Genomic DNA, 139,733 nt, shown 5'->3' on the forward strand with positions numbered 1-139,733 from the left:
TGGAACTCAGGGCTTTCTGGTTAATAGACCCTTACCCTAGGCGTAACTCAAACCTTAACCCTAGGAAGGAAAATCAGCCTATGGTTCGGGATGGTCTCATGGAAATATCAGTGGTGGCAGCCAAGTTGCGTCACTTTTGCGCTCCCCTTGGGATGCCTGCCTTTCGCAGCTGCAGTGTGCCTGGAGCCCAGGGCTTCCTGGTTTTAAAAGTCCTAGGCCTAAGCCTAACAGTAACCCTAGGAAGGTAAATCAGCCGGGTATTAGGGTTCTTCCTAAGGGAAAAGCCGTGAAAGCAGCCATGTTGTGGCACTTCTGCACTCCCTTTGGGATGCCTTTGGCAGATGAAGTAAGCCTGGAACTCAGGGCTTCCTGGTTAAAGAAATCCAAGCCCTAGGCTGAACCCTAACCCTAACCCTAGGCAGATAAATCAGCCTAGGTATAGGGATGGTGCCAAGGAAAAAGCTGTGAAAGCTGCCATGTTGTTGCACTTTTGTACTCCCCTTGGGATGCCTTGAACAGCTGCAGTGTGCCTGGAGCTAAGGGCTTCCTAGTTTTAAAAATCCTAGCCCTAGGCCTAAGCCTAACAGTAACCCTGGGAAGGCAAATCAGCCTGGTTTTAGGCGTCTTGCCAAGGAAAAAGCCGTGAAAGCAGCCATGTTGTGGCACTTTTGCACTCCCTTTTGGATGCCTTTCACAGCTCCAGTGTGCCTGGAACTCAGGGCTTCCTGATTTTAAAAATCCTAGCCCTAGGCCGAACCCCAACCCTAAGACGAGAAAGGCAAATCAGCCAGGAATTAGGCATGTCCCCAAGGAAAAAGCTGTGGAGGCAGGCATGTTGTGGTACTTTTGCGCTCTTCTTGGGTAGTCCTTCGCAGCTGCTGTGTTCTTGGAACTCAGGGCTTTCTGGTTAATAGACCCTTACCCTAGGCGTAACTCAAACCTTAAGCCTAGGAAGGAAAATCAGCCTATGGTTCGGGATGGTCTCATGGAAATATCAGTGGTGGCAGCCAAGTTGCGTCACTTTTGCGCTCCCCTTGGGATGCCTGCCTTTCGCAGCTGCAGTGTGCCTGGAGCCCAGGGCTTCCTGGTTTTAAAAGTCCTAGGCCTAAGCCTAACAGTAACCCTAGGAAGGTAAATCAGCCGGGTATTAGGGTTCTTCCTAAGGGAAAAGCCGTGAAAGCAGCCATGTTGTGGCACTTCTGCACTCCCTTTGGGATGCCTTTGGCAGATGAAGTAAGCCTGGAACTCAGGGCTTCCTGGTTAAAGAAATCACAGCCCTAGGCTGAACCCTAACCCTAACCCTAGGCAGATAAATCAGCCTAGGTATAGGGATGGTGCCAAGGAAAAAGCTGTGAAAGCTGCCATGTTGTTGCACTTTTGTACTCCCCTTGGGATGCCTTGAACAGCTGCAGTGTGCCTGGAGCTAAGGGCTTCCTAGTTTTAAAAATCCTAGCCCTAGGCCTAAGCCTAACAGTAACCCTGGGAAGGTAAATCAGCCTGGTGTTAGGCGTCTTGCCAAGGAAAAAGCCGTGAAAGCAGCCATGTTGTGTCACTTTTGCACTCCCTTTTGGATGCCTTTCACAGCTGCAGTGTGCCTGGAACTCAGGGCTTCCTGCTTTTAAAAATCCTAGCCCTAGGCCGAACCCCAACCCTAAGACGAGAAAGGCAAATCAGCCAGGAATTAGGCATGTCCCCAAGGAAAAAGCTGTGGAGGCAGGCATGTTGTGCTACTTTTGCGCTCTTCTTGGCTAGTCCTTCGCAGCTGCTGCGTTCTTGGAACTCAGGGCTTTCTGGTTAATAGACCCTTACCCTAGGCGTAACTCAAACCTTAACCCTAGGAAGGAAAATCAGCCTATGGTTCGGGATGGTCTCATGGAAATATCAGTGGTGGCAGCCAAGTTGCGTCACTTTTGCGCTCCCCTTGGGATGCCTGCCTTTCGCAGCTGCAGTGTGCCTGGAGCCCAGGGCTTCCTGGTTTTAAAAGTCCTAGGCCTAAGCCTAACAGTAACCCTAGGAAGGTAAATCAGCCGGGTATTAGGGTTCTTCCTAAGGGAAAAGCCGTGAAAGCAGCCATGTTGTGGCACTTCTGCACTCCCTTTGGGATGCCTTTGGCAGATGAAGTAAGCCTGGAACTCAGGGCTTCCTGGTTAAAGAAATCCAAGCCCTAGGCTGAACCCTAACCCTAACCCTAGGCAGATAAATCAGCCTAGGTATAGGGATGGTGCCAAGGAAAAAGCTGTGAAAGCTGCCATGTTGTTGCACTTTTGTACTCCCCTTGGGATGCCTTGAACAGCTGCAGTGTGCCTGGAGCTAAGGGCTTCCTAGTTTTAAAAATCCTAGCCCTAGGCCTAAGCCTAACAGTAACCCTGGGAAGGTAAATCAGCCTGGTGTTAGGCGTCTTGCCAAGGAAAAAGCCGTGAAAGCAGCCATGTTGTGGCACTTTTGCACTCCCATTTGGATGCCTTTCACAGCTCCAGTGTGCCTGGAACTCAGGGCTTCCTGATTTTAAAAATCCTAGCCCTAGGCCGAACCCCAACCCTAAGACGAGAAAGGCAAATCAGCCAGGAATTAGGCATGTCCCCAAGGAAAAAGCTGTGGAGGCAGGCATGTTGTGGTACTTTTGCGCTCTTCTTGGGTAGTCCTTCGCAGCTGCTGTGTTCTTGGAACTCAGGGCTTTCTGGTTAATAGACCCTTACCCTAGGCGTAACTCAAACCTTAACCCTAGGAAGGAAAATCAGCCTATGGTTCGGGATGCTCTCATGGAAATATCAGTGGTGGCAGCCAAGTTGCGTCACTTTTGCGCTCACCTTGGGATGCCTGCCTTTCGCAGCTGCAGTGTGCCTGGAGCCCAGGGCTTCCTGGTTTTAAAAGTCCTAGGCCTAAGCCTAACAGTAACCCTAGGAAGGTAAATCAGCCGGGTATTAGGGTTCTTCCTAAGGGAAAAGCCGTGAAAGCAGCCATGTTGTGGCACTTCTGCACTCCCTTTGGGATGCCTTTGGCAGATGAAGTAAGCCTGGAACTCAGGGCTTCCTGGTTAAAGAAATCCAAGCCCTAGGCTGAACCCTAACCCTAACCCTAGGCAGATAAATCAGCCTAGGTATAGGGATGGTGCCAAGGAAAAAGCTGTGAAAGCTGCCATGTTGTTGCACTTTTGTACTCCCCTTGGGATGCCTTGAACAGCTGCAGTGTGCCTGGAGCCCAGGGCTTCCTAGTTTCAAAAATCCTAGCCCTAGGCCTAAGCCTAACAGTAACCCAGAGAAGGTAAATCAGCCTGGTGTTAGGCTTCTTGCCAAGGAAAAAGCCGTGAAAGCAGCCATGTTGTGGCACTTTTGCACTCCCTTTTGGATGCCTTTCACAGCTCCAGTGTGCCTGGAACTCAGGGCTTCCTGATTTTAAAAATCCTAGCCCTAGGCCGAACCCCAACCCTAAGACGAGAAAGGCAAATCAGCCAGGAATTAGGCATGTCCCCAAGGAAAAAGCTGTGGAGGCAGGCATGTTGTGCTACTTTTGCGCTCTTCTTGGCTAGTCCTTCGCAGCTGCTGTGTTCTTGGAACTCAGGGCTTTCTGGTTAATAGAGCCCTTACCCTAGGCGTAACTCAAACCTTAACCCTAGGAAGGAAAATCAGCCTATGGTTCGGGATGGTCTCATGGAAATATCAGTGGTGGCAGCCAAGTTGCGTCACTTTTGCGCTCCCCTTGGGATGCCTGCCTTTCGCAGCTGCAGTGTGCCTGGAGCCCAGGGCTTCCTGGTTTTAAAAGTCCTAGGCCTAAGCCTAACAGTAACCCTAGGAAGGTAAATCAGCCGGGTATTAGGGTTCTTCCTAAGGGAAAAGCCGTGAAAGCAGCCATGTTGTGGCACTTCTGCACTCCCTTTGGGATGCCTTTGGCAGATGAAGTAAGCCTGGAACTCAGGGCTTCCTGGTTAAAGAAATCCAAGCCCTAGGCTGAACCCTAACCCTAACCCTAGGCAGATAAATCAGCCTAGGTATAGGGATGGTGCCAAGGAAAAAGCTGTGAAAGCTGCCATGTTGTTGCACTTTTGTACTCCCCTTGGGATGCCTTGAACAGCTGCAGTGTGGCTGGAGCCCAGGGCTTCCTAGTTTCAAAAATCCTAGCCCTAGGCCTAAGCCTAACAGTAACCCTGGGAAGGTAAATCAGCCTGGTGTTAGGCTTCTTGCCAAGGAAAAAGCCGTGAAAGCAGCCATGTTGTGGCACTTTTGCACTCCCTTTTGGATGCCTTTCACAGCTCCAGTGTGCCTGGAACTCAGGGCTTCCTGATTTTAAAAATCCTAGCCCTAGGCCGAACCCCAACCCTAAGACGAGAAAGGCAAATCAGCCAGGAATTAGGCATGTCCCCAAGGAAAAAGCTGTGGAGGCAGGCATGTTGTGCTACTTTTGCGCTCTTCTTGGCTAGTCCTTCGCAGCTGCTGTGTTCTTGGAACTCAGGGCTTTCTGGTTAATAGAGCCCTTACCCTAGGCGTAACTCAAACCTTAACCCTAGGAAGGAAAATCAACCTATGGTTCGGGATGGTCTCATGGAAATATCAGTGGTGGCAGCCAAGTTGCGTCACTTTTGCGCTCCCCTTGGGATGCCTTTCGCAGCTGCAGTGTGCCTGGAGCCCAGGGCTTCCTGGTTTTAAAAGTCCTAGGCCTAAGCCTAACAGTAACCCTAGGAAGGTAAATCAGCCGGGTATTAGGGTTCTTCCTAAGGGAAAAGCCGTGAAAGCAGCCATGTTGTGGCACTTCTGCACTCCCTTTGGGATGCCTTTGGCAGATGAAGTAAGCCTGGAACTCAGGGCTTCCTGGTTAAAGAAATCCAAGCCCTAGGCTGAACCCTAACCCTAACCCTAGGCAGATAAATCAGCCTAGGTATAGGGATGGTGCCAAGGAAAAAGCTGTGAAAGCTGCCATGTTGTTGCACTTTTGTACTCCCCTTGGGATGCCTTGAACAGCTGCAGTGTGCCTGGAGCCCAGGGCTTCCTAGTTTCAAAAATCCTAGCCCTAGGCCTAAGCCTAACAGTAACCCAGAGAAGGTAAATCAGCCTGGTGTTAGGCTTCTTGCCAAGGAAAAAGCCGTGAAAGCAGCCATGTTGTGGCACTTTTGCACTCCCTTTTGGATGCCTTTCACAGCTCCAGTGTGCCTGGAACTCAGGGCTTCCTGATTTTAAAAATCCTAGCCCTAGGCCGAACCCCAACCCTAAGACGAGAAAGGCAAATCAGCCAGGAATTAGGCATGTCCCCAAGGAAAAAGCTGTGGAGGCAGGCATGTTGTGCTACTTTTGCGCTCTTCTTGGCTAGTCCTTCGCAGCTGCTGTGTTCTTGGAACTCAGGGCTTTCTGGTTAATAGAGCCCTTACCCTAGGCGTAACTCAAACCTTAACCCTAGGAAGGAAAATCAGCCTATGGTTCGGGATGGTCTCATGGAAATATCAGTGGTGGCAGCCAAGTTGCGTCACTTTTGCGCTCCCCTTGGGATGCCTTTCGCAGCTGCAGTGTGCCTGGAGCCCAGGGCTTCCTGGTTTTAAAAGTCCTACGCCTAAGCCTAACAGTAACCCTAGGAAGGTAAATCAGCCGGGTATTAGGGTTCTTCCTAAGGGAAAAGCCGTGAAAGCAGCCATGTTGTGGCACTTCTGCACTCCCTTTGGGATGCCTTTGGCAGATGAAGTAAGCCTGGAACTCAGGGCTTCCTGGTTAAAGAAATCCAAGCCCTAGGCTGAACCCTAACCCTAACCCTAGGCAGATAAATCAGCCTAGGTATAGGGATGGTGCCAAGGAAAAAGCTGTGAAAGCTGCCATGTTGTTGCACTTTTGTACTCCCCTTGGGATGCCTTGAACAGCTGCAGTGTGGCTGGAGCCCAGGGCTTCCTAGTTTCAAAAATCCTAGCCCTAGGCCTAAGCCTAACAGTAACCCTGGGAAGGTAAATCAGCCTGGTGTTAGGCTTCTTGCCAAGGAAAAAGCCGTGAAAGCAGCCATGTTGTGGCACTTTTGCACTCCCTTTTGGATGCCTTTCACAGCTCCAGTGTGCCTGGAACTCAGGGCTTCCTGCTTTTAAAAATCCTAGCCCTAGGCCGAACCCCAACCCTAAGACGAGAAAGGCAAATCAGCCAGGAATTAGGCATGTCCCCAAGGAAAAAGCTGTGGAGGCAGGCATGTTGTGCTACTTTTGCGCTCTTCTTGGCTAGTCCTTCGCAGCTGCTGTGTTCTTGGAACTCAGGGCTTTCTGGTTAATAGAGCCCTTACCCTAGGCGTAACTCAAACCTTAACCCTAGGAAGGAAAATCAGCCTATGGTTCGGGATGGTCTCATGGAAATATCAGTGGTGGCAGCCAAGTTGCGTCACTTTTGCGCTCCCCTTGGGATGCCTTTCGCAGCTGCAGTGTGCCTGGAGCCCAGGGCTTCCTGGTTTTAAAAGTCCTAGGCCTAAGCCTAACAGTAACCCTAGGAAGGTAAATCAGCCGGGTATTAGGGTTCTTCCTAAGGGAAAAGCCGTGAAAGCAGCCATGTTGTGGCACTTCTGCACTCCCTTTGGGATGCCTTTGGCAGATGAAGTAAGCCTGGAACTCAGGGCTTCCTGGTTAAAGAAATCCAAGCCCTAGGCTGAACCCTAACCCTAACCCTAGGCAGATAAATCAGCCTAGGTATAGGGATGGTGCCAAGGAAAAAGCTGTGAAAGCTGCCATGTTGTGGCACTTTTGTACTCCCCTTGGGATGCCTTGAACAGCTGCAGTGTGCCTGGAGCCCAGGGCTTCCTAGTTTCAAAAATCCTAGCCCTAGGCCTAAGCCTAACAGTAACCCTGGGAAGGTAAATCAGCCTGGTGTTAGGCTTCTTGCCAAGGAAAAAGCCGTGAAAGCAGCCATGTTGTGGCACTTTTGCACTCCCTTTTGGATGCCTTTCACAGCTCCAGTGTGCCTGGAACTCAGGGCTTCCTGATTTTAAAAATCCTAGCCCTAGGCCGAACCCCAACCCTAAGACGAGAAAGGCAAATCAGCCAGGAATTAGGCATGTCCCCAAGGAAAAAGCTGTGGAGGCAGGCATGTTGTGCTACTTTTGCGCTCTTCTTGGCTAGTCCTTCGCAGCTGCTGTGTTCTTGGAACTCAGGGCTTTCTGGTTAATAGAGCCCTTACCCTAGGCGTAACTCAAACCTTAACCCTAGGAAGGAAAATCAGCCTATGGTTCGGGATGGTCTCATGGAAATATCAGTGGTGGCAGCCAAGTTGCGTCACTTTTGCGCTCCCCTTGGGATGCCTTTCGCAGCTGCAGTGTGCCTGGAGCCCAGGGCTTCCTGGTTTTAAAAGTCCTAGGCCTAAGCCTAACAGTAACCCTAGGAAGGTAAATCAGCCGGGTATTAGGGTTCTTCCTAAGGGAAAAGCCGTCAAAGCAGCCATGTTGTGGCACTTCTGCACTCCCTTTGGGATGCCTTTGGCAGATGAAGTAAGCCTGGAACTCAGGGCTTCCTGGTTAAAGAAATCCAAGCCCTAGGCTGAACCCTAACCCTAACCCTAGGCAGATAAATCAGCCTAGGTATAGGGATGGTGCCAAGGAAAAAGCTGTGAAAGCTGCCATGTTGTTGCACTTTTGTACTCCCCTTGGGATGCCTTGAACAGCTGCAGTGTGCCTGGAGCCCAGGGCTTCCTAGTTTCAAAAATCCTAGCCCTAGGCCTAAGCCTAACAGTAACCCTGGGAAGGTAAATCAGCCTGGTGTTAGGCTTCTTGCCAAGGAAAAAGCCGTGAAAGCAGCCATGTTGTGGCACTTTTGCACTCCCTTTTGGATGCCTTTCACAGCTCCAGTGTGCCTGGAACTCAGGGCTTCCTGATTTTAAAAATCCTAGCCCTAGGCCGAACCCCAACCCTAAGACGAGAAAGGCAAATCAGCCAGGAATTAGGCATGTCCCCAAGGAAAAAGCTGTGGAGGCAGGCATGTTGTGCTACTTTTGCGCTCTTCTTGGCTAGTCCTTCGCAGCTGCTGTGTTCTTGGAACTCAGGGCTTTCTGGTTAATAGAGCCCTTACCCTAGGCGTAACTCAAACCTTAACCCTAGGAAGGAAAATCAGCCTATGGTTCGGGATGGTCTCATGGAAATATCAGTGGTGGCAGCCAAGTTGCGTCACTTTTGCGCTCCCCTTGGGATGCCTTTCGCAGCTGCAGTGTGCCTGGAGCCCAGGGCTTCCTGGTTTTAAAAGTCCTAGGCCTAAGCCTAACAGTAACCCTAGGAAGGTAAATCAGCCGGGTATTAGGGTTCTTCCTAAGGGAAAAGCCGTGAAAGCAGCCATGTTGTGGCACTTCTGCACTCCCTTTGGGATGCCTTTGGCAGATGAAGTAAGCCTGGAACTCAGGGCTTCCTGGTTAAAGAAATCCAAGCCCTAGGCTGAACCCTAACCCTAACCCTAGGCAGATAAATCAGCCTAGGTATAGGGATGGTGCCAAGGAAAAAGCTGTGAAAGCTGCCATGTTGTGGCACTTTTGTACTCCCCTTGGGATGCCTTGAACAGCTGCAGTGTGCCTGGAGCCCAGGGCTTCCTAGTTTCAAAAATCCTAGCCCTAGGCCTAAGCCTAACAGTAACCCTGGGAAGGTAAATCAGCCTGGTGTTAGGCTTCTTGCCAAGGAAAAAGCCGTGAAAGCAGCCATGTTGTGGCACTTTTGCACTCCCTTTTGGATGCCTTTCACAGCTCCAGTGTGCCTGGAACTCAGGGCTTCCTGATTTTAAAAATCCTAGCCCTAGGCCGAACCCCAACCCTAAGACGAGAAAGGCAAATCAGCCAGGAATTAGGCATGTCCCCAAGGAAAAAGCTGTGGAGGCAGGCATGTTGTGCTACTTTTGCGCTCTTCTTGGCTAGTCCTTCGCAGCTGCTGTGTTCTTGGAACTCAGGGCTTTCTGGTTAATAGAGCCCTTACCCTAGGCGTAACTCAAACCTTAACCCTAGGAAGGAAAATCAGCCTATGGTTCGGGATGGTCTCATGGAAATATCAGTGGTGGCAGCCAAGTTGCGTCACTTTTGCGCTCCCCTTGGGATGCCTTTCGCAGCTGCAGTGTGCCTGGAGCCCAGGGCTTCCTGGTTTTAAAAGTCCTAGGCCTAAGCCTAACAGTAACCCTAGGAAGGTAAATCAGCCGGGTATTAGGGTTCTTCCTAAGGGAAAAGCCGTGAAAGCAGCCATGTTGTGGCACTTCTGCACTCCCTTTGGGATGCCTTTGGCAGATGAAGTAAGCCTGGAACTCAGGGCTTCCTGGTTAAAGAAATCCAAGCCCTAGGCTGTACCCTAACCCTAACCCTAGGCAGATAAATCAGCCTAGGTATAGGGATGGTGCCAAGGAAAAAGCTGTGAAAGCTGCCATGTTGTGGCACTTTTGTACTCCCCTTGGGATGCCTTGAACAGCTGCAGTGTGCCTGGAGCCCAGGGCTTCCTAGTTTCAAAAATCCTAGCCCTAGGCCTAAGCCTAACAGTAACCCTGGGAAGGTAAATCAGCCTGGTGTTAGGCTTCTTGCCAAGGAAAAAGCCGTGAAAGCAGCCATGTTGTGGCACTTTTGCACTCCCTTTTGGATGCCTTTCACAGCTCCAGTGTGCCTGGAACTCAGGGCTTCCTGATTTTAAAAATCCTAGCCCTAGGCCGAACCCCAACCCTAAGACGAGAAAGGCAAATCAGCCAGGAATTAGGCATGTCCCCAAGGAAAAAGCTGTGGAGGCAGGCATGTTGTGGTACTTTTGCGCTCTTCTTGGCTAGTCCTTCACAGCTGCTGTGTTCTTGGAACTCAGGGCTTTCTGGTTAATAGAGCCCTTACCCTAGGCGTAACTCAAACCTTAACCCTAGGAAGGAAAATCAACCTATGGTTCGGGATGGTCTCATGGAAATATCAGTGGTGGCAGCCAAGTTGCGTCACTTTTGCGCTCCCCTTGGGATGCCTTTCGCAGCTGCAGTGTGCCTGGAGCCCAGGGCTTCCTGGTTTTAAAAGTCCTAGGCCTAAGCCTAACAGTAACCCTAGGAAGGTAAATCAGCCGGGTATTAGGGTTCTTCCTAAGGGAAAAGCCGTGAAAGCAGCCATGTTGTGGCACTTCTGCACTCCCTTTGGGATGCCTTTGGCAGATGAAGTAAGCCTGGAACTCAGGGCTTCCTGGTTAAAGAAATCCAAGCCCTAGGCTGAACCCTAACCCTAACCCTAGGCAGATAAATCAGCCTAGGTATAGGGATGGTGCCAAGGAAAAAGCTGTGAAAGCTGCCATGTTGTTGCACTTTTGTACTCCCCTTGGGATGCCTTGAACAGCTGCAGTGTTCCTGGAGCCCTGGGCTTCCTAGTTTTAAAAATCCTAGCCCTAGGCCTAAGCCTAACAGTAACCCTGGGAAGGTAAATCAGCCTGGTGTTAGGCATCTTGCCAAGGAAAAAGCCGTGAAAGCAGCCATGTTGTGGCACTTTTGCACTCCCTTTTGGATGCCTTTCACAGCTCCAGTGTGCCTGGAACTCAGGGCTTCCTGATTTTAAAAATCCTAGCCCTAGGCCGAACCCCAACCCTAAGACGAGAAAGGCAAATCAGCCAGGAATTAGGCATGTCCCCAAGGAAAAAGCTGTGGAGGCAGGCATGTTGTGCTACTTTTGCGCTCTTCTTGGCTAGTCCTTCGCAGCTGCTGTGTTCTTGGAACTCAGGGCTTTCTGGTTAATAGAGCCCTTACCCTAGGCGTAACTCAAACCTTAACCCTAGGAAGGAAAATCAGCCTATGGTTCAGGATGGTCTCATGGAAATATCAGTGGTGGCAGCCAAGTTGCGTCACTTTTGCGCTCCCCTTGGGATGCCTTTCGCAGCTGCAGTGTGCCTGGAGCCCAGGGCTTCCTGGTTTTAAAAGTCCTAGGCCTAAGCCTAACAGTAACCCTAGGAAGGTAAATCAGCCGGGTATTAGGGTTCTTCCTAAGGGAAAAGCCGTGAAAGCAGCCATGTTGTGGCACTTCTGCACTCCCTTTGGGATGCCTTTGGCAGATGAAGTAAGCCTGGAACTCAGGGCTTCCTGGTTAAAGAAATCCAAGCCCTAGGCTGAACCCTAACCCTAACCCTAGGCAGATAAATCAGCCTAGGTATAGGGATGGTGCCAAGGAAAAAGCTGTGAAAGCTGCCATGTTGTGGCACTTTTGTACTCCCCTTGGGATGCCTTGAACAGCTGCAGTGTGCCTGGAGCCCAGGGCTTCCTAGTTTCAAAAATCCTAGCCCTAGGCCTAAGCCTAACAGTAACCCTGGGAAGGTAAATCAGCCTGGTGTTAGGCTTCTTGCCAAGGAAAAAGCCGTGAAAGCAGCCATGTTGTGGCACTTTTGCACTCCCTTTTGGATGCCTTTCACAGCTCCAGTGTGCCTGGAACTCAGGGCTTCCTGATTTTAAAAATCCTAGCCCTAGGCCGAACCCCAACCCTAAGACGAGAAAGGCAAATCAGCCAGGAATTAGGCATGTCCCCAAGGAAAAAGCTGTGGAGGCAGGCATGTTGTGGTACTTTTGCGCTCTTCTTGGCTAGTCCTTCACAGCTGCTGTGTTCTTGGAACTCAGGGCTTTCTGGTTAATAGAGCCCTTACCCTAGGCGTAACTCAAACCTTAACCCTAGGAAGGAAAATCAACCTATGGTTCGGGATGGTCTCATGGAAATATCAGTGGTGGCAGCCAAGTTGCGTCACTTTTGCGCTCCCCTTGGGATGCCTTTCGCAGCTGCAGTGTGCCTGGAGCCCAGGGCTTCCTGGTTTTAAAAGTCCTAGGCCTAAGCCTAACAGTAACCCTAGGAAGGTAAATCAGCCGGGTATTAGGGTTCTTCCTAAGGGAAAAGCCGTGAAAGCAGCCATGTTGTGGCACTTCTGCACTCCCTTTGGGATGCCTTTGGCAGATGAAGTAAGCCTGGAACTCAGGGCTTCCTGGTTAAAGAAATCCAAGCCCTAGGCTGAACCCTAACCCTAACCCTAGGCAGATAAATCAGCCTAGGTATAGGGATGGTGCCAAGGAAAAAGCTGTGAAAGCTGCCATGTTGTGGCACTTTTGTACTCCCCTTGGGATGCCTTGAACAGCTGCAGTGTGCCTGGAGCCCAGGGCTTCCTAGTTTCAAAAATCCTAGCCCTAGGCCTAAGCCTAACAGTAACCCTGGGAAGGTAAATCAGCCTGGTGTTAGGCTTCTTGCCAAGGAAAAAGCCGTGAAAGCAGCCATGTTGTGGCACTTTTGCACTCCCTTTTGGATGTCTTTCACAGCTCCAGTGTGCCTGGAACTCAGGGCTTCCTGATTTTAAAAATCCTAGCCCTAGGCCGAACCCCAACCCTAAGACGAGAAAGGCAAATCAGCCAGGAATTAGGCATGTCCCCAAGGAAAAAGCTGTGGAGGCAGGCATGTTGTGCTACTTTTGCGCTCTTCTTGGCTAGTCCTTCACAGCTGCTGTGTTCTTGGAACTCAGGGCTTTCTGGTTAATAGAGCCCTTACCCTAGGCGTAACTCAAACCTTAACCCTAGGAAGGAAAATCAACCTATGGTTCGGGATGGTCTCATGGAAATATCAGTGGTGGCAGCCAAGTTGCGTCACTTTTGCGCTCCCCTTGGGATGCCTTTCGCAGCTGCAGTGTGCCTGGAGCCCAGGGCTTCCTGGTTTTAAAAGTCCTAGGCCTAAGCCTAACAGTAACCCTAGGAAGGTAAATCAGCCGGGTATTAGGGTTCTTCCTAAGGGAAAAGCCGTGAAAGCAGCCATGTTGTGGCACTTCTGCACTCCCTTTGGGATGCCTTTGGCAGATGAAGTAAGCCTGGAACTCAGGGCTTCCTGGTTAAAGAAATCCAAGCCCTAGGCTGAACCCTAACCCTAACCCTAGGCAGATAAATCAGCCTAGGTATAGGGATGGTGCCAAGGAAAAAGCCGTGAAAGCAGCCATGTTGTGGCACTTTTGCACTCCCTTTTGGATGCCTTTCACAGCTCCAGTGTGCCTGGAACTCAGGGCTTCCTGATTTTAAAAATCCTAGCCCTAGGCCGAACCCCAACCCTAAGACGAGAAAGGCAAATCAGCCAGGAATTAGGCATGTCCCCAAGGAAAAAGCTGTGGAGGCAGGCATGTTGTGCTACTTTTGCGCTCTTCTTGGCTAGTCCTTCGCAGCTGCTGTGTTCTTGGAACTCAGGGCTTTCTGGTTAATAGAGCCCTTACCCTAGGCGTAACTCAAACCTTAAGCCTAGGAAGGAAAATCAGCCTATGGTTCGGGATGGTCTCATGGAAATATCAGTGGTGGCAGCCAAGTTGCGTCACTTTTGCGCTCCCCTTGGGATGCCTTTCGCAGCTGCAGTGTGCCTGGAGCCCAGGGCTTCCTGGTTTTAAAAGTCCTAGGCCTAAGCCTAACAGTAACCCTAGGAAGGTAAATCAGCCGGGTATTAGGGTTCTTCCTAAGGGAAAAGCCGTGAAAGCAGCCATGTTGTGGCACTTCTGCACTCCCTTTGGGATGCCTTTGGCAGATGAAGTAAGCCTGGAACTCAGGGCTTCCTGGTTAAAGAAATCCAAGCCCTAGGCTGAACCCTAACCCTAACCCTAGGCAGATAAATCAGCCTAGGTATAGGGATGGTGCCAAGGAAAAAGCTGTGAAAGCTGCCATGTTGTGGCACTTTTGTACTCCCCTTGGGATGCCTTGAACAGCTGCAGTGTGCCTGGAGCCCAGGGCTTCCTAGTTTCAAAAATCCTAGCCCTAGGCCTAAGCCTAACAGTAACCCTGGGAAGGTAAATCAGCCTGGTGTTAGGCTTCTTGCCAAGGAAAAAGCCGTGAAAGCAGCCATGTTGTGGCACTTTTGCACTCCCTTTTGGATGTCTTTCACAGCTCCAGTGTGCCTGGAACTCAGGGCTTCCTGATTTTAAAAATCCTAGCCCTAGGCCGAACCCCAACCCTAAGACGAGAAAGGCAAATCAGCCAGGAATTAGGCATGTCCCCAAGGAAAAAGCTGTGGAGGCAGGCATGTTGTGGTACTTTTGCGCTCTTCTTGGGTAGTCCTTCACAGCTGCTGTGTTCTTGGAACTCAGGGCTTTCTGGTTAATAGAGCCCTTACCCTAGGCGTAACTCAAACCTTAACCCTAGGAAGGAAAATCAACCTATGGTTCGGGATGGTCTCATGGAAATATCAGTGGTGGCAGCCAAGTTGCGTCACTTTTGCGCTCCCCTTGGGATGCCTGCCTTTCGCAGCTGCAGTGTGCCTGGAGCCCAGGGCTTCCTGGTTTTAAAAGTCCTAGGCCTAAGCCTAACAGTAACCCTAGGAAGGTAAATCAGCCGGGTATTAGGGTTCTTCCTAAGGGAAAAGCCGTGAAAGCAGCCATGTTGTGGCACTTCTGCACTCCCTTTGGGATGCCTTTGGCAGATGAAGTAAGCCTGGAACTCAGGGCTTCCTGGTTAAAGAAATCCAAGCCCTAGGCTGAACCCTAACCCTAACCCTAGGCAGATAAATCAGCCTAGGTATAGGGATGGTGCCAAGGAAAAAGCTGTGAAAGCTGCCATGTTGTTGCACTTTTGTACTCCCCTTGGGATGCCTTGAACAGCTGCAGTGTGCCTGGAGCTAAGGGCTTCCTAGTTTCAAAAATCCTAGCCCTAGGCCTAAGCCTAACAGTAACCCTGGGAAGGTAAATCAGCCTGGTGTTAGGCTTCTTGCCAAGGAAAAAGCCGTGAAAGCAGCCATGTTGTGGCACTTTTGCACTCCCTTTTGGATGCCTTTCACAGCTCCAGTGTGCCTGGAACTCAGGGCTTCCTGATTTTAAAAATCCTAGCCCTAGGCCGAACCCCAACCCTAAGACGAGAAAGGCAAATCAGCCAGGAATTAGGCATGTCCCCAAGGAAAAAGCTGTGGAGGCAGGCATGTTGTGCTACTTTTGCGCTCTTCTTGGCTAGTCCTTCGCAGCTGCTGTGTTCTTGGAACTCAGGGCTTTCTGGTTAATAGAGCCCTTACCCTAGGCGTAACTCAAACCTTAACCCTAGGAAGGAAAATCAACCTATGGTTCGGGATGGTCTCATGGAAATATCAGTGGTGGCAGCCAAGTTGCGTCACTTTTGCGCTCCCCTTGGGATGCCTTTCGCAGCTGCAGTGTGCCTGGAGCCCAGGGCTTCCTGGTTTTAAAAGTCCTAGGCCTAAGCCTAACAGTAACCCTAGGAAGGTAAATCAGCCGGGTATTAGGGTTCTTCCTAAGGGAAAAGCCGTGAAAGCAGCCATGTTGTGGCACTTCTGCACTCCCTTTGGGATGCCTTTGGCAGATGAAGTAAGCCTGGAACTCAGGGCTTCCTGGTTAAAGAAATCCAAGCCCTAGGCTGAACCCTAACCCTAACCCTAGGCAGATAAATCAGCCTAGGTATAGGGATGGTGCCAAGGAAAAAGCTGTGAAAGCTGCCATGTTGTTGCACTTTTGTACTCCCCTTGGGATGCCTTGAACAGCTGCAGTGTGCCTGGAGCTAAGGGCTTCCTAGTTTTAAAAATCCTAGCCCTAGGCCTAAGCCTAACAGTAACCCTGGGAAGGTAAATCAGCCTGGTGTTAGGCTTCTTGCCAAGGAAAAAGCCGTGAAAGCAGCCATGTTGTGGCACTTTTGCACTCCCTTTTGGATGCCTTTCACAGCTCCAGTGTGCCTGGAACTCAGGGCTTCCTGATTTTAAAAATCCTAGCCCTAGGCCGAACCCCAACCCTAAGACGAGAAAGGCAAATCAGCCAGGAATTAGGCATGTCCCCAAGGAAAAAGCTGTGGAGGCAGGCATGTTGTGCTACTTTTGCGCTCTTCTTGGCTAGTCCTTCGCAGCTGCTGTGTTCTTGGAACTCAGGGCTTTCTGGTTAATAGAGCCCTTACCCTAGGCGTAACTCAAACCTTAACCCTAGGAAGGAAAATCAGCCTATGGTTCAGGATGGACTCATGGAAATATCAGTGGTGGCAGCCAAGTTGCGTCACTTTTGCGCTCCCCTTGGGATGCCTTTCGCAGCTGCAGTGTGCCTGGAGCCCAGGGCTTCCTGGTTTTAAAAGTCCTAGGCCTAAGCCTAACAGTAACCCTAGGAAGGTAAATCAGCCGGGTATTAGGGTTCTTCCTAAGGGAAAAGCCGTGAAAGCAGCCATGTTGTGGCACTTCTGCACTCCCTTTGGGATGCCTTTGGCAGATGAAGTAAGCCTGGAACTCAGGGCTTCCTGGTTAAAGAAATCCAAGCCCTAGGCTGAACCCTAACCCTAACCCTAGGCAGATAAATCAGCCTAGGTATAGGGATGGTGCCAAGGAAAAAGCTGTGAAAGCTGCCATGTTGTGGCACTTTTGTACTCCCCTTGGGATGCCTTGAACAGCTGCAGTGTGCCTGGAGCCCAGGGCTTCCTAGTTTCAAAAATCCTAGCCCTAGGCCTAAGCCTAACAGTAACCCTGGGAAGGTAAATCAGCCTGGTGTTAGGCTTCTTGCCAAGGAAAAAGCCGTGAAAGCAGCCATGTTGTGGCACTTTTGCACTCCCTTTTGGATGTCTTTCACAGCTCCAGTGTGCCTGGAACTCAGGGCTTCCTGATTTTAAAAATCCTAGCCCTAGGCCGAACCCCAACCCTAAGACGAGAAAGGCAAATCAGCCAGGAATTAGGCATGTCCCCAAGGAAAAAGCTGTGGAGGCAGGCATGTTGTGGTACTTTTGCGCTCTTCTTGGCTAGTCCTTCACAGCTGCTGTGTTCTTGGAACTCAGGGCTTTCTGGTTAATAGAGCCCTTACCCTAGGCGTAACTCAAACCTTAACCCTAGGAAGGAAAATCAACCTTTGGTTCGGGATGGTCTCATGGAAATATCAGTGGTGGCAGCCAAGTTGCGTCACTTTTGCGCTCCCCTTGGGATGCCTTTCGCAGCTGCAGTGTGCCTGGAGCCCAGGGCTTCCTGGTTTTAAAAGTCCTAGGCCTAAGCCTAACAGTAACCCTAGGAAGGTAAATCAGCCGGGTATTAGGGTTCTTCCTAAGGGAAAAGCCGTGAAAGCAGCCATGTTGTGGCACTTCTGCACTCCCTTTGGGATGCCTTTGGCAGATGAAGTAAGCCTGGAACTCAGGGCTTCCTGGTTAAAGAAATCCAAGCCCTAGGCTGAACCCTAACCCTAACCCTAGGCAGATAAATCAGCCTAGGTATAGGGATGGTGCCAAGGAAAAAGCTGTGAAAGCTGCCATGTTGTGGCACTTTTGTACTCCCCTTGGGATGCCTTGAACAGCTGCAGTGTGCCTGGAGCCCAGGGCTTCCTAGTTTCAAAAATCCTAGCCCTAGGCCTAAGCCTAACAGTAACCCTGGGAAGGTAAATCAGCCTGGTGTTAGGCTTCTTGCCAAGGAAAAAGCCGTGAAAGCAGCCATGTTGTGGCACTTTTGCACTCCCTTTTGGATGTCTTTCACAGCTCCAGTGTGCCTGGAACTCAGGGCTTCCTGATTTTAAAAATCCTAGCCCTAGGCCGAACCCCAACCCTAAGACGAGAAAGGCAAATCAGCCAGGAATTAGGCATGTCCCCAAGGAAAAAGCTGTGGAGGCAGGCATGTTGTGGTACTTTTGCGCTCTTCTTGGCTAGTCCTTCACAGCTGCTGTGTTCTTGGAACTCAGGGCTTTCTGGTTAATAGAGCCCTTACCCTAGGCGTAACTCAAACCTTAACCCTAGGAAGGAAAATCAACCTATGGTTCGGGATGGTCTCATGGAAATATCAGTGGTGGCAGCCAAGTTGCGTCACTTTTGTGCTCCCCTTGGGATGCCTTTCGCAGCTGCAGTGTGCCTGGAGCCCAGGGCTTCCTGGTTTTAAAAGTCCTAGGCCTAAGCCTAACAGTAACCCCAGGAAGGTAAATCAGCCGGGTATTAGGGTTCTTCCTAAGGGAAAAGCCGTGAAAGCAGCCATGTTGTGGCACTTCTGCACTCCCTTTGGGATGCCTTTGGCAGATGAAGTAAGCCTGGAACTCAGGGCTTCCTGGTTAAAGAAATCCAAGCCCTAGGCTGAACCCTAACCCTAACCCTAGGCAGATAAATCAGCCTAGATATAGGGATGGTGCCAAGGAAAAAGCCGTGAAAGCAGCCATGTTGTGGCACTTTTGCACTCCCTTTTGGATGCCTTTCACAGCTCCAGTGTGCCTGGAACTCAGGGCTTCCTGATTTTAAAAATCCTAGCCCTAGGCCGAACCCCAACCCTAAGACGAGAAAGGCAAATCAGCCAGGAATTAGGCATGTCCCCAAGGAAAAAGCTGTGGAGGCAGGCATGTTGTGCTACTTTTGCGCTCTTCTTGGCTAGTCCTTCGCAGCTGCTGTGTTCTTGGAACTCAGGGCTTTCTGGTTAATAGAGCCCTTACCCTAGGCGTAACTCAAACCTTAACCCTAGGAAGGAAAATCAGCCTATGGTTCGGGATGGTCTCATGGAAATATCAGTGGTGGCAGCCAAGTTGCGTCACTTTTGCGCTCCCCTTGGGATGCCTTTCGCAGCTGCAGTGTGCCTGGAGCCCAGGGCTTCCTGGTTTTAAAAGTCCTAGGCCTAAGCCTAACAGTAACCCTAGGAAGGTAAATCAGCCGGGTATTAGGGTTCTTCCTAAGGGAAAAGCCGTGAAAGCAGCCATGTTGTGGCACTTCTGCACTCCCTTTGGGATGCCTTTGGCAGATGAAGTAAGCCTGGAACTCAGGGCTTCCTGGTTAAAGAAATCCAAGCCCTAGGCTGAACCCTAACCCTAACCCTAGGCAGATAAATCAGCCTAGGTATAGGGATGGTGCCAAGGAAAAAGCTGTGAAAGCTGCCATGTTGTGGCACTTTTGTACTCCCCTTGGGATGCCTTGAACAGCTGCAGTGTGCCTGGAGCCCAGGGCTTCCTAGTTTCAAAAATCCTAGCCCTAGGCCTAAGCCTAACAGTAACCCTGGGAAGGTAAATCAGCCTGGTGTTAGGCTTCTTGCCAAGGAAAAAGCCGTGAAAGCAGCCATGTTGTGGCACTTTTGCACTCCCTTTTGGATGTCTTTCACAGCTCCAGTGTGCCTGGAACTCAGGGCTTCCTGATTTTAAAAATCCTAGCCCTAGGCCGAACCCCAACCCTAAGACGAGAAAGGCAAATCAGCCAGGAATTAGGCATGTCCCCAAGGAAAAAGCTGTGGAGGCAGGCATGTTGTGGTACTTTTGCGCTCTTCTTGGCTAGTCCTTCACAGCTGCTGTGTTCTTGGAACTCAGGGCTTTCTGGTTAATAGAGCCCTTACCCTAGGCGTAACTCAAACCTTAACCCTAGGAAGGAAAATCAACCTATGGTTCGGGATGGTCTCATGGAAATATCAGTGGTGGCAGCCAAGTTGCGTCACTTTTGCGCTCCCCTTGGGATGCCTTTCGCAGCTGCAGTGTGCCTGGAGCCCAGGGCTTCCTGGTTTTAAAAGTCCTAGGCCTAAGCCTAACAGTAACCCTAGGAAGGTAAATCAGCCGGGTATTAGGGTTCTTCCTAAGGGAAAAGCCGTGAAAGCAGCCATGTTGTGGCACTTCTGCACTCCCTTTGGGATGCCTTTGGCAGATGAAGTAAGCCTGGAACTCAGGGCTTCCTGGTTAAAGAAATCCAAGCCCTAGGCTGAACCCTAACACTAACCCTAGGCAGATAAATCAGCCTAGGTATAGGGATGGTGCCAAGGAAAAAGCTGTGAAAGCTGCCATGTTGTTGCACTTTTGTACTCCCCTTGGGATGCCTTGAACAGCTGCAGTGTGCCTGGAGCTAAGGGCTTCCTAGTTTTAAAAATCCTAGCCCTAGGCCTAAGCCTAACAGTAACCCTGGGAAGGTAAATCAGCCTGGTGTTAGGCTTCTTGCCAAGGAAAAAGCCGTGAAAGCAGCCATGTTGTGGCACTTTTGCACTCCCTTTTGGATGCCTTTCACAGCTGCAGTGTGCCTGGAACTCAGGGCTTCCTGATTTTAAAAATCCTAGCCCTAGGCCGAACCCCAACCCTAAGACGAGAAAGGCAAATCAGCCAGGAATTAGGCATGTCCCCAAGGAAAAAGCTGTGGAGGCAGGCATGTTGTGCTACTTTTGCGCTCTTCTTGGCTAGTCCTTCGCAGCTGCTGTATTCTTGGAACTCAGGGCTTTCTGGTTAATAGAGCCCTTACCCTAGGCGTAACTCAAACCTTAACCCTAGGAAGGAAAATCAGCCTATGGTTCAGGATGGTCTCATGGAAATATCAGTGGTGGCAGCCAAGTTGCGTCACTTTTGCGCTCCCCTTGGGATGCCTTTCGCAGCTGCAGTGTGCCTGGAGCCCAGGGCTTCCTGGTTTTAAAAGTCCTAGGCCTAAGCCTAACAGTAACCCTAGGAAGGTAAATCAGCCGGGTATTAGGGTTCTTCCTAAGGGAAAAGCCGTGAAAGCAGCCATGTTGTGGCACTTCTGCACTCCCTTTGGGATGCCTTTGGCAGATGAAGTAAGCCTGGAACTCAGGGCTTCCTGGTTAAAGAAATCCAAGCCCTAGGCTGAAGCCTAACCCTAACCCTAGGCAGATAAATCAGCCTAGGTATAGGGATGGTGCCAAGGAAAAAGCTGTGAAAGCTGCCATGTTGTTGCACTTTTGTACTCCCCTTGGGATGCCTTGAACAGCTGCAGTGTGCCTGGAGCCCAGGGCTTCCTAGTTTCAAAAATCCTAGCCCTAGGCCTAAGCCTAACAGTAACCCTGGGAAGGTAAATCAGCCTGGTGTTAGGCTTCTTGCCAAGGAAAAAGCCGTGAAAGCAGCCATGTTGTGGCACTTTTGCACTCCCTTTTGGATGCCTTTCACAGCTCCAGTGTGCCTGGAACTCAGGGCTTCCTGATTTTAAAAATCCTAGCCCTAGGCCGAACCCCAACCCTAAGACGAGAAAGGCAAATCAGCCAGGAATTAGGCATGTCCCCAAGGAAAAAGCTGTGGAGGCAGGCATGTTGTGCTACTTTTGCGCTCTTCTTGGCTAGTCCTTCGCAGCTGCTGTGTTCTTGGAACTCAGGGCTTTCTGGTTAATAGAGCCCTTACCCTAGGCGTAACTCAAACCTTAACCCTAGGAAGGAAAATCAGCCTATGGTTCGGGATGGTCTCATGGAAATATCAGTGGTGGCAGCCAAGTTGCGTCACTTTTGCGCTCCCCTTGGGATGCCTTTCGCAGCTGCAGTGTGCCTGGAGCCCAGGGCTTCCTGGTTTTAAAAGTCCTAGGCCTAAGCCTAACAGTAACCCTAGGAAGGTAAATCAGCCGGGTATTAGGGTTCTTCCTAAGGGAAAAGCCGTGAAAGCAGCCATGTTGTGGCACTTCTGCACTCCCTTTGGGATGCCTTTGGCAGATGAAGTAAGCCTGGAACTCAGGGCTTCCTGGTTAAAGAAATCCAAGCCCTAGGCTGAAGCCTAACCCTAACCCTAGGCAGATAAATCAGCCTAGGTATAGGGATGGTGCCAAGGAAAAAGCTGTGAAAGCTGCCATGTTGTTGCACTTTTGTACTCCCCTTGGGATGCCTTGAACAGCTGCAGTGTGCCTGGAGCCCAGGGCTTCCTAGTTTCAAAAATCCTAGCCCTAGGCCTAAGCCTAACAGTAACCCTGGGAAGGTAAATCAGCCTGGTGTTAGGCTTCTTGCCAAGGAAAAAGCCGTGAAAGCAGCCATGTTGTGGCACTTTTGCACTCCCTTTTGGATGCCTTTCACAGCTCCAGTGTGCCTGGAACTCAGGGCTTCCTGATTTTAAAAATCCTAGCCCTAGGCCGAACCCCAACCCTAAGACGAGAAAGGCAAATCAGCCAGGAATTAGGCATGTCCCCAAGGAAAAAGCTGTGGAGGCAGGCATGTTGTGGTACTTTTGCGCTCTTCTTGGCTAGTCCTTCGCAGCTGCTGTGTTTTTGGAACTCAGGGGTTTCTGGTTAATAGAGCCCTTACCCTAGGCGTAACTCAAACCTTAACCCTAGGAAGGAAAATCAACCTATGGTTCGGGATGGTCTCATGGAAATATCAGTGGTGGCAGCCAAGTTGCGTCACTTTTGCGCTCCCCTTGGGATGCCTTTCGCAGCTGCAGTGTGCCTGGAGCCCAGGGCTTCCTGGTTTTAAAAGTCCTAGGCCTAAGCCTAACAGTAACCCTAGGAAGGTAAATCAGCCGGGTATTAGGGTTCTTCCTAAGGGAAAAGCCGTGAAAGCAGCCATGTTGTGGCACTTCTGCACTCCCTTTGGGATGCCTTTGGCAGATGAAGTAAGCCTGGAACTCAGGGCTTCCTGGTTAAAGAAATCCAAGCCCTAGGCTGAAGCCTAACCCTAACCCTAGGCAGATAAATCAGCCTAGGTATAGGGATGGTGCCAAGGAAAAAGCTGTGAAAGCTGCCATGTTGTTGCACTTTTGTACTCCCCTTGGGATGCCTTGAACAGCTGCAGTGTGCCTGGAGCCCAGGGCTTCCTAGTTTCAAAAATCCTAGCCCTAGGCCTAAGCCTAACAGTAACCCTGGGAAGGTAAATCAGCCTGGTGTTAGGCTTCTTGCCAAGGAAAAAGCCGTGAAAGCAGCCATGTTGTGGCACTTTTGCACTCCCTTTTGGATGCCTTTCACAGCTCCAGTGTGCCTGGAACTCAGGGCTTCCTGATTTTAAAAATCCTAGCCCTAGGCCGAACCCCAACCCTAAGACGAGAAAGGCAAATCAGCCAGGAATTAGGCATGTCCCCAAGGAAAAAGCTGTGGAGGCAGGCATGTTGTGCTACTTTTGCGCTCTTCTTGGCTAGTCCTTCGCAGCTGCTGTGTTCTTGGAACTCAGGGCTTTCTGGTTAATAGAGCCCTTACCCTAGGCGTAACTCAAACCTTAACCCTAGGAAGGAAAATCAGCCTATGGTTCGGGATGGTCTCATGGAAATATCAGTGGTGGCAGCCAAGTTGCGTCACTTTTGCGCTCCCCTTGGGATGCCTTTCGCAGCTGCAGTGTGCCTGGAGCCCAGGGCTTCCTGGTTTTAAAAGTCCTAGGCCTAAGCCTAACAGTAACCCTAGGAAGGTAAATCAGCCGGGTATTAGGGTTCTTCCTAAGGGAAAAGCCGTGAAAGCAGCCATGTTGTGGCACTTCTGCACTCCCTTTGGGATGCCTTTGGCAGATGAAGTAAGCCTGGAACTCAGGGCTTCCTGGTTAAAGAAATCCAAGCCCTAGGCTGAAGCCTAACCCTAACCCTAGGCAGATAAATCAGCCTAGGTATAGGGATGGTGCCAAGGAAAAAGCTGTGAAAGCTGCCATGTTGTTGCACTTTTGTACTCCCCTTGGGATGCCTTGAACAGCTGCAGTGTGCCTGGAGCCCAGGGCTTCCTAGTTTCAAAAATCCTAGCCCTAGGCCTAAGCCTAACAGTAACCCTGGGAAGGTAAATCAGCCTGGTGTTAGGCTTCTTGCCAAGGAAAAAGCCGTGAAAGCAGCCATGTTGTGGCACTTTTGCACTCCCTTTTGGATGCCTTTCACAGCTCCAGTGTGCCTGGAACTCAGGGCTTCCTGATTTTAAAAATCCTAGCCCTAGGCCGAACCCCAACCCTAAGACGAGAAAGGCAAATCAGCCAGGAATTAGGCATGTCCCCAAGGAAAAAGCTGTGGAGGCAGGCATGTTGTGGTACTTTTGCGCTCTTCTTGGCTAGTCCTTCGCAGCTGCTGTGTTTTTGGAACTCAGGGGTTTCTGGTTAATAGAGCCCTTACCCTAGGCGTAACTCAAACCTTAACCCTAGGAAGGAAAATCAACCTATGGTTCGGGATGGTCTCATGGAAATATCAGTGGTGGCAGCCAAGTTGCGTCACTTTTGCGCTCCCCTTGGGATGCCTTTCGCAGCTGCAGTGTGCCTGGAGCCCAGGGCTTCCTGGTTTTAAAAGTCCTAGGCCTAAGCCTAACAGTAACCCTAGGAAGGTAAATCAGCCGGGTATTAGGCTTCTTCCTAAGGGAAAAGCCGTGAAAGCAGCCATGTTGTGGCACTTCTGCACTCCCTTTGGGATGCCTTTGGCAGATGAAGTAAGCCTGGAACTCAGGGCTTCCTGGTTAAAGAAATCCAAGCCCTAGGCTGAACCCTAACCCTAACCCTAGGCAGATAAATCAGCCTAGGTATAGGGATGGTGCCAAGGAAAAAGCTGTGAAAGCTGCCATGTTGTTGCACTTTTGTACTCCCCTTGGGATGCCTTGAACAGCTGCAGTGTGCCTGGAGCTAAGGGCTTCCTAGTTTTAAAAATCCTAGCCCTAGGCCTAAGCCTAACAGTAACCCTGGGAAGGTAAATCAGCCTGGTGTTAGGCTTCTTGCCAAGGAAAAAGCCGTGAAAGCAGCCATGTTGTGGCACTTTTGCACTCCCTTTTGGATGCCTTTCACAGCTCCAGTGTGCCTGGAACTCAGGGCTTCCTGATTTTAAAAATCCTAGCCCTAGGCCGAACCCCAACCCTAAGACGAGAAAGGCAAATCAGCCAGGAATTAGGCATGTCCCCAAGGAAAAAGCTGTGGAGGCAGGCATGTTGTGCTACTTTTGCGCTCTTCTTGGCTAGTCCTTCGCAGCTGCTGTGTTCTTGGAACTCAGGGCTTTCTGGTTAATAGAGCCCTTACCCTAGGCGTAACTCAAACCTTAACCCTAGGAAGGAAAATCAGCCTATGGTTCGGGATGCTCTCATGGAAATATAAGTGGTGGCAGCCAAGTTGCGTCACTTTTGCGCTCCCCTTGGGATGCCTTTCGCAGCTGCAGTGTGCCTGGAGCCCAGGGCTTCCTGGTTTTAAAAGTCCTAGGCCTAAGCCTAACAGTAACCCTAGGAAGGTACATCAGCCGGGTATTAGGGTTCTTCCTAAGGGAAAAGCCGTGAAAGCAGCCATGTTGTGGCACTTCTGCACTCCCTTTGGGATGCCTTTGGCAGATGAAGTAAGCCTGGAACTCAGGGCTTCCTGGTTAAAGAAATCCAAGCCCTAGGCTGAAGCCTAACCCTAACCCTAGGCAGATAAATCAGCCTAGGTATAGGGATGGTGCCAAGGAAAAAGCTGTGAAAGCTGCCATGTTGTGGCACTTTTGTACTCCCCTTGGGATGCCTTGAACAGCTGCAGTGTGCCTGGAGCTAAGGGCTTCCTAGTTTCAAAAATCCTAGCCCTAGGCCTAAGCCTAACAGTAACCCTGGGAAGGTAAATCAGCCTGGTGTTAGGCTTCTTGCCAAGGAAAAAGCCGTGAAAGCAGCCATGTTGTGGCACTTTTGCACTCCCTTTTGGATGCCTTTCACAGCTCCAGTGTGCCTGGAACTCAGGGCTTCCTGATTTTAAAAATCCTAGCCCTAGGCCGAACCCCAACCCTAAGACGAGAAAGGCAAATCAGCCAGGAATTAGGCATGTCCCCAAGGAAAAAGCTGTGGAGGCAGGCATGTTGTGCTACTTTTGCGCTCTTCTTGGCTAGTCCTTCGCAGCTGCTGTGTTCTTGGAACTCAGGGCTTTCTGGTTAATAGAGCCCTTACCCTAGGCGTAACTCAAACCTTAACCCTAGGAAGGAAAATCAGCCTATGGTTCGGGATGGTCTCATGGAAATATCAGTGGTGGCAGCCAAGTTGCGTCACTTTTGCGCTCCCCTTGGGATGCCTTTCGCAGCTGCAGTGTGCCTGGAGCCCAGGGCTTCCTGGTTTTAAAAGTCCTAGGCCTAAGCCTAACAGTAACCCTAGGAAGGTAAATCAGCCGGGTATTAGGGTTCTTCCTAAGGGAAAAGCCGTGAAAGCAGCCATGTTGTGGCACTTCTGCACTCCCTTTGGGATGCCTTTGGCAGATGAAGTAAGCCTGGAACTCAGGGCTTCCTGGTTAAAGAAATCCAAGCCCTAGGCTGAACCCTAACCCTAACCCTAGGCAGATAAATCAGCCTAGGTATAGGGATGGTGCCAAGGAAAAAGCTGTGAAAGCTGCCATGTTGTTGCACTTTTGTACTCCCCTTGGGATGCCTTGAACAGCTGCAGTGTGCCTGGAGCTAAGGGCTTCCTAGTTTTAAAAATCCTAGCCCTAGGCCTAAGCCTAACAGTAACCCTGGGAAGGTAAATCAGCCTGGTGTTAGGCTTCTTGCCAAGGAAAAAGCCGTGAAAGCAGCCATGTTGTGGCACTTTTGCACTCCCTTTTGGATGCCTTTCACAGCTCCAGTGTGCCTGGAACTCAGGGCTTCCTGATTTTAAAAATCCTAGCCCTAGGCCGAACCCCAACCCTAAGACGAGAAAGGCAAATCAGCCAGGAATTAGGCATGTCCCCAAGGAAAAAGCTGTGGAGGCAGGCATGTTGTGCTACTTTTGCGCTCTTCTTGGCTAGTCCTTCGCAGCTGCTGTGTTCTTGGAACTCAGGGCTTTCTGGTTAATAGAGCCCTTACCCTAGGCGTAACTCAAACCTTAACCCTAGGAAGGAAAATCAGCCTATGGTTCGGGATGCTCTCATGGAAATATAAGTGGTGGCAGCCAAGTTGCGTCACTTTTGCGCTCCCCTTGGGATGCCTTTCGCAGCTGCAGTGTGCCTGGAGCCCAGGGCTTCCTGGTTTTAAAAGTCCTAGGCCTAAGCCTAACAGTAACCCTAGGAAGGTACATCAGCCGGGTATTAGGGTTCTTCCTAAGGGAAAAGCCGTGAAAGCAGCCATGTTGTGGCACTTCTGCACTCCCTTTGGGATGCCTTTGGCAGATGAAGTAAGCCTGGAACTCAGGGCTTCCTGGTTAAAGAAATCCAAGCCCTAGGCTGAACCCTAACCCTAACCCTAGGCAGATAAATCAGCCTAGGTATAGGGATGGTGCCAAGGAAAAAGCTGTGAAAGCTGCCATGTTGTGGCACTTTTGTACTCCCCTTGGGATGCCTTGAACAGCTGCAGTGTGCCTGGAGCTAAGGGCTTCCTAGTTTCAAAAATCCTAGCCCTAGGCCTAAGCCTAACAGTAACCCTGGGAAGGTAAATCAGCCTGGTGTTAGGCTTCTTGCCAAGGAAAAAGCCGTGAAAGCAGCCATGTTGTGGCACTTTTGCACTCCCTTTTGGATGCCTTTCACAGCTCCAGTGTGCCTGGAACTCAGGGCTTCCTGATTTTAAAAATCCTAGCCCTAGGCCGAACCCCAACCCTAAGACGAGAAAGGCAAATCAGCCAGGAATTAGGCATGTCCCCAAGGAAAAAGCTGTGGAGGCAGGCATGTTGTGCTACTTTTGCGCTCTTCTTGGCTAGTCCTTCGCAGCTGCTGTGTTCTTGGAACTCAGGGCTTTCTGGTTAATAGAGCCCTTACCCTAGGCGTAACTCAAACCTTAACCCTAGGAAGGAAAATCAACCTATGGTTCGGGATGCTCTCATGGAAATATCAGTGGTGGCAGCCAAGTTGCGTCACTTTTGCGCTCCCCTTGGGATGCCTTTCGCAGCTGCAGTGTGCCTGGAGCCCAGGGCTTCCTGGTTTTAAAAGTCCTAGGCCTAAGCCTAACAGTAACCCTAGGAAGGTAAATCAGCCGGGTATTAGGGTTCTTCCTAAGGGAAAAGCCGTGAAAGCAGCCATGTTGTGGCACTTCTGCACTCCCTTTGGGATGCCTTTGGCAGATGAAGTAAGCCTGGAACTCAGGGCTTCCTGGTTAAAGAAATCCAAGCCCTAGGCTGAACCCTAACCCTAACCCTAGGCAGATAAATCAGCCTAGGTATAGGGATGGTGCCAAGGAAAAAGCTGTGAAAGCTGCCATGTTGTTGCACTTTTGTACTCCCCTTGGGATGCCTTGAACAGCTGCAGTGTGCCTGGAGCTAAGGGCTTCCTAGTTTTAAAAATCCTAGCCCTAGGCCTAAGCCTAACAGTAACCCTGGGAAGGTAAATCAGCCTGGTGTTAGGCTTCTTGCCAAGGAAAAAGCCGTGAAAGCAGCCATGTTGTGGCACTTTTGCACTCCCTTTTGGATGCCTTTCACAGCTCCAGTGTGCCTGGAACTCAGGGCTTCCTGATTTTAAAAATCCTAGCCCTAGGCCGAACCCCAACCCTAAGACGAGAAAGGCAAATCAGCCAGGAATTAGGCATGTCCCCAAGGAAAAAGCTGTGGAGGCAGGCATGTTGTGCTACTTTTGCGCTCTTCTTGGCTAGTCCTTCGCAGCTGCTGTGTTCTTGGAACTCAGGGCTTTCTGGTTAATAGAGCCCTTACCCTAGGCGTAACTCAAACCTTAACCCTAGGAAGGAAAATCAGCCTATGGTTCAGGATGGTCTCATGGAAATATCAGTGGTGGCAGCCAAGTTGCGTCACTTTTGCGCTCCCCTTGGGATGCCTTTCGCAGCTGCAGTGTGCCTGGAGCCCAGGGCTTCCTGGTTTTAAAAGTCCTAGGCCTAAGCCTAACAGTAACCCTAGGAAGGTAAATCAGCCGGGTATTAGGGTTCTTCCTAAGGGAAAAGCCGTGAAAGCAGCCATGTTGTGGCACTTCTGCACTCCCTTTGGGATGCCTTTGGCAGATGAAGTAAGCCTGGAACTCAGGGCTTCCTGGTTAAAGAAATCCAAGCCCTAGGCTGAACCCTAACCCTAACCCTAGGCAGATAAATCAGCCTAGGTATAGGGATGGTGCCAAGGAAAAAGCTGTGAAAGCTGCCATGTTGTGGCACTTTTGTACTCCCCTTGGGATGCCTTGAACAGCTGCAGTGTGGCTGGAGCCCAGGGCTTCCTAGTTTCAAAAATCCTAGCCCTAGGCCTAAGCCTAACAGTAACCCTGGGAAGGTAAATCAGCCTGGTGTTAGGCTTCTTGCCAAGGAAAAAGCCGTGAAAGCAGCCATGTTGTGGCACTTTTGCACTCCCTTTTGGATGCCTTTCACAGCTCCAGTGTGCCTGGAACTCAGGGCTTCCTGATTTTAAAAATCCTAGCCCTAGGCCGAACCCCAACCCTAAGACGAGAAAGGCAAATCAGCCAGGAATTAGGCATGTCCCCAAGGAAAAAGCTGTGGAGGCAGGCATGTTGTGCTACTTTTGCGCTCTTCTTGGCTAGTCCTTCGCAGCTGCTGTGTTCTTGGAACTCAGGGCTTTCTGGTTAATAGAGCCCTTACCCTAGGCGTAACTCAAACCTTAACCCTAGGAAGGAAAATCAGCCTATGGTTCAGGATGGTCTCATGGAAATATCAGTGGTGGCAGCCAAGTTGCGTCACTTTTGCGCTCCCCTTGGGATGCCTTTCGCAGCTGCAGTGTGCCTGGAGCCCAGGGCTTCCTGGTTTTAAAAGTCCTAGGCCTAAGCCTAACAGTAACCCTAGGAAGGTAAATCAGCCGGGTATTAGGGTTCTTCCTAAGGGAAAAGCCGTGAAAGCAGCCATGTTGTGGCACTTCTGCACTCCCTTTGGGATGCCTTTGGCAGATGAAGTAAGCCTGGAACTCAGGGCTTCCTGGTTAAAGAAATCCAAGCCCTAGGCTGAACCCTAACCCTAACCCTAGGCAGATAAATCAGCCTAGGTATAGGGATGGTGCCAAGGAAAAAGCTGTGAAAGCTGCCATGTTGTGGCACTTTTGTACTCCCCTTGGGATGCCTTGAACAGCTGCAGTGTGGCTGGAGCCCAGGGCTTCCTAGTTTCAAAAATCCTAGCCCTAGGCCTAAGCCTAACAGTAACCCTGGGAAGGTAAATCAGCCTGGTGTTAGGCTTCTTGCCAAGGAAAAAGCCGTGAAAGCAGCCATGTTGTGGCACTTTTGCACTCCCTTTTGGATGTCTTTCACAGCTCCAGTGTGCCTGGAACTCAGGGCTTCCTGATTTTAAAAATCCTAGCCCTAGGCCGAACCCCAACCCTAAGACGAGAAAGGCAAATCAGCCAGGAATTAGGCATGTCCCCAAGGAAAAAGCTGTGGAGGCAGGCATGTTGTGGTACTTTTGCGCTCTTCTTGGCTAGTCCTTCACAGCTGCTGTGTTCTTGGAACTCAGGGCTTTCTGGTTAATAGAGCCCTTACCCTAGGCGTAACTCAAACCTTAACCCTAGGAAGGAAAATCAACCTATGGTTCAGGATGGTCTCATGGAAATATCAGTGGTGGCAGCCAAGTTGCGTCACTTTTGCGCTCCCCTTGGGATGCCTTTCGCAGCTGCAGTGTGCCTGGAGCCCAGGGCTTCCTGGTTTTAAAAGTCCTAGGCCTAAGCCTAACAGTAACCCTAGGAAGGTAAATCAGCCGGGTATTAGGGTTCTTCCTAAGGGAAAAGCCGTGAAAGCAGCCATGTTGTGGCACTTCTGCACTCCCTTTGGGATGCCTTTGGCAGATGAAGTAAGCCTGGAACTCAGGGCTTCCTGGTTAAAGAAATCCAAGCCCTAGGCTGAACCCTAACCCTAACCCTAGGCAGATAAATCAGCCTAGGTATAGGGATGGTGCCAAGGAAAAAGCTGTGAAAGCTGCCATGTTGTGGCACTTTTGTACTCCCCTTGGGATGCCTTGAACAGCTGCAGTGTGCCTGGAGCCCAGGGCTTCCTAGTTTCAAAAATCCTAGCCCTAGGCCTAAGCCTAACAGTAACCCTGGGAAGGTAAATCAGCCTGGTGTTAGGCTTCTTGCCAAGGAAAAAGCCGTGAAAGCAGCCATGTTGTGGCACTTTTGCACTCCCTTTTGGATGTCTTTCACAGCTCCAGTGTGCCTGGAACTCAGGGCTTCCTGATTTTAAAAATCCTAGCCCTAGGCCGAACCCCAACCCTAAGACGAGAAAGGCAAATCAGCCAGGAATTAGGCATGTCCCCAAGGAAAAAGCTGTGGAGGCAGGCATGTTGTGGTACTTTTGCGCTCTTCTTGGCTAGTCCTTCACAGCTGCTGTGTTCTTGGAACTCAGGGCTTTCTGGTTAATAGAGCCCTTACCCTAGGCGTAACTCAAACCTTAACCCTAGGAAGGAAAATCAACCTATGGTTCGGGATGGTCTCATGGAAATATCAGTGGTGGCAGCCAAGTTGCGTCACTTTTGTGCTCCCCTTGGGATGCCTTTCGCAGCTGCAGTGTGCCTGGAGCCCAGGGCTTCCTGGTTTTAAAAGTCCTAGGCCTAAGCCTAACAGTAACCCTAGGAAGGTAAATCAGCCGCGTATTAGGGTTCTTCCTAAGGGAAAAGCCGTGAAAGCAGCCATGTTGTGGCACTTCTGCACTCCCTTTGGGATGCCTTTGGCAGATGAAGTAAGCCTGGAACTCAGGGCTTCCTGGTTAAAGAAATCCAAGCCCTAGGCTGAACCCTAACCCTAACCCTAGGCAGATAAATCAGCCTAGATATAGGGATGGTGCCAAGGAAAAAGCCGTGAAAGCAGCCATGTTGTGGCACTTTTGCACTCCCTTTTGGATGCCTTTCACAGCTCCAGTGTGCCTGGAACTCAGGGCTTCCTGATTTTAAAAATCCTAGCCCTAGGCCGAACCCCAACCCTAAGACGAGAAAGGCAAATCAGCCAGGAATTAGGCATGTCCCCAAGGAAAAAGCTGTGGAGGCAGGCATGTTGTGGTACTTTTGCGCTCTTCTTGGCTAGTCCTTCGCAGCTGCTGTGTTCTTGGAACTCAGGGGTTTCTGGTTAATAGAGCCCTTACCCTAGGCGTAACTCAAACCTTAACCCTAGGAAGGAAAATCAGCCTATGGTTCGGGATGGTCTCATGGAAATATCAGTGGTGGCAGCCAAGTTGCGTCACTTTTGCGCTCCCCTTGGGATGCCTTTCGCAGCTGCAGTGTGCCTGGAGCCCAGGGCTTCCTGGTTTTAAAAGTCCTAGGCCTAAGCCTAACAGTAACCCTAGGAAGGTAAATCAGCCGGGTATTAGGGTTCTTCCTAAGGGAAAAGCCGTGAAAGCAGCCATGTTGTGGCACTTCTGCACTCCCTTTGGGATGCCTTTGGCAGATGAAGTAAGCCTGGAACTCAGGGCTTCCTGGTTAAAGAAATCCAAGCCCTAGGCTGAACCCTAACCCTAACCCTAGGCAGATAAATCAGCCTAGGTATAGGGATGGTGCCAAGGAAAAAGCTGTGAAAGCTGCCATGTTGTGGCACTTTTGTACTCCCCTTGGGATGCCTTGAACAGCTGCAGTGTGCCTGGAGCCCAGGGCTTCCTAGTTTCAAAAATCCTAGCCCTAGGCCTAAGCCTAACAGTAACCCTGGGAAGGTAAATCAGCCTGGTGTTAGGCTTCTTGCCAAGGAAAAAGCCGTGAAAGCAGCCATGTTGTGGCACTTTTGCACTCCCTTTTGGATGTCTTTCACAGCTCCAGTGTGCCTGGAACTCAGGGCTTCCTGATTTTAAAAATCCTAGCCCTAGGCCGAACCCCAACCCTAAGACGAGAAAGGCAAATCAGCCAGGAATTAGGCATGTCCCCAAGGAAAAAGCTGTGGAGGCAGGCATGTTGTGGTACTTTTGCGCTCTTCTTGGCTAGTCCTTCACAGCTGCTGTGTTCTTGGAACTCAGGGCTTTCTGGTTAATAGAGCCCTTACCCTAGGCGTAACTCAAACCTTAACCCTAGGAAGGAAAATCAACCTATGGTTCGGGATGGTCTCATGGAAATATCAGTGGTGGCAGCCAAGTTGCGTCACTTTTGTGCTCCCCTTGGGATGCCTTTCGCAGCTGCAGTGTGCCTGGAGCCCAGGGCTTCCTGGTTTTAAAAGTCCTAGGCCTAAGCCTAACAGTAACCCCAGGAAGGTAAATCAGCCGGGTATTAGGGTTCTTCCTAAGGGAAAAGCCGTGAAAGCAGCCATGTTGTGGCACTTCTGCACTCCCTTTGGGATGCCTTTGGCAGATGAAGTAAGCCTGGAACTCAGGGCTTCCTGGTTAAAGAAATCCAAGCCCTAGGCTGAACCCTAACCCTAACCCTAGGCAGATAAATCAGCCTAGATATAGGGATGGTGCCAAGGAAAAAGCCGTGAAAGCAGCCATGTTGTGGCACTTTTGCACTCCCTTTTGGATGCCTTTCACAGCTCCAGTGTGCCTGGAACTCAGGGCTTCCTGATTTTAAAAATCCTAGCCCTAGGCCGAACCCCAACCCTAAGACGAGAAAGGCAAATCAGCCAGGAATTAGGCATGTCCCCAAGGAAAAAGCTGTGGAGGCAGGCATGTTGTGCTACTTTTGCGCTCTTCTTGGCTAGTCCTTCGCAGCTGCTGTGTTCTTGGAACTCAGGGCTTTCTGGTTAATAGAGCCCTTACCCTAGGCGTAACTCAAACCTTAACCCTAGGAAGGAAAATCAGCCTATGGTTCGGGATGGTCTCATGGAAATATCAGTGGTGGCAGCCAAGTTGCGTCACTTTTGCGCTCCCCTTGGGATGCCTTTCGCAGCTGCAGTGTGCCTGGAGCCCAGGGCTTCCTGGTTTTAAAAGTCCTAGGCCTAAGCCTAACAGTAACCCTAGGAAGGTAAATCAGCCGGGTATTAGGGTTCTTCCTAAGGGAAAAGCCGTGAAAGCAGCCATGTTGTGGCACTTCTGCACTCCCTTTGGGATGCCTTTGGCAGATGAAGTAAGCCTGGAACTCAGGGCTTCCTGGTTAAAGAAATCCAAGCCCTAGGCTGAACCCTAACCCTAACCCTAGGCAGATAAATCAGCCTAGGTATAGGGATGGTGCCAAGGAAAAAGCTGTGAAAGCTGCCATGTTGTGGCACTTTTGTACTCCCCTTGGGATGCCTTGAACAGCTGCAGTGTGCCTGGAGCCCAGGGCTTCCTAGTTTCAAAAATCCTAGCCCTAGGCCTAAGCCTAACAGTAACCCTGGGAAGGTAAATCAGCCTGGTGTTAGGCTTCTTGCCAAGGAAAAAGCCGTGAAAGCAGCCATGTTGTGGCACTTTTGCACTCCCTTTTGGATGTCTTTCACAGCTCCAGTGTGCCTGGAACTCAGGGCTTCCTGATTTTAAAAATCCTAGCCCTAGGCCGAACCCCAACCCTAAGACGAGAAAGGCAAATCAGCCAGGAATTAGGCATGTCCCCAAGGAAAAAGCTGTGGAGGCAGGCATGTTGTGCTACTTTTGCGCTCTTCTTGGCTAGTCCTTCGCAGCTGCTGTGTTCTTGGAACTCAGGGCTTTCTGGTTAATAGAGCCCTTACCCTAGGCGTAACTCAAACCTTAACCCTAGGAAGGAAAATCAACCTATGGTTCGGGATGGTCTCATGGAAATATCAGTGGTGGCAGCCAAGTTGCGTCACTTTTGCGCTCCCCTTGGGATGCCTTTCGCAGCTGCAGTGTGCCTGGAGCCCAGGGCTTCCTGGTTTTAAAAGTCCTAGGCCTAAGCCTAACAGTAACCCTAGGAAGGTAAATCAGCCGGGTATTAGGGTTCTTCCTAAGGGAAAAGCCGTGAAAGCAGCCATGTTGTGGCACTTCTGCACTCCCTTTGGGATGCCTTTGGCAGATGAAGTAAGCCTGGAACTCAGGGCTTCCTGGTTAAAGAAATCCAAGCCCTAGGCTGAACCCTAACCCTAACCCTAGGCAGATAAATCAGCCTAGGTATAGGGATGGTGCCAAGGAAAAAGCTGTGAAAGCTGCCATGTTGTTGCACTTTTGTACTCCCCTTGGGATGCCTTGAACAGCTGCAGTGTGCCTGGAGCTAAGGGCTTCCTAGTTTTAAAAATCCTAGCCCTAGGCCTAAGCCTAACAGTAACCCTGGGAAGGTAAATCAGCCTGGTGTTAGGCTTCTTGCCAAGGAAAAAGCCGTGAAAGCAGCCATGTTGTGGCACTTTTGCACTCCCTTTTGGATGCCTTTCACAGCTCCAGTGTGCCTGGAACTCAGGGCTTCCTGATTTTAAAAATCCTAGCCCTAGGCCGAACCCCAACCCTAAGACGAGAAAGGCAAATCAGCCAGGAATTAGGCATGTCCCCAAGGAAAAAGCTGTGGAGGCAGGCATGTTGTGCTACTTTTGCGCTCTTCTTGGCTAGTCCTTCGCAGCTGCTGTGTTCTTGGAACTCAGGGCTTTCTGGTTAATAGAGCCCTTACCCTAGGCGTAACTCAAACCTTAACCCTAGGAAGGAAAATCAACCTATGGTTCAGGATGGTCTCATGGAAATATCAGTGGTGGCAGCCAAGTTGCGTCACTTTTGCGCTCCCCTTGGGATGCCTTTCGCAGCTGCAGTGTGCCTGGAGCCCAGGGCTTCCTGGTTTTAAAAGTCCTAGGCCTAAGCCTAACAGTAACCCTAGGAAGGTAAATCAGCCGGGTATTAGGGTTCTTCCTAAGGGAAAAGCCGTGAAAGCAGCCATGTTGTGGCACTTCTGCACTCCCTTTGGGATGCCTTTGGCAGATGAAGTAAGCCTGGAACTCAGGGCTTCCTGGTTAAAGAAATCCAAGCCCTAGGCTGAACCCTAACCCTAACCCTAGGCAGATAAATCAGCCTAGGTATAGGGATGGTGCCAAGGAAAAAGCTGTGAAAGCTGCCATGTTGTTGCACTTTTGTACTCCCCTTGGGATGCCTTGAACAGCTGCAGTGTGCCTGGAGCCCAGGGCTTCCTAGTTTCAAAAATCCTAGCCCTAGGCCTAAGCCTAACAGTAACCCTGGGAAGGTAAATCAGCCTGGTGTTAGGCTTCTTGCCAAGGAAAAAGCCGTGAAAGCAGCCATGTTGTGGCACTTTTGCACTCCCTTTTGGATGCCTTTCACAGCTCCAGTGTGCCTGGAACTCAGGGCTTCCTGATTTTAAAAATCCTAGCCCTAGGCCGAACCCCAACCCTAAGACGAGAAAGGCAAATCAGCCAGGAATTAGGCATGTCCCCAAGGAAAAAGCTGTGGAGGCAGGCATGTTGTGCTACTTTTGCGCTCTTCTTGGCTAGTCCTTCGCAGCTGCTGTGTTCTTGGAACTCAGGGCTTTCTGGTTAATAGAGCCCTTACCCTAGGCGTAACTCAAACCTTAACCCTAGGAAGGAAAATCAGCCTATGGTTCGGGATGGTCTCATGGAAATATCAGTGGTGGCAGCCAAGTTGCGTCACTTTTGCGCTCCCCTTGGGATGCCTTTCGCAGCTGCAGTGTGCCTGGAGCCCAGGGCTTCCTGGTTTTAAAAGTCCTAGGCCTAAGCCTAACAGTAACCCTAGGAAGGTAAATCAGCCGGGTATTAGGGTTCTTCCTAAGGGAAAAGCCGTGAAAGCAGCCATGTTGTGGCACTTCTGCACTCCCTTTGGGATGCCTTTGGCAGATGAAGTAAGCCTGGAACTCAGGGCTTCCTGGTTAAAGAAATCCAAGCCCTAGGCTGAACCCTAACCCTAACCCTAGGCAGATAAATCAGCCTAGGTATAGGGATGGTGCCAAGGAAAAAGCTGTGAAAGCTGCCATGTTGTTGCACTTTTGTACTCCCCTTGGGATGCCTTGAACAGCTGCAGTGTGCCTGGAGCCCAGGGCTTCCTAGTTTCAAAAATCCTAGCCCTAGGCCTAAGCCTAACAGTAACCCTGGGAAGGTAAATCAGCCTGGTGTTAGGCTTCTTGCCAAGGAAAAAGCCGTGAAAGCAGCCATGTTGTGGCACTTTTGCACTCCCTTTTGGATGCCTTTCACAGCTCCAGTGTGCCTGGAACTCAGGGCTTCCTGATTTTAAAAATCCTAGCCCTAGGCCGAACCCCAACCCTAAGACGAGAAAGGCAAATCAGCCAGGAATTAGGCATGTCCCCAAGGAAAAAGCTGTGGAGGCAGGCATGTTGTGCTACTTTTGCGCTCTTCTTGGCTAGTCCTTCGCAGCTGCTGTGTTTTTGGAACTCAGGGGTTTCTGGTTAATAGAGCCCTTACCCTAGGCGTAACTCAAACCTTAACCCTAGGAAGGAAAATCAACCTATGGTTCGGGATGGTCTCATGGAAATATCAGTGGTGGCAGCCAAGTTGCGTCACTTTTGCGCTCCCCTTGGGATGCCTTTCGCAGCTGCAGTGTGCCTGGAGCCCAGGGCTTCCTGGTTTTAAAAGTCCTAGGCCTAAGCCTAACAGTAACCCTAGGAAGGTAAATCAGCCGGGTATTAGGGTTCTTCCTAAGGGAAAAGCCGTGAAAGCAGCCATGTTGTGGCACTTCTGCACTCCCTTTGGGATGCCTTTGGCAGATGAAGTAAGCCTGGAACTCAGGGCTTCCTGGTTAAAGAAATCCAAGCCCTAGGCTGAACCCTAACCCTAACCCTAGGCAGATAAATCAGCCTAGGTATAGGGATGGTGCCAAGGAAAAAGCTGTGAAAGCTGCCATGTTGTTGCACTTTTGTACTCCCCTTGGGATGCCTTGAACAGCTGCAGTGTGCCTGGAGCTAAGGGCTTCCTAGTTTTAAAAATCCTAGCCCTAGGCCTAAGCCTAACAGTAACCCTGGGAAGGTAAATCAGCCTGGTGTTAGGCTTCTTGCCAAGGAAAAAGCCGTGAAAGCAGCCATGTTGTGGCACTTTTGCACTCCCTTTTGGATGCCTTTCACAGCTCCAGTGTGCCTGGAACTCAGGGCTTCCTGATTTTAAAAATCCTAGCCCTAGGCCGAACCCCAACCCTAAGACGAGAAAGGCAAATCAGCCAGGAATTAGGCATGTCCCCAAGGAAAAAGCTGTGGAGGCAGGCATGTTGTGCTACTTTTGCGCTCTTCTTGGCTAGTCCTTCGCAGCTGCTGTGTTCTTGGAACTCAGGGCTTTCTGGTTAATAGAGCCCTTACCCTAGGCGTAACTCAAACCTTAACCCTAGGAAGGAAAATCAGCCTATGGTTCGGGATGCTCTCATGGAAATATAAGTGGTGGCAGCCAAGTTGCGTCACTTTTGCGCTCCCCTTGGGATGCCTTTCGCAGCTGCAGTGTGCCTGGAGCCCAGGGCTTCCTGGTTTTAAAAGTCCTAGGCCTAAGCCTAACAGTAACCCTAGGAAGGTAAATCAGCCGCGTATTAGGGTTCTTCCTAAGGGAAAAGCCGTGAAAGCAGCCATGTTGTGGCACTTCTGCACTCCCTTTGGGATGCCTTTGGCAGATGAAGTAAGCCTGGAACTCAGGGCTTCCTGGTTAAAGAAATCCAAGCCCTAGGCTGAACCCTAACCCTAACCCTAGGCAGATAAATCAGCCTAGGTATAGGGATGGTGCCAAGGAAAAAGCTGTGAAAGCTGCCATGTTGTGGCACTTTTGTACTCCCCTTGGGATGCCTTGAACAGCTGCAGTGTGCCTGGAGCTAAGGGCTTCCTAGTTTCAAAAATCCTAGCCCTAGGCCTAAGCCTAACAGTAACCCTGGGAAGGCAAATCAGCCTGGTGTTAGGCTTCTTGCCAAGGAAAAAGCCGTGAAAGCAGCCATGTTGTGGCACTTTTGCACTCCCTTTTGGATGCCTTTCACAGCTCCAGTGTGCCTGGAACTCAGGGCTTCCTGATTTTAAAAATCCTAGCCCTAGGCCGAACCCCAACCCTAAGACGAGAAAGGCAAATCAGCCAGGAATTAGGCATGTCCCCAAGGAAAAAGCTGTGGAGGCAGGCATGTTGTGCTACTTTTGCGCTCTTCTTGGCTAGTCCTTCGCAGCTGCTGTGTTCTTGGAACTCAGGGCTTTCTGGTTAATAGAGCCCTTACCCTAGGCGTAACTCAAACCTTAACCCTAGGAAGGAAAATCAACCTATGGTTCGGGATGGTCTCATGGAAATATCAGTGGTGGCAGCCAAGTTGCGTCACTTTTGCGCTCCCCTTGGGATGCCTTTCGCAGCTGCAGTGTGCCTGGAGCCCAGGGCTTCCTGGTTTTAAAAGTCCTAGGCCTAAGCCTAACAGTAACCCTAGGAAGGTAAATCAGCCGGTTATTAGGGTTCTTCCTAAGGGAAAAGCCGTGAAAGCAGCCATGTTGTGGCACTTCTGCACTCCCTTTGGGATGCCTTTGGCAGATGAAGTAAGCCTGGAACTCAGGGCTTCCTGGTTAAAGAAATCCAAGCCCTAGGCTGAACCCTAACCCTAACCCTAGGCAGATAAATCAGCCTAGGTATAGGGATGGTGCCAAGGAAAAAGCTGTGAAAGCTGCCATGTTGTTGCACTTTTGTACTCCCCTTGGGATGCCTTGAACAGCTGCAGTGTGCCTGGAGCTAAGGGCTTCCTAGTTTTAAAAATCCTAGCCCTAGGCCTAAGCCTAACAGTAACCCTGGGAAGGTAAATCAGCCTGGTGTTAGGCTTCTTGCCAAGGAAAAAGCCGTGAAAGCAGCCATGTTGTGGCACTTTTGCACTCCCTTTTGGATGCCTTTCACAGCTCCAGTGTGCCTGGAACTCAGGGCTTCCTGATTTTAAAAATCCTAGCCCTAGGCCGAACCCCAACCCTAAGACGAGAAAGGCAAATCAGCCAGGAATTAGGCATGTCCCCAAGGAAAAAGCTGTGGAGGCAGGCATGTTGTGCTACTTTTGCGCTCTTCTTGGCTAGTCCTTCGCAGCTGCTGTGTTCTTGGAACTCAGGGCTTTCTGGTTAATAGAGCCCTTACCCTAGGCGTAACTCAAACCTTAACCCTAGGAAGGAAAATCAGCCTATGGTTCAGGATGGTCTCATGGAAATATCAGTGGTGGCAGCCAAGTTGCGTCACTTTTGCGCTCCCCTTGGGATGCCTTTCGCAGCTGCAGTGTGCCTGGAGCCCAGGGCTTCCTGGTTTTAAAAGTCCTAGGCCTAAGCCTAACAGTAACCCTAGGAAGGTAAATCAGCCGGGTATTAGGGTTCTTCCTAAGGGAAAAGCCGTGAAAGCAGCCATGTTGTGGCACTTCTGCACTCCCTTTGGGATGCCTTTGGCAGATGAAGTAAGCCTGGAACTCAGGGCTTCCTGGTTAAAGAAATCCAAGCCCTAGGCTGAACCCTAACCCTAACCCTAGGCAGATAAATCAGCCTAGGTATAGGGATGGTGCCAAGGAAAAAGCTGTGAAAGCTGCCATGTTGTGGCACTTTTGTACTCCCCTTGGGATGCCTTGAACAGCTGCAGTGTGGCTGGAGCCCAGGGCTTCCTAGTTTCAAAAATCCTAGCCCTAGGCCTAAGCCTAACAGTAACCCTGGGAAGGTAAATCAGCCTGGTGTTAGGCTTCTTGCCAAGGAAAAAGCCGTGAAAGCAGCCATGTTGTGGCACTTTTGCACTCCCTTTTGGATGCCTTTCACAGCTCCAGTGTGCCTGGAACTCAGGGCTTCCTGATTTTAAAAATCCTAGCCCTAGGCCGAACCCCAACCCTAAGACGAGAAAGGCAAATCAGCCAGGAATTAGGCATGTCCCCAAGGAAAAAGCTGTGGAGGCAGGCATGTTGTGCTACTTTTGCGCTCTTCTTGGCTAGTCCTTCGCAGCTGCTGTGTTCTTGGAACTCAGGGCTTTCTGGTTAATAGAGCCCTTACCCTAGGCGTAACTCAAACCTTAACCCTAGGAAGGAAAATCAGCCTATGGTTCAGGATGGTCTCATGGAAATATCAGTGGTGGCAGCCAAGTTGCGTCACTTTTGCGCTCCCCTTGGGATGCCTTTTGCAGCTGCAGTGTGCCTGGAGCCCAGGGCTTCCTGGTTTTAAAAGTCCTAGGCCTAAGCCTAACAGTAACCCTAGGAAGGTAAATCAGCCGGGTATTAGGGTTCTTCCTAAGGGAAAAGCCGTGAAAGCAGCCATGTTGTGGCACTTCTGCACTCCCTTTGGGATGCCTTTGGCAGATGAAGTAAGCCTGGAACTCAGGGCTTCCTGGTTAAAGAAATCCAAGCCCTAGGCTGAACGCTAACCCTAACCCTAGGCAGATAAATCAGCCTAGGTATAGGGATGGTGCCAAGGAAAAAGCTGTGAAAGCTGCCATGTTGTGGCACTTTTGTACTCCCCTTGGGATGCCTTGAACAGCTGCAGTGTGCCTGGAGCCCAGGGCTTCCTAGTTTCAAAAATCCTAGCCCTAGGCCTAAGCCTAACAGTAACCCTGGGAAGGTAAATCAGCCTGGTGTTAGGCTTCTTGCCAAGGAAAAAGCCGTGAAAGCAGCCATGTTGTGGCACTTTTGCACTCCCTTTTGGATGTCTTTCACAGCTCCAGTGTGCCTGGAACTCAGGGCTTCCTGATTTTAAAAATCCTAGCCCTAGGCCGAACCCCAACCCTAAGACGAGAAAGGCAAATCAGCCAGGAATTAGGCATGTCCCCAAGGAAAAAGCTGTGGAGGCAGGCATGTTGTGGTACTTTTGCGCTCTTCTTGGCTAGTCCTTCACAGCTGCTGTGTTCTTGGAACTCAGGGCTTTCTGGTTAATAGAGCCCTTACCCTAGGCGTAACTCAAACCTTAACCCTAGGAAGGAAAATCAACCTATGGTTCGGGATGGTCTCATGGAAATATCAGTGGTGGCAGCCAAGTTGCGTCACTTTTGCGCTCCCCTTGGGATGCCTTTCGCAGCTGCAGTGTGCCTGGAGCCCAGGGCTTCCTGGTTTTAAAAGTCCTAGGCCTAAGCCTAACAGTAACCCTAGGAAGGTAAATCAGCCGGGTATTAGGGTTCTTCCTAAGGGAAAAGCCGTGAAAGCAGCCATGTTGTGGCACTTCTGCACTCCCTTTGGGATGCCTTTGGCAGATGAAGTAAGCCTGGAACTCAGGGCTTCCTGGTTAAAGAAATCCAAGCCCTAGGCTGAACCCTAACCCTAACCCTAGGCAGATAAATCAGCCTAGATATAGGGATGGTGCCAAGGAAAAAGCCGTGAAAGCAGCCATGTTGTGGCACTTTTGCACTCCCTTTTGGATGCCTTTCACAGCTCCAGTGTGCCTGGAACTCAGGGCTTCCTGATTTTAAAAATCCTAGCCCTAGGCCGAACCCCAACCCTAAGACGAGAAAGGCAAATCAGCCAGGAATTAGGCATGTCCCCAAGGAAAAAGCTGTGGAGGCAGGCATGTTGTGCTACTTTTGCACTCTTCTTGGCTAGTCCTTCGCAGCTGCTGTGTTCTTGGAACTCAGGGCTTTCTGGTTAATAGAGCCCTTACCCTAGGCGTAACTCAAACCTTAACCCTAGGAAGGAAAATCAGCCTATGGTTCGGGATGGTCTCATGGAAATATCAGTGGTGGCAGCCAAGTTGCGTCACTTTTGCGCTCCCCTTGGGATGCCTTTCGCAGCTGCAGTGTGCCTGGAGCCCAGGGCTTCCTGGTTTTAAAAGTCCTAGGCCTAAGCCTAACAGTAACCCTAGGAAGGTAAATCAGCCGGGTATTAGGGTTCTTCCTAAGGGAAAAGCCGTGAAAGCAGCCATGTTGTGGCACTTCTGCACTCCCTTTGGGATGCCTTTGGCAGATGAAGTAAGCCTGGAACTCAGGGCTTCCTGGTTAAAGAAATCCAAGCCCTAGGCCGAACGCTAACCCTAACCCTAGGCAGATAAATCAGCCTAGGTATAGGGATGGTGCCAAGGAAAAAGCTGTGAAAGCTGCCATGTTGTGGCACTTTTGTACTCCCCTTGGGATGCCTTGAACAGCTGCAGTGTGCCTGGAGCCCAGGGCTTCCTAGTTTCAAAAATCCTAGCCCTAGGCCTAAGCCTAACAGTAACCCTGGGAAGGTAAATCAGCCTGGTGTTAGGCTTCTTGCCAAGGAAAAAGCCGTGAAAGCAGCCATGTTGTGGCACTTTTGCACTCCCTTTTGGATGTCTTTCACAGCTCCAGTGTGCCTGGAACTCAGGGCTTCCTGATTTTAAAAATCCTAGCCCTAGGCCGAACCCCAACCCTAAGACGAGAAAGGCAAATCAGCCAGGAATTAGGCATGTCCCCAAGGAAAAAGCTGTGGAGGCAGGCATGTTGTGGTACTTTTGCGCTCTTCTTGGCTAGTCCTTCACAGCTGCTGTGTTCTTGGAACTCAGGGCTTTCTGGTTAATAGAGCCCTTACCCTAGGCGTAACTCAAACCTTAACCCTAGGAAGGAAAATCAACCTATGGTTCGGGATGGTCTCATGGAAATATCAGTGGTGGCAGCCAAGTTGCGTCACTTTTGCGCTCCCCTTGGGATGCCTTTCGCAGCTGCAGTGTGCCTGGAGCCCAGGGCTTCCTGGTTTTAAAAGTCCTAGGCCTAAGCCTAACAGTAACCCTAGGAAGGTAAATCAGCCGGGTATTAGGGTTCTTCCTAAGGGAAAAGCCGTGAAAGCAGCCATGTTGTGGCACTTCTGCACTCCCTTTGGGATGCCTTTGGCAGATGAAGTAAGCCTGGAACTCAGGGCTTCCTGGTTAAAGAAATCCAAGCCCTAGGCTGAACCCTAACCCTAACCCTAGGCAGATAAATCAGCCTAGGTATAGGGATGGTGCCAAGGAAAAAGCTGTGAAAGCTGCCATGTTGTTGCACTTTTGTACTCCCCTTGGGATGCCTTGAACAGCTGCAGTGTGCCTGGAGCTAAGGGCTTCCTAGTTTTAAAAATCCTAGCCCTAGGCCTAAGCCTAACAGTAACCCTGGGAAGGTAAATCAGCCTGGTGTTAGGCTTCTTGCCAAGGAAAAAGCCGTGAAAGCAGCCATGTTGTGGCACTTTTGCACTCCCTTTTGGATGCCTTTCACAGCTCCAGTGTGCCTGGAACTCAGGGCTTCCTGATTTTAAAAATCCTAGCCCTAGGCCGAACCCCAACCCTAAGACGAGAAAGGCAAATCAGCCAGGAATTAGGCATGTCCCCAAGGAAAAAGCTGTGGAGGCAGGCATGTTGTGCTACTTTTGCGCTCTTCTTGGCTAGTCCTTCGCAGCTGCTGTGTTCTTGGAACTCAGGGCTTTCTGGTTAATAGAGCCCTTACCCTAGGCGTAACTCAAACCTTAACCCTAGGAAGGAAAATCAGCCTATGGTTCAGGATGGTCTCATGGAAATATCAGTGGTGGCAGCCAAGTTGCGTCACTTTTGCGCTCCCCTTGGGATGCCTTTCGCAGCTGCAGTGTGCCTGGAGCCCAGGGCTTCCTGGTTTTAAAAGTCCTAGGCCTAAGCCTAACAGTAACCCTAGGAAGGTAAATCAGCCGGGTATTAGGGTTCTTCCTAAGGGAAAAGCCGTGAAAGCAGCCATGTTGTGGCACTTCTGCACTCCCTTTGGGATGCCTTTGGCAGATGAAGTAAGCCTGGAACTCAGGGCTTCCTGGTTAAAGAAATCCAAGCCCTAGGCTGAACCCTAACCCTAACCCTAGGCAGATAAATCAGCCTAGGTATAGGGATGGTGCCAAGGAAAAAGCTGTGAAAGCTGCCATGTTGTGGCACTTTTGTACTCCCCTTGGGATGCCTTGAACAGCTGCAGTGTGCCTGGAGCCCAGGGCTTCCTAGTTTCAAAAATCCTAGCCCTAGGCCTAAGCCTAACAGTAACCCTGGGAAGGTAAATCAGCCTGGTGTTAGGCTTCTTGCCAAGGAAAAAGCCGTGAAAGCAGCCATGTTGTGGCACTTTTGCACTCCCTTTTGGATGCCTTTCACAGCTCCAGTGTGCCTGGAACTCAGGGCTTCCTGATTTTAAAAATCCTAGCCCTAGGCCGAACCCCAACCCTAAGACGAGAAAGGCAAATCAGCCAGGAATTAGGCATGTCCCCAAGGAAAAAGCTGTGGAGGCAGGCATGTTGTGCTACTTTTGCGCTCTTCTTGGCTAGTCCTTCGCAGCTGCTGTGTTCTTGGAACTCAGGGCTTTCTGGTTAATAGAGCCCTTACCCTAGGCGTAACTCAAACCTTAACCCTAGGAAGGAAAATCAGCCTATGGTTCGGGATGGTCTCATGGAAATATCAGTGGTGGCAGCCAAGTTGCGTCACTTTTGCGCTCCCCTTGGGATGCCTTTCGCAGCTGCAGTGTGCCTGGAGCCCAGGGCTTCCTGGTTTTAAAAGTCCTAGGCCTAAGCCTAACAGTAACCCTAGGAAGGTAAATCAGCCGGGTATTAGGGTTCTTCCTAAGGGAAAAGCCGTGAAAGCAGCCATGTTGTGGCACTTCTGCACTCCCTTTGGGATGCCTTTGGCAGATGAAGTAAGCCTGGAACTCAGGGCTTCCTGGTTAAAGAAATCCAAGCCCTAGGCTGAAGCCTAACCCTAACCCTAGGCAGATAAATCAGCCTAGGTATAGGGATGGTGCCAAGGAAAAAGCTGTGAAAGCTGCCATGTTGTGGCACTTTTGTACTCCCCTTGGGATGCCTTGAACAGCTGCAGTGTGCCTGGAGCCCAGGGCTTCCTAGTTTCAAAAATCCTAGCCCTAGGCCTAAGCCTAACAGTAACCCTGGGAAGGTAAATCAGCCTGGTGTTAGGCTTCTTGCCAAGGAAAAAGCCGTGAAAGCAGCCATGTTGTGGCACTTTTGCACTCCCTTTTGGATGCCTTTCACAGCTCCAGTGTGCCTGGAACTCAGGGCTTCCTGATTTTAAAAATCCTAGCCCTAGGCCGAACCCCAACCCTAAGACGAGAAAGGCAAATCAGCCAGGAATTAGGCATGTCCCCAAGGAAAAAGCTGTGGAGGCAGGCATGTTGTGCTACTTTTGCGCTCTTCTTGGCTAGTCCTTCGCAGCTGCTGTGTTTTTGGAACTCAGGGGTTTCTGGTTAATAGAGCCCTTACCCTAGGCGTAACTCAAACCTTAACCCTAGGAAGGAAAATCAACCTATGGTTCGGGATGGTCTCATGGAAATATCAGTGGTGGCAGCCAAGTTGCGTCACTTTTGCGCTCCCCTTGGGATGCCTTTCGCAGCTGCAGTGTGCCTGGAGCCCAGGGCTTCCTGGTTTTAAAAGTCCTAGGCCCAAGCCTAACAGTAACCCTAGGAAGGTAAATCAGCCGGGTATTAGGGTTCTTCCTAAGGGAAAAGCCGTGAAAGCAGCCATGTTGTGGCACTTCTGCACTCCCTTTGGGATGCCTTTGGCAGATGAAGTAAGCCTGGAACTCAGGGCTTCCTGGTTAAAGAAATCCAAGCCCTAGGCTGAACCCTAACCCTAACCCTAGGCAGATAAATCAGCCTAGGTATAGGGATGGTGCCAAGGAAAAAGCTGTGAAAGCTGCCATGTTGTGGCACTTTTGTACTCCCCTTGGGATGCCTTGAACAGCTGCAGTGTGCCTGGAGCTAAGGGCTTCCTAGTTTCAAAAATCCTAGCCCTAGGCCTAAGCCTAACAGTAACCCTGGGAAGGTAAATCAGCCTGGTGTTAGGCTTCTTGCCAAGGAAAAAGCCGTGAAAGCAGCCATGTTGTGGCACTTTTGCACTCCCTTTTGGATGCCTTTCACAGCTCCAGTGTGCCTGGAACTCAGGGCTTCCTGATTTTAAAAATCCTAGCCCTAGGCCGAACCCCAACCCTAAGACGAGAAAGGCAAATCAGCCAGGAATTAGGCATGTCCCCAAGGAAAAAGCTGTGGAGGCAGGCATGTTGTGCTACTTTTGCGCTCTTCTTGGCTAGTCCTTCGCAGCTGCTGTGTTCTTGGAACTCAGGGCTTTCTGGTTAATAGAGCCCTTACCCTAGGCGTAACTCAAACCTTAACCCTAGGAAGGAAAATCAACCTATGGTTCGGGATGCTCTCATGGAAATATCAGTGGTGGCAGCCAAGTTGCGTCACTTTTGCGCTCCCCTTGGGATGCCTTTCGCAGCTGCAGTGTGCCTGGAGCCCAGGGCTTCCTGGTTTTAAAAGTCCTAGGCCTAAGCCTAACAGTAACCCTAGGAAGGTAAATCAGCCGGGTATTAGGGTTCTTCCTAAGGGAAAAGCCGTGAAAGCAGCCATGTTGTGGCACTTCTGCACTCCCTTTGGGATGCCTTTGGCAGATGAAGTAAGCCTGGAACTCAGGGCTTCCTGGTTAAAGAAATCCAAGCCCTAGGCTGAAGCCTAACCCTAACCCTAGGCAGATAAATCAGCCTAGGTATAGGGATGGTGCCAAGGAAAAAGCTGTGAAAGCTGCCATGTTGTTGCACTTTTGTACTCCCCTTGGGATGCCTTGAACAGCTGCAGTGTGCCTGGAGCTAAGGGCTTCCTAGTTTTAAAAATCCTAGCCCTAGGCCTAAGCCTAACAGTAACCCTGGGAAGGTAAATCAGCCTGGTGTTAGGCTTCTTGCCAAGGAAAAAGCCGTGAAAGCAGCCATGTTGTGGCACTTTTGCACTCCCTTTTGGATGCCTTTCACAGCTCCAGTGTGCCTGGAACTCAGGGCTTCCTGATTTTAAAAATCCTAGCCCTAGGCCGAACCCCAACCCTAAGACGAGAAAGGCAAATCAGCCAGGATTTAGGCATGTCCCCAACGAAAAAGCTGTGGAGGCAGGCATGTTGTGCTACTTTTGCGCTCTTCTTGGCTAGTCCTTCGCAGCTGCTGTGTTCTTGGAACTCAGGGCTTTCTGGTTAATAGAGCCCTTACCCTAGGCGTAACTCAAACCTTAACCCTAGGAAGGAAAATCAACCTATGGTTCGGGATGCTCTCATGGAAATATCAGTGGTGGCAGCCAAGTTGCGTCACTTTTGCGCTCCCCTTGGGATGCCTTTCGCAGCTGCAGTGTGCCTGGAGCCCAGGGCTTCCTGGTTTTAAAAGTCCTAGGCCTAAGCCTAACAGTAACCCTAGGAAGGTAAATCAGCCGGGTATTAGGGTTCTTCCTAAGGGAAAAGCCGTGAAAGCAGCCATGTTGTGGCACTTCTGCACTCCCTTTGGGATGCCTTTGGCAGATGAAGTAAGCCTGGAACTCAGGGCTTCCTGGTTAAAGAAATCCAAGCCCTAGGCTGAACCCTAACCCTAACCCTAGGCAGATAAATCAGCCTAGGTATAGGGATGGTGCCAAGGAAAAAGCTGTGAAAGCTGCCATGTTGTGGCACTTTTGTACTCCCCTTGGGATGCCTTGAACAGCTGCAGTGTGCCTGGAGCCCAGGGCTTCCTAGTTTCAAAAATCCTAGCCCTAGGCCTAAGCCTAACAGTAACCCTGGGAAGGTAAATCAGCCTGGTGTTAGGCTTCTTGCCAAGGAAAAAGCCGTGAAAGCAGCCATGTTGTGGCACTTTTGCACTCCCTTTTGGATGCCTTTCACAGCTCCAGTGTGCCTGGAACTCAGGGCTTCCTGATTTTAAAAATCCTAGCCCTAGGCCGAACCCCAACCCTAAGACGAGAAAGGCAAATCAGCCAGGAATTAGGCATGTCCCCAAGGAAAAAGCTGTGGAGGCAGGCATGTTGTGCTACTTTTGCGCTCTTCTTGGCTAGTCCTTCGCAGCTGCTGTGTTCTTGGAACTCAGGGCTTTCTGGTTAATAGAGCCCTTACCCTAGGCGTAACTCAAACCTTAACCCTAGGAAGGAAAATCAGCCTATGGTTCGGGATGGTCTCATGGAAATATCAGTGGTGGCAGCCAAGTTGCGTCACTTTTGCGCTCCCCTTGGGATGCCTTTCGCAGCTGCAGTGTGCCTGGAGCCCAGGGCTTCCTGGTTTTAAAAGTCCTAGGCCTAAGCCTAACAGTAACCCTAGGAAGGTAAATCAGCCGGGTATTAGGGTTCTTCCTAAGGGAAAAGCCGTGAAAGCAGCCATGTTGTGGCACTTCTGCACTCCCTTTGGGATGCCTTTGGCAGATGAAGTAAGCCTGGAACTCAGGGCTTCCTGGTTAAAGAAATCCAAGCCCTAGGCTGAACCCTAACCCTAACCCTAGGCAGATAAATCAGCCTAGGTATAGGGATGGTGCCAAGGAAAAAGCTGTGAAAGCTGCCATGTTGTTGCACTTTTGTACTCCCCTTGGGATGCCTTGAACAGCTGCAGTGTGCCTGGAGCTAAGGGCTTCCTAGTTTTAAAAATCCTAGCCCTAGGCCGAACCCCAACCCTAAGACGAGAAAGGCAAATCAGCCAGGAATTAGGCATGTCCCCAAGGAAAAAGCTGTGGAGGCAGGCATGTTGTGCTACTTTTGCGCTCTTCTTGGCTAGTCCTTCGCAGCTGCTGTGTTCTTGGAACTCAGGGCTTTCTGGTTAATAGAGCCCTTACCCTAGGCGTAACTCAAACCTTAACCCTAGGAAGGAAAATCAACCTATGGTTCGGGATGGTCTCATGGAAATATCAGTGGTGGCAGCCAAGTTGCGTCACTTTTGCGCTCCCCTTGGGATGCCTTTCGCAGCTGCAGTGTGCCTGGAGCCCAGGGCTTCCTGGTTTTAAAAGTCCTAGGCCTAAGCCTAACAGTAACCCTAGGAAGGTAAATCAGCCGGGTATTAGGGTTCTTCCTAAGGGAAAAGCCGTGAAAGCAGCCATGTTGTGGCACTTCTGCACTCCCTTTGGGATGCCTTTGGCAGATGAAGTAAGCCTGGAACTCAGGGCTTCCTGGTTAAAGAAATCCAAGCCCTAGGCTGAACCCTAACCCTAACCCTAGGCAGATAAATCAGCCTAGGTATAGGGATGGTGCCAAGGAAAAAGCTGTGAAAGCTGCCATGTTGTTGCACTTTTGTACTCCCCTTGGGATGCCTTGAACAGCTGCAGTGTGCCTGGAGCTAAGGGCTTCCTAGTTTTAAAAATCCTAGCCCTAGGCCTAAGCCTAACAGTAACCCTGGGAAGGTAAATCAGCCTGGTGTTAGGCTTCTTGCCAAGGAAAAAGCCGTGAAAGCAGCCATGTTGTGGCACTTTTGCACTCCCTTTTGGATGCCTTTCACAGCTCCAGTGTGCCTGGAACTCAGGGCTTCCTGATTTTAAAAATCCTAGCCCTAGGCCGAACCCCAACCCTAAGACGAGAAAGGCAAATCAGCCAGGAATTAGGCATGTCCCCAAGGAAAAAGCTGTGGAGGCAGGCATGTTGTGCTACTTTTGCGCTCTTCTTGGCTAGTCCTTCGCAGCTGCTGTGTTCTTGGAACTCAGGGCTTTCTGGTTAATAGAGCCCTTACCCTAGGCGTAACTCAAACCTTAACCCTAGGAAGGAAAATCAACCTATGGTTCGGGATGCTCTCATGGAAATATCAGTGGTGGCAGCCAAGTTGCGTCACTTTTGCGCTCCCCTTGGGATGCCTTTCGCAGCTGCAGTGTGCCTGGAGCCCAGGGCTTCCTGGTTTTAAAAGTCCTAGGCCTAAGCCTAACAGTAACCCTAGGAAGGTAAATCAGCCGGGTATTAGGGTTCTTCCTAAGGGAAAAGCCGTGAAAGCAGCCATGTTGTGGCACTTCTGCACTCCCTTTGGGATGCCTTTGGCAGATGAAGTAAGCCTGGAACTCAGGGCTTCCTGGTTAAAGAAATCCAAGCCCTAGGCTGAACCCTAACCCTAACCCTAGGCAGATAAATCAGCCTAGGTATAGGGATGGTGCCAAGGAAAAAGCTGTGAAAGCTGCCATGTTGTTGCACTTTTGTACTCCCCTTGGGATGCCTTGAACAGCTGCAGTGTGCCTGGAGCTAAGGGCTTCCTAGTTTCAAAAATCCTAGCCCTAGGCCTAAGCCTAACAGTAACCCTGGGAAGGTAAATCAGCCTGGTGTTAGGCTTCTTGCCAAGGAAAAAGCCGTGAAAGCAGCCATGTTGTGGCACTTTTGCACTCCCTTTTGGATGCCTTTCACAGCTCCAGTGTGCCTGGAACTCAGGGCTTCCTGATTTTAAAAATCCTAGCCCTAGGCCGAACCCCAACCCTAAGACGAGAAAGGCAAATCAGCCAGGAATTAGGCATGTCCCCAAGGAAAAAGCTGTGGAGGCAGGCATGTTGTGCTACTTTTGCGCTCTTCTTGGCTAGTCCTTCGCAGCTGCTGTGTTCTTGGAACTCAGGGCTTTCTGGTTAATAGAGCCCTTACCCTAGGCGTAACTCAAACCTTAACCCTAGGAAGGAAAATCAACCTATGGTTCGGGATGGTCTCATGGAAATATCAGTGGTGGCAGCCAAGTTGCGTCACTTTTGCGCTCCCCTTGGGATGCCTTTCGCAGCTGCAGTGTGCCTGGAGCCCAGGGCTTCCTGGTTTTAAAAGTCCTAGGCCTAAGCCTAACAGTAACCCTAGGAAGGTAAATCAGCCGGGTATTAGGGTTCTTCCTAAGGGAAAAGCCGTGAAAGCAGCCATGTTGTGGCACTTCTGCACTCCCTTTGGGATGCCTTTGGCAGATGAAGTAAGCCTGGAACTCAGGGCTTCCTGGTTAAAGAAATCCAAGCCCTAGGCTGAACGCTAACCCTAACCCTAGGCAGATAAATCAGCCTAGGTATAGGGATGGTGCCAAGGAAAAAGCTGTGAAAGCTGCCATGTTGTTGCACTTTTGTACTCCCCTTGGGATGCCTTGAACAGCTGCAGTGTGGCTGGAGCCCAGGGCTTCCTAGTTTCAAAAATCCTAGCCCTAGGCCTAAGCCTAACAGTAACCCTGGGAAGGTAAATCAGCCTGGTGTTAGGCTTCTTGCCAAGGAAAAAGCCGTGAAAGCAGCCATGTTGTGGCACTTTTGCACTCCCTTTTGGATGCCTTTCACAGCTCCAGTGTGCCTGGAACTCAGGGCTTCCTGATTTTAAAAATCCTAGCCCTAGGCCGAACCCCAACCCTAAGACGAGAAAGGCAAATCAGCCAGGAATTAGGCATGTCCCCAAGGAAAAAGCTGTGGAGGCAGGCATGTTGTGGTACTTTTGCGCTCTTCTTGGCTAGTCCTTCGCAGCTGCTGTGTTCTTGGAACTCAGGGCTTTCTGGTTAATAGAGCCCTTACCCTAGGCGTAACTCAAACCTTAACCCTATGAAGGAAAATCAGCCTATGATTCGGGATGGTCTCATGGAAATATCAGTGGTGGCAGCCAAGTTGCGTCACTTTTGCGCTCCCCTTGGGATGCCTTTCGCAGCTGCAGTGTGCCTGGAGCCCAGGGCTTCCTGGTTTTAAAAGTCCTAGGCCTAAGCCTAACAGTAACCCTAGGAAGGTAAATCAGCCGGGTATTAGGGTTCTTCCTAAGGGAAAAGCCGTGAAAGCAGCCATGTTGTGGCACTTCTGCACTCCCTTTGGGATGCCTTTGGCAGATGAAGTAAGCCTGGAACTCAGGGCTTCCTGGTTAAAGAAATCCAAGCCCTAGGCTGAACCCTAACCCTAACCCTAGGCAGATAAATCAGCCTAGGTATAGGGATGGTGCCAAGGAAAAAGCTGTGAAAGCTGCCATGTTGTTGCACTTTTGTACTCCCCTTGGGATGCCTTGAACAGCTGCAGTGTGCCTGGAGCCCAGGGCTTCCTAGTTTTAAAAATCCTAGCCCTAGGCCTAAGCCTAACAGTAACCCTGGGAATGTAAATCAGCCTGGTGTTAGGCTTCTTGCCAAGGAAAAAGCCGTGAAAGCAGCCATGTTCTGGCACTTTTTCACTCCCTTTTGGATGCCTTTCACAGCTCCAGTGTGCCTGGAACTCAGGGCTTCCTGATTTTAAAAATCCTAGCCCTAGGCCGAACCCCAACCCTAAGACGAGAAAGGCAAATCAGCCAGGAATTAGGCATGTCCCCAAGGAAAAAGCTCTGGAGGCAGGCATGTTGTGCTACTTTTGCGCTCTTCTTGGCTAGTCCTTCGCAGCTGCTGTGTTCTTGGAACTCAGGGCTTTCTGGTTAATAGAGCCCTTACCCTAGGCGTAACTCAAACCTTAACCCTAGGAAGGAAAATCAGCCTATGGTTCGGGATGGTCTCATGGAAATATCAGTGGTGGCAGCCAAGTTGCGTCACTTTTGCGCTCCCCTTGGGATGCCTTTCGCAGCTGCAGTGTGCCTGGAGCCCAGGGCTTCCTGGTTTTAAAAGTCCTAGGCCTAAGCCTAACAGTAACCCTAGGAAGGTAAATCAGCCGGGTATTAGGGTTCTTCCTAAGGGAAAAGCCGTGAAAGCAGCCATGTTGTGGCACTTCTGCACTCCCTTTGGGATGCCTTTGGCAGATGAAGTAAGCCTGGAACTCAGGGCTTCCTGGTTAAAGAAATCCAAACCCTAGGCTGAACGCTAACCCTAACCCTAGGCAGATAAATCAGCCTAGGTATAGGGATAATGCCAAGGAAAAAGCTGTGAAAGCTGCCATGTTGTTGCACTTTTGTACTCCCCTTGGGATGCCTTGAACAGCTGCAGTGTGCCTGGAGCCCAGGGCTTCCTAGTTTCAAAAATCCTAGCCCTAGGCCTAAGCCTAACAGTAACCCTGGGAAGGTAAATCAGCCTGGTGTTAGGCTTCTTGCCAAGGAAAAAGCCGTGAAAGCAGCCATGTTGTGGCACTTTTGCACTCCCTTTTGGATGCCTTTCACAGCTCCAGTGTGCCTGGAACTCAGGGCTTCCTGATTTTAAAAATCCTAGCCCTAGGCCGAACCCCAACCCTAAGACGAGAAAGGCAAATCAGCCAGGAATTAGGCATGTCCCCAAGGAAAAAGCTGTGGAGGCAGGCATGTTGTGCTACTTTTGCGCTCTTCTTGGCTAGTCCTTCGCAGCTGCTGTGTTCTTGGAACTCAGGGCTTTCTGGTTAATAGAGCCCTTACCCTAGGCGTAACTCAAACCTTAACCCTAGGAAGGAAAATCAGCCTATGGTTCGGGATGGTCTCATGGAAATATCAGTGGTGGCAGCCAAGTTGCGTCACTTTTGCGCTCCCCTTGGGATGCCTTTCGCAGCTGCAGTGTGCCTGGAGCCCAGGGCTTCCTGGTTTTAAAAGTCCTAGGCCTAAGCCTAACAGTAACCCTAGGAAGGTAAATCAGCCGGGTATTAGGGTTCTTCCTAAGGGAAAAGCCGTGAAAGCAGCCATGTTGTGGCACTTCTGCACTCCCTTTGGGATGCCTTTGGCAGATGAAGTAAGCCTGGAACTCAGGGCTTCCTGGTTAAAGAAATCCAAGCCCTAGGCTGAACCCTAACCCTAACCCTAGGCAGATAAATCAGCCTAGGTATAGGGATGGTGCCAAGGAAAAAGCTGTGAAAGCTGCCATGTTGTTGCACTTTTGTACTCCCCTTGGGATGCCTTGAACAGCTGCAGTGTGCCTGGAGCTAAGGGCTTCCTAGTTTTAAAAATCCTAGCCCTAGGCCTAAGCCTAACAGTAACCCTGGGAAGGTAAATCAGCCTGGTGTTAGGCTTCTTGCCAAGGAAAAAGCCGTGAAAGCAGCCATGTTGTGGCACTTTTGCACTCCCTTTTGGATGCCTTTCACAGCTGCAGTGTGCCTGGAACTCAGGGCTTCCTGATTTTAAAAATCCTAGCCCTAGTCTGAACCCCAACCCTAAGACGAGAAAGGCAAATCAGCCAGGAATTAGGCATGTCCACAAGGAAAAAGCTGTGGAGGCAGGCATGTTGTGCTACTTTTGCGCTCTTCTTGGCTAGTCCTTCGCAGCTGCTGTGTTCTTGGAACTCAGGGCTTTCTGGTTAATAGAGCCCTTACCCTAGGCGTAACTCAAACCTTAACCCTAGGAAGGAAAATCAACCTATGGTTCGGGATGCTCTCATGGAAATATCAGTGGTGGCAGCCAAGTTGCGTCACTTTTGCGCTCCCCTTGGGATGCCTTTCGCAGCTGCAGTGTGCCTGGAGCCCAGGGCTTCCTGGTTTTAAAAGTCCTAGGCCTAAGCCTAACAGTAACCCTAGGAAGGTAAATCAGCCGGGTATTAGGGTTCTTCCTAAGGGAAAAGCCGTGAAAGCAGCCATGTTGTGGCACTTCTGCACTCCCTTTGGGATGCCTTTGGCAGATGAAGTAAGCCTGGAACTCAGGGCTTCCTGGTTAAAGAAATCCAAGCCCTAGGCCGAACGCTAACCCTAACCCTAGGCAGATAAATCAGCCTAGGTATAGGGATGGTGCCAAGGAAAAAGCTGTGAAAGCTGCCATGTTGTTGCACTTTTGTACTCCCCTTGGGATGCCTTGAACAGCTGCAGTGTGCCTGGAGCCCAGGGCTTCCTAGTTTTAAAAATCCTAGCCCTAGGCCTAAGCCTAACAGTAACCCTGGGAAGGTAAATCAGCCTGGTGTTAGGCTTCTTGCCAAGGAAAAAGCCGTGAAAGCAGCCATGTTGTGGCACTTTTTCACTCCCTTTTGGATGCCTTTCACAGCTCCAGTGTGCCTGGAACTCAGGGCTTCCTGATTTTAAAAATCCTAGCCCTAGGCCGAACCCCAACCCTAAGACGAGAAAGGCAAATCAGCCAGGAATTAGGCATGTCCCCAAGGAAAAAGCTGTGGAGGCAGGCATGTTGTGCTACTTTTGCGCTCTTCTTGGCTAGTCCTTCGCAGCTGCTGTGTTCTTGGAACTCAGGGCTTTCTGGTTAATAGAGCCCTTACCCTAGGCGTAACTCAAACCTTAACCCTAGGAAGGAAAATCAGCCTATGGTTCGGGATGGTCTCATGGAAATATCAGTGGTGGCAGCCAAGTTGCGTCACTTTTGCGCTCCCCTTGGGATGCCTTTCGCAGCTGCAGTGTGCCTGGAGCCCAGGGCTTCCTGGTTTTAAAAGTCCTAGGCCTAAGCCTAACAGTAACCCTAGGAAGGTAAATCAGCCGGGTATTAGGGTTCTTCCTAAGGGAAAAGCCGTGAAAGCAGCCATGTTGTGGCACTTCTGCACTCCCTTTGGGATGCCTTTGGCAGATGAAGTAAGCCTGGAACTCAGGGCTTCCTGGTTAAAGAAATCCAAACCCTAGGCTGAACGCTAACCCTAACCCTAGGCAGATAAATCAGCCTAGGTATAGGGATGGTGCCAAGGAAAAAGCTGTGAAAGCTGCCATGTTGTTGCACTTTTGTACTCCCCTTGGGATGCCTTGAACAGCTGCAGTGTGCCTGGAGCCCAGGGCTTCCTAGTTTCAAAAATCCTAGCCCTAGGCCTAAGCCTAACAGTAACCCTGGGAAGGTAAATCAGCCTGGTGTTAGGCTTCTTGCCAAGGAAAAAGCCGTGAAAGCAGCCATGTTGTGGCACTTTTGCACTCCCTTTTGGATGCCTTTCACAGCTCCAGTGTGCCTGGAACTCAGGGCTTCCTGATTTTAAAAATCCTAGCCCTAGGCCGAACCCCAACCCTAAGACGAGAAAGGCAAATCAGCCAGGAATTAGGCATGTCCCCAAGGAAAAAGCTGTGGAGGCAGGCATGTTGTGCTACTTTTGCGCTCTTCTTGGCTAGTCCTTCGCAGCTGCTGTGTTCTTGGAACTCAGGGCTTTCTGGTTAATAGAGCCCTTACCCTAGGCGTAACTCAAACCTTAACCCTAGGAAGGAAAATCAGCCTATGGTTCGGGAGGGTCTCATGGAAATATCAGTGGTGGCAGCCAAGTTGCGTCACTTTTGCGCTCCCCTTGGGATGCCTTTCGCAGCTGCAGTGTGCCTGGAGCCCAGGGCTTCCTGGTTTTAAAAGTCCTAGGCCTAAGCCTAACAGTAACCCTAGGAAGGTAAATCAGCCGGGTATTAGGGTTCTTCCTAAGGGAAAAGCCGTGAAAGCAGCCATGTTGTGGCACTTCTGCACTCCCTTTGGGATGCCTTTGGCAGATGAAGTAAGCCTGGAACTCAGGGCTTCCTGGTTAAAGAAATCCAAGCCCTAGGCCGAACGCTAACCCTAACCCTAGGCAGATAAATCAGCCTAGGTATAGGGATGGTGCCAAGGAAAAAGCTGTGAAAGCTGCCATGTTGTTGCACTTTTGTACTCCCCTTGGGATGCCTTGAACAGCTGCAGTGTGCCTGGAGCCCAGGGCTTCCTAGTTTTAAAAATCCTAGCCCTAGGCCTAAGCCTAACAGTAACCCTGGGAAGGTAAATCAGCCTGGTGTTAGGCTTCTTGCCAAGGAAAAAGCCGTGAAAGCAGCCATGTTGTGGCACTTTTGCACTCCCTTTTGGATGCCTTTCACAGCTCCAGTGTGCCTGGAACTCAGGGCTTCCTGATTTTAAAAATCCTAGCCCTAGGCCGAACCCCAACCCTAAGACGAGAAAGGCAAATCAGCCAGGAATTAGGCATGTCCCCAAGGAAAAAGCTGTGGAGGCAGGCATGTTGTGCTACTTTTGCGCTCTTCTTGGCTAGTCCTTCGCAGCTGCTGTGTTCTTGGAACTCAGGGCTTTCTGGTTAATAGAGCCCTTACCCTAGGCGTAACTCAAACCTTAACCCTAGGAAGGAAAATCAGCCTATGGTTCGGGATGGTCTCATGGAAATATCAGTGGTGGCAGCCAAGTTGCGTCACTTTTGCGCTCCCCTTGGGATGCCTTTCGCAGCTGCAGTGTGCCTGGAGCCCAGGGCTTCCTGGTTTTAAAAGTCCTAGGCCTAAGCCTAACAGTAACCCTAGGAAGGTAAATCAGCCGGGTATTAGGGTTCTTCCTAAGGGAAAAGCCGTGAAAGCAGCCATGTTGTGGCACTTCTGCACTCCCTTTGGGATGCCTTTGGCAGATGAAGTAAGCCTGGAACTCAGGGCTTCCTGGTTAAAGAAATCCAAACCCTAGGCTGAACGCTAACCCTAACCCTAGGCAGATAAATCAGCCTAGGTATAGGGATGGTGCCAAGGAAAAAGCTGTGAAAGCTGCCATGTTGTTGCACTTTTGTACTCCCCTTGGGATGCCTTGAACAGCTGCAGTGTGCCTGGAGCCCAGGGCTTCCTAGTTTCAAAAATCCTAGCCCTAGGCCTAAGCCTAACAGTAACCCTGGGAAGGTAAATCAGCCTGGTGTTAGGCTTCTTGCCAAGGAAAAAGCCGTGAAAGCAGCCATGTTGTGGCACTTTTGCACTCCCTTTTGGATGCCTTTCACAGCTCCAGTGTGCCTGGAACTCAGGGCTTCCTGATTTTAAAAATCCTAGCCCTAGGCCGAACCCCAACCCTAAGACGAGAAAGGCAAATCAGCCAGGAATTAGGCATGTCCCCAAGGAAAAAGCTGTGGAGGCAGGCATGTTGTGCTACTTTTGCGCTCTTCTTGGCTAGTCCTTCGCAGCTGCTGTGTTCTTGGAACTCAGGGCTTTCTGGTTAATAGAGCCCTTACCCTAGGCGTAACTCAAACCTTAACCCTAGGAAGGAAAATCAGCCTATGGTTCGGGAGGGTCTCATGGAAATATCAGTGGTGGCAGCCCAGTTGCGTCACTTTTGCGCTCCCCTTGGGATGCCTTTCGCAGCTGCAGTGTGCCTGGAGCCCAGGGCTTCCTGGTTTTAAAAGTCCTAGGCCTAAGCCTAACAGTAACCCTAGGAAGGTAAATCAGCCGGGTATTAGGGTTCTTCCTAAGGGAAAAGCCGTGAAAGCAGCCATGTTGTGGCACTTCTGCACTCCCTTTGGGATGCCTTTGGCAGATGAAGTAAGCCTGGAACTCAGGGCTTCCTGGTTAAAGAAATCCAAGCCCTAGGCTGAACCCTAACCCTAACCCTAGGCAGATAAATCAGCCTAGGTATAGGGATGGTGCCAAGGAAAAAGCTGTGAAAGCTGCCATGTTGTTGCACTTTTGTACTCCCCTTGGGATGCCTTGAACAGCTGCAGTGTGCCTGGAGCTAAGGGCTTCCTAGTTTTAAAAATCCTAGCCCTAGGCCTAAGCCTAACAGTAACCCTGGGAAGGTAAATCAGCCTGGTGTTAGGCTTCTTGCCAAGGAAAAAGCCGTGAAAGCAGCCATGTTGTGGCACTTTTGCACTCCCTTTTGGATGCCTTTCACAGCTCCAGTGTGCCTGGAACTCAGGGCTTCCTGATTTTAAAAATCCTAGCCCTAGGCCGAACCCCAACCCTAAGACGAGAAAGGCAAATCAGCCAGGAATTAGGCATGTCCCCAAGGAAAAAGCTGTGGAGGCAGGCATGTTGTGGTACTTTTGCGCTCTTCTTGGCTAGTCCTTCGCAGCTGCTGTGTTCTTGGAACTCAGGGCTTTCTGGTTAATAGAACCCTTACCCTAGGCGTAACTCAAACCTTAACCCTAGGAAGGAAAATCAGCCTATGGTTCGGGATGGTCTCATGGAAATATCAGTGGTGGCAGCCAAGTTGCGTCACTTTTGCGCTCCCCTTGGGATGCCTTTCGCAGCTGCAGTGTGCCTGGAGCCAGGGCTTCCTGGTTTTAAAAGTCCTAGGCCTAAGCCTAACAGTAACCCTAGGAAGGTAAATCAGCCGGGTATTAGGGTTCTTCCTAAGGGAAAAGCCGTGAAAGCAGCCATGTTGTGGCACTTCTGCGCTCACTTTGGGATGCCTTTGGCAGATGAAGTAAGCCTGGAACTCAGGGCTTCCTGGTTAAAGAAATCCAAGCCCTAGGCTGAACCCTAACCCTAACCCTAGGCAGATAAATCAGCCTAGGTATAGGGATGGTGCCAAGGAAAAAGATGTGAAAGCTGCCATGTTGTTGCACTTTTGTACTCCCCTTGGGATGCCTTGAACAGCTGCAGTGTGCCTGGAGCCCAGGGCTTCCTAGTTTCAAAAATCCTAGCCCTAGGCCTAAGCCTAACAGTAACCCTGGGAAGGTAAATCAGCCTGGTGTTAGGCTTCTTGCCAAGGAAAAAGCCGTGAAAGCAGCCATGTTGTGGCACTTTTGCACTCCCTTTTGGATGCCTTTCACAGCTCCAGTGTGCCTGGAACTCAGGGCTTCCTGATTTTAAAAATCCTAGCCCTAGGCCGAACCCCAACCCTAAGACGAGAAAGGCAAATCAGCCAGGAATTAGGCATGTCCCCAAGGAAAAAGCTGTGGAGGCAGGCATGTTGTGGTACTTTTGCGCTCTTCTTGGCTAGTCCTTCACAGCTGCTGTGTTCTTGGAACTCAGGGCTTTCTGGTTAATAGAACCCTTACCCTAGGCGTAACTCAAACCTTAACCCTAGGAAGGAAAATCAGCCTATGATTCGGGATGGTCTCATGGAAATATCAGTGGTGGCAGCCAAGTTGCGTCACTTTTGCGCTCCCCTTGGGATGCCTTTCGCAGCTGCAGTGTGCCTGGAGCCCAGGGCTTCCTGGTTTTAAAAGTCCTACGCCTAAGCCTAACAGTAACCCTAGGAAGGTAAATCAGCCGGGTATTAGGGTTCTTCCTAAGGGAAAAGCCGTGAAAGCAGCCATGTTGTGGCACTTCTGCACTCCCTTTGGGATGCCTTTGGCAGATGAAGTAAGCCTGGAACTCAGGGCTTCCTGGTTAAAGAAATCCAAGCCCTAGGCTGAAGCCTAACCCTAACCCTAGGCAGATAAATCAGCCTAGGTATAGGGATGGTGCCAAGGAAAAAGCTGTGAAAGCTGCCATGTTGTTGCACTTTTGTACTCCCCTTGGGATGCCTTGAACAGCTGCAGTGTGCCTGGAGCCCAGGGCTTCCTAGTTTCAAAAATCCAAGCCCTAGGCCTAAGCCTAACAGTAACCCTGGGAAGGTAAATCAGCCTGGTGTTAGGCTTCTTGCCAAGGAAAAAGCCGTGAAAGCAGCCATGTTGTGGCACTTTTGCACTCTCTTTTGGATGCCTTTCACAGCTCCACTGTGCCTGGAACTCAGGGCTTCCTGATTTTAAAAATCCTAGCCCTAGGCCGAACCCCAACCCTAAGACGAGAAAGGCAAATCAGCCAGGAATTAGGCATGTCCCCAAGGAAAAAGCTGTGGAGGCAGGCATGTTGTGCTACTTTTGCGCTCTTCTTGGCTAGTCCTTCGCAGCTGCTGTGTTCTTGGAACTCAGGGCTTTCTGGTTAATAGAACCCTTACCCTAGGCGTAACTCAAACCTTAACCCTAGGAAGGAAAATCAGCCTATGGTTCGGGATGGTCTCATGGAAACATCAGTGGTGGCAGCCAAGTTGCGTCACTTTTGCGCTCCCTTTAGGATGCCTTTCGCAGCTGCAGTGTGCCTGGAGCCCAGGGCTTCCTGGTTTTAAAAGTCCTAGGCCTAAGCCTAACAGTAACCCTAGGAAGGTAAATCAGCCGGGTATTAGGGTTCTTCCTAAGGGAAAAGCCGTGAAAGCAGCCATGTTGTGGCACTTCTGCGCTCACTTTGGGATGCCTTTGGCAGATGAAGTAAGCCTGGAACTCAGGGCTTCCTGGTTAAAGAAATCCAAGCCCTAGGCTGAACCCTAACCCTAACCCTAGGCAGATAAATCAGCCTAGGTATAGGGATGGTGCCAAGGAAAAAGCTGTGAAATCTGCCATGTTGTTGCACTTTTGTACTCCCCTTGGGATGCCTTGAACAGCTGCAGTGTGCCTGGAGCTAAGGGCTTCCTAGTTTTAAAAATCCTAGCCCTAGGCCTAAGCCTAACAGTAACCCTGGGAAGGTAAATCAGCCTGGTGTTAGGCTTCTTGCCAAGGAAAAAGCCGTGAAAGCAGCCATGTTGTGGCACTTCTGCACTGCCTTTGGGATGCCTTTGGCAGATGAAGTAAGCCTGGAACTCAGGGCTTCCTGGTTAAAGAAATCCAAGCCCTAGGCTGAACCCTAACCCTAACCCTAGGCAGATAAATCAGCCTAGTTATAGGGATGGTGCCAAGGAAAAAGCTGTGAAATCTGCCATGTTGTTGGACTTTTGTACTCCCCTTGGGATGCCTTGAACAGCTGCAGTGTTCCTGGAGCCCAGGGCTTCCTAGTTTTAAAAATCCTAGCCCTAGGCCTAAGCCTAACAGTAACCCTGGGAAGGTAAATCAGCCTGGTGTTAGGCTTCTTGCCAAGGAAAAAGCCGTGAAAGCAGCCATGTTGTGGCACTTTTGCACTCTCTTTTGGATGCCTTTCACAGCTCCAGTGTGCCTGGAACTCAGGGCTTCCTGATTTTAAAAATCCTAGCCCTAGGCCGAACCCCAACCCTAAGACGAGAAAGGCAAATCAGCCAGGATTTAGGCATGTCCCCAAGGAAAAAGCTGTGGAGGCAGGCATGTTGTGGTACTTTTGCGCTCTTCTTGGCTAGTCCTTCGCAGCTGCTGTGTTCTTGGAACTCAGGGCTTTCTGGTTAATAGAGCCCTTACCCTAGGCGTAACTCAAACCTTAACCCTAGGAAGGAAAATCAGCCTATGGTTCGGGATGGTCTCATGGAAATATCAGTGGTGGCAGCCAAGTTGCGTCACTTTTGCGCTCCCTTTGGGATGCCTTTCGCAGCTGCAGTGTGCCTGGAGCCCAGGGCTTCCTGGTTTTAAAAGTCCTAGGCCTAAGCCTAACAGTAACCCTAGGAAGGTAAATCAGCCGGGTATTAGGGTTCTTCCTAAGGGAAAAGCCGTGAAAGCAGCCATGTTGTGGCACTTCTGCGCTCACTTTGGGATGCCTTTGGCAGATGAAGTAAGCCTGGAACTCAGGGCTTCCTGGTTAAAGAAATCCAAGCCCTAGGCTGAAGCCTAACCCTAACCCTAGGCAGATAAATCAGCCTAGGTATAGGGATGGTGCCAAGGAAAAAGCTGTGAAAGCTGCCATGTTGTGGCACTTTTGTACTCCCCTTGGGATGCCTTGAACAGCTGCAGTGTGCCTGGAGCCCAGGGCTTCCTAGTTTTAAAAACCCTAGCCCTAGGCCTAAGCCTAACAGTAACCCTGGGAAGGTAAATCAGCCTGGTGTTAGGCTTCTTGCCAAGGAAAAAGCCGTGAAAGCAGCCATGTTGTGGCACTTTTGCACTCCCTTTTGGATGCCTTTCACAGCTCCAGTGTGCCTGGAACTCAGGGCTTCCTGATTTTAAAAATCCTAGCCCTAGGCCGAACCCCAACCCTAAGACGAGAAAGGCAAATCAGCCAGGATTTAGGCATGTCCCCACTGAAAAAGCTGTGGAGGCAGGCATGTTGTGGTACTTTTGCACTCTTCTTGGCTAGTTCTTCGCAGCTGCTGTGTTCTTGGAACTCAGGGCTTTCTGGTTAATAGAGCCCTTACCCTAGGCGTAACTCAAACCTTAACCCTATGAAGGAAAATCAGCTTATGGTTCGGATAGGTCTCATGGAAATATCAGTGGTGGCAGCCAAGTTGCGTCACTTTTGCGCTCACCTTGGGATGCCTTTCGCAGCTGCAGTGTGCCTGGAGCCCAGGGCTTCCTGGTTTTAAAAGTCCTACGCCTAAGCCTAACAGTAACCCTAGGAAGGTAAATCAGCCGGGTATTAGGGTTCTTCCTAAGGGAAAAGCCGTGAAAGCAGCCATGTTGTGGCACTTCTGCACTCCCTTTGGGATGCCTTTGGCAGATGAAGTAAGCCTGGAACTCAGGGCTTCCTGGTTAAAGAAATCCAAGCCCTAGGCTGAACCCTAACCCTAACCCTAGGCAGATAAATCAGCCTAGGTATAGGGATGGTGCCAAGGAAAAAGCTGTGAAAGCTGCCATGTTGTTGCACTTTTGTACTCCCCTTGGGATGCCTTGAACAGCTGCAGTGTGCCTGGAGCCCAGGGCTTCCTAGTTTCAAAAATCCAAGCCCTAGGCCTAAGCCTAACAGTAACCCTGGGAAGGTAAATCAGCCTGGTGTTAGGCTTCTTGCCAAGGAAAAAGCCGTGAAAGCAGCCATGTTGTGGCACTTTTGCACTCTCTTTTGGATGCCTTTCACAGCTCCAGTGTGCCTGGAACTCAGGGCTTCCTGACTTTAAAAATCCTAGCCCTAGGCCGAACCCCAACCCTAAGACGAGAAAGGCAAATCAGCCAGGAATTAGTCATGTCCACAAGGAAAAAGCTGTGGAGGCAGGCATGTTGTGCTACTTTTGCGCTCTTCTTGGCTAGTCCTTCGCAGCTGCTGTGTTCTTGGAACTCAGGGCTTTCTGGTTAATAGAGCCCTTACCCTAGGCGTAACTCAAACCTTAACCCTAGGAAGGAAAATCAGCTTATGGTTCGGATAGGTCTCATGGAAATATCAGTGGTGGCAGCCAAGTTGCGTCACTTTTGCCCTCCCCTTGGGATGCCTTTCGCAGCTGCAGTGTGCCTGGAGCCCAGGGCTTCCTGGTTTTAAAAGTCCTAGGCCTAAGCCTAACAGTAACCCTAGGAAGGTAAATCAGCCGGGTATTAGGGTTCTTCCTAAGGGAAAAGCCGTGAAAGCAGCCATGTTGTGGCACTTCTGCACTCCCTTTGGGATGCCTTTGGCAGATGAAGTAAGCCTGGAACTCAGGGCTTCCTGGTTAAAGAAATCCAAGCCCTAGGCTGAACCCTAACCCTAACCCTAGGCAGATAAATCAGCCTAGGTATAGGGATGGTGCCAAGGAAAAAGCTGTGAAAACTGCCATGTTGTTGCACTTTTGTACTCCCCTTGGGATGCCTTTCGCAGCTGCAGTGTGCCTGGAGCCCAGGGCTTCCTAGTTTTAAAAATCCTAGCTTTAGGCCAAAGCCTAAAAGTAACCCTGGGAAGGTAAATCAGCCTGGTGTTAGGCTTCTTGCCAAGGAAAAAGCCGTGAAAGCAGCCATGTTGTGGCACTTCTCCACTGCCCTTGGGATGCCTTTGGCAGATGAAGTAAGCCTGGAACTCAGGGCTTCCTGGTTAAAGAAATCCAAGCCCTAGGCTGAAGCCTAACCCTAACCCTAGGCAGATAAATCAGCCTAGGTATAGGGATGGTGCCAAGGAAAAAGCTGTGAAAGCTGCCATGTTGTTGCACTTTTGTACTCCCCTTGGGATGCCGTGAACAGCTGCAGTGTGCCTGGAGCTAAGGGCTTCCTAGTTTTAAAAATCCTAGCCCTAGGCCTAAGCCTAACAGTAACCCTGGGAAGGTAAATCAGCCTGGTGTTAGGCTTCTTGCCAAGGAAAAAGCCGTGAAAGCAGCCATGTTGTGGCACTTCTGCACTGCCTTTGGGATGCCTTTGGCAGATGAAGTAAGCCTGGAACTCAGGGCTTCCTGGTTAAAAAAATCCAAGCCCTAGGCTGAATCCTAACCCTAACCCTAGGCAGATAAATCAGCCTAGGTATAGGGATGGTGCCAAGGAAAAAGCTGTGAAATCTGCCATGTTGTTGCACTTTTGTACTCCCCTTGGGATGCCTTGAACAGCTGCAGTGTTCCTGGAGCCCTGGGCTTCCTAGTTTTAAAAATCCTAGCCCTAGGCCTAAGCCTAATACAGTAACCCTGGGAAGGTAAATCAGCCTGGTGTTAGGCTTCTTGCCAAGGAAAAAGCCGTGAAAGCAGCCATGTTGTGGCACTTTTGCACTCCCTTTTGGATGCCTTTCACAGCTCCAGTGTGCCTGCAACTCAGGGCTTCTTGATTTTAAAAATCCTAGCCCTAGGCCGAACCCCAACCCTAAGACGAGAAAGGCAAATCAGCCAGGAATTAGGCATGTCCACAAGGAAAAAGCTGTGGAGGCAGGCATGTTGTGGTACTTTTGCGCTCTTCTTGGCTAGTCCTTCGCAGCTGCTGTGTTCTTGGAACTCAGGGCTTTCTGGTTAATAGGGCCCTGACCCTAGGCGTAACTCAAACCTTAACCCTAGGAAGGAAAATCAGCCTATGGTTCGGGATGGTCTCATGGAAATATCAGTGGTGGTAGCCAAGTTGCGTCACTTTTGCGCTCCCCTTGGGATGCCTTTCGCAGCTGCAGTGTGCCTGGAGCCCAGGGCTTCCTGGTTTTAAAAGTCCTAGGCCTAAGCCTAACAGTAACCCTAGGAAGGTAAATCAGCCGGGTATTAGGGTTCTTCCTAAGGGAAAAGCCGTGAAAGCAGCCATGTTGTGGCACTTCTGCACTCCCTTTGGGATGCCTTTGGCAGATGAAGTAAGCCTGGAACTCAGGGCTTCCTGGTTAAAGAAATCCAAGCCCCAGGCTGAAGCCTAACCCTAACCCTAGGCAGATAAATCAGCCTAGGTATAGGGATGGTGCCAAGGAAAAAGATGTGAAAGCTGCCATGTTGTTGCACTTTTGTACTCCGCTTGGGATGCCTTGAACAGCTGCAGTGTGCCTGGAGCTAAGGGCTTCCTAGTTTTAAAAATCCTAGCCCTAGGCCTAAGCCTAACAGTAACCCTGGGAAGGTAAATCAGCCTGGTGTTAGGCTTCTTGCCAAGGAAAAAGCCGTGAAAGCAGCCATGTTGTGGCACTTCTGCACTGCCTTTGGGATGCCTTTGGCAGATGAAGTAAGCCTGGAACTCAGGGCTTCCTGGTTAAAGAAATCCAAGCCCTAGGCTGAACCCTAACCCTAACCCTAGGCAGATAAATCAGCCTAGGTATAGGGATGGTGCCAAGGAAAAAGCTGTGAAAGCTGCCATGTTGTTGCACTTTTGTACTCCCCTTGGGATGCCTTGAACAGCTGCAGTGTTCCTGGAGCCCAGGGCTTCCTAGTTTTAAAAATCCTAGCCCTAGGCCTAAGCCTAACAGTAACCCTAGGAAGGTAAATCAGCCTGGTGTTAGGCTTCTTGCCAAGGAAAAAGCCGTGAAAGCAGCCATGTTGTGGCACTTTTGCACTCCCTTTTGGATGCCTTTCACAGCTCCAGTGTGCCTGGAACTCAGGGCTTCCTGATTTTAAAAATCCTAGCCCTAGGCCGAACCCCAACCCTAAGACGAGAAAGGCAAATCAGCCAGGAATTAGGCATGTCCACAAGGAAAAAGCTGTGGAGGCAGGCATGTTGTGGTACTTTTGCGCTCTTCTTGGCTAATTGTTCGCAGCTCCTGTGTTCTTGGAAGTCAGGGCTTTCTGGTTAATAGAGCCCTGACCCTAGGCGTAACTCAAACCTTAAGCCTAGGAAGGAAAATCAGCCTATGGTTCGGGATGGTCTCATGGAAATATCAGTGGTGGCAGCCAAGTTGCGTCACTTTTGCGCTCCCCTTGGGATGCCTTTCGCAGCTGCAGTGTGCCTGGAGCCCAGGGCTTCCTGGTTTTAAAAGTCCTAGGCCTAAGCCTAACAGTAACCCTAGGAAGGTAAATCAGCCGGGTATTAGGGTTCTTCCTAAGGGAAAAGCCGTGAAAGCAGCCATGTTGTGGCACTTCTGCACTCCCTTTGGGATGCCTTTGGCAGATGAAGTAAGCCTGGAACTCAGGGCTTCCTGGTTAAAGAAATCCAAGCCCTAGGCTGAAGCCTAACCCTAACCCTAGGCAGATAAATCAGCCTAGGTATAGGGATGGTGCCAAGGAAAAAGCTGTGAAAGCTGCCATGTTGTTGCACTTTTGTACTCCCCTTGGGATGCCTTGAACAGCTGCAGTGTGCCTGGAGCTAAGGGCTTCCTAGTTTTAAAAATCCTAGCCCTAGGCCTAAGCCTAACAGTAACCCTGGGAAGGTAAATCAGCCTGGTGTTAGGCTTCTTGCCAAGGAAAAAGCCGTGAAAGCAGCCATGTTGTGGCACTTCTGCACTCCCTTTGGGATGCCTTTGGCAGATGAAGTAAGCCTGGAACTCAGGGCTTCCTGGTTAAAAAAATCCTAGCCCTAGGCTGAATCCTAACCCTAACCCTAGGCAGATAAATCAGCCTAGGTATAGGGATGGTGCCAAGGAAAAAGCTGTGAAATCTGCCATGTTGTGGCACTTTTGTACTCCCCTTGGGATGCCTTGAACAGCTGCAGTGTTCCTGGAGCCCAGGGCTTCCTAGTTTTAAAAATCCTAGCCCTAGGCCTAAGCCTAACAGTAACCCTGGGAAGGTAAATCAGCCTGGTGTTAGGCTTCTTGCCAAGGAAAAAGCCGTGAAAGCAGCCATGTTGTGGCACTTTTGCACTCCCTTTTGGATGCCTTTCACAGCTCCAGTGTGCCTGGAACTCAGGGCTTCCTGATTTTAAAAATCCTAGCCCTAGGCCGAACCCCAACCCTAAGACGAGAAAGGCAAATCAGCCAGGAATTAGGCATGTCCACAAGGAAAAAGCTGTGGAGGCAGGCATGTTGTGGTACTTTTGCGCTCTTCTTGGCTAGTCCTTCGCAGCTGCTGTGTTCTTGGAACTCAGGGCTTTCTGGTTAATAGAGCCCTGACCCTAGGCGTAACTCAAACCTTAAGCCTAGGAAGGAAAATCAGCCTATGGTTCGGGATGGTCTCATGGAAATATCAGTGGTGGCAGCCAAGTTGCGTCACTTTTGCGCTCCCCTTGGGATGCCTTTCGCAGCTGCAGTGTGCCTGGAGCCCAGGGCTTCCTGGTTTTAAAAGTCCTAGGCCTAAGCCTAACAGTAACCCTAGGAAGGTAAATCAGCCGGGTATTAGGGTTCTTCCTAAGGGAAAAGCCGTGAAAGCAGCCATGTTGTGGCACTTCTGCACTCCCTTTGGGATGCCTTTGGCAGATGAAGTAAGCCTGGAACTCAGGGCTTCCTGGTTAAAGAAATCCAAGCCCTAGGCTGAAGCCTAACCCTAACCCTAGGCAGATAAATCAGCCTAGGTATAGGGATGGTGCCAAGGAAAAAGCTGTGAAAGCTGCCATGTTGTTGCACTTTTGTACTCCGCTTGGGATGCCTTGAACAGCTGCAGTGTGCCTGGAGCCAAGGGCTTCCTAGTTTTAAAAATCCTAGCCCTAGGCCTAAGCCTAACAGTAACCCTGGGAAGGTAAATCAGCCTGGTGTTAGGCTTCTTGCCAAGGAAAAAGCCGTGAAAGCAGCCATGTTGTGGCACTTCTGCACTCCCTTTGGGATGCCTTTGGCAGATGAAGTAAGCCTGGAACTCAGGGCTTCCTGGTTAAAGAAATCCAAGCCCTAGGCTGAACCCTAACCCTAACCCTAGGCAGATAAATCAGCCTAGGTATAGGGATGGTGCCAAGGAAAAAGCTGTGAAAGCTGCCATGTTGTTGCACTTTTGTACTCCCCTTGGGATGCCTTGAACAGCTGCAGTGTTCCTGGAGCCCAGGGCTTCCTAGTTTTAAAAATCCTAGCCCTAGGCCTAAGCCTAACAGTAACCCTAGGAAGGTAAATCAGCCTGGTGTTAGGCTTCTTGCCAAGGAAAAAGCCGTGAAAGCAGCCATGTTGTGGCACTTTTGCACTCCCTTTTGGATGCCTTTCACAGCTCCAGTGTGCCTGGAACTCAGGGCTTCCTGATTTTAAAAATCCTAGCCCTAGGCCGAACCCCAACCCTAAGACGAGAAAGGCAAATCAGCCAGGAATTAGGCATGTCCCCAAGGAAAAAGCTGTGGAGGCAGGCATGTTGTGGTACTTTTGCGCTCTTCTTGGCTAGTCCTTCGCAGCTGCTGTGTTCTTGGAACTCAGGGCTTTCTGGTTAATAGAGCCCTTACCCTAGGCGTAACTCAAACCTTAACCCTAGGAAGGAAAATCAGCCTATGGTTCGGGATGGTCTCATGGAAACATCAGTGGTGGCAGCCAAGTTGCGTCACTTTTGCGCTCCCTTTGGGATGCCTTTCGCAGCTGCAGTGTGCCTGGAGCCCAGGGCTTCCTGGTTTTAGAAGTCCTAGGCCTAAGCCTAACAGTAACCCTAGGAAGGTAAATCAGCCGGGTATTAGGGTTCTTCCTAAGGGAAAAGCCGTGAAAGCAGCCATGTTGTGGCACTTCTGCGCTCACTTTGGGATGCCTTTGGCAGATGAAGTAAGCCTGGAACTCAGGGCTTCCTGGTTAAAAATCCTAGCCCTAGGGTCAACCCTAACCCTAACCCTAGGCAGATAAATCAGCCTAGGTATAGGGATGGTGCCAAGGAAAAAGCTGTGAAAGCTGCCATGTTGTTGCACTTTTGTACTCCCCTTGGGATGCCTTGAACAGCTGCAGTGTGCCTGGAGCCCAGGGCTTCCTAGTTTCAAAAATCCTAGCCCTAGGCCTAAGCCTAACAGTAACCCTGGGAAGGTAAATCAGCCTGGTGTTAGGCTTCTTGCCAAGGAAAAAGCCGTGAAAGCAGCCATGTTGTGGCACTTCTGCACTGCCTTTGGTATGGCTTTCACAGCTCCAGTGTGCCTGGAACTCAGGGCTTCCTGATTTTAAAAATCCTAGCCCTAGGCCGAACCCCAACCCTAAGACGAGAAAGGCAAATCAGCCAGGAATTAGGCAGGTCCACAAGGAAAAAGCTGTGGAGGCAGGCATGTTGTGGTACTTTTGCGCTCTTCTTGGCTAATTGTTCGCAGCTGCTGTGTTCTTGGAACTCAGGGCTTTCTGGTTAATAGAGCCCTTACCCTAGGCGTAACTCAAACCTTAACCCTAGGAAGGAAAATCAGCCTATGGTTCGGGATGGTCTCATGGAAATATCAGTGGTGGCAGCCAAGTTGCGTCACTTTTGCGCTCCCCTTGGGATGCCTTTCGCAGCTGCAGTGTGCCTGGAGCCCAGGGCTTCCTGGTTTTAAAAGTCCTAGGCCTAAGCCTAACAGTAACCCTAGGAAGGTAAATCAGCCGGGTATTAGGGTTCTTACTAAGGGAAAAGCCGTGAAAGCAGCCATGTTGTGGCACTTCTGCACTCCCTTTGGGATGCCTTTGGCAGATGAAGTAAGCCTGGAACTCAGGGCTTCCTGGTTAAAGAAATCCAAGCCCTAGGCTGAACCCTAACCCTAACCCTAGGCAGATAAATCAGCCTAGGTATAGGGATGGTGCCAAGGAAAAAGCTGTGAAAGCTGCCATGTTGTTGCACTTTTGTACTCCCCTTGGGATGCCTTGAACAGCTGCAGTGTGCCTGGAGCTAAGGGCTTCCTAGTTTTAAAAATCCTAGCCCTAGGCCTAAGCCTAACAGTAACCCTAGGAAGGTAAATCAGCCTGGTGCTAGGCTTCTTGCCAAGGAAAAAGCCGTGAAAGCAGCCATGTTGTGGCACTTCTGCACTGCCTTTGGGATGCCTTTGGCAGATGAAGTAAGCCTGGAACTCAGGGCTTCTTGGTTAAAAAAATCCAAGCCCTAGGCTGAACCCTAACCCTAACCCTAGGCAGATAAATCAGCCTAGGTATAGGGATGGTGCCAAGGAAAAAGCTGTGAAATCTGCCATGTTGTTGGACTTTTGTACTCCCCTTGGGATGCCTTGAACAGCTGCAGTGTTCCTGGAGCCCAGGGCTTCCTAGTTTTAAAAATCCTAGCCCTAGGCCTAAGCCTAACAGTAACCCTGGGAAGGTAAATCAGCCTGGTGTTAGGCTTCTTGCCAAGGAAAAAGCCGTGAAAGCAGCCATGTTGTGGCACTTTTGCACTCTCTTTTGGATGCCTTTCACAGCTCCAGTGTGCCTGCAACTCAGGGCTTCTTGATTTTAAAAATCCTAGCCCTAGGCCGAACCCCAACCCTAAGACGAGAAAGGCAAATCAGCCAGGAATTAGGCATGTCCCCAAGGAAAAAGCTGTGGAGGCAGGCATGTTGTGGTACTTTTGCGCTCTTCTTGGCTAATCCTTCGCAGCTGCTGTGTTCTTGGAACTCAGGGCTTTCTGGTTAATAGACCCTTACCCTAGGCGTAACTCAAACCTTAACCCTAGGAAGGAAAATCAACCTATGGTTCGGGATGGTCTCATGGAAATATCAGTGGTGGCAGCCAAGTTGCGTCACTTTTGCGCTCCCCTTGGGATGCCTTTCGCAGCTGCACTGTGCCTGGAGCTAAGGGCTTCCTATTTTTAAAAGTCCTAGGCCTAAGCCTAACAGTAACCCTGGGAAGGTAAATCAGCCTGGTGTTAGGCTTCTTGCCAAGGAAAAAGCCGTGAAAGCAGCCATGTAGTGGCACTTCTTCGCTGCCTTTGGGATGCCTTTGGCAGATGAAGTAAGCCTGGAACTCAGGGCTTCCTGGTTAAAAAAATCCTAGCCCTAGGCTGAATCCTAACCCTAACCCTAGGCAGATAAATCAGCCTAGGTATAGGGATGGTGCCAAGGAAAAAGCTGTGAAAGCTGCCATGTTGTTGCACTTTTGTACTCCCCTTGGGATGCCTTGAACAGCTGCAGTGTGCCTGGAGCCCAGGGCTTCCTAGTTTTAAAAATCCTAGCCCTAGGCCTAAGCCTAACAGTAACCCTGGGAAGGTAAATCAGCCTGGTGTTAGGCTTCTTGCCAAGGAAAAAGCCGTGAAAGCAGCCATGTTGTGGCACTTTTGCACTCCCTTTTGGATGCCTTTCACAGCTCCAGTGTGCCTGGAACTCAGGGCTTCCTGATTTTAAAAATCCTAGCCCTAGGCCGAACCCCAACCCTAAGACGAGAAAGGCAAATCAGCCAGGAATTAGGCATGTCCACAAGGAAAAAGCTGTGGAGGCAGGCATGTTGTGCTACTTTTGCGCTCTTCTTGGCTAGTCCTTCGCAGCTGCTGTGTTCTTGGAACTCAGGGCTTTCTGGTTAATAGAGCCCTGACCCTAGGCGTAACTCAAACCTTAAGCCTAGGAAGGAAAATCAGCCTATGGTTCGGGATGGTCTCATGGAAATATCAGTGGTGGCAGCCAAGTTGCGTCACTTTTGCGCTCCCCTTGGGATGCCTTTCGCAGCTGCAGTGTGCCTGGAGCCCAGGGCTTCCTGGTTTTAAAAGTCCTAGGCCTAAGCCTAACAGTAACCCTAGGAAGGTAAATCAGCCGGGTATTAGGGTTCTTCCTAAGGGAAAAGCCGTGAAAGCAGCCATGTTGTGGCACTTCTGCACTCCCTTTGGGATGCCTTTGGCAGATGAAGTAAGCCTGGAACTCAGGGCTTCCTGGTTAAAGAAATCCAAGCCCTAGGCTGAAGCCTAACCCTAACCCTAGGCAGATAAATCAGCCTAGGTATAGGGATGGTGCCAAGGAAAAAGCTGTGAAAGCTGCCATGTTGTTGCACTTTTGTACTCCGCTTGGGATGCCTTGAACAGCTGCAGTGTGCCTGGAGCCAAGGGCTTCCTAGTTTTAAAAATCCTAGCCCTAGGCCTAAGCCTAACAGTAACCCTGGGAAGGTAAATCAGCCTGGTGTTAGGCTTCTTGCCAAGGAAAAAGCCGTGAAAGCAGCCATGTTGTGGCACTTCTGCACTGCCTTTGGGATGCCTTTGGCAGATGAAGTAAGCCTGGAACTCAGGGCTTCCTGGTTAAAGAAATCCAAGCCCTAGGCTGAACCCTAACCCTAACCCTAGGCAGATAAATCAGCCTAGGTATAGGGATGGTGCCAAGGAAAAAGCTGTGAAAGCTGCCATGTTGTTGCACTTTTGTACTCCCCTTGGGATGCCTTGAACAGCTGCAGTGTTCCTGGAGCCCAGGGCTTCCTAGTTTTAAAAATCCTAGCCCTAGGCCTAAGCCTAACAGTAACCCTAGGAAGGTAAATCAGCCTGGTGTTAGGCTTCTTGCCAAGGAAAAAGCCGTGAAAGCAGCCATGTTGTGGCACTTTTGCACTCCCTTTTGGATGCCTTTCACAGCTCCAGTGTGCCTGGAACTCAGGGCTTCCTGATTTTAAAAATCCTAGCCCTAGGCCGAGCCCCAACCCTAAGACGAGAAAGGCAAATCAGCCAGGAATTAGGCATGTCCCCAAGGAAAAAGCTGTGGAGGCAGGCATGTTGTGGTACTTTTGCGCTCTTCTTGGCTAGTCCTTCGCAGCTGCTGTGTTCTTGGAACTCAGGGCTTTCTGGTTAATAGAGCCCTTACCCTAGGCGTAACTCAAACCTTAACCCTATGAAGGAAAATCAGCCTATGGTTCGGGATGGTCTCATGGAAACATCAGTGGTGGCAGCCAAGTTGCGTCACTTTTGCGCTCCCTTTGGGATGCCTTTCGCAGCTGCAGTGTGCCTGGAGCCCAGGGCTTCCTGGTTTTAGAAGTCCTAGGCCTAAGCCTAACAGTAACCCTAGGAAGGTAAATCAGCCGGGTATTAGGGTTCTTCCTAAGGGAAAAGCCGTGAAAGCAGCCATGTTGTGGCACTTCTGCGCTCACTTTGGGATGCCTTTGGCAGATGAAGTAAGCCTGGAACTCAGGGCTTCCTGGTTAAAGAAATCCAAGCCCTAGGCTGAACCCTAACCATCACCCTAGGCAGATAAATCAGCCTAGGTATAGGGATGGTGCCAAGGAAAAAGCTGTGAAAGCTGCCATGTTGTTGCACTTTTGTACTCCCCTTGGGATGCCTTGAACAGCTGCAGTGTTCCTGGAGCCCAGGGCTTCCTAGTTTTAAAAATCCTAGCCCTAGGCCTAAGCCTAACAGTAACCCTAGGAAGGTAAATCAGCCTGGTGTTAGGCTTCTTGCCAAGGAAAAAGCCGTGAAAGCAGCCATGTTGTGGCACTTCTGCACTGCCTTTGGGATGCCTTTGGCAGATGAAGTAAGCCTGGAACTCAGGGCTTCCTGGTTAAAAATCCTAGCCCTAGGGTCAACCCTAACCCTAACCCTAGGCAGATAAATCAGCCTAGGTATAGGGATGGTGCCAAGGAAAAAGCTGTGAAAGCTGCCATGTTGTTGCACTTTTGTACTCCCCTTGGGATGCCTTGAACAGCTGCAGTGTGCCTGGAGCCCAGGGCTTCCTAGTTTCAAAAATCCTAGCCCTAGGCCTAAGCCTAACAGTAACCCTGGGAAGGTAAATCAGCCTGGTGTTAGGCTTCTTGCCAAGGAAAAAGCCGTGAAAGCAGCCATGTTGTGGCACTTCTGCACTGCCTTTGGTATGGCTTTCACAGCTCCAGTGTGCCTGGAACTCAGGGCTTCCTGATTTTAAAAATCCTAGCCCTAGGCCGAACCCCAACCCTAAGACGAGAAAGGCAAATCAGCCAGGAATTAGGCATGTCCACAAGGAAAAAGCTGTGGAGGCAGGCATGTTGTGGTACTTTTGCGCTCTTCTTGGCTAATTGTTCGCAGCTGCTGTGTTCTTGGAACTCAGGGCTTTCTGGTTAATAGAGCCCTTACCCTAGGCGTAACTCAAACCTTAACCCTAGGAAGGAAAATCAGCCTATGGTTCGGGATGGTCTCATGGAAATATCAGTGGTGGCAGCCAAGTTGCGTCACTTTTGCGCTCCCCTTGGGATGCCTTTCGCAGCTGCAGTGTGCCTGGAGCCCAGGGCTTCCTGGTTTTAAAAGTCCTAGGCCTAAGCCTAACAGTAACCCTAGGAAGGTAAATCAGCCGGGTATTAGGGTTCTTCCTAAGGGAAAAGCCGTGAAAGCAGCCATGTTGTGGCACTTCTGCACTCCCTTTGGGATGCCTTTGGCAGATGAAGTAAGCCTGGAACTCAGGGCTTCCTGGTTAAAGAAATCCAAGCCCTAGGCTGAACCCTAACCCTAACCCTAGGCAGATAAATCAGCCTAGGTATAGGGATGGTGCCAAGGAAAAAGCTGTGAAAGCTGCCATGTTGTTGCACTTTTGTACTCCCCTTGGGATGCCTTGAACAGCTGCAGTGTGCCTGGAGCTAAGGGCTTCCTAGTTTTAAAAATCCTAGCCCTAGGCCTAAGCCTAACAGTAACCCTGGGAAGGTAAATCAGCCTGGTGTTAGGCTTCTTGCCAAGGAAAAAGCCGTGAAAGCAGCCATGTTGTGGCACTTTTGCACTCCCTTTTGGATGCCTTTCACAGCTCCAGTGTGCCTGGAACTCAGGGCTTCCTGATTTTAAAAATCCTAGCCCTAGGCCGAACCCCAACCCTAAGACGAGAAAGGCAAATCAGCCAGGAATTAGGCATGTCCACAAGGAAAAAGCTGTGGAGGCAGGCATGTTGTGCTACTTTTGCGCTCTTCTTGGCTAATCCTTCGCAGCTGCTGTGTTCTTGGAACTCAGGGCTTTCTGGTTAATAGACCCTTACCCTAGGCGTAACTCAAACCTTAACCCTAGGAAGGAAAATCAACTTATGGTTCGGGATGGTCTCATGGAAATATCAGTGGTGGCAGCCAAGTTGCGTCACTTTTGCGCTCCCCTTGGGATGCCTTTCGCAGCTGCACTGTGCCTGGAGCTAAGGGCTTCCTAGTTTTAAAAGTCCTAGGCCTAAGCCTAACAGTAACCCTGGGAAGGTAAATCAGCCTGGTGTTAGGCTTCTTGCCAAGGAAAAAGCCGTGAAAGCAGCCATGTTGTGGCACTTCTGCACTGCCTTTGGGATGCCTTTGGCAGATGAAGTAAGCCTGGAACTCAGGGCTTCCTGGTTAAAGAAATCCAAGCCCTAGGCTGAAGCCTAACCCTAACCCTAGGCAGATAAATCAGCCTAGGTATAGGGATGGTGCCAAGGAAAAAGCTGTGAAATCTGCCATGTTGTTGCACTTTTGTACTCCCCTTGGGATGCCTTGAACAGCTGCAGTGTTCCTGGAGCCCAGGGCTTCCTAGTTTTAAAAATCCTAGCCCTAGGCCTAAGCCTAACAGTAACCCTGGGAAGGTAAATCAGCCTGGTGTTAGGCTTCTTGACAAGGAAAAAGCCGTGAAAGCAGCCATGTTGTGGCACTTCTGCACTGCCTTTGGGATGCCTTTCACAGCTCCAGTGTGCCTGGAACTCAGGGCTTCCTGATTTTAAAAATCCTAGCCCTAGGCCGAACCCCAACCCTAAGACGAGAAAGGCAAATCAGCCAGGAATTAGGCATGTCCACAAGGAAAAAGCTGTGGAGGCAGGCATGTTGTGGTACTTTTGCGCTCTTCTTGGCTAGTCCTTCGCAGCTGCTGTGTTCTTGGAACTCAGGGCTTTCTGGTTAATAGACCCTTACCCTAGGCGTAACTCAAACCTTAACCCTAGGAAGGAAAATCAGCCTATGATTCGGGATGGTCTCATGGAAATATCAGTGGTGGCAGCCAAGTTGCGTCACTTTTGCGCTCTCCTTGGGATGCCTTTCGCAGCTGCAGTGTGCCTGGAGCCCAGGGCTTCCTGGTTTTAAAAGTCCTAGGCCTAAGCCTAACAGTAACCCTAGGAAGGTAAATCAGCCGGGTATTAGGGTTCTTCCTAAGGGAAAAGCCGTGAAAGCAGCCATGTTGTGGCACTTCTGCACTCCCTTTGGGATGCCTTTGGCAGATGAAGTAAGCCTGGAACTCAGGGCTTCCTGGTTAAAGAAATCCAAGCCCTAGGCTGAACCCTAACCCTAACCCTAGGCAGATAAATCAGCCTAGGTATAGGGATGGTGCCAAGGAAAAAGCTGTGAAAGCTGCCATGTTGTTGCACTTTTGTACTCCCCTTGGGATGCCTTGAACAGCTGCAGTGTGCCTGGAGCCCAGGGCTTCCTAGTTTCAAAAATCCAAGCCCTAGGCCTAAGCCTAACAGTAACCCTGGGAAGGTAAATCAGCCTGGTGTTAGGCTTCTTGCCAAGGAAAAAGCCGTGAAAGCAGCCATGTTGTGGCACTTTTGCACTCCCTTTTGGATGCCTTTCACAGCTCCAGTGTGCCTGGAACTCAGGGCTTCCTGATTTTAAAAATCCTAGCCCTAGGCCGAACCCCAACCCTAAGACGAGAAAGGCAAATCAGCCAGGATTTAGGCATGTCCCCAACGAAAAAGCTGTGGAGGCAGGCATGTTGTGGTACTTTTGCGCTCTTCTTGGCTAATCCTTCGCAGCTGCTGTGTTCTTGGAACTCAGGGCTTTCTGGTTAATAGACCCTTACCCTAGGCGTAACTCAAACCTTAACCCTAGGAAGGAAAATCAACCTATGGTTCGGGATGGTCTCATGGAAATATCAGTGGTGGCAGCCAAGTTGCATCACTTTTGCGCTCCCCTTGGGATGCCTTTCGCAGCTGCACTGTGCCTGGAGCTAAGGGCTTCCTAGTTTTAAAAGTCCTAGGCCTAAGCCTAACAGTAACCCTGGGAAGGTAAATCAGCCTGGTGATAGGCTTCTTGCCAAGGAAAAAGCCGTGAAAGCAGCCATGTAGTGGCACTTCTTCGCTGCCTTTGGGATGCCTTTGGCAGATGAAGTAAGCCTGGAACTCAGGGCTTCCTGGTTAAAGAAATCCAAGCCCTAGGCTGAAGCCTAACCCTAACCCTAGGCAGATAAATCAGCCTAGGTATAGGGATGGTGCCAAGGAAAAAGCTGTGAAAGCTGCCATGTTGTTGCACTTTTGTACTCCCCTTGGGATGCCTTGAACAGCTGCAGTGTGCCTGGAGCTAAGGGCTTCCTAGTTTTAAAAATCCTAGCCCTAGGCCTAAGCCTAACAGTAACCCTGGGAAGGTCAATCAGCCTGGTGTTAGGCTTCTTGCCAAGGAAAAAGCCGTGAAAGCAGCCATGTTGTGGCACTTTTGCACTCCCTTTTGGATGCCTTTCACAGCTCCAGTGTGCCTGGAACTCAGGGCTTCCTGATTTTAAAAATCCTAGCCCTAGGCCGAACCCCAACCCTAAGACGAGAAAGGCAAATCAGCCAGGAATTAGGCATGTCCACAAGGAAAAAGCTGTGGAGGCAGGCATGTTGTGCTACTTTTGCGCTCTTCTTGGCTAATCCTTCGCAGCTGCTGTGTTCTTGGAACTCAGGGCTTTCTGGTTAATAGACCCTTACCCTAGGCGTAACTCAAACCTTAACCCTAGGAAGGAAAATCAACTTATGGTTCGGGATGGTCTCATGGAAATATCAGTGGTGGCAGCCAAGTTGCGTCACTTTTGCGCTCCCCTTGGGATGCCTTTCGCAGCTGCACTGTGCCTGGAGCTAAGGGCTTCCTAGTTTTAAAAGTCCTAGGCCTAAGCCTAACAGTAACCCTGGGAAGGTAAATCAGCCTGGTGTTAGGCTTCTTGCCAAGGAAAAAGCCGTGAAAGCAGCCATGTTGTGGCACTTCTGCACTGCCTTTGGGATGCCTTTGGCAGATGAAGTAAGCCTGGAACTCAGGGCTTCCTGGTTAAAGAAATCCAAGCCCTAGGCTGAAGCCTAACCCTAACCCTAGGCAGATAAATCAGCCTAGGTATAGGGATGGTGCCAAGGAAAAAGCTGTGAAAGCTGCCATGTTGTTGCACTTTTGTACTCCCCTTGGGATGCCTTGAACAGCTGCAGTGTTCCTGGAGCCCAGGGCTTCCTAGTTTTAAAAATCCTAGCCCTAGGCCTAAGCCTAACAGTAACCCTGGGAAGGTAAATCAGCCTGGTGTTAGGCTTCTTGACAAGGAAAAAGCCGTGAAAGCAGCCATGTTGTGGCACTTCTGCACTGCCTTTGGGATGCCTTTCACAGCTCCAGTGTGCCTGGAACTCAGGGCTTCCTGATTTTAAAAATCCTAGCCCTAGGCCGAACCCCAACCCTAAGACGAGAAAGGCAAATCAGCCAGGAATTAGGCATGTCCACAAGGAAAAAGCTGTGGAGGCAGGCATGTTGTGGTACTTTTGCGCTCTTCTTGGCTAATTGTTCGCAGCTGCTGTGTTCTTGGAACTCAGGGCTTTCTGGTTAATAGACCCTTACCCTAGGCGTAACTCAAACCTTAACCCTAGGAAGGAAAATCAGCCTATGATTCGGGATGGTCTCATGGAAATATCAGTGGTGGCAGCCAAGTTGCGTCACTTTTGCGCTCTCCTTGGGATGCCTTTCGCAGCTGCAGTGTGCCTGGAGCCCAGGGCTTCCTGGTTTTAAAAGTCCTAGGCCTAAGCCTAACAGTAACCCTAGGAAGGTAAATCAGCCGGGTATTAGGGTTCTTCCTAAGGGAAAAGCCGTGAAAGCAGCCATGTTGTGGCACTTCTGCACTCCCTTTGGGATGCCTTTGGCAGATGAAGTAAGCCTGGAACTCAGGGCTTCCTGGTTAAAGAAATCCAAGCCCTAGGCTGAACCCTAACCCTAACCCTAGGCAGATAAATCAGCCTAGGTATAGGGATGGTGCCAAGGAAAAAGCTGTGAAAGCTGCCATGTTGTTGCACTTTTGTACTCCCCTTGGGATGCCTTGAACAGCTGCAGTGTGCCTGGAGCCCAGGGCTTCCTAGTTTCAAAAATCCTAGCCCTAGGCCTAAGCCTAACAGTAACCCTGGGAAGGTAAATCAGCCTGGTGTTAGGCTTCTTGCCAAGGAAAAAGCCGTGAAAGCAGCCATGTTGTGGCACTTTTGCACTCCCTTTTGGATGCCTTTCACAGCTCCAGTGTGCCTGGAACTCAGGGCTTCCTGATTTTAAAAATCCTAGCCCTAGGCCGAACCCCAACCCTAAGACGAGAAAGGCAAATCAGCCAGGATTTAGGCATGTCCCCAACGAAAAAGCTGTGGAGGCAGGCATGTTGTGGTACTTTTGCACTCTTCTTGGCTAGTTCTTCGCAGCTGCTGTGTTCTTGGAACTCAGGGCTTTCTGGTTAATAGAGCCCTTACCCTAGGCGTAACTCAAACCTTAACCCTATGAAGGAAAATCAGCTTATGGTTCGGATAGGTCTCATGGAAATATCAGTGGTGGCAGCCAAGTTGCGTCACTTTTGCGCTCCCCTTGGGATGCCTTTTGCAGCTGCAGTGTGCCTGGAGCCCAGGGCTTCCTGGTTTTAAAAGTCCTAGGCCTAAGCCTAACAGTAACCCTAGGAAGGTAAATCAGCCGGGTATTAGGGTTCTTCCTAAGGGAAAAGCCGTGAAAGCAGCCATGTTGTGGCACTTCTGCACTGCCTTTGGGATGCCTTTGGCAGATGAAGTAAGCCTGGAACTCAGGGCTTCCTGGTTAAAGAAATCCAAGCCCTAGGCTGAACCCTAACCCTAACCCTAGGCAGATAAATCAGCCTAGGTATAGGGATGGTGCCAAGGAAAAAGCTGTGAAAACTGCTATGTTGTTGCACTTTTGTACTCCCCTTGGGATGCCTTTCGCAGCTGCAGTGTGCCTGGAGCCCAGGGCTTCCTGGTTTTAAAAGTCCTAGGCCTAAGCCTAACAGTAACCCTAGGAAGGTAAATCAGCCGGGTATTAGGGTTCTTCCTAAGGGAAAAGCCGTGAAAGCAGCCATGTTGTGGCACTTCTGCACTCCCTTTGGGATGCCTTTGGCAGATGAAGTAAGCCTGGAACTCAGGGCTTCCTGGTTAAAGAAATCCAAGCCCTAGGCGGAACCCTAACCCTAACCCTAGGCAGATAAATCAGCCTAGGTATAGGGATGGTGCCAAGGAAAAAGCTGTGAAAGCTGCCATGTTGTTGCACTTTTGTACTCCCCTTGGGATGCCTTGAACAGCTGCAGTGTGCCTGGAGCCCAGGGCTTCCTAGTTTCAAAAATCCTAGCCCTAGGCCTAAGCCTAACAGTAACCCTGGGAAGGTAAATCAGCCTGGTGTTAGGCTTCTTGCCAAGGAAAAAGCCGTGAAAGCAGCCATGTTGTGGCACTTTTGCACTCCCTTTTGGATGCCTTTCACAGCTCCAGTGTGCCTGGAACTCAGGGCTTCCTGATTTTAAAAATCCTAGCCCTAGGCCGAAGCCCAACCCTAAGACGAGAAAGGCAAATCAGCCAGGAATTAGGCATGTCCCCAAGGAAAAAGCTGTGGAGGCAGGCATGTTGTGGTACTTTTGCGCTCTTCTTGGCTAGTTGTTCGCAGCTGCTGTGTTCTTGGAACTCAGGGCTTTCTGGTTAATAGAGCCCTTACCCTAGGCGTAACTCAAACCTTAACCCTAGGAAGGAAAATCAGCCTATGGTTCGGGATGGTCTCATGGAAACATCAGTGGTGGCAGCCAAGTTGCGTCACTTTTGCGCTCCCTTTGGGATGCCTTTCGCAGCTGCAGTGTGCCTGGAGCCCAGGGCTTCCTGGTTTTAAAAGTCCTAGGCCTAAGCCTAACAGTAACCCTAGGAAGGTAAATCAGCCGGGTATTAGGGTTCTTCCTAAGGGAAAAGCCGTGAAAGCAGCCATGTTGTGGCACTTCTGCGCTCACTTTGGGATGCCTTTGGCAGATGAAGTAAGCCTGGAACTCAGGGCTTCCTGGTTAAAGAAATCCAAGCCCTAGGCTGAAGCCTAACCATCACCCTAGGCAGATAAATCAGCCTAGGTATAGGGATGGTGCCAAGGAAATAGCTGTGAAAGCTGCCATGTTGTTGCACTTTTGTACTCCCCTTGGGATGCCTTGAACAGCTGCAGTGTGCCTGGAGCTAAGGGCTTCCTAGTTTTAAAAATCCTAGCCCTAGGCCTAAGCCTAACAGTAACCCTGGGAAGGTAAATCAGCCTGGTGTTAGGCTTCTTGCCAAGGTAAAAGCCGTGAAAGCAGCCATGTTGTGGCACTTCTGCACTCCCTTTGGGATGCCTTTGGCAGATGAAGTAAGCCTGGAACTCAGGGCTTCCTGGTTAAAAATCCAAGCCCTAGGGTCAACCCTAACCCTAACCCTAGGCAGATAAATCAGCCTAGGTATAGGGATGGTGCCAAGGAAAAAGCTGTGAAAGCTGCCATGTTGTTGCACTTTTGTACTCCCCTTGGGATGCCTTGAACAGCTGCAGTGTGCCTGGAGCCCAGGGCTTCCTAGTTTTAAAAATCCTAGCCCTAGGCCTTAGCCTAACAGTAACCCTGGGAAGGTAAATCAGCCTGGTGTTAGGCTTCTTGCCAGGGAAAAAGCCGTGAAAGCAGCCATGTTGTGGCACTTTTGCACTCCCTTTTGGATGCCTTTCACAGCTCCAGTGTGCCTGGAACTCAGGGCTTCCTGATTTTAAAAATCCTAGCCCTAGGCCGAACCCCAACCCTAAGACGAGAAAGGCAAATCAGCCAGGAATTAGGCATGTCCCCAAGGAAAAAGCTGTGGAGGCAGGCATGTTGTGGTACTTTTGCGCTCTTCTTGGCTAGTCCTTCACAGCTGCTGTGTTCTTGGAACTCAGGGCTTTCTGGTTAATAGAACCCTTACCCTAGGCGTAACTCAAACCTTAACCCTAGGAAGGAAAATCAGCCTATGATTCGGGATGGTCTCATGGAAATATCAGTGGTGGCAGCCAAGTTGCGTCACTTTTGCGCTCTCCTTGGGATGCCTTTCGCAGCTGCAGTGTGCCTGGAGCCCAGGGCTTCCTGGTTTTAAAAGTCCTACACCTAAGCCTAACAGTAACCCTAGGAAGGTAAATCAGCCGGGTATTAGGGTTCTTCCTAAGGGAAAAGCCGTGAAAGCAGCCATGTTGTGGCACTTCTGCACTGCCTTTGGGATGCCTTTGGCAGATGAAGTAAGCCTGGAACTCAGGGCTTCCTGGTTAAAGAAATCCAAGCCCTAGGCTGAACCCTAACCCTAACCCTAGGCAGATAAATCAGCCTAGGTATAGGGATGGTGCCAAGGAAAAAGCTGTGAAAGCTGCCATGTTGTTGCACTTTTGTACTCCCCTTGGGATGCCTTGAACAGCTGCAGTGTGCCTGGAGCTAAGGGCTTCCTAGTTTTAAAAATCCTAGCCCTAGGCCTAAGCCTAACAGTAACCCTGGGAAGGTAAATCAGCCTGGTGTTAGGCTTCTTGCCAAGGAAAAAGCCGTGAAAGCAGCCATGTTGTGGCACTTTTGCACTCCCTTTTGGATGCCTTTCACAGCTCCAGTGTGCCTGGAACTCAGGGCTTCCTGATTTTAAAAATCCTAGCCCTAGGCCGAACCCCAACCCTAAGACGAGAAAGGCAAATCAGCCAGGAATTAGGCATGTCCCCAAGGAAAAAGCTGTGGAGGCAGGCATGTTGTGCTACTTTTGCGCTCTTCTTGGCTAATCCTTCGCAGCTGCTGTGTTCTTGGAACTCAGGGCTTTCTGGTTAATAGACCCTTACCCTAGGCGTAACTCAAACCTTAACCCTAGGAAGGAAAATCAGCTTATTTTTCGGATTGGTCTCATGGAAATATCAGTGGTGGCAGCCAAGTTGCGTCACTTTTGCGCTCCCCTTGGGATGCCTTTCGCAGCTGCAGTGTGCCTGGAGCCCAGGGCTTCCTGGTTTTAAAAGTCCTAGGCCTAAGCCTAACAGTAACCCTAGGAAGGTAAATCAGCCAGGTATTAGGGTTCTTCCTAAGGGAAAAGCCGTGAAAGCAGCCATGTTGTGGAACTTCTGCACTCCCTTTGGGATGCCTTTGGCAGATGAAGTAAGCCTGGAACTCAGGGCTTCCTGGTTAAAGAAATCCAAGCCCTAGGCTGAAGCCTAACCCTAACCCTAGGCAGATAAATCAGCCTAGGTATAGGGATGGTGCCAAGGAAAAAGCTGTGAAAGCTGCCATGTTGTTGCACTTTTGTACTCCCCTTGGGATGCCTTGAACAGCTGCAGTGTGCCTGGAGCTAAGGGCTTCCTAGTTTTAAAAATCCTAGCCCTAGGCCTAAGCCTAACAGTAACCCTGGGAAGGTAAATCAGCCTGGTGTTAGGCTTCTTGCCAAGGAAAAAGCCGTGAAAGCAGCCATGTTGTGGCACTTCTGCACTGCCTTTGGGATGCCTTTGGCAGATGAAGTAAGCCTGGAACTCAGGGCTTCCTGGTTAAAGAAATCCAAGCCCTAGGCTGAACCCTAACCCTAACCCTAGGCAGATAAATCAGCCTAGGTATAGGGATGGTGCCAAGGAAAAAGCTGTGAAATCTGCCATATTGTTGGACTTTTGTACTCCCCTTGGGATGCCTTGAACAGCTGCAGTGTTCCTGGAGCCCAGGGCTTCCTAGTTTTAAAAATCCTAGCCCTAGGCCTAAGCCTAACAGTAACCCTGGGAAGGTAAATCAGCCTGGTGTTAGGCTTCTTGCCAAGGAAAAAGCCGTGAAAGCAGCCATGTTGTGGCACTTTTGCACTCCCTTTTGGATGCCTTTCACAGCTCCAGTGTGCCTGGAACTCAGGGCTTCCTGATTTTAAAAATCCTAGCCCTAGGCCGAAGCCCAACCCTAAGACGAGAAAGGCAAATCAGCCAGGAATTAGGCATGTCCCCAAGGAAAAAGCTGTGGAGGCAGGCATGTTGTGGTACTTTTGCGCTCTTCTTGGCTAGTTGTTCGCAGCTGCTGTGTTCTTGGAACTCAGGGCTTTCTGGTTAATAGAGCCCTTACCCTAGGCGTAACTCAAACCTTAACCCTAGGAAGGAAAATCAGCCTATGGTTCGGGATGGTCTCATGGAAACATCAGTGGTGGTAGCCAAGTTGCGTCACTTTTGCGCTCCCTTTGGGATGCCTTTCGCAGCTGCAGTGTGCCTGGAGCCCAGGGCTTCCTGGTTTTAAAAGTCCTAGGCCTAAGCCTAACAGTAACCCTAGGAAGGTAAATCAGCCGGGTATTAGGGTTCTTCCTAAGGGAAAAGCCGTGAAAGCAGCCATGTTGTGGCACTTCTGCGCTCACTTTGGGATGCCTTTGGCAGATGAAGTAAGCCTGGAACTCAGGGCTTCCTGGTTAAAGAAATCCAAGCCCTAGGCTGAAGCCTAACAGTAACCCTGGGAAGGTAAATCAGCCTAGGTATAGGGATGGTGCCAAGGAAATAGCTGTGAAAGCTGCCATGTTGTTGCACTTTTGTACTCCCCTTGGGATGCCTTGAACAGCTGCAGTGTGCCTGGAGCTAAGGGCTTCCTAGTTTTAAAAATCCTAGCCCTAGGCCTAAGCCTAACAGTAACCCTGGGAAGGTAAATCAGCCTGGTGTTAGGCTTCTTGCCAAGGTAAAAGCCGTGAAAGCAGCCATGTTGTGGCACTTCTGCACTCCCTTTGGGATGCCTTTGGCAGATGAAGTAAGCCTGGAACTCAGGGCTTCCTGGTTAAAGAAATCCAAGCCCTAGGCTGAACCCTAACCCTAACCCTAGGCAGATAAATCAGCCTAGGTATAGGGATGGTGCCAAGGAAAAAGCTGTGAAAGCTGCCATGTTGTTGCACTTTTGTACTCCCCTTGGGATGCCTTGAACAGCTGCAGTGTGCCTGGAGCCCAGGGCTTCCTAGTTTTAAAAATCCTAGCCCTAGGCCTTAGCCTAACAGTAACCCTGGGAAGGTAAATCAGCCTGGTGTTAGGCTTCTTGCCAAGGAAAAAGCCGTGAAAGCAGCCATGTTGTGGCACTTTTGCACTCCCTTTTGGATGCCTTTCACAGCTCCAGTGTGCCTGGAACTCAGGGCTTCCTGCTTTTAAAAATCCTAGCCCTAGGCCGAACCCCAACCCTAAGACGAGAAAGGCAAATCAGCCAGGAATTAGGCATGTCCCCAAGGAAAAAGCTGTGGAGGCAGGCATGTTGTGGTACTTTTAGCTCTTCTTGGCTAGTCCTTCACAGCTGCTGTGTTCTTGGAACTCAGGGCTTTCTGGTTAATAGAACCCTTACCCTAGGCGTAACTCAAACCTTAACCCTAGGAAGGAAAATCAGCCTATGATTCGGGATGGTCTCATGGAAATATCAGTGGTGGCAGCCAAGTTGCGTCACTTTTGCGCTCCCCTTGGGATGCCTTTCGCAGCTGCAGTGTGCCTGGAGCCCAGGGCTTCCTGGTTTTAAAAGTCCTACGCCTAAGCCTAACAGTAACCCTAGGAAGGTAAATCAGCCGGGTATTAGGGTTCTTCCTAAGGGAAAAGCCGTGAAAGCAGCCATGTTGTGGCACTTCTGCACTGCCTTTGGGATGCCTTTGGCAGATGAAGTAAGCCTGGAACTCAGGGCTTCCTGGTTAAAGAAATCCAAGCCCTAGGCTGAACCCTAACCCTAACCCTAGGCAGATAAATCAGCCTAGGTATAGGGATGGTGCCAAGGAAAAAGCTGTGAAAGCTGCCATGTTGTTGCACTTTTGTACTCCCCTTGGGATGCCTTGCACAGCTGCAGTGTGCCTGGAGCTAAGGGCTTCCTAGTTTCAAAAATCCTAGCCCTAGGCCTAAGCCTAACAGTAACCCTGGGAAGGTAAATCAGCCTGGTGTTAGGCTTCTTGCCAAGGAAAAAGCCGTGAAAGCAGCCATGTTGTGGCACTTTTGCACTCCCTTTTGGATGCCTTTCACAGCTCCAGTGTGCCTGAAACTCAGGGCTTCCTGATTTTAAAAATCCTAGCCCTAGGCCGAACCCCAACCCTAAGACGAGAAAGGCAAATCAGCCAGGAATTAGGCATGTCCCCAAGGAAAAAGCTGTGGAGGCAGGCATGTTGTGGTACTTTTGCGCTCTTCTTGGCTAGTCCTTCGCAGCTGCTGTGTTCTTGGAACTCAGGGCTTTCTGGTTAATAGAGCCCTTACCCTAGGCGTAACTCAAACCTTAACCCTAGGAAGGAAAATCAGCTTATGTTTCGGATTGGTCTCATGGAAATATCAGTGGTGGCAGCCAAGTTGCGTCACTTTTGCGCTCCCCTTGGGATGCCTTTCGCAGCTGCAGTGTGCCTGGAGCCCAGGGCTTCCTGGTTTTAAAAGTCCTAGGCCTAAGCCTAACAGTAACCCTAGGAAGGTAAATCAGCCAGGTATTAGGGTTCTTCCTAAGGGAAAAGCCGTGAAAGCAGCCATGTTGTGGAACTTCTGCACTCCCTTTGGGATGCCTTTGGCAGATGAAGTAAGCCTGGAACTCAGGGCTTCCTGGTTAAAGAAATCCAAGCCCTAGGGTCAACCCTAACCCTAACCCTAGGCAGATAAATCAGCCTAGGTATAGGGATGGTGCCAAGGAAAAAGCTGTGAAAGCTGCCATGTTGTTGCACTTTTGTACTCCCCTTGGGATGCCTTGAACAGCTGCAGTGTTCCTGGAGCCCAGGGCTTCCTAGTTTTAAAAATCCTAGCCCTAGGCCTAAGCCTAACAGTAACCCTGGGAAGGTAAATCAGCCTGGTGTTAGGCTTCTTGCCAAGGAAAAAGCCGTGAAAGCAGCCATGTTGTGGCACTTTTGCACTCCCTTTTGGATGCCTTTCACAGCTCCAGTGTGCCTGGAACTCAGGGCTTCCTGATTTTAAAAATCCTAGCCCTAGGCCGAACCCCAACCCTAAGACGAGAAAGGCAAATCAGCCAGGAATTAGGCATGTCCCCAAGGAAAAAGCTGTGGAGGCAGGCATGTTGTGGTACTTTTGCACTCTTCTTGGCTAGTTCTTCGCAGCTGCTGTGTTCTTGGAACTCAGGGCTTTCTGGTTAATAGAGCCCTTAACCTAGGCGTAACTCAAACCTTAACCCTAGGAAGGAAAATCAGCCTATGGTTCGGGATGGTTTCATGGAAACATCAGTGGTGGCAGCCAAGTTGCGTCACTTTTGCGCTCCCCTTGGGATGCCTTTCGCAGCTGCAGTGTGCCTGGAGCCCAGGGCTTCCTGGTTTTAAAAGTCCTAGGCCTAAGCCTAACAGTAACCCTAGGAAGGTAAATCAGCCGGGTATTAGGGTTCTTCCTAAGGGAAAAGCCGTGAAAGCAGCCATGTTGTGGCACTTCTGCGCTCACTTTGGGATGCCTTTGGCAGATGAAGTAAGCCTGGAACTCAGGGCTTCCTGGTTAAAGAAATCCAAGCCCTAGGCTGAACCCTAACCCTAACCCTAGGCAGATAAATCAGCCTAGGTATAGGGATGGTGCCAAGGAAAAAGCTGTGAAAGCTGCCATGTTGTTGCACTTTTGTACTCCCCTTGGGATGCCTTGAACAGCTGCAGTGTGCCTGGAGCCCAGGGCTTCCTAGTTTTAAAAATCCTAGCCCAAGGCCAAAGCCTAACAGTAACCCTGGGAAGGTAAATCAGCCTGGTGTTAGGCTTCTTGCCAAGGAAAAAGCCGTGAAAGCAGCCATGTTGTGGCACTTCTGCACTGCCTTTGGGATGCCTTTGGCAGATGAAGTAAGCCTGGAACTCAGGGCTTCCTGGTTAAAGAAATCCAAGCCCTAGGCTGAACCCTAACCCTAACCCTAGGCAGATAAATCAGCCTAGGTATAGGGATGGTGCCAAGGAAAAAGCTGTGAAAGCTGCCATGTTGTTGGACTTTTGTACTCCCCTTGGGATGCCTTGAACAGCTGCAGTGTGCCTGGAGCCCAGGGCTTCCTAGTTTCAAAAATCCTAGCCCTAGGCCTAAGCCTAACAGTAACCCTGGGAAGGTAAATCAGCCTGGTGTTAGGCTTCTTGCCAAGGAAAAAGCCGTGAAAGCAGCCATGTTGTGGCACTTTTGCACTCCCTTTTGGATGCCTTTCACAGCTCCAGTGTGCCTGAAACTCAGGGCTTCCTGCTTTTAAAAATCCTAGCCCTAGGCCGAACCCCAACCCTAAGACGAGAAAGGCAAATCAGCCAGGATTTAGGCATGTCCCCAAGGAAAAAGCTGATGAGGCAGGCATGTTGTGGTACTTTTGCGCTCTTCTTGGCTAATTGTTCGCAGCTGCTGTGTTCTTGGAACTCAGGGCTTTCTGGTTAATAGAGCCCTGACCCTAGGCGTAACTCAAACCTTAACCCTAGGAAGGAAAATCAGCCTATGGTTCGGGATGGTCTCATGGAAATATCAGTGGTGGCAGCCAAGTTGCGTCACTTTTGCGCTCCCCTTGGGATGCCTTTCGCAGCTGCAGTGTGCCTGGAGCTAAGGGCTTCCTAGTTTTAAAAATCCTAGGCCTAAGCCTAACAGTAACCCTAGGAAGGTAAATCAGCCGGGTATTAGGGTTCTTCCTAAGGGAAAAGCCGTGAAAGCAGCCATGTTGTGGCACTTCTGCACTCCCTTTGGGATGCCTTTGGCAGATGAAGTAAGCCTGGAACTCAGGGCTTCCTGGTTAAAGAAATCCAAGCCCTAGGCTGAAGCCTAACCCTAACCCTAGGCAGATAAATCAGCCTAGGTATAGGGATGGTGCCAAGGAAAAAGCTGTGAAAGCTGCCATGTTGTTGCACTTTTGTACTCCCCTTGGGATGCCTTGAACAGCTGCAGTGTGCCTGGAGCCCAGGGCTTCCTAGTTTCAAAAATCCTAGCCCTAGGCCTAAGCCTAACAGTAACCCTGGGAAGGTAAATCAGCCTGGTGTTAGGCTTCTTGCCAAGGAAAAAGCCGTGAAAGCAGCCATGTTGTGGCACTTTTGCACTCCCTTTTGGATGCCTTTCACAGCTCCAGTGTGCCTGGAACTCAGGGCTTCCTGATTTTAAAAATCCTAGCCCTAGGCCGAACCCCAACCCTAAGACGAGAAAGGCAAATCAGCCAGGAATTAGGCATGTCCCCAAGGAAAAAGCTGTGGAGGCAGGCATGTTGTGGTACTTTTGCGCTCTTCTTGGCTAGTCCTTCACAGCTGCTGTGTTCTTGGAACTCAGGGCTTTCTGGTTAATAGAGCCCTTAACCTAGGCGTAACTCAAACCTTAACCCTAGGAAGGAAAATCAGCCTATGGTTCGGGATGGTCTCGTGGAAACATCAGTGGTGGCAGCCAAGTTGCGTCACTTTTGCGCTCTCCTTGGGATGCCTTTCGCAGCTGCAGTGTGCCTGGAGCCCAGGGCTTCCTGGTTTTAAAAGTCCTAGGCCTAAGCCTAACAGTAACCCTAGGAAGGTAAATCAGCCGGGTATTAGGGTTCTTCCTAAGGGAAAAGCCATGAAAGCAGCCATGTTGTGGCACTTCTGCGCTCACTTTGGGATGCCTTTGGCAGATGAAGTAAGCCTGGAACTCAGGGCTTCCTGGTTAAAGAAATCCAAGCCCTAGGCTGAACGCTAACCCTAACCCTAGGCAGATAAATCAGCCTAGGTATAGGGATGGTGCCAAGGAAAAAGCTGTGAAAGCTGCCATGTTGTTGCACTTTTGTACTCCCCTTGGGATGCCTTGAACAGCTGCAGTGTGCCTGGAGCTAAGGGCTTCCTAGTTTTAAAAATCCTAGCCCTAGGCCTAAGCCTAACAGTAACCCTGGGAAGGTAAATCAGCCTGGTGTTAGGCTTCTTGCCAAGGAAAAAGCCGTGAAAGCAGCCATGTTGTGGCACTTCTGCACTCCCTTTGGGATGCCTTTGGCAGATGAAGTAAGCCTGGAACTCAGGGCTTCCTGGTTAAAAATCCAAGCCCTAGGGTCAACCCTAACCCTAACCCTAGGCATATAAATCAGCCTAAGTATAGGGATGGTGCCAAGGAAATATCTGTGAAAGCTGCCATGTTGTTGCACTTTTGTACTCCCCTTGGGATGCCTTGAACAGCTGCAGTGTGTCTGGAGCTAAGGGCTTCCTAGTTTTAAAAATCCTAGCCCTAGGCCTAAGCCTAACAGTAACCCTGGGAAGGTAAATCAGCCTGGTGTTAGGCTTCTTGCCAAGGAAAAAGCCGTGAAAGCAGCCATGTTGTGGCACTTTTGCACTCCCTTTTGGATGCCTTTCACAGCTCCAGTGTGCCTGGAACTCAGGGCTTCCTGATTTTAAAAATCCTAGCCCTAGGCCGAACCCCAACCCTAAGACGAGAAAGGCAAATCAGCCAGGAATTAGGCATGTCCCCAAGGAAAAAGCTGTGGAGGCAGGCATGTTGTGGTACTTTTGCGCTCTTCTTGGGTAGTCCTTCACAGCTGCTGTGTTCTTGGAACTCAGGGCTTTCTGGTTAATAGACCCTTACCCTAGGCGTAACTCAAACCTTAACCCTATGAAGGAAAATCAGCCTATGATTCGGGATGGTCTCATGGAAATATCAGTGGTGGCAGCCAAGTTGCGTCACTTTTGCGCTCCCCTTGGGATGCCTTTCGCAGCTGCAGTGTGCCTGGAGCCCAGGGCTTCCTGGTTTTAAAAGTCCTACGCCTAAGCCTAACAGTAACCCTAGGAAGGTAAATCAGCCGGGTATTAGGGTTCTTCCTAAGGGAAAAGCCGTGAAAGCAGCCATGTTGTGGCACTTCTGCACTCCCTTTGGGATGCCTTTGGCAGATGAAGTAAGCCTGGAACTCAGGGCTTCCTGGTTAAAGAAATCCAAGCCCTAGGCTGAAGCCTAACCCTAACCCTAGGCAGATAAATCAGCCTAGGTATAGGGATGGTGCCAAGGAAAAAGCTGTGAAAGCTGCCATGTTGTTGCACTTTTGTACTCCCCTTGGGATGCCTTGAACAGCTGCAGTGTGCCTGGAGCTAAGGGCTTCCTAGTTTTAAAAATCCTAGCCCTAGGCCTAAGCCTAATAGTAACCCTGGGAAGGTAAATCAGCCTGGTGTTAGGCTTCTTGCCAAGGAAAAAGCCGTGAAAGCAGCCATGTTGTGGCACTTCTGCACTCCCTTTGGGATGCCTTTGGCAGATGAAGTAAGCCTGGAACTCAGGGCTTCCTGGTTAAAGAAATCCAAGCCCTAGGCTGAACCCTAACCCTAACCCTAGGCAGATAAATCAGCCTAGGTATAGGGATGGTGCCAAGGAAATATCTGTGAAAGCTGCCATGTTGTTGCACTTTTGTACTCCCCTTGGGATGCCTTGAACAGCTGCAGTGTGCCTGGAGCTAAGGGCTTCCTAGTTTTAAAAATCCTAGCCCTAGGCCTAAGCCTAACAGTAACCCTGGGAAGGTAAATCAGCCTGGTGTTAGGCTTCTTGCCAAGGAAAAAGCCGTGAAAGCAGCCATGTTGTGGCACTTCTGCACTCCCTTTGGGATGCCTTTGGCAGATGAAGTAAGCCTGGAACTCAGGGCTTCCTGGTTAAAGAAATCCAAGCCCTAGGCTGAACCCTAACCCTAACCCTAGGCAGATAAATCAGCCTAGGTATAGGGATGGTGCCAAGGAAAAAGCTGTGAAAGCTGCCATGTTGTTGCACTTTTGTACTCCCCTTGGGATGCCTTGAACAGCTGCAGTGTGCCTGGAGCTAAGGGCTTCCTAGTTTTAAAAATCCTAGCCCTAGGCCTAAGCCTAACAGTAACCCTGGGAAGGTAAATCAGCCTGGTGTTAGGCTTCTTGCCAAGGAAAAAGCCGTGAAAGCAGCCATGTTGTGGCACTTCTGCACTCCCTTTGGGATGCCTTTGGCAGATGAAGTAAGCCTGGAACTCAGGGCTTCCTGGTTAAAAATCCAAGCCCTAGGGTCAACCCTAACCCTAACCCTAGGCATATAAATCAGCCTAAGTATAGGGATGGTGCCAAGGAAATATCTGTGAAAGCTGCCATGTTGTTGCACTTTTGTACTCCCCTTGGGATGCCTTGAACAGCTGCAGTGTGCCTGGAGCTAAGGGCTTCCTAGTTTTAAAAATCCTAGCCCTAGGCCTAAGCCTAACAGTAACCCTGGGAAGGGAAATCAGCCTGGTGTTAGGCTTCTTGCCAAGGAAAAAGCCGTGAAAGCAGCCATGTTGTGGCACTTTTGCACTCCCTTTTGGATGCCTTTCACAGCTCCAGTGTGCCTGGAACTCAGGGCTTCCTGATTTTAAAAATCCTAGCCCTAGGCCGAACCCCAACCCTAAGACGAGAAAGGCAAATCAGCCAGGAATTAGGCATGTCCCCAAGGAAAAAGCTGTGGAGGCAGGCATGTTGTGGTACTTTTGCGCTCTTCTTGGGTAGTCCTTCACAGCTGCTGTGTTCTTGGAACTCAGGGCTTTCTGGTTAATAGACCCTTACCCTAGGCGTAACTCAAACCTTAACCCTATGAAGGAAAATCAGCCTATGATTCGGGATGGTCTCATGGAAATATCAGTGGTGGCAGCCAAGTTGCGTCACTTTTGCGCTCCCCTTGGGATGCCTTTCGCAGCTGCAGTGTGCCTGGAGCCCAGGGCTTCCTGGTTTTAAAAGTCCTACGCCTAAGCCTAACAGTAACCCTAGGAAGGTAAATCAGCCGGGTATTAGGGTTCTTCCTAAGGGAAAAGCCGTGAAAGCAGCCATGTTGTGGCACTTCTGCACTCCCTTTGGGATGCCTTTGGCAGATGAAGTAAGCCTGGAACTCAGGGCTTCCTGGTTAAAGAAATCCAAGCCCTAGGCTGAAGCCTAACCCTAACCCTAGGCAGATAAATCAGCCTAGGTATAGGGATGGTGCCAAGGAAAAAGCTGTGAAAGCTGCCATGTTGTTGCACTTTTGTACTCCCCTTGGGATGCCTTGAACAGCTGCAGTGTGCCTGGAGCTAAGGGCTTCCTAGTTTTAAAAATCCTAGCCCTAGGCCTAAGCCTAATAGTAACCCTGGGAAGGTAAATCAGCCTGGTGTTAGGCTTCTTGCCAAGGAAAAAGCCGTGAAAGCAGCCATGTTGTGGCACTTCTGCACTCCCTTTGGGATGCCTTTGGCAGATGAAGTAAGCCTGGAACTCAGGGCTTCCTGGTTAAAGAAATCCAAGCCCTAGGCTGAACCCTAACCCTAACCCTAGGCAGATAAATCAGCCTAGGTATAGGGATGGTGCCAAGGAAAAAGCTGTGAAAGCTGCCATGTTGTTGCACTTTTGTACTCCCCTTGGGATGCCTTGAACAGCTGCAGTGTGCCTGGAGCTAAGGGCTTCCTAGTTTTAAAAATCCTAGCCCTAGGCCTAAGCCTAACAGTAACCCTGGGAAGGTCAATCAGCCTGGTGTTAGGCTTCTTGCCAAGGAAAAAGCCGTGAAAGCAGCCATGTTGTGGCACTTTTGCACTCCCTTTTGGATGCCTTTCACAGCTCCAGTGTGCCTGCAACTCAGGGCTTCCTGATTTTAAAAATCCTAGCCCTAGGCCGAACCCCAACCCTAAGATGAGAAAGGCAAATCAGCCAGGAATTAGGCATGTCGACAAGGAAAAAGCTGTGGAGGCAGGCATGTTGTGGTACTTTTGCGCTCTTCTTGGGTAGTCCTTCACAGCTGCTGTGTTCTTGGAACTCAGGGCTTTCTGGTTAATAGAACCCTTACCCTAGGCGTAACTCAAACCTTAACCCTAGGAAGGAAAATCAGCCTATGGTTCGGGATGGTCTCATGGAAACATCAGTGGTGGCAGCCAAGTTGCGTCACTTTTGCGCTCTCCTTGGGATGCCTTTCGCAGCTGCAGTGTGCCTGGAGCCCAGGGCTTCCTGGTTTTAAAAGTCCTAGGCCTAAGCCTAACAGTAACCCTAGGAAGGTAAATCAGCCGGGTATTAGGGTTCTTCCTAAGGGAAAAGCCGTGAAAGCAGCCATGTTGTGGCACTTCTGAACTCCCTTTGGGATGCCTTTGGCAGATGAAGTAAGCCTGGAACTCAGGGCTTCCTGGTTAAAGAAATCCAAGCCCTAGGCTGAAGCCTAACCATAACCCTAGGCAGATAAATCAGCCTAGGTATAGGGATGGTGCCAAGGAAAAAGCTGTGAAAGCTGCCATGTTGTTGCACTTTTGTACTCCCCTTGGGATGCCTTGAACAGCTGCAGTGTGCCTGGAGCTAAGGGCTTCCTAGTTTTAAAAATCCTAGCCCTAGGCCTAAGCCTAACAGTAACCCTGGGAAGGTAAATCAGCCTGGTGTTAGGCTTCTTGCCAAGGAAAAAGCCGTGAAAGCAGCCATGTTGTGGCACTTCTGCACTCCCTTTGGGATGCCTTTGGCAGATGAAGTAAGCCTGGAACTCAGGGCTTCCTGGTTAAAAATCCAAGCCCTAGGGTCAACCCTAACCCTAACCCTAGGCAGATAAATCAGCCTAGGTATAGGGATGGTGCCAAGGAAATATCTGTGAAAGCTGCCATGTTGTTGCACTTTTGTACTCCCCTTGGGATGCCTTGAACAGCTGCAGTGTGCCTGGAGCCCAGGGCTTCCTAGTTTTAAAAATCCTAGCCCTAGGCCTAAGCCTAACAGTAACCCTGGGAAGGTCAATCAGCCTGGTGTTAGGCTTCTTGCCAAGGAAAAAGCCGTGAAAGCAGCCATGTTGTGGCACTTTTGCACTCCCTTTTGGATGCCTTTCACAGCTCCAGTGTGCCTGGAACTCAGGGCTTCCTGATTTTAAAAATCCTAGCCCTAGGCCGAACCCCAACCCTAAGACGAGAAAGGCAAATCAGCCAGGAATTAGGCATGTCCCCAAGGAAAAAGCTGTGGAGGCAGGCATGTTGTGGTACTTTTGCGCTCTTCCTGGGTAGTCCTTCACAGCTGCTGTGTTCTTGGAACTCAGGGCTTTCTGGTTAATAGACCCTTACCCTAGGCGTAACTCAAACCTTAACCCTAGGAAGGAAAATCAGCCTATGATTCGGGATGGTCTCATGGAAATATCAGTGGTGGCAGCCAAGTTGCGTCACTTTTGCGCTCTCCTTGGGATGCCTTTCGCAGCTGCAGTGTGCCTGGAGCCCAGGGCTTCCTGGTTTTAAAAGTCCTACGCCTAAGCCTAACAGTAACCCTAGGAAGGTAAATCAGCCGGGTATTAGGGTTCTTCCTAAGGGAAAAGCCGTGAAAGCAGCCATGTTGTGGCACTTCTGCACTCCCTTTGGGATGCCTTTGGCAGATGAAGTAAGCCTGGAACTCAGGGCTTCCTGGTTAAAGAAATCCAAGCCCTAGGCTGAAGCCTAACCCTAACCCTAGGCAGATAAATCAGCCTAGGTATAGGGATGGTGCCAAGGAAAAAGCTGTGAAAGCTGCCATGTTGTTGCACTTTTGTACTCCCCTTGGGATGCCTTGAACAGCTGCAGTGTGCCTGGAGCTAAGGGCTTCCTAGTTTTAAAAATCCTAGCCCTAGGCCTAAGCCTAACAGTAACCCTGGGAAGGTAAATCAGCCTGGTGTTAGGCTTCTTGCCAAGGAAAAAGCCGTGAAAGCAGCCATGTTGTGGCACTTCTGCACTCCCTTTGGGATGCCTTTGGCAGATGAAGTAAGCCTGGAACTCAGGGCTTCCTGGTTAAAGAAATCCAAGCCCTAGGCTGAACCCTAACCCTAACCTTTGGCAGATAAATCAGCCTAGGTATAGGGATGGTGCCAAGGAAATATCTGTGAAAGCTGCCATGTTGTTGCACTTTTGTACTCCCCTTGGGATGCCTTGAACAGCTGCAGTGTGCCTGGAGCTAAGGGCTTCCTAGTTTTAAAAATCCTAGCCCTAGGCCTAAGCCTAACAGTAACCCTGGGAAGGTCAATCAGCCTGGTGTTAGGCTTCTTGCCAAGGAAAAAGCCGTGAAAGCAGCCATGTTGTGGCACTTTTGCACTCCCTTTTGGATGCCTTTCACAGCTCCAGTGTGCCTGGAACTCAGGGCTTCCTGATTTTAAAAATCCTAGCCCTAGGCCGAACCCCAACCCTAAGACGAGAAAGGCAAATCAGCCAGGAATTAGGCATGTCCCCAAGGAAAAAGCTGTGGAGGCAGGCATGTTGTGGTACTTTTGCGCTCTTCTTGGGTAGTCCTTCACAGCTGCTGTGTTCTTGGAACTCAGGGCTTTCTGGTTAATAGAGCCCTTAACCTAGGCGTAACTCAAACCTTAACCCTAGGAAGGAAAATCAGCCTATGGTTCGGGATGGTCTCATGGAAACATCAGTGGTGGCAGCCAAGTTGCGTCACTTTTGCGCTCTCCTTGGGATGCCTTTCGCAGCTGCAGTGTGCCTGGAGCCCAGGGCTTCCTGGTTTTAAAAGTCCTAGGCCTAAGCCTAACAGTAACCCTAGGAAGGTAAATCAGCCGGGTATTAGGGTTCTTCCTAAGGGAAAAGCCGTGAAAGCAGCCATGTTGTGGCACTTCTGAACTCCCTTTGGGATGCCTTTGGCAGATGAAGTAAGCCTGGAACTCAGGGCTTCCTGGTTAAAGAAATCCAAGCCCTAGGCTGAAGCCTAACCCTAACCCTAGGCAGATAAATCAGCCTAGGTATAGGGATGGTGCCAAGGAAAAAGCTGTGAAAGCTGCCATGTTGTTGCACTTTTGTACTCCCCTTGGGATGCCTTGAACAGCTGCAGTGTGCCTGGAGCTAAGGGCTTCCTAGTTTTAAAAATCCTAGCCCTAGGCCAAAGCCTAACAGTAACCCTGGGAAGGTAAATCAGCCTGGTGTTAGGCTTCTGCCCAAGGAAAAAGCCGTGAAAGCAGCCATGTTGTGGCACTTCTGCACTCCCTTTGGGATGCCTTTGGCAGATGAAGTAAGCCTGGAACTCAGGGCTTCCTGGTTAAAAATCCAAGCCCTAGGGTCAACCCTAACCCTAACCCTAGGCAGATAAATCAGCCTAAGTATAGGAATGGTGCCAAGGAAATATCTGTGAAAGCTGCCATGTTGTTGGACTTTTGTACTCCCCTTGGGATGCCTTGAACAGCTGCAGTGTGCCTGGAGCTAAGGGCTTCCTAGTTTTAAAAATCCTAGCCCTAGGCCTAAGCCTAACAGTAACCCTGGGAAGGTAAATCAGCCTGGTGTTAGGCTTCTTGCCAAGGAAAAAGCCGTGAAAGCAGCCATGTTGTGGCACTTTTGCACTCCCTTTTGGATGCCTTTCACAGCTCCATTGTGCCTGGAACTCAGGGCTTCCTGATTTTAAAAATCCTAGCCCTAGGCCGAACCCCAACCCTAAGATGAGAAAGGCAAATCAGCCAGGAATTAGGCATGTCCCCAAGGAAAAAGCTGTGGAGGCAGGCATGTTGTGGTACTTTTGCGCTCTTCTTGGGTAGTCCTTCACAGCTGCTGTGTTCTTGGAACTCAGGGCTTTCTGGTTAATAGAACCCTTACCCTAGGCGTAACTCAAACCTTAACCCTATGAAGGAAAATCAGCCTATGATTCGGGATGGTCTCATGGAAATATCAGTGGTGGCAGCCAAGTTGCGTCACTTTTGCGCTCCCCTTGGGATGCCTTTCGCAGCTGCAGTGTGCCTGGAGCCCAGGGCTTCCTGGTTTTAAAAGTCCTAGGCCTAAGCCTAACAGTAACCCTAGGAAGGTAAATCAGCCGGGTATTAGGGTTCTTCCTAAGGGAAAAGCCGTGGAAGCAGCCATGTTGTGGCACTTCTGCACTCCCTTTGGGATGCCTTTGGCAGATGAAGTAAGCCTGGAACTCAGGGCTTCCTGGTTAAAGAAATCCAAGCCCTAGGCTGAACCCTAACCCTAACCCTAGGCAGATAAATCAGCCTAGGTATAGGGATGGTGCCAAGGAAAAAGCTGTGAAAGCTGCCATGTTGTTGCACTTTTGTACTCCGCTTGGGATGCCTTGAACAGCTGCAGTGTGCCTGGAGCTAAGGGCTTCCTAGTTTTAAAAATCCTAGGCCTAAGCCTAAGCCTAACAGTAACCCTGGGAAGGTAAATCAGCCTGGTGTTAGGCTTCTTGCCAAGGAAAAAGCCGTGAAAGCAGCCATGTTGTGGCACTTTTGCACTCCCTTTTGGATGCCTTTCACAGCTCCAGTGTGCCTGGAACTCAGGGCTTCCTGCTTTTAAAAATCCTAGCCCTAGGCCGAACCCCAACCCTAAGACGAGAAAGGCAAATCAGCCAGGAATTAGGCATGTCCCCAAGGAAAAAGCTGTGGAGGCAGGCATGTTGTGGTACTTTTGCGCTCTTCTTGGCTAGTCCTTCGCAGCTGCTGTGTTCTTGGAACTCAGGGCTTTCTGGTTAATAGAACCCTAACCATAGGCATAACTGAAACCTTAAGCCTAGGAAGGAAAATCAGCCTATGTTTCGGGATGGTCTCATGGAAATATCATTGGTGGCAGCCAAGTTGCGTCACTTTTGCGCTCCCCTTGGGATGCCTTTCGCAGCTGCAGTGTGCCTGGAGCCCAGGGCTTCCTGGTTTTAAAAGTCCTAGGCCTAAGCCTAACAGTAACCCTAGGAAGGTAAATCAGCCGGGTATTAGGGTTCTTCCTAAGGGAAAAGCCGTGAAAGCAGCCATGTTGTGGCACTTCTGCACTCCCTTTGGGATGCCTTTGGCAGATGAAGTAAGCCTGGAACTCAGGGCTTCCTGATTAAAAAAATCCAAGCCCTAGGCTGAACCCTAACCCTAACCCTAGGCAGATAAATCAGCCTAGGTATAGGGATGGTGCCAAGGAAAAAGCTGTGAAAGCTGCCATGTTGTTGCACTTTTGTACTCCCCTTGGGATGCCTTGAACAGCTGCAGTGTGCCTGGAACTAAGGGCTTCCTAGTTTTAAAAATCCTAGCCCTAGGCCTAAGCCTAACAGTAACCCTGGGAAGGTCAATCAGCCTGGTGTTAGGCTTCTTGCTAAGGAAAAAGCCATGAAAGCAGCCATGTTGTGGCACTTTTGCACTCCCTTTTGGATGCCTTTCACAGCTCCAGTGTGCATGCAACTCAGGGCTTCCTGATTTTAAAAATCCTAGCCCTAGGCCGAACCCCAACCCTAAGACGAGAAAGGCAAATCAGCCAGGAATTAGGCATGTCCCCAAGGAAAAAGCTGTGGAGGCAGGCATGTTGTGCTACTTTTGCGCTCTTCTTGGCTAGTCCTTCGCAGCTGCTGTGTTCTTGGAACTCAGGGCTTTCTGGTTAATAGAACCCTAACCATAGGCATAACTCAAACCTTAAGCCTAGGAAGGAAAATCAGCCTATGGTTCGGGATGGTCTCATGGAAATATCAGTGGTGGCAGCCAAGTTGCGTCACTTTTGCGCTCCCCTTGGGATGCCTTTCGCAGCTGCAGTGTGCCTGGAGCCCAGGGCTTCCTGGTTTTAAAAGTCCTAGGCCTAAGCCTAACAGTAACCCTAGGAAGGTAAATCAGCCGGGTATTAGGGTTCTTCCTAAGGGAAAAGCCGTGAAAGCAGCCATGTTGTGGCACTTCTGCACTCCCTTTGGGATGCCTTTGGCAGATGAAGTAAGCCTGGAACTCAGGGCTTCCTGATTAAAGAAATCCAAGCCCTAGGCTGAACCCTAACCCTAACCCTAGGCAGATTAATCAGCCTAGGTATAGGGATGGTGCCAAGGAAAAAGCTGTGAAAGCTGCCATGTTGTTGCACTTTTGTACTCCCCTTCGGATGCTTTTCGCAGCTGCAGTGTGCCTGGAGCCCAGGGCTTCCTGGTTTTAAAAGTCCTAGGCCTAAGCCTAACAGTAACCCTAGGAAGGTAAATCAGCCGGGTATTAGGGTTCTTCCTAAGGGAAAAGCCGTGAAAGCAGCCATGTTGTGGCACTTCTGCACTCCCTTTGGGATGCCTTTGGCAGATGAAGTAAGCCTGGAACTCAGGGCTTCCTGATTAAAAAAATCCAAGCCCTAGGCTGAACCCTAACCCTAACCCTAGGCAGATAAATCAGCCTAGGTATAGGGATGGTGCCAAGGAAAAAGCTGTGAAAGCTGCCATGTTGTTGCACTTTTGTACTCCCCTTGGGATGCCTTGAACAGCTGCAGTGTGCCTGGAACTAAGGGCTTCCTAGTTTTAAAAATCCTAGCCCTAGGCCTAAGCCTAACAGTAACCCTGGGAAGGTCAATCAGCCTGGTGTTAGGCTTCTTGCCAAGGAAAAAGCCGTGAAAGCAGCCATGTTGTGGCACTTTTGCACTCCCTTTTGGATGCCTTTCACAGCTCCAGTGTGCCTGGAACTCAGGGCTTCCTGATTTTAAAAATCCTAGCCCTAGGCCGAACCCCAACACTAAGACGAGAAAGGCAAATCAGCCAGGAATTAGGCATGTCCCCAAGGAAAAAGCTGTGGAGGCAGGCATGTTGTGGTACTTTTGCGCTCTTCTTGGCTAGTCCTTCGCAGCTGCTGTGTTCTTGGAACTCAGGGCTTTCTGGTTAATAGAGCCCTTACCCTAGGCGTAACTCAAACCTTAACCCTAGGAAGGAAAATCAGCCTATGGTTCGGGATGGTCTCATGGAAATATCAGTGGTGGCAGCCAAGTTGCGTCACTTTTGCGCTCCCCTTGGGATGCCTTTCGCAGCTGCAGTGTGCCTGGAGCCCAGGGCTTCCTGGTTTTAAAAGTCCTAGGCCTAAGCCTAACAGTAACCCTAGGAAGGTAAATCAGCCGGGTATTAGGGTTCTTCCTAAGGGAAAAGCCGTGAAAGCAGCCATGTTGTGGCACTTCTGCACTCCCTTTGGGATGCCTTTGGCAGATGAAGTAAGCCTGGAACTCAGGGCTTCCTGGTTAAAGAAATCCAAGCCCTAGGCTGAACCCTAACCCTAACCCTAGGCAGATAAATCAGCCTAGGTATAGGGATGGTGCCAAGGAAAAAGCTGTGAAAGCTGCCATGTTGTTGCACTTTTGTACTCCCCTTGGGATGCCTTGAACAGCTGCAGTGTGCCTGGAACTAAGGGCTTCCTAGTTTTAAAAATCCTAGCCCTAGGCCTAAGCCTAACAGTAACCCTGGGAAGGTCAATCAGCCTGGTGTTAGGCTTCTTGCTAAGGAAAAAGCCGTGAAAGCAGCCATGTTGTGGCACTTTTGCACTCCCTTTTGGATGCCTTTCACAGCTCCAGTGTGCCTGCAACTCAGGGCTTCCTGATTTTAAAAATCCTAGCCCTAGGCCGAACCCCAACCCTAAGACGAGAAAGGCAAATCAGCCAGGAATTAGGCATGTCCCCAAGGAAAAAGCTGTGGAGGCAGGCATGTTGTGGTACTTTTGCGCTCTTCTTGGCTAGTCCTTCGCAGCTGCTGTGTTCTTGGAACTCAGGGCTTTCTGGTTAATAGAACCCTAACCATAGGCATAACTCAAACCTTAAGCCTAGGAAGGAAAATCAGCCTATGGTTCGGGATGGTCTCATGGAAATATCAGTGGTGGCAGCCAAGTTGCATCACTTTTGCGCTCCCCTTGGGATGCCTTTCGCAGCTGCAGTGTGCCTGGAGCCCAGGGCTTCCTGGTTTTAAAAGTCCTAGGCCTAAGCCTAACAGTAACCCTAGGAAGGTAAATCAGCCGGGTATTAGGGTTCTTCCTAAGGGAAAAGCCGTGAAAGCAGCCATGTTGTGGCACTTCTGCACTCCCTTTGGGATGCCTTTGGCAGATGAAGTAAGCCTGGAACTCAGGGCTTCCTGATTAAAAAAATCCAAGCCCTAGGCTGAACCCTAACCCTAACCCTAGGCAGATAAATCAGCCTAGGTATAGGGATGGTGCCAAGGAAAAAGCTGTGAAAGCTGCCATGTTGTTGCACTTTTGTACTCCCCTTGGGATGCCTTGAACAGCTGCAGTGTGCCTGGAGCCCAGGGCTTCCTAGTTTTAAAAATCCTAGCCCTAGGCCTAAGCCTAACAGTAACCCTGGGAAGGTCAATCAGCCTGGTGTTAGGCTTCTTGCCAAGGAAAAAGCCGTGAAAGCAGCCATGTTGTGGCACTTTTGCACTCCCTTTTGGATGCCTTTCACAGCTCCAGTGTGCCTGGAACTCAGGGCTTCCTGATTTTAAAAATCCTAGCCCTAGGCCGAACCCCAACCCTAAGACGAGAAAGGCAAATCAGCCAGGAATTAGGCATGTCCCCAAGGAAAAAGCTGTGGAGGCAGGCATGTTGTGCTACTTTTGCGCTCTTCTTGGCTAGTCCTTCGCAGCTGCTGTGTTCTTGGAACTCAGGGCTTTCTGGTTAATAGAGCCCTTACCCTAGGCGTAACTCAAACCTTAAGCCTAGGAAGGAAAATCAACCTATGGTTCGGGATGGTCTCATGGAAATATCAGTGGTGGCAGCCAAGTTGCGTCACTTTTGCGCTCCCCTTGGGATGCCTTTCGCAGCTGCAGTGTGCCTGGAGCCCAGGGCTTCCTGGTTTTAAAAGTCCTAGGCCTAAGCCTAACAGTAACCCTAGGAAGGTAAATCAGCCGGGTATTAGGGTTCTTCCTAAGGGAAAAGCCGTGAAAGCAGCCATGTTGTGGCACTTCTGCACTCCCTTTGGGATGCCTTTGGCAGATGAAGTAAGCCTGGAACTCAGGGCTTCCTGGTTAAAGAAATCCAAGCCCTAGGCTGAACCCTAACCCTAACCCTAGGCAGATAAATCAGCCTAGGTATAGGGATGGTGCCAAGGAAAAAGCTGTGAAAGCTGCCATGTTGTTGCACTTTTGTACTCCCCTTGGGATGCCTTGCACAGCTGCAGTGTGCCTGGAGCCCAGGGCTTCCTAGTTTTAAAAATCCTAGCCCTAGGCCTAAGCCTAACAGTAACCCTGGGAAGGGAAATCAGCCTGGTGTTAGGCTTCTTGCCAAGGAAAAAGCCGTGAAAGCAGCCATGTTGTGGCACTTTTGCACTCCCTTTTGGATGCCTTTCACAGCTCCAGTGTGCCTGGAACTCAGGGCTTCCTGATTTTAAAAATCCTAGCCCTAGGCCGAACCCCAACCCTAAGACGAGAAAGGCAAATCAGCCAGGAATTAGGCATGTCCCCAACGAAAAAGCTGTGGAGGCAGGCATGTTGTGGTACTTTTGTGCTCTTCTTGGCTAGTCCTTCGCAGCTGCTGTGTTCTTGGAACTCAGGGCTTTCTGGTTAATAGAACCCTTACCCTAGGCGTAACTCAAACCTTAAGCCTAGGAAGGAAAATCAGCCTATGGTTCGGGATGGTCTCATGGAAATATCAGTGGTGGCAGCCAAGTTGCGTCACTTTTGCGCTCCCCTTGGGATGCCTTTCGCAGCTGCAGTGTGCCTGGAGCCCAGGGCTTCCTGGTTTTAAAAGTCCTAGGCCTAAGCCTAACAGTAACCCTAGGAAGGTAAATCAGCCGGGTATTAGGGTTCTTCCTAAGGGAAAAGCCGTGAAAGCAGCCATGTTGTGGCACTTCTGCACTCCCTTTGGGATGCCTTTGGCAGATGAAGTAAGCCTGGAACTCAGGGCTTCCTGGTTAAAGAAATCCAGGCCCTAGGCTGAACCCTAACCCTAACCCTAGGCAGATAAATCAGCCTAGGTATAGGGATGGTGCCAAGGAAAAAGCTGTGAAAGCTGCCATGTTGTTGCACTTTTGTACTCCCCTTGGGATGCCTTGAACAGCTGCAGTGTGCCTGGAGCCCAGGGCTTCCTAGTTTTAAAAATCCTAGCCCTAGGCCTAAGCCTAACAGTAACCCTGGGAAGGGAAATCAGCCTGGTGTTAGGCTTCTTGCCAAGGAAAAAGCCATGAAAGCAGCCATGTTGTGGCACTTTTGCACTCCCTTTTGGATGCCTTTCACAGCTCCAGTGTGCCTGGAACTCAGGGCTTCCTGATTTTAAAAATCCTAGCCCTAGGCCGAACCCCAACCCTAAGACGAGAAAGGCAAATCAGCCAGGAATTAGGCATGTCCCCAAGGAAAAAGCTGTGGAGGCAGGCATGTTGTGGTACTTTTGTGCTCTTCTTGGCTAGTCCTTCGCAGCTGCTGTGTTCTTGGAACTCAGGGCTTTCTGGTTAATAGTACCCTTACCCTAGGCGTAACTCAAACCTTAAGCCTAGGAAGGAAAATCAGCCTATGGTTCGGGATGGTCTCATGGAAATATCAGTGGTGGCAGCCAAGTTGCGTCACTTTTGCGCTCCCCTTGGGATGCCTTTCGCAGCTGCAGTGTGCCTGGAGCCCAGGGCTTCCTGGTTTTAAAAGTCCTACGCCTAAGCCTAACAGTAACCCTAGGAAGGTAAATCAGCCGGGTATTAGGGTTCTTCCTAAGGGAAAAGCCGTGAAAGCAGCCATGTTGTGGCACTTCTGCACTCCCTTTGGGATGCCTTTGGCAGATGAAGTAAGCCTGGAACTCAGGGCTTCCTGGTTAAAGAAATCCAGGCCCTAGGCTGAACCCTAACCCTAACCCTAGGCAGATAAATCAGCCTAGGTATAGGGATGGTGCCAAGGAAAAAGCTGTGAAAGCTGCCATGTTGTTGCACTTTTGTACTCCCCTTGGGATGCCTTGAACAGCTGCAGTGTGCCTGGAGCCCAGGGCTTCCTAGTTTTAAAAATCCTAGCCCTAGGCCTAAGCCTAACAGTAACCCTGGGAAGGGAAATCAGCCTGGTGTTAGGCTTCTTGCTAAGGAAAAAGCCGTGAAAGCAGCCATGTTGTGGCACTTTTGCACTCCCTTTTGGATGCCTTTCACAGCTCCAGTGTGCCTGCAACTCAGGGCTTCCTGATTTTAAAAATCCTAGCCCTAGGCCGAACCCCAACCCTAAGACGAGAAAGACAAATCAGCCAGGAATTAGGCATGTCCCCAAGGAAAAAGCTGTGGAGGCAGGCATGTTGTGCTACTTTTGCGCTCTTCTTGGCTAGTCCTTCGCAGCTGCTGTGTTCTTGGAACTCAGGGCTTTCTGGTTAAAAGGACACTAACCCTAGGCGAAACTCAAACCTTAACGCTAGGAAGGAAAATCAGCCTATGGTTCGGGATGGTCTCATGGAAATATCAGTGGTGGCAGCCAAGTTGCGTCACTTTTGCGCTCCCCTTGGGATGCCTTTCGCAGCTGCAGTGTGCCTGGAGCCCAGGGCTTCCTGGTTTTAAAAGTCCTAGGCCTAAGCCTAACAGTAACCCTAGGAAGGTAAATCAGCCGGCTATTAGGGTTCTTCCTAAGGGAAAAGCCGTGAAAGCAGCCATGTTGTGGCACTTCTGCACTCCCTTTGGGATGCCTTTGGCAGATGAAGTAAGCCTGGAACTCAGGGCTTCCTGGTTAAAGAAATCCAAGCCCTAGGCTGAACCCTAACCCTATTCCCAGGAAGGAAAATAAGCCTAAGTATAGGGATCGTGCAAATTCTAGAACACGATGGGAGTTGTTTTCTGCGCTGGCACAGTTTTTCCTAGGCAAACATAGTGGAAAAGCTTTCTGCTAAGATGTAGACGAGAAGAGACGCTAAAGACGAAGGTACGATGCTCGCCGGAGCTAAGAGCCGCTCTCGGGCGTCTTTCGGCAGAAGCAGCGCTAAGGAGAGCACAGTGAGCGGCACAATCGTCTTTGCGCGAGCAAGCCGCTTTTTCGCCTCCGGGAGCCGGAGAAAGCGGCAACTTCGGAAAGGTGAAGAAGGAAGCTGTACAACACTGGGATTGTGCGCCCAGCTTGCCAACTTCTCGATTCCGATGGGTGATGTTTTCTATGCTGAGACGGTTTTTCCTAGATAAACACAGTGGAAAAGCTTTTTGCTAAGATTTAGACCACAAAAGACGCTAAAGACGAAGTTACGTTACTCTCCGGAGCTAAGTGCCGCTCTTGGGCGTCTTTCGGCAGAAGCCGCGCTCAGCAGAGCACTGTGATCGGCACAATCGTCTTTGCGCGAAGAAGCCGCTTCTTCGGCTCCGGGAGCCGGAGAGAGCGGCAGCTTCGAAAAGGTGAAGAAGGAAGCTGTACAACACTGGGATTCTGTGCCCAGCTTGCCAGCTGATAGAAAACAGTACCTTTGCATCTCCTGACTTTTCCAAACACATGAACATTCGATTGGAAGCTGTTTTGGACAAGTTTCTTTCCCTTCTTCCAAAACACTCGGCACACCTCCGTGCAACGTCTAGGTCACGATAGGAAGTGTTTTCAGTGTTGGCAAAGTTTTTCCTAGGCAATCATAGTGGAAAAGCTTTCTCCTAAGATGTAGACGAGAAGAGACGCTAAATACGAAGGTACGATGCTCTCCGGACCTAAGAGCCGCTCCCGGGCGTCTTTCGGCAGAAGCCGCGCTAAGGAGAGCACCGTGAGCCGCACAATCGTCTTTGCGCGAAGAAGCCGCTTTTTCGCCTCCGGGAGCCGGAGAGAGCGGCACCTTCGGACAGGTGAAGAAGGAAGCTATACAACACTGGGATTGTGTGCGCAGCTTGCCAACTTATAGGAAACAGTACCTTTGCACTCTCCTGACTTTTCCTATCATATGAACATTCGATTGGAAGCTGTTTTGGACAACTTTTCTTTTCTTCATGCCAAACACTTGGAAGACCTCCGTGCAACGTCTAGAACACAATGGGAGATGTTTTCTGTGCTGGCACAGTTTTTCCTCGCCAGACATAGTGGAAAAGCTTTTTGCTAAGATGTAGACGAGAAGAGACGCTAAATACGAAGGTACGATGCTCTCCGGACCTAAGAGCCGCTCCCGGGCCTCTTTCGGCAGAAGCCGCGCTAAGGAGAGCACAGTGAGCCGCACAATCGTCTTTGCGCGAAGAAGCCGCTTCTTCGGCTCCGGGAGCCGGAGAGAGCGGCAGCTTCGAAAAGGTGAAGAAGGAAGCTGTACAACACTGGGATTCTGTGCCCAGCTTGCCAGCTGATAGAAAACAGTACCTTTGCACTCTTCTGACTTTTCCAATCATATGAACATTCGATTGGAAGTTTTTTCGGACAACTTTTCTTTTCTTCATGCCAAACACTTGGAAGACCTCTGTGCAACGTCTAGAACACGATAGGAGGTGTTTCCTGTGCTGGCACAGTTTTTCCTCGCCAGACATAGTGGAAAAGCTTTTTGCTAAGATGTAGACGAGAAGAGACGCTAAAGACGAAGGTACGATGCTCTCCGGAGCTAAGAGCCGCTCCCGGGCGTCTTTCGGCAGAAGCCGCGCTAAGGAGAGCACAGTGAGCGGCACAATCGTCTTTGCGCGAAGAAGCCGCTTCTTCGTTTCCGGGAGCCGGAGAGAGCGGCAGCATCGGAAAGGTGAAGAAGGAAGCTGTACAACACTGGCATTTTGTGGGAAGCTCTCCAGCTGATGGAAAACAGTACCTTTGCACTCTCCTGACTTTTTCAATCACATGAACATTCGATTGGAAGATGTTTTGGACAACTTTTCTTTTCTTCATGCCAAACACTTGGAAGACCTCTGTGCAACGTCTAGAACACGATAGGAGGTGTTTTCTGTGCTGGCAAAGTTTTTCCTAGGCAAACATAGTGGAAAAGCTTTCTGCTAAGATGTAGAGTAGAAGAGACGCTAAAGACGAAGGTACGATGCTCTCCGGAGCTAAGAGCCGCTCTCGGGCGTCTTTCGGCGGAAGCCGCGCTAAGGAGAGCACTGTGAGCGGCACAATCGTCTTTGCGCGAAGAAGCCGCTTTTTCGCCTCCGGGAGCCGGAGAAAGCGGCAACTTCGGAAAGGTGAAGAAGGAAGCTGTACAACACTGGGATTCTGTGCGCATCTTGCCAACTGATAGGAAACAGTACCTTTGCATTCTCCTGACTTTTCCAATCACATGAACATTCGATTGGAAGCTGTTTTGGACAAGTTTCTTTCCCTTCTTCCGAAACACTCGGCACACCTCCGTGCAACGTCTAGAACACGATAGGAGTTGTTTTCAGTGCTGGCGAAGTTTTTCCTAGGCAATCATAGTGGAAAAGCTTTCTGTTAAAATGTAGACGAGAAGAGATGCTAAATACGAATGTACGATGCTCTCCGGAGCTAAGAGCCGCTCCCGGGCGTCTTTCGGCAGAAGCCGCGCTAAGGAGAGCACAGTGAGCCGCACAATCGTCTTTGCGCGAAGAAGCCGCTTTTTCGGCTCCGGGAGCCGGAGAGAGCGGCACCTTCGGACAGGTGAAGAAGGAAGCTGTACAACACTGGGGTTGTGTGCGCAGCTTGCCAACTTATAGAAACAGTACCTTTGCACTCTCCTGACTTTTCCAATCATATGAACATTCGATTGGAAGCTGTTTTGGACAAGTTTCTTTCCCTTCTTCCGAAACACTCGGCACACCTCCGTGCAACGTCTAGAACACGATAGGAGGTGTTTTCAGTTCTGGTAAAGTTTTTCCTAGGCAATCATAGTGGAAAAGCTTTTTGCTAAGATGTAGACGAGAAGAGACGCTAAAGACGAAGGTACGATGCTCTCCGGAGCTAAGAGCCGCTCCCGGGCGTCGTTCGGCACAAGTCGCGCTCAGCAGAGCACTGTGAGCGCCACAATCGTCTTTGCGCAAAGAAGCCACTTCTTCGGCTCCAGAAGCCGGAGAGAGCGGCAGCTTCGGAAAGGTGAAGAATGAAGCTGTACAGCACTGGGATTGTGTGCCCAGCTTGCCAACTTCTCGATTCCGATGGGTGATGTTTTCTATGCTGAGACGGTTTTTCCTAGATAGACACAGTGGAAAAGCTTTTTGCTAAGATGTAGACCACAAAAGACGCTAAAGACGAAGTTACGTTACTCTCCGGAGCTAAGTGCCGCTCTTGGGCGTCTTTCGGCAGAAGCCGCGCTCAGCAGAGCACTGTGATCGGCACAATCGTCTTTGCGCGAAGAAGCCGCTTCTTCGGCTCCGGGAGCCGGAGAGAGCGGCAGCTTCGAAAAGGTGAAGAAGGAAGCTGTACAACACTGGGATTCTGTGCCCAGCTTGCCAGCTGATAGAAAACAGTACCTTTGCATCTCCTGACTTTTCCAAACACATGAACATTCGATTGGAAGCTGTTTTGGACAAGTTTCTTTCCCTTCTTCCAAAACACTCGGCACACCTCCGTGCAACGTCTAGGTCACGATAGGAAGTGTTTTCAGTGTTGGCAAAGTTTTTCCTAGGCAATCATAGTGGAAAAGCTTTCTCCTAAGATGTAGACGAGAAGAGACGCTAAATACGAAGGTACGATGCTCTCCGGACCTAAGAGCCGCTCCCAGGCGTCTTTCGGCAGAAGCCGCGCTAAGGAGAGCACAGTGAGCCGCACAATCGTCTTTGCGCGAAGAAGCCGCTTTTTCGCCTCCGGGAGCCGGAGAGAGCGGCACCTTCGGACAGGTGAAGAAGGAAGCTGTACAACACTGGGATTGTGTGCGCAGCTTGCCAACTTATAGGAAACAGTACCTTTGCACTCTCCTGACTTTTCCTATCATATGAACATTCGATTGGAAGCTGTTTTGGACAACTTTTCTTTTCTTCATGCCAAACACTTGGAAGACCTCCATGCAACGTCTAGAACACGATGGGAGATGTTTTCTGTGCTGGCACAGTTTTTTCTCGCCAGACATAGTGGAAAAGCTTTCTGCTAAGATGTAGACGAGAAGAGACGGTAAAGACGGAGGTACGATGCTCTCCGGAGCTAGGAGCCGCTCCCGGGCGTCTTTCGGCAGAAGCCGCGCTAAGGAGAGCACAGTGAGCGGCACAATCGTCTTTGCGCGAAGAAGCCGCTTCTTCGCCTCAGGGAGCCAGAGAGAGCGGCACCTTCGGAAAGGTGAAGAAGGAAGCTGTACAACACTGGGATTGTGTGCGCAGCTTGCCAACTGCTAGAAAACAGTACCTTTGCACTCTTCTGACTTTTCCAATCATATGAACATTCGATTGGAAGCCTTTTCGGACAACTTTTCTTTTCTTCATGCCAAACACTTGGAAGACCTCCGTGCAACGTCTAGAACACGATAGGAGATGTTTTCTGTGCTGGCACAGTTTTTTCTCGCCAGACATAGTGGAAAAGCTTTTTGCTAAGATGTAGACGAGAAGAGACGCTAAAGACGAAGCTACGATGCTCTCCGGAGCTAAGAGCCGCTCCCGGGCGTCTTTCGGCAGAAGCCGCGCTAAGGAGAGCACAGTGAGCGGCACAATCGTCTTTGCGCGAAGAAGCCGCTTCTTCGTTTCCGGGAGCCGGAGAGAGCGGCACCTTCGGAAAGGTGAAGAAGGAAGCTGTACAACACTGGGATTTTGTGGGCAGCTTGCCAGCTGATAGAAAACAGTGCCTTTGCACTCTCCTGACTTTTTCAATCGCATGAACATTCGATTGGAAGCTGTTTTGGACAACCTTTCTTTTCTTCCAGCCAAATATTTGCCAGGCCTCCGTGCAACTTCTCGGTCACGATGGGAGTAGTTTTCTTTGCTGGCACAGTTTTTCCTCGCAGACATAGTGGAAAAGCTTTTTGCTAAGATGTAGACGAGAAGAGACGCTAAAGACGAAGGTACGATGCTCTCCGGAGCTAAGAGCCGCTCCCGGGCGTCTTTCGGCAGAAGCCGCGCTAAGGAGAGCACAGTGAGCCGCACAATCGTCTTTGCGCGAAGAAGCCGCTTCTTCGCCTCCGGGAGCCGGAGAGAGCGGCACCTTCGGACAGGTGAAGAAGAAAGCTGTACAACACTGGGATTGTGTGCGCAGCTTGCCAACTGCTAGAAAACAGTACCTTACCACTCTCCAAGCTTTTCCAAACACATGAACATTCGATTGGAAGCTGTTTTGGACAACTTTTCTTTTCTTCATGCCAAACACTTGGAAGACCTCCGTGCAACGTCTAGAACACGATGGGAGATGTTTTCTGTGCTGGCACAGTTTTTTCTCGCCAGACATAGTGGAAAAGCTTTTTGCTAAGATGCAGACTCCAAAAGAGTCTAAGGACTGGATGTCAGCAAATGACACTCATCTTCAAAAAAGGCAATTAGGAGGACTCGCAATAGTACAAACCAGCCAGCCTCTTTTTTATCCCCAGGAAGTTGATGAATCAGCTCTTCCTGGAAAACCTTGCCAGGCACATGAAAGACGACAAAATAATGTAGTGAGCATGATTTTTCTGGGGCATTTCATGCTTTAAACTCTTCTGATGAATCATTGTGACTGGTAGATGAAGGGAATATTATCTGCCTGGGCTTCAGGGAGGTTTTTGACATATCTCTACATGGCAGCCCGCATCCATATGGAAGCAATAGTGCAAGGGGTAGGGAATCAGTGTCTTTTCAGTGATGCTGAGTGAAAAGACAAGAGGCAGTGGGCTCACACTAAAATACAGGAGATTGCCTTTGAACATCAGTAAATGATTCTTTACTGTGAGGGTGACTGAACCACGGCACAGACTGCCCAGAAAGATTGTGGAGCCTGGATCTTGGAAGACATTAAAAGTACACCCAGATAGAATCCTGGGCAAGAGGCTCTAGGTATCCTGGTTTAGGCAGGGGGGTTGGGCCTGGTTAGCCCCACCAACCCCTTCCACTCTCATTCATTCTGTGCTAGTGAATTCTCTTCAAGATGCATTTCAAGCACTGGAATGACAAAGTTCTGTGCAGACACAGATCCAAATGGACATGGCATCTAAGTTCCTTAAGCAGTCTTCAAGAAGAATGTAAACCTCTGGGGCAAGTGTCTCTTCCCTAACTGAATCCCTTTCATGGGAATATTCCCAGCTCTAGAAAGATCTTCTGATACGCATGCTTAAGACTGACACTGGCTGAGCAAATCTCTCCCTATGTGTATCCAAGACCAGTTAGGATCTTCACCCAAAGTGCTGTCAACATAGTCACAGAATGCCTATTGTTAAGAAGTGACAACTTCCATCAGAATGGCAACTATTGGTCCACCAAATGGATGAATGGATGGGAATTATCTGCTTGGGTTAAAAACAAAAAGAAAGAGTTGGTCTTTACTTATCAATTTCATTGCAATATTGATAAGGGAAGAAAAAGACCTATGTCCTTGACTTTCTTAACTGGAGGAAAGATTTAAAAAATTCCTTGTAAAAATGTATGATCACAATCAGACTATTGAAACCATTTGAGTTGGGAAAAAAGTTCCAAAATTGTCTAGAGAGTGGCAAAGAAGCCAAGAAAATAGGAAAGAAACAAAAAGAGGGCAAAAGAGTAAGCTTCAGTGTACAAGCTCGTTCGAGAAGTAGTCTGCTGGGGAAAGGAAGCCCCAGTTGAATTTCCAATGTATTCCTGCGCTTGATTCAGTAACTGGTCAATGTAAAAACCAATCCTTTTGTACAACTTCTTCCAGCAACAAAATCTCCAACAGGTTGGCACTACCATCATGCCTGTTCCAGACATATTTCAAAGAGAAATGATGATTTTCTTGAAAACCTACTTGCATAAAAGTTGCAAGATGGTGGAGGGATTGCCACATCCTCCTTCCTCCATCTGGCTTGAAAGTAGATTTGATAAAATATGCAACAAAGCACATGATTTATAAGGTAGAGTGAAATGGATGATTTGGGAATTGATCTCTTGTTGATAGTAAACTTCACATCCACTCTGTGTGACCTTTCTAAAACAAAATGTGGAGCTGAGGCATGAATCTGCCACAACAATTGTAAAGCAAACATACACACTCCCCTTCACATGCCCCCCCTTCCACACACACCTAGGCACACACAGAGATCAGCATAGCAGATCATGAACACCTTGGAAAAGACTGAAATGCTAAACGCCTCTCTTGATGGGCAAAAGAGCTGGTGCAGTAATTCAAATGCCTGGTACAAAAATTCTGTTTCATATTTAGCTCCTATTTAAAACACAGCTTTTCATTTCATTCTATTTACAGAATATTTTCTTTTCATTTGTTTCTTTAAAATTACTTAGTTCTCACCTGTTGTATGTCTAGGAATATTTTCTTCCAAAAATAGAAAAAAATAGATGCTATCTTTTCAGCAGAAAACATTGGTTGATACAATTTTAAACCATCATGATATGGAAGTATTGTTCTGTCCCTCTCGAAGGTGGAAGAAGCATTTGGATCACAGATCATCTACAATGAAATACTTGACATGTTTAAAATGCTTTCAATCAATTTTGATGGTCAATTGCTTATTTGTTGTAAACAGTCATTTTTCAGTGAAGGGCAAGTGTGTGTGGTATATCTACATGATGTGTTCAAACCCAGTTCCTACTAATGGCCAGGCTGAATTCCAGGAAATAACGTCCCGAATGATATTTTGCCTTCTTTGGCACTTAGTGAAATCTTACCATGATGAAGTGCTGAAACACAGAGGTTTTCTCTTAGAGAATGTCTCATGTTGTAACCCATCCCATGGATTTTATGCTGTAATTCTTATCTTTTTTAAAATTTGCTATCTTCTGTACAGTTTTCACGAACATTTCTGTTACAGTAGTGAATAGCACAGATAAATGTCATTTGTACAACTTTGAATTTACCCCAAGAGCTGAGAGAAAACTTGCTCCTTTACTTCAATCCCAGTTTCTTCTATAGTCCAACTTTGTTTCTCTACCATCAAGCTTCTCCTTTGTTGCTGCTCCAAGCCCCGTCCAAGCTGACCTTGAATACTTTCAGGGATGGGACACCCACAACTTCCCTGGGCAACCTGTTCCAGTGTTCCAGCACTCCCACAGTAAAAAAGGCCTTCCTTTCATCTAATATGTGGAGGAAATCATAAATCTAGGCTTAGAAATTTGGAGTGCAAATTTGAAATTCTTTTGATTTGAAGCACATTTTATATGAATACTGACTTACAGATGACTAAAAGATGTTGATGGGCATTTGAGCTGACAAGTTTTGAAAAAGTGTACGGAAATTAAAATTGAAACCACTAAAATTAAAAACTTCTTCCCATTTTCTTTCTCCTCTCCTATTCAAAATTGCAAATGTCAGATATCAGTGCTTCATGCAAACCTCTCAGATGCTCTCAGGGAAAAAGCATTTATTTCAGACTAAGTTGCAGTTGACGTAGAAAACCGCCTTTAACAGCTGCAGTGTGCCTGGAATTCAGGGCTTCCTGTTTGAAAACATCCTATCCCTATGCTGAACCCTAACACTAACCCTAGGCAGATAAATCAGCCTAGGTATAGGGATGGTGCCAAGGAAAAAGCTGTGAAAGCTGCCATGTTGTTGCACTTTTGTACTCCCCTTGGGATGCCTTGAACAGCTGCAGTGTGCCTGGAGCCCAGGGCTTCCTAGTTTTAAAAATCCTAGCCCTAGGCCTAAGCCTAACAGTAACCCTGGGAAGGTAAATCAGCCTGGTGTTAGGCTTCTTGCCAAGGAAAAAGCCGTGAAAGCAGCCATGTTGTGGCACTTTTGCACTCCCTTTTGGATGCCTTTCACAGCTCCAGTGTGCCTGGAACTCAGGGCTTCCTGATTTTAAAAATCCTAGCCCTAGGCCGAACCCCAACCCTAAGACGAGAAAGGCAAATCAGCCAGGAATTAGGCATGTCCCCAAGGAAAAAGCTGTGGAGGCAGGCATGTTGTGCTACTTTTGCGCTCTTCTTGGCTAGTCCTTCGCAGCTGCTGTGTTCTTGGAACTCAGGGCTTTCTGGTTAATAGACCCTTACCCTAGGCGTAACTCAAACCTTAAGCCTAGGAAGGAAAATCAGCCTATGGTTCGGGATGGTCTCATGGAAATATCAGTGGTGGCAGCCAAGTTGCGTCACTTTTGCGCTCCCCTTGGGATGCCTTTCGCAGCTGCAGTGTGCCTGGAGCCCAGGGCTTCCTGGTTTTAAAAGTCCTAGGCCTAAGCCTAACAGTAACCCTAGGAAGGTAAATCAGCCGGGTATTAGGGTTCTTCCTAAGGGAAAAGCCGTGAAAGCAGCCATGTTGTGGCACTTCTGCACTCCCTTTGGGATGCCTTTGGCAGATGAAGTAAGCCTGGAACTCAGGGCTTCCTGGTTAAAGAAATCCAAGCCCTAGGCTGAACCCTAACCCTAACCCTAGGCAGATAAATCAGCCTAGGTATAGGGATGGTGCCAAGGAAAAAGCTGTGAAAGCTGCCATGTTGTTGCACTTTTGTACTCCCCTTGGGATGCCTTGAACAGCTGCAGTGTGCCTGGAGCTAAGGGCTTCCTAGTTTTAAAAATCCTAGCCCTAGGCCTAAGCCTAACAGTAAACCTGGGTAGGGAAATCAGCCTGGTGTTAGGCTTCTTGCCAAGGAAAAAGCCGTGAAAGCAGCCATGTTGTGGCACTTTTGCACTCCCTTTTGGATGCCTTTCACAGCTCCAGTGTGCCTGCAACTCAGGGCTTCCTGATTTTAAAAATCCTAGCCCTAGGCCGAACCCCAACCCTAAGACGAGAAAGGCAAATCAGCCAGGAATTAGGCATGTCCCCAAGGAAAAAGCTGTGGAGGCAGGCATGTTGTGGTACTTTTGCGCTCTTCTTGGCTAGTCCTTCGCAGCTGCTGTGTTCTTGGAACTCAGGGCTTTCTGGTTAATAGACCCTTACCCTAGGCGTAACTCAAACCTTAAGCCTAGGAAGGAAAATCAGCCTATGGTTCGGGATGGTCTCATGGAAATATCAGTGGTGGCAGCCAAGTTGCGTCACTTTTGCGCTCCCCTTGGGATGCCTTTCGCAGCTGCAGTGTGCCTGGAGCCCAGGGCTTCCTGGTTTTAAAAGTCCTAGGCCTAAGCCTAACAGTAACCCTAGGAAGGTAAATCAGCCGGCTATTAGGGTTCTTCCTAAGGGAAAAGCCGTGAAAGCAGCCATGTTGTGGCACTTCTGCACTCCCTTTGGGATGCCTTTGGCAGATGAAGTAAGCCTGGAACTCAGGGCTTCCTGGTTAAAGAAATCCAAGCCCTAGGCTGAACCCTAACCCTAACCCTAGGCAGATAAATCAGCCTAGGTATAGGGATGGTGCCAAGGAAAAAGCTGTGAAAGCTGCCATGTTGTTGCACTTTTGTACTCCCCTTGGGATGCCTTGAACAGCTGCAGTGTGCCTGGAGCCCAGGGCTTCCTAGTTTTAAAAATCCTAGCCCTAGGCCTAAGCCTAACAGTAACCCTGGGAAGGGAAATCAGCCTGGTGTTAGGCTTCTTGCCAAGGAAAAAGCCGTGAAAGCAGCCATGTTGTGGCACTTTTGCACTCCCTTTTGGATGCCTTTCACAGCTCCAGTGTGCCTGGAACTCAGGGCTTCCTGATTTTAAAAATCCTAGCCCTAGGCCGAACCCCAGCCCTAACACGAGAAAGGCAAATCAGCCAGGAATTAGGCATGTCCCCAAGGAAAAAGCTGTGGAGGCAGGCATGTTGTGGTACTTTTGCGCTCTTCTTGGCTAGTTGTTCGCAGCTGCTGTGTTCTTGGAACTCAGGGCTTTCTGGTTAATAGAGCCCTTACCCTAGGCGTAACTCAAACCTTAACCCTAGGAAGGAAAATCAGCCTATGGTTCGGGATGGTCTCATGGAAATATCAGTGGTGGCAGCCAAGTTGCGTCACTTTTGCGCTCCCCTTGGGATGCCTTTCGCAGCTGCAGTGTGCCTGGAGCCCAGGGCTTCCTGGTTTTAAAAGTCCTAGGCCTAAGCCTAACAGTAACCCTAGGAAGGTAAATCAGCCGGGTATTAGGGTTCTTCCTAAGGGAAAAGCCGTGAAAGCAGCCATGTTGTGGCACTTCTGCACTCCCTTTGGGATGCCTTTGGCAGATGAAGTAAGCCTGGAACTCAGGGCTTCCTGGTTAAAGAAATCCAAGCCCTAGGCTGAAGCCTAACCCTAACCCTAGGCAGATAAATCAGCCTAGGTATAGGGATGGTGCCAAGGAAAAAGCTGTGAAAGCTGCCATGTTGTTGCACTTTTGTACTCCCCTTGGGATGCCTTGAACAGCTGCAGTGTGCCTGGAGCTAAGGGCTTCCTAGTTTTAAAAATCCTAGCCCTAGGCCTAAGCCTAACAGTAAACCTGGGTAGGGAAATCAGCCTGGTGTTAGGCTTCTTGCCAAGGAAAAAGCCGTGAAAGCAGCCATGTTGTGGCACTTTTGCACTCCCTTTTGGATGCCTTTCACAGCTCCAGTGTGCCTGCAACTCAGGGCTTCCTGATTTTAAAAATCCTAGCCCTAGGCCGAACCCCAACCCTAAGACGAGAAAGGCAAATCAGCCAGGAATTAGGCATGTCCCCAAGGAAAAAGCTGTGGAGGCAGGCATGTTGTGGTACTTTTGCACTCTTCTTGGCTAATCCTTCGCAGCTGCTGTGTTCTTGGAACTCAGGGCTTTCTGGTTAATAGACCCTTACCCTAGGCGTAACTCAAACTTTAACCCTAGGAAGGAAAATCAACCTATGGTTCGGGATGGTCTCATGGAAATATCAGTGGTGGCAGCCAAGTTGCGTCACTTTTGCGCTCCCCTTGGGATGCCTTTCGCAGCTGCAGTGTGCCTGGAGCTAAGGGCTTCCTAGTTTTAAAAATCCTAGGCCTAAGCCTAACAGTAACCCTGGGAAGGTAAATCAGCCTGGTGTTAGGCTTCTTGCCAAGGAAAAAGCCGTGAAAGCAGCCATGTAGTGGCACTTCGTCGCTGCCTTTGGGATGCCTTTGGCAGATGAAGTAAGCCTGGAACTCAGGGCTTCCTGGTTAAAGAAATCCAAGCCCTAGGCTGAAGCCTAACCCTAACCCTAGGCAGATAAATCAGCCTAGGTATAGGGATGGTGCCAAGGAAAAAGCTGTGAGAGCTGCCATGTTGTTGCACTTTTGTACTCCCCTTGGGATGCCTTGAACAGCTGCAGTGTGCCTGGAGCCCAGGGCTTCCTAGTTTTAAAAATCCTAGCCCTAGGCCTAAGCCTAACAGTAACCCTGGGAAGGTAAATCAGCCTGGTGTTAGGCTTCTTGCCAAGGAAAAAGCCGTGAAAGCAGCCATGTTGTGGCACTTTTGCACTCCCTTTTGGATGCCTTTCACAGCTCCAGTGTGCCTGGAACTCAGGGCTTCCTGATTTTAAAAATCCTAGCCCTAGGCCGAACCCCAACCCTAAGACGAGAAAGGCAAATCAGCCAGGAATTAGGCATGTCCCCAAGGAAAAAGCTGTGGAGGCAGGCATGTTGTGCTACTTTTGCGCTCTTCTTGGCTAGTCCTTCGCAGCTGCTGTGTTCTTGGAACTCAGGGCTTTCTGGTTAATAGACCCTTACCCTAGGCGTAACTCAAACCTTAAGCCTAGGAAGGAAAATCAGCCTATGGTTCGGGATGGTCTCATGGAAATATCAGTGGTGGCAGCCAAGTTGCGTCACTTTTGCGCTCCCCTTGGGATGCCTTTCGCAGCTGCAGTGTGCCTGGAGCCCAGGGCTTCCTGGTTTTAAAAGTCCTAGGCCTAAGCCTAACAGTAACCCTAGGAAGGTAAATCAGCCGGGTATTAGGGTTCTTCCTAAGGGAAAAGCCGTGAAAGCAGCCATGTTGTGGCACTTCTGCACTCCCTTTGGGATGCCTTTGGCAGATGAAGTAAGCCTGGAACTCAGGGCTTCCTGGTTAAAGAAATCCAAGCCCTAGGCTGAACCCTAACCCTAACCCTAGGCAGATAAATCAGCCTAGGTATAGGGATGGTGCCAAGGAAAAAGCTGTGAAAGCTGCCATGTTGTTGCACTTGTGTACTCCCCTTGGGATGCCTTGAACAGCTGCAGTGTGCCTGGAGCCCAGGGCTTCCTAGTTTTAAAAATCCTAGCCCTAGGCCTAAGCCTAACAGTAACCCTGGGAAGGTAAATCAGCCTGGTGTTAGGCTTCTTGCCAAGGAAAAAGCCATGAAAGCAGCCATGTTGTGGCACTTTTGCACTCCCTTTTGGATGCCTTTCACAGCTCCAGTGTGCCTGGAACTCAGGGCTTCCTGATTTTAAAAATCCTAGCCCTAGGCCGAACCCCAACCCTAAGACGAGAAAGGCAAATCAGCCAGGAATGAGGCATGTCCCCAAGGAAAAAGCTGTGGAGGCAGGCATGTTGTGGTACTTTTGCACTCTTCTTGGCTAGTTCTTCGCAGCTGCTGTGTTCTTGGAACTCAGGGCTTTCTGGTTAATAGAGCCCTTAACCTATGCGTAACTCAAACCTTAACCCTAGGAAGGAAAATCAGCCTATGGTTCGGATTGGTCTCATGGAAATATCAGTGGTGGCAGCCAAGTTGCGTCACTTTTGCGCTCTCCTTGGGATGCCTTTCGCAGCTGCAGTGTGCCTGGAGCCCAGGGCTTCCTGGTTTTAAAAGTCCTAGGCCTAAGCCTAACAGTAACCCTAGGAAGGTAAATCAGCCGGGTATTAGGGTTCTTCCTAAGGGAAAAGCCGTGAAAGCAGCCATGTTGTGGCACTTCTGCACTCCCTTTGGGATGGCTTTGGCAGATGAAGTAAGCCTGGAACTCAGGGCTTCCTGGTTAAAGAAATCCAAGCCCTAGGCTGAACCCTAACCCTAACCCTAGGCAGATAAATCAGCCTAAGTATAGGGCCCTGCCAGCACAGCTGCCTTGCCCAAGGACAGCCCCTGTGCCAGCCGGGGCAGCTGCGCTGAGAAGCCCCAGCACGGGCAGGGCCCACTCCTGGCCCGCCGGGCAGTGCCCACGGCCATAGCCCACGGCAGCCTCAGCCCCACCTGCCTCCCCGGGCCTGTGGCCTCAGCCGGGCTCTCTGCAGGCTGGCAGCAGCAGGTCCCCGTTCACTTCTCTCGCTGCTGGCCTTCAGCTCCTCCCTGCTGGCTCCCGTCAGTCTCCAGCTGTCCTCAAGGTCTTCATGGCAGCTGTGGCAAAAGTGGAGGCTCTGGAATTGCTTCCAAGGCCTGGCAGAGCTGCAGTCCCGGAGCCCTCTGTGCTCCCTGCTGGCCCCCTCCATCCCCTCAGCCCCGCCATGCTCTCAGTGAAGCCCCAGCCGCCTTCAGTTTCTTCAGCCCCTCACAGTCCTCTCACGCCCCTCAGTCCCTTCTGAGCCATCCCGTCCCCTGAGACCCACCACCCTGCCAGCCTGTGCCACTTCCCTGTCACCTCAGTGCCACCAAGGCCCTCGGCTGCCCCACAGCCCTCAGCCCCAGCAGCAGCTCAGGGTCACCGTCCCTTCAGCGCCATGGCCCCCTCAGCCCCCTCAGTCTCACCGTCCTTCAGCAGCTCCTCAGGGACGGTGCCTGGGGCCATCGGCAGCTCCCACTGCTCCAGGGACAGCCGGGGCTGGAAGTGCTGCTCTGCCCAGCCCGGCCGCCAGCTCGGACCCAGCACAGGGACAGGGGGCACAGGGGGCACCGAGGGAAAAGCAAGAGGTAAAAAAGGCAGCTGAGGGGGGAAAGAGGTACACATGCAGCCTAGGCCTACACAAACAGCAATCCTTCCATCAATCTCTCCATCTAAACATTCCTCTTACTATATAACTATACACATTCATAAATGTAACTTCATATATATATATAAATACTCTACACATAGAAAAATCTAACTCTGAAAATCTACAAACGTAAATATATTATAAAATATAATTATATCATATCTATACCTATATACATATCCACATTTAACTACACAGATCTATCAATATATGTCTATATAAATAGAACACTATCATCTAATAAATGGAACTATAACCACTAATAAATAACCATAGAAATCTATAAACATATCTACAAGCAGAGGAGTTCTACCTGCCTGATGGTCACAGGCTCTCCCCTGTCTCTTCCAGCCCTCCTGGAGATGTTGGTCAGATGGCATCTGGGAAGCAAAGGGAACGCTCAGTCAATATTGGCCCTTGTGCACCTTTCCCTTGGGCAGTAATTGTCCTTCTACCAGGGGCTGTCAAAGATGACCTGAAATGCAGACTCTCACTTGGCACTTTGAAGCAATGTGCCCTTAAAAGAACAGGGACCATTCCAAGGGTTCAAAAGTGTGCTTCAAAGCATTGAATTATCTCGATAAACTCCCAGCCCCCACAGTGCAAAGGGCACCCAGGAGAGCTTGAAACACAGACAGTCCCAGCTGCCACAAGGAAGCCCAGCCTTATTCTTTCTCTGAGCTGACAGAGAGACCTCAGTCCTCACTGAAATGGCTGAAGCTGAAGGTGCTGGGAGCTGAGTCCTGAACCAGCTCCATTACCTGCCATCTACAAACTGCCCTCTGCAGTGAGCAGCAGCTGCTCCAACTCGACCATCAGCTCTGGCAGCAAGGGCTGGGAGGGACAGAGCTCCCTACGAGGCCTGCAGGCTGCACCAGCTGGGCTAAGGAATGGATCCACAGTGCTCCTTCTCTCCTCTTAGGCCTCCCTAATCAGGGGTCATTCAAGCTTTTCCTTCTGATACTGGAGTTACCGTGATTTTTCAATTGGTTGGCCTCTGATGTTGTGCTCCTTGTTTTTCTTGTGGGCCAGGACCAAAACCAGCAGACTGGTACTACATTTAGTCAGTGATTTGGACTTCTACCCTGAATTTTTGCTCCTTTTTTTCCCCTGCTCCTTCAAGTGTCGCTCAGCCTTGCCTTCCCTGGCACCCTGCAGCAAATTTATCCACCAACTTCAGCACAAAATTGGGACACACGGCTTGGTGACACAACTCACACAAGGTCAGGTTTATTCCCTGCTCTCTGCCCCAGCAGAGGACTCCGTGTCAGAGCCTCTGGAGAAGCGTGGAGGGCAGGGCTCAGGCAGGTTGTGCCAGCGCAGGATTTGAACTCAAGGCACCAGGAAGTACCAACCCTGCTCAGAGCAGCCATCTCACAGCTCTCTAAAACAGTGTGGGCTCTGTCCTTACCAGGCTCCTCGGGCTCCTGGGAACTGTTCCTGCAGCTCTCGGTGCCAGATGAAGCTTCCTCTGCTGCAGCTCTGTTCACAGGCTCCCCTCCTGAAGAATCAGGGGCAACACCAACATTGCCCTGAACAGAAAAACAGAAAGAAAGGAACCCAAAGATCACTCACTATTTTGCTGGAATCATATCAGGGATACAGTAACTGTCCTTCTCCACTCCTAAAGGACATGGAGCACACAGGAGGGAACATTGCCCACACAGCTCACATGACAAGCCTTTTAAACTCAGGATTCAGGGGGCCAAGGTGATGCCTGGAGGACACACATGGGGCAGTAGTAGAAGGCTCCAGGAAGCAGCAGCTGCAGCCCAGCCCTTGCTTTGCCTTGGCCTTCCCACCCAAAAGAGGCACAGCCCACATCTACTGCAGCTGCAACAGAGGCACCTCTGGTATGCCCCTCCCTGCACAGGACACTTGGCCTTCAGTGCCACTTCTCCCAACACTCTTCTCCTCTTTCCCAGCAAGTAAAACCTCTTCTTCATTTCTTTTTCATCCCCTCTTTTAGAAATCCAAGAAGAATTCAATACCAAGAATAATTCAATAGCTAAATAATAATGAAGTAATTTCAATTAAAGAAGCCTTTGCTTCTCAACCGTGTAACAACGTTCAAAAGCTCTCAGTCCAGCCCTTTTATCCCCATCCAATGGAATTACCTGCACAGAGGGAGATCTTTCAGACAGGGACCTCCTGATCTCCCGAATCATTTTCTCTACAGCAAGGCCTAGATCTGCTGGTGGCCATTCCTCCTCCCCAGGTGCGTTCTGTGCTGAGCTGGAGGCCGTCCATGCTGCACAGGCTGCACTGCCGGGTGGAGTGCTGGGCCCTGAAGTCCCCGGGGTGGCTGCAAGAATACAAACACATTGGTCAGGCTCCACAACGTGGCTGTGGGACACAGAGCTCTAGTGCTGCTGTCGACCAAACATCACGGGAAGCACACAGCAAAACCAAGCAGAGAATCTTTTGGCCTCCTAGGTGCCCCTTCCTAGTAGGCTTGACAACTTCTGGCCGAGAATGGCAGAGCCTTGCGGCAAAATACTTCAAACGGTCACTTTTCAGGACCTTTTGGAAAAACAAGGCTACAACTCTTTTCCTACCTCGTGCGTCGTCAGCTGGGGGCTGCTGCTCCCTGTGGAGCTGCTGGAAGCTGCAGGGCTGGATGGCGAGCCCCTCCCGCTCGGCCGGAGGCAGCTGCTCCCCGCAGAGCTCCTGCGAGCGGCTGCGGGGCCCCTCCCGCCCGAGCGGCAGCGGCGGCTCCCCGTGGAGCCCGAGCAAGTGGCAGGGCGGGATGCCGAGCACCGCCCGCTCGGCGGGCGGCGGCCGCTCCCCGTAGAGCTCCTGGAAGCGGCTCGGCCCCTCCCGCCGGGCCGGCAGCGGCCGCTCCCTGTGCAGCAGGTGGAAGCCGCAGGGCGGGCGCCGGGCGAGCAGCGGCCGCTCCCCGGGGTGCTGCTGGAGGCGGCCGGGCCGGGGGCTGCGCAGCTCCCGCCCGTCCGGCAGCGTCCGCTCCCTGTGCAGCAGGAGGAAGCCGCTGGGCGGGCGCCCGGCCGGCAGCGGCGGCCGCTCCCTGGGCAGCGGCGTGAAGCGACCGCGCCCGTGCCGCCCGACCGGCAGCGGCCGCGCCCCGGGGAGCTGCTGGGAGCCGCGGGGCGGGCGCCTGCGGCCATCCCGGCCCGCCGCCGGCCGCTGCCTGTTGGCCGCGCTCCGGCGCTTGATGCGGAGCAGGAGGTCGGGGCGGTCGCGGCGAAAGCAGGGGTTGCTGTAGTGGAGCCAGGCCCCGGCATCACCCGGCGCAGCCGAGCCGAGCCAGCCCGGCACCTTGTGGAAGCCGTAGCGGTAGAGCTGCCGCACGAAGCTGCGGAACTGCGTGGCCCTGAAGGTGTGCGGCACCGGGGCCGGCCCATGGCCACGGCCCCTGTGGGCGCGGCCCGAGCTGAGCAGCTTCCGCTCCAAGAGGGAGCGGTCGATGAGCAGCCCCTGGGCGCGGCTGTCCCAGCGCACGGAGCGGACGCGGGGGCTGTTCACCAGGCACCAGAGCTTGGCGGGGAAGGTGCGGGCGCTGAGCCCGGCGGGCAGCGGCAGCTCCGCCATGGCATCGGTCACCGACTGTGGCCACAACGACCGCAGCGCAACGGCCGCGGCTGCGCCGGCGGCGCGCGGCCTGAGGGGAGCACTGCGCTCGGGCCCGCGGGGACGCGCGCGGCAGAGCCGGGGCTGCGGGCACAGCGCGGGCGGGGCGGCTCCGGGGCTGGCTGGGCTCGGCTCGGCTCTGCACAGCACGGCACGGCACGGCACAGCACAGCAGGTTATCCCCACTCTGCATCCCGTGCCTGGGTCACCATCGGTGACAGAGAGGAAGGACATTGCTCTGTTTTGGCTGGGAAAAGCATGAAAAGGGGTGATTAGAAAACATTCATTTGGTCTCCTTTTCCACAGACTAGCTGGTTTTATTTCACTATGTCTGCCTGTCTTTGGCAGAGTTTGCACATTTCTCATGATTCAGAGTCAGCTACAGCAGCAGGAATGGGAAGCAATTTTGTTAGCATTGATATCAAAGCCAAAGTGCTGCCCCATGCATGGATGGATGTTGCTTTCTTCAAGGGATTTTTGGCCTAGAGCTGTAGCAAACTCACACTGGTGTCTTCCCAAGTAGCGTTGCCTTTGTATTTCCACAGGAACCACCTCTTCTGTTTTTTCCCCCCATTTGGGGAGAGCTCCAATGCAAATGCCTCCTGCAGCCAACTCTTGTCACTGTAGACTGACAAAGGAGATCTGGCAGTGGGGAGAGACTCCCTAGAGCTGCTGTGGAGAGCTGAAGGGGGAAGCTTTGTCCCTTAGTCTTGAAGTCTTGTTGGGGAGCTGCTCGTGCTCTGGGGGACGGACACCAGTGGTGTTTATCCAAGCCTTGCAAGTTCATTCCTGTAAAGAAAGAAAGTATATGGACGCCAGATAGAGAAACAAGGTGTATGGGAGAGAGACGGGGAAAAGGAGAGGGGTAATAGAGAAAGGAGCCCTCCGCAAGCAGAGATCAATCTTCATGGAGGTAATGATCGATACTCAGTTTATTGCAAATCTCAGGGTACATTTATATGCTAATGCAGGGTTCAGCAATGGGAGAATACTTATAAGTGGCTACAAAGTGTTATGTATAGGACAAAGAGCCAACATATCTTTGGTCAGGTACATAGATTGGCAAAAGTGTCAGCAGAACATTCTGCCCCATATCTTTTCTTCACATCCCTAGAACATCTTGCTTCACATCTCTTTTCCTGGGGTACATCTTGGCAAACTTCTTTATATTGTTTGCCCAAGGGCAGCATGCTTCTGGTCTAAGGCAACCTATGCAGGGTTGTGCACCTTGCTTCGATCCAGTGTCTGCTCAAAATGCTCTCTACATTCCTGAGCTTCCTGACACACTACAGAGACTTTGGGGTTGGTGTATTGGCAAACAAATTTCAGTCTGGGAACTTTTTGAAGTTCCCTGTTCTTTTTTTTTTTTCCTTTCCTCCAGAAATACTGTCATAATCTAATGCTTCCAGAGAATCTTTTCCTACTTTTTGAGGAATTCCTTTTGCTGCCCTCCCAGATCAGGCCAATTCCCAGGGCTCCTTCCCAAAGTGAGGTGCAGCCCATGGCCTCTACTCTCCAGCTGGAACAGAAGGAAGCACAGAGTTTGCTGTTGTGGGAGAGGAGCTTCTCTTTCCTGCCTGCTTTCACTTTGGGACAGGTTGGTGTGTGCTCATTTGATAAAGGCAGGTTTAAACTCTGAAACAGTTGTGTTTCAAACTGCTCCCTTCTCCAGCTCTTCTGTGGGTATCCTTGGACAAAAGAACTCTTGGTGGGAGCTCCCTGTGGCAGGCTAAGGAAGGAGATTGATACTTCAGGGTTGTGACTGCTGAAAGCAGCTGATTTCCAGAGGTGTCTAGAATTGGGAGTGGCTCCTTTTCTCACCTGCCTGCAGAAAAGGAAGTTGCAAAGTGGGAATTTCATTTGTGGAGATGGCCACCAGGGGTGTTTGCCAAGAGATGGGCTGGCAGAGAGGCAGGTCTCATGCTAAACTGGCTGTGTGTTTGTTTTGATGGTGGAGAGGGTCAGAGATGCAGACACAGACACCAGCTGAAGGAACAGTGTAATTTACTGTAATGCACTAATGCAAGAAAGAGTCAGGAAAGGATAAGCTAAGCAATGCACCTCAGCATTATTACAAAAGGGTGCCTCTGGTGATTCAGGAAGATCCATCACCAGGTACCCCAATGCTTTCCCCTTCAATCCAGAGCTGCACATCAGCTGGGGGAAGCTGTCCCAGCCAAGCCCTGCAGAGCCACGGCCGGGAACCGGGAAATCCTGCGGTGCCTCCACCTTTGGTGGCCACGAGGCTCCCGAGTGTGCTGTGAGAGTAGCCCGGCTCTGATCGTGCTGGACGAGCAATGTGCCAGAGCTTCTGCTGGGGCACAGCTGGTGTCATTCTCCTCTTGGTTTTCTCCCTGAGCCTGCCCAGGGCTCAAGGAGGAACGAAGGCCAGGTGTGGCCTTGTCCATTTTCCTCATGCAGAAAGGTGAAGACGTGTTTCACCAGTAAATGGATGCAACAATCCTTTTGATAATAACACTTGGTTAAGGAGCAGATACATAGAATATTGGGTTGGAAAGGTCACCTAGAGGGCAGCTTTGGCTCAGGTCCTGTTGTTGAGGCTTCAGTCAGGGTCTGTTGTTCAGGCCTTAGCCCTTCAGTATTTTGTGGTGCAAATCACACCTATGCAAAGTGGGAAACAAACAAGTCTGTCTTTAGCACATTTGAAACAGGGAACAGGATTAGGCCTGCAAGGCCAGGCTGGGGCCCAGAGCAGAAGGCCAGCACCCTGCTTTTGCCCCCAGGCAGCCCTGCAGAGCAAGCAGCCCCTCCTGCCCAGGGGCTGAGGTGCCCGAAGCTGCCTCCCCGCTGTGCAGCTCTGCAGAGCCCGCGGGGCGCAGGGTCCTGGGCAGCCAGGGCAGCCCGGCTGCCTTGGAGCACAAGGAGTGGCCCAGAGAGAAGCTGCTGCCCTTTGCTTTGGAACTGTTCCTCAGAGTCTTGTCATTAATCCACAGTGTCTGACATGTTTTCCTCTCCCAAATTTAACACAGCTTTTTGAGAAAATTGACTGATGCAGCTCCTGCTGTAGCTGGTGGTGCTTTTGTCTGCAGCTAAGGGCAGGTGATTTGGACCAAGGACAGAGTCCATTGTTAACACCCCAGCCTTTGCCAAGTCAAGAAAGCCAGTCACAATTGGGCTACCACAACTGAGCTGTTTTCCTAGGTTTTGGAAAGCTACCACCTGAAGAAACCCAACATATTTTCCTCCAGGAGGATACCAGCAGTAGCATGATTCCAATGTTTTCCACCCCTTTTCTATGTCTTTTAAGAGTTCCTCAGTACCCAGCAGGAATGAAACGACATGTGATAATGTGATTTGAGAGCTCTGTGTTGTTCGTTGCCACATGAGTGTTCATGACAAGCTAGACACCCCACTCGTGGCTCTGTGGAGTTAAATTTATCCCAAATCTGTGCAAACAGCAGCCCCGAGATGCTGAGAAGAGCAAGCACAGTGGGTGGGTGTGCATGCACACACCCAGAGGCTGACTGCTGTGTGGGCAGAAGGTTTTGAACTGTTGTAAATCATCACACTCCCAAGCTGGAGGAAGAAAACAAATCTATATGAAAAGATATAAATCTATATGGAATGAAAAGATATCAAAATGAATGAAATAATACATATTAATTTATCATATATGTAATTTAACACCTACATACTATTGCCGGCAGGGGGTCTCTGTACAAATCACGAACATGGCAGGGCTGCTGAGGAACACACCTCGAGCTGTTTGTTTTCCAGCATCAGTCTCATTCCATGGTTATGACAATGGGAAGATGCCAACAGCTCACACCTCTGGCAGTGGGCAATGAACTTAATGGTACAACTTACTTGAAAAGTTTTTTGACCAATCACACAAAGCAGAAGCATATTGACAGTAGTTCTACCCAACCACTATAAGCACACGTACCTTTGGTTAAAACACTGCTTGCTTATTTTGAATACAATACCTGCTTGTAAACCTTAAAACACAATGCACCGAGCTCCATTATTAAGCTTAGAAGTTCCTAATATCTTGCTAGAGATATTTTTTTGAAGCTTAGGGAGTCATTCTAGCCAAGTATTAATACACAGACCATTGTTCTTTTTGTCCTTACTTTTCTACTTCTTATATAAGTTTTCTGCTGACAAATCTTATGGCTGCTGCTTAGCTCTAATTGCAGTTCTGCTGTCTCTGAGGCCTGCCTTTTGCAGCTTTCCCAAAGCCCTCTGATTTGAAGGATTCCCACAATTGCCCCTTGTGAGAGTCTGTCCTAATTTTCCCTCATCTGCCTCACGATCGTCCTTGGGAGACCACTGAAGAGAAGACACCCCCCCCCCCCCCGGTCTATATCTGGCTCTGAAGGAGAAAAGTCACATGCCACAGGCCCTGAGACCTGAAAGCTCAGTTTTGAGCTATTGTTTTCACAGGTGTGTTTGCTGTATGCTAAGAAGAGGGCACCATGCCCCGTTTGCAACAATAGCAGCTCTGGAAGCTGCCTCACCTCTCGGCCTGGCTGGACTTCTCCTGAGTTTCAGGTGGTCTCCCACAGAAGACCCTCGCCTGTTTTACAACCACCGTGACAGACAGACTAAGATGTAAGAAACTTCTCCACTAAAGACTGAGACATGAAACTCCTGAAAGGCCCCTCTGCTCATTCCAAGGACTGGGACTGAAACCCCCAGCCCGGGGGAGGTGTGTGGGGAGGCAAGCTGACCGAAGTGAGATGTTTGCCTGCAGATTGTGACCACTGGACCAAGAATACAATGGCTCTCGCTTACTGCTAAGAACATAGACTACCTGTTACATCTATCAAGCTCATTTACTGCTGAGAACATGGACTACCTGTAGTTATTTCAATACATCTGTTCCCTATTGTATCTGTTTCCCCCCCCCTCACAATTTTCAGTAATAAAAACCTCTGAGTTAGCTAGAGCCTTTGAGATCTCCCCAGCGTAGCAGATGGACCCTCGGCTGGACTGCACCAAAGGACTTTGTCTCTGCATTGGTAGCTATATCCCCTCTCTCTCTCTCTCTCTCTCTCTCTCTCTTTCTCTCTCTTTTTCTCTCCCTTAATCCCTCTATCGCATTTTTGCTGTAGTTATTTCAATAAAACTACATTTGTTTTGATTATCACTGCAAACCCCCTTGTACCGTGTTGGTTTTTGCATTCTGAGATCATTCCTACGAACCATTAGGTCATCTGTCCACTAAGGACGGACCCTGACACCCCTCTCGGTACAACTAAAAAGAAACCTTTGTAACCGTGTTGTTTATTAACTACCTTGCATTTCATAGCTTTACTATAGTATACCTGCTTACTTCTTGCTTAAAGCATCCTTTTTGCTCGCATTAAGCCTTGCTGTATTACAACACAGCAATTTTAATGCTGTGGAAGTCCAGTCAGTTCAAAAGGGCATAAGTCATGTCTGATAGCAATTACAAGTCGTTGTCCAAAAAAAGTCTTGCCTGTTCCAAAGTTTTAATTCAAAACCTTCCTCCACGTCTATACTATCATCCACCATCTGTGTGAGATTTCAAGAACTCTCTGTGAATCTATTTCCTACCTCTCTCTCTTGTGTGATAAAAACTTCTTTGATAGTTTCGTCCATCATTTGTCACACACACCAAATTATGCAAGGCATTACTATTACTATCACTACCAAAATCTTAGCCAAGGTTCCCTTAGCCAAGGTGCAAAGCTCCATCCTTGGAACAAATCATCTAACCATGACCCACCATCTTCTTTAATTGGAGCTGTCAAATCTTTCAGCTTTTGTAGGCTTTTGTGGATAGACTCAGAGTGATCAGACAGGTTCATGCAACACAATCCTTCAAATTCCTCACAACCAAGCCCATGTGCCTGTGAAAGAAAATCAATTCCTGCTTTGTTCTGTAAGGTTGCATGTCTGACAGCACTAACATCAGTAATCATGTCACTAACTGCAATGGAAGTAGCACTGTCTTCTTTCTTCAGCCAACACCCCAATCGGTATAATGGTTTCAATGCCTCGCCCAAGGCAAGTTGATGTAGAAATAAAGTTGATGTACCTCATTTTGCAGGGCCCTAGGGTCTGAAATTGCTATTACAGGTTTTTTTTATGATGAATGGCAAACCTTTTTTCTCTGTGTTTTTTCTTGATGGCTTTTTTAACGATAGGTGCTATCACAGTGAGTTGTCTGATGCTACATGGGCTACCTTTGATTTTTGAGGGAAAGTCCTGCCAGGCTCTATCTCCACAAATGAGCCAATATTCTGTTGCTCATTGTCATGGGGACTCGTCTAGGTCATCTACTTGTCAGCAGTTTCACCCTTAGGGGGCACTGGGGTAGTACAATTGCACCACAAACTTGAGTATCTTGTCCTCAGGATGATGGGGAGTAACATTTAACTGTGGATCTCCCTGGTACTGAAACTCAGCACAAAATTCCATCACCAATGAACCAAGAATTCCTATTCTTGAGGTTCAGAAGGTGCTATAAGAAGATCAGGGTCCCAATGATGCCAGCTGGTTATGGGATTGATCTCGTTGGCAGCCTCACACCAATATTTGTCATGATTGGGTATTGGCTACTCCTTGGATGGCACAGCCCCACTGACTAAAAAGGTTGCAAAGGATTTGTCTGAGCTCAAATTGGTCAAACACGTGGTGTCTGAGCCTGCTGACTTGGCTAAAGCAAGGCAAACATTCATTTTTGGTTGATCTACAGGCATATATGCACAGCAAAACAAGCAAGCAAAACCAACAAGCGCCAGTATATCATTTGATCAAACTCCATGTTCCTGTTCAGCAGCTTTTTGGCAAAAGTTTCCCCATCTATTTCAGTTCTCTGAAACCAAATCTTTTAGCACGTGTTCAGGGACTGGCCACCTACAGGGCACTGAACTGTCCCTCTAACCTTCAATTTTTACAAATTTGGATATCTCAGAATTCCTTTGAACACAATGGACACCACGCTTTTGCTGAAAGAGCTCTATGATACAAACCATGTTCACAGTCCAAAAATCAACATCAAACTCAAGATTTGTAGCTTTCACAGGCTGAACAGCGAACGTCTGGCATGCACCATAGCTTCTCTGTGAGGCTCACGTCTGCGTGCTGTCCTGCGGTGACGTTATGATGCTTGTATCCCCATTCATCTGTTCTGTGCCTTTAAGACCAACTCTGAAGAGTGGAAGTTTTGTTTGGGTTTCTCTTATCAGGGACACAGAGACGAGCAGTACATAGGGCTGTTTTCGCTTCTTGCTTTCACCTTGCTGCTTTGCTTGCTTTTCTGCTCTCGCTTCTGCTCTGCTTTGGCCTCTGCCTTTTAGCTAGGTCTAGCTAAGCAGTCCACATTCCTTCCTGGACTGTTTCTCCTCTCCTGTTTCTGTGACCATCTCGAACCTGCTCCAGACTGGGACCCGGGAACACTGAAGGTTTGGCTGCAGCAGCTGCCCCAGTGCCGGAGGGACTGAGAACAGAGCAACCACCCCCAAAAGAGACTTTCTGATTTTGTCATCTTTCTCAGAGCGGTGTCATCGGGCATTGTTCATTTTGTGTGCTGGGGGGTGCTGAGCCTGAAATAAACAGGTTCTTTCCACCTCTCTCCAAGGAATTTTCTCCCAAACCGGTTGGGGGGAGGGGCTGTGTGGGTTTTGCTTTCTGGAGGGGCCCTCCTTTGCAGATTCTTTAACAAATTTGCCCTAAACCAGGACACATGCTCATTTCCCTGCTGGTGGAATTGTTGGTGTGCTCTTGTGTATGAGACAGTTTCACATCCTTTGTGGGGACCCACTTAGGTCAGGCACCTGTGCAAATGCAAGCATACCTTTTGCCTCAAGTGATTAGTGGAAATGGTCCTTCAATTTGTCCTAACTCAAGGTTTCTGATCAAAACTGAAGGATTTTCTTTCAATTTTTCCTGTGTGCTGTTTGAAAAGTACCTAAAAATTGGAGGATTAGGTCCTGCAAATGAGCTATTCAAAACAAAAAGACATATACAGCTTTGCTCAGCCTCATCTAGGGTGTTGCTTGGGCCACTCCCCCTTTTGTTGATCTAGAATGGGATTTAGAGTGTGATGTGTCTTTTCAACTATTGCCTGACATTTGTGGGAATAAGGAATTCCAAAAGTGTGGCAAACACCCCAGTCCATCAAAATTGTGGCAAATTTTTGAGCTGTGTATGTGGGGCCATTTGTCAGTTTTCATCTTGTGGGGGATCAGTTTGGCGAGCTCTGGACCCAGTGACACTGACAAGGACAAAAGCAAAAGACAAGAGGCACTCTCTCTTCCCAGGACCAAAGTCCCACAGCTTTAATGGAGAGCAACTCCAGGAGAGATAGGGAGTATCCAGGGGAGGAAAGAGAGCGTCCACCTCATGGCAGGAGATTTGAAACCCTGGGGGAGGAGAGGTGGTAGAAAGGAACTACCAGACTTTAACATAATAAATCACCACACTGTAGTTTTCTGCATAAATTGCTGCACTTGTTGAAAACAAAATCCTAAAATCTCCCCAAACACAACCATGTAGTCCCAAATGACCACAGTGTGGGAGAAAAATCACTCAACCCCTCTGTATACCCAGGCACCCGGTGTCACAGGGAGTACCAACCCCTGCAACTAGAAAGTCCACACACACAGGCTCATCGGGAAAGAAGTATCTCTGTATGAGGGGACAGAGTGCTCAGTTTTCTCAACACAATACACACCATCCACCACCACATCAGCATCCACCCACATCATCTTCCTCAAACATTCACACACTGAAAACACAACCACAATTACAACACACAGGAAAAATAGCAGCAATAGAACTGGATTTGCTCAATTCACCCCCAGAATTGCTAGCAGGTCCTGATTAACACAGCAAATCCTTTCTGCCAGCAGCCAGACCCAAACCCAAACTGTACAGGCGTACGTCGTGCACAGGACATCTCTGTGTGACTTGTGAACAGCCCTTCCCCTGCATATGCCTTACGGGTTACTTTACACAGAGTTAAACATTCCCTTTCTCCACAGTCCCAGCAGTCTTGTCTGTCCCCCACGAGGAACAGCCGAGAGTGGAGGTGCCTCCAGGAAAGGAATGTCCTGGCAGCGCCCAGAGATGTCCAGAGCCCAGCTGTTCTTGCTTGAGTAGAGAAGCGTTCCTGCCGCAGTCACCAAATGAGGTGTGGAATAGAACTCGCCACACTTAAAGGTAGAAGGTGGTATGTTTATTACAGCGCCAGGCACACGAGGAGTTGTCTCCTGAAGGCATGTGTGAAAAATCACTGGCTCTCTACTTATCTAGAATGTCTTACATATTCATATAATTGCCAAAAAACCTAATACATATTGATTAGGCAACACTGTCTACCACCCTTTGTATTAAAATATATTGTAATTGAGTCCAAAGTTCCTTCATGTTTCTGCAGTCTTTCACTTCAAATGGGTTGGTGGGTTTTAAAGTGGGGAATGGTCTCCTTCTGATGCAGGCCAAGACGTCTTCCTCAATTTGACCTCTTTCCTTATGAGCTGTTGGCAGGCTTTCGCACCCCTTGGCTGTAGCTGAAGTTTTGGGTCCCAGGTGCAGGCTACGGTCCTCTTCTCTGTCACAAAGAAATCCGCATCCCATCCCGCTTCTTTAAACATAGTAAAGTGTCGACGGAAGGAGACCCAGACATCCGTTGATCATCATAGGCCCAATTTTATTGATCAGTACGGCGTGTTAAATACAGTTAATAATAAGCTTCATACATATTGCAAAAGTTGAGCTCAGGATTGGTCAGCTTACATATCAGCATCTACGCCTACTTCTACATTCCTATGGTTCTACTTTTGATACTTTCTACATATTCTCAGGATATATTCAGGAATATCTCTACTCCCTTTCCTCATGTTGCAGCAAGGTCACTGCTGACCTTTCCTTTTAGCTTGCTGACTGCTGGCTTTTCTCTTTCAGCTTAACCAGCGGCATTATTTCAGCGTGGTCTTTCTCAGCTAACCAATTATTAATAAATCTCTCCACATTTCCCCCGTTTTCTTCTTGCGCAAGGAGATTAGTTTGCCATGTTTTTGCTATTGTACGGCTAACCATGTTTTGAATACAGTTAAAGATACAAGGCAAAATAAGCAAAAACAGTAAGATTACACCCAGCAGGCCTATAGCATAGATCACAAGGTTCCTCAGCCACGGTCCAAGTCCTAAGCCTTTAAGCCATTCGTCAATTCCTAAACCGTCTTCTTCCTTAAGTTTGTGAAGTCCCTGTTGCAATTCTTTTATCTTAGAGTGAATGGACACCGAATGATCAGACAGATTCATGCAACACATTCCCTCAAACTCTTCACATCCATGCCCTTGTGCTAAGAGCAAAAAATCTACAGCAGCTCTATTCTGCAAAACAGCATGGTTAACACTTTGCACATCTGCAGTTAACATGTCTAGAATTTGTGATGTCTTGTTCAACTCATCCCTTGCCCAGCATCCTAATTGTTTTGCTAAATTCATAGCTTTATTGGCAGATCCTCCTGGCAAGATAGTTGAAACCACCACCTGTTTGAATGTGCCCCAAAACCGTGGATCTCCTATCTTGCTGCAGTCTAAGTCATGTATGCTACGTTTTTTCCTGTTTGAATTTTGACTCAGCTGTATTAGCAAGGACACATTAGGGTGAAACAGTGACAATTTTCCCAAATAACAGGGTCCACCCTGTGGTTTAGCTGGTATACCATTCCACGCCCTGTCTCCACAAATCAAAAATATTCCTGTGGGTAATTTCATTGGTGCTGTGATATTTGTGCTGTTACATTGACTGTAATGCTGTGGAGAGAATTCACTCACATTCAGGGATGAATCTAGGGTGGCCCATGTTTCTTTAGGTTGGTTCAAATTCTGAGCACCCGAAAGTCTGAAGCTAAACCATCCACCAGCTGTAGTGTTAGATATGCTGGCATTTGTACTTCCAAAAAGATCCAATTCCTCAGGAGGAGAATGCAAAGAGGTGTTAAGTGATTGGATTAGTAAGCATTGACGATAGCCATCACTCTGACCTGCAGTATACCCTTGTTGTACTGGCAATGTGATGTTTGACATGTTAGACATACATAAGGTTTGGTTGTTTATCCAACTGCAAAATTCTCCAGGAGACCACACCGGAAGTCCCACCAGGCATGTTCGAAATGGGTTAGTGACTCCTCCAAGACTAAGACAAAGTGATGATTGGTTAGTTTGATTAGCAAGTGTCACCCATAAATTTTCCCTTGGTTGACTAAAGTGTGTTATTCCTACTGCTTCACTTGCTACAGCATTGAGCAGTATAACAAGAACAAACCTCATTTTTCTTTCTGCTTGCTTTGCTTCTCCCTTTCTTCCCTCTGCTTGCGTTGTTTTTCCTTTCTTCGCTGTCTTTTCCCTGGTTTGTTAGATTGTCTATTGTAGGGCTGAGTTAATTTTTGAATGTACTGATCTAATTCTAAATCAGCATCCTTGCTTACAAGTATAGCATGAGATAAGTTTAAAGGCAAATCAGCTTTACAGCGAGCTGCTATGATGCATGAAGCCTTAGTAATTTCAAATACTCTAAGGTTTTCCTGCAACTTCCACCTAAGATATGCTATAATCACTTGTTCTGCACTCTCAAAAAGCTGTAATCCTGTCCGTCCTGGCAGGCCAGTACTTTGTTCAAGAGCTCTAACCCAGAAATAATTTCGAATCCACTTTCCAGAACAAGGTTTACACCATAAATAATCTACTGACCTCTGTGAATACCAATAAACCTGATTACAATCTGCACAATGCAAAGCTACCCATGCATAGCATTTATCATTATCCCTTTTGCAAACATAACAAGGAAGTGAATATAAGTAAGGACCAGTATGAAATTGTGGTTCTTCAATCCAAAGCAACCAATTCAATGGCGGTGATCGCAAAGCCTCTTCTGCCTTTTTACTATATGAGGCTAACAGCTCAAGGTCTCTCTTTAACACAAGGTGTATCTTATCTCGTAATCGTAGTTCTTGTTCGTTATCCTCCTCAACAACTATATCTTCCCGAGGGTCCCACAACTGTAAAAGTGTTCTAATCATAGAAAATTGATTAGCAGTCACTGATACCCTTATTCAAATGAGACCCTTCCCCTTTTGCCTTCTTTTTCTTATCTGTCTTTAATCTTGCTGCTCCTGATCTCACTGGTCCTGCCACTTGCAAACTCAATTTTTGCAACTTGTCAATGCAGCAATCTAATGCTCTATCAGGATCCCCTTTAAAGGGTCCTACAATTGAATGCTGTGCTAAAGGCACTAATTTCCTACACCTTATAGAAACTATACGTGATTTACTTTGAACCTTAATTCTATTTACAATACATTGTACTTCCCATCGATAATAAGCAAGAATTTTCTGTTCAGGAGACTCATAAAGATTTAAAGCTATATATGCATTTTGCCCTGTTTGTCTCCTTAATTCATCTTGCCAACTTTTACCCCACGTGTGCTCTTGTTCACAAGTGTGACACCACAAATCCCACAATAGTGATTGTTCTATCCAAAAAGTTCTTTCACAACCCCCACAACGTAGAGCTATCCAGGCAGCACAATGTGGATTGTAACAGTCAAGGCAATGTAATTTCGCTGGATTTGTTAAATGAAAAGTTGATAATGAGTCAATAAAACCAATCAGCTCCTGGGCTGTCCGATAGTGACGTGTCAGTGCTCTGTCCAACGCTTCCGAGTACCCCTTCAATTGTAACAGTAGTGGTTGTAGGACTAGAAGCAGTTTCTTCCCCAGTCGCTCCCTGTCCTCCTCCGTAAGGCAATCCACCAGAGGCTGCATCAAAAACAGGTTTAGTCCACTTAGCAGACACCCACAAAGGCCCTGTAGGTGAGGAAACACAAAGATACCCCCGACCCCAATATAATACTTTTGCAGGCTTTTCCCATAATCCTGTACTCGGCTTCTTATACTTAACCCAGACCTCTGTTTCCTTAGTATTTTCCTGACCTGACCTCGGATGATGTTTCATTGCAGGGGGGGTATCATCTTCCCCAAAAATGCATAAATGGTTAATCACATACAAAACCTTAGCCAAACATGCTTGTGGATCTGCCAAATCTTGATGTTTTTCAATGCACTGCTTAAGGGTACCGTTTGCTCTTTCCACTATTGCCTGTCCAGTAGGAGAGTGTGGAATACCTGTCACGTGCTTAACAGACCACTGATTCAAAAATTTCTGGACCCTAGCACTTACATAAGCTGGACCATTATCGGTTTTGATACTCTTTGGAACTCCCATAACAGCGAAACAACTTAACAGGTGTCTGATAACATGTGTAGCTTTCTCTCCTGCCTGAGCCGTAGCCCATATGTAATGGCTGTATGTATCTATGGTGATGTGCACATGCTTGACTTTACCAAATCTGGCTATGTGTGTAACATCCATTTGCCATTTCTCATTTATTTCTAAACCTCGAGGATTTACCCCGATGCCTAGACCTATCCCACCATTATGATAACTACATGTTGGACATGCTCTGACAATGGCCTTGGCTTCTGACAAACTCAGCTCAAAGTGTTTTGCTAAACCTCTTGCATTTTGATGATATCTACTATGTGCTTCTCTGGCCAATGTGTGCTTGTCAATAGGACAAGAATTATCAATGGGTAGGGTAACCAATTTATCTGCACGTTCATTCCCTTCTCCTAAACCTTCAGACCATTTATGACTCCTAATATGAATCACAGAATATGCTGCATTTCTTTCTTGTAAAGCCTTCCTTAACTGTATCAGTAACTCATACAATCGTTTATTATTCACTTCCTTAACTGCTGCTTCCTCTATTCGTTTGGCTACTCCTGCAACATACATAGAGTCTGTGACCACATTTAAAGGCTCCTGTAAGTTGGATACCGCCCATACTACTGCTAACAATTCCAAAGTTTGTAAGCTATCTGCAGGGTCTGCTGTGAGGAGTTGATGCTTCCATTGTCCCTTTTCTTGCCAGGTAACAGCAGCACGCCTTGATTTCTTTCCTGCATCTGTAAAAGCTGTAATAGCTCCTTCTATGGGGCGTTCTTCTCTCAAAGGTTGAGTGATCCAGTTCCATTCTGTCATCCATTGCAAAACTCTAGGCACTAATTTACTAGTCTCTACTTTAGCAGGTGACATCAATAATGCTTCTTGTAAATTCTTTGAATTAATCAAGTACCAGTCCAAGGTTTCTTTTTCCATAGGCAATCTAATAGTAGCAGGTTCTCTACCATCCACTTCAAGAATTCTGAGACGCCCCTTTTTGATTAATGCAGCCAATTGTTCAATTTTTGAAGATATTGTTTTCTTATGCTGTAGTGGTGGTGATAACCATTCCAACACCCGTATCTCCCCCGTTTTCTTTTGCAACTGAGAGAGAGCACCAAGCAAGTGGCAAGGGCTATTCCAGATAGTAAGGTCAATGGGGTGGTCGAGTTGTCGACGAGACACATACCCTTGCTGTACACAGTTACTAATTTGCTGCAAGGCAAGATGATGCTCCTTTGTCAGGTGTACAGGAGTAGTAGGGTCCACGCCTTTTAACAAAGGCCGTAGGGTTTCTAATAAATGATTTGGTATTCCCACAATAGGCTTCAGCCACTGTAAGTCTCCCAGCAACTTCTGTGCATCATGTAAAGTTTTAATGTCCAATTGTAATTCCAATTTTTGTGGTATTACTATTTGATCCATCAGAGTCCATCCCAAATATTTCCAGGGCTTTGTAGCCTGAATTTTCTCTGCAGCAATAACAAGTGAATATGCAGCAAGAGTATTTTTAATGGTTTCAATCTGTAAAGAGGAGAATGGCTGTTGCTGTGCAAACAAAATATCGTCCATGTAATGATATATTATAGTTGCTGGCCATTTGCGACGTAGTGGCTGTAAAGCAGCATCAACATAAAGCTGACATAAAGTGGGAGAGTTGCGCATGCCCTGCGGAAGAGACATCCATTCAAATCTTTTATCCGGTTCTCCATGATTTATTGCTGGTAAAGTGAAAGCAAATCTCTTCATGTCATCAGGATGTAGGCCAATAGTGAAAAAACAATCCTTTAGGTCAATAATTAAAAGTGGCCAGTGTTCTGGAATCATAGCTGGATTTGGAAGACCAGGCTGTAAAGCTCCCATTGGTTCCATTTGGTCATTCACAGCCCTCAAATCGTGTATCAAACGATATTTCCCTGATTTCTTTTTGATTACAAAAATAGGTGTATTCCAAGGGCTTGTAGATAGTCGTAGGTGCCCTTTTGTATATTGTTCCTGTACCAATTCATGGGCATGCATAAGACTCTCCCCTTTTAATGGCCATTGCTTAACCACCACCGGTGTATCCGTTTTCCAGGTGAGTGGAATGGGGAAAGTCCAAGCAATGGCAATTACCCCAAAGGGTGCTGATTAGTTAACACCACTCCCAATTGTGTTAAAATGTCCCTTCCAATTAAGCAAGAAACTGTAGGAGGCAGTTGAACAATTGAAAACACAGCAGATATTTGTTGATTCTCAATACACACAGACAAAGACGGCGACCTGCTTGCCAGTGTAAATCCTCCCACTCCTGTGAGCATGTTTGATGAGGGAAATAGAGGCCAGTGTTGTGGCCATGCTTCTGGAGAAATGATGCTAGTATCTGCTCCTGTATCCAATAATCCATAAAGGGTAATGCTTTGATGCCCATAAGTAATTTCAACCTTTTGCTTTGGTCTATTTTGTAAATCCACAGTTAAAAGTGTAACACCAGTAGAGCCAAAACCTTTTTCATCCCGTGTTTGTCCAGTAAATGATTGTATTCCTGATGTCATTTGTGACAGTGGTACCAATTGTGCAATGCGTTGTCCTTTTGTAATTTTAATCGGAGGATAAAGGGTGTAAGCCATGATTTGTATTTCCCCAGTAAAGTCTGCATCGATAACACCAGGCAAAACAATCCCAACATAGTTGTAGAAGAACGTCCCAGCAATAATGCTCCACATGTTTGTCCATTTAATATAAGAGGGCCCCTTACTCCAGTGGGTATCCTCTCAGGCCGGTTCGTCCTTAGTGTGACGTCTACTGCTGCTGATAAGTCCAAGCCGAGGCTCCCTGCTGTTGCGGGTTGCAGACAGGAGGTAGCAGCGATGTTACGGCAGCAGCTGGTGTCTCCGATGACACGGTGGCAACTTGTGTCTGTCCCTCATTGCCGCATCGGTAACACTTGATGAATGGTCTCGAGCCTCCTTACGTGACCACCAGTGAGCTGCTTCGGAGAGGAGCAAGAGCAGCTAACACCTGATTTTGAGCAGATTCTGCTTGCTTTTGTAACCCTAATCCTAATTCCTTTAAGGCTTCTACTATAAATGCCTGTGAAGCTGTTGGCATTAATGCCATTCACTCTAATGCTTCCTCAATAGCCCAATTTACCCCTAAAGTAGCTAACACTCTTTGGGTTGCTGGATTGCTATTTTGCAAGGCACACTACTTCAATAGCACCCTGCAACACCAGCCCGATCTATAGCAGTAGCTGTTCTATCGATAAAATTTCCAAATTATTCTTCTCTACCTTGTTTAATGCCCATATAAGCCGGT

The sequence above is a fragment of the Ammospiza caudacuta genome, unplaced genomic scaffold (genome assembly GCF_027887145.1).
Source record: "Ammospiza caudacuta isolate bAmmCau1 unplaced genomic scaffold, bAmmCau1.pri scaffold_61, whole genome shotgun sequence".
Taxonomy (NCBI): domain Eukaryota; kingdom Metazoa; phylum Chordata; class Aves; order Passeriformes; family Passerellidae; genus Ammospiza; species Ammospiza caudacuta.